General features: G+C 39.3%; 5 protein-coding genes and 1 long non-coding RNA gene across 14 annotated transcripts; 2 read left to right on the top strand and 4 right to left on the bottom strand.

The window, feature by feature from the left end:
- Positions 1–15105: 15105 nt before the first annotated feature.
- On the bottom strand, positions 15106–22783 carry CLDND1 (claudin domain containing 1). Of its 4 annotated transcripts, none has more exons than XM_087861706.1 (5): positions 22677–22783; positions 20966–21270; positions 18761–18871; positions 16689–16826; positions 15106–16541 (listed from the first exon to the last, which is right to left on the bottom strand). In XM_087861706.1, the coding sequence occupies exons 1-5, from the start codon at positions 22781–22783 to the stop codon at positions 16321–16323; spliced, it is 882 nt and encodes a 293-aa protein (XP_087717832.1). In that variant the 3' UTR covers positions 15106–16320. The 4 variants fall into 4 exon arrangements, with proteins under 4 accessions (XP_087717832.1, XP_045641341.2, XP_045641342.2 ...); XM_045785385.2 differs by having other exon boundaries at positions 18761–18892; positions 20966–21275; positions 22677–22766; XM_045785386.2 differs by having other exon boundaries at positions 20966–21275; positions 22677–22766.
- A 7594-nt stretch (positions 22784–30377) lies between these two features.
- Positions 30378–32268, top strand: GPR15 (G protein-coupled receptor 15). The gene has a single exon (XM_045785640.2). It carries the CDS (start codon positions 30405–30407, stop codon positions 31485–31487), a length of 1083 nt encoding a protein of 360 aa, XP_045641596.1. The 5' UTR covers positions 30378–30404; the 3' UTR covers positions 31488–32268.
- Positions 32269–62821: 30553 nt separating this feature from the next.
- On the bottom strand, positions 62822–71741 carry LOC148110254 (uncharacterized). Of its 3 annotated transcripts, none has more exons than XR_015724223.1 (4): positions 71554–71741; positions 71257–71380; positions 70963–71059; positions 62822–64870 (listed from the first exon to the last, which is right to left on the bottom strand). XR_015724223.1 is itself a non-coding variant. In XM_087861704.1 (4 exons), exons 1-4 carry the CDS (start codon positions 71684–71686, stop codon positions 64697–64699), a joined length of 498 nt encoding a protein of 165 aa, XP_087717830.1. In that variant the 5' UTR covers positions 71687–71741; the 3' UTR covers positions 62822–64696. The 3 variants fall into 3 exon arrangements, 1 of the variants encoding a protein (XP_087717830.1); XM_087861704.1 differs by having other exon boundaries at positions 71257–71350; XR_015724224.1 differs by lacking the exon at positions 70963–71059 and having other exon boundaries at positions 71257–71741.
- Positions 71742–75790: 4049 nt separating this feature from the next.
- Positions 75791–90668, bottom strand: CPOX (coproporphyrinogen oxidase). The gene is made up of 7 exons (XM_045785382.2): positions 89978–90668; positions 87766–87909; positions 87405–87515; positions 85605–85746; positions 83409–83627; positions 79720–79824; positions 75791–77809 (listed from the first exon to the last, which is right to left on the bottom strand). The coding sequence occupies exons 1-7, from the start codon at positions 90504–90506 to the stop codon at positions 77722–77724; spliced, it is 1338 nt and encodes a 445-aa protein (XP_045641338.2). The 5' UTR covers positions 90507–90668; the 3' UTR covers positions 75791–77721.
- Positions 90669–90684: 16 nt separating this feature from the next.
- Positions 90685–126831, top strand: LOC123784124 (ferritin, heavy subunit-like). Of its 3 annotated transcripts, none has more exons than XR_015724221.1 (6): positions 90685–90874; positions 94423–94501; positions 119801–119921; positions 123964–124107; positions 125076–125201; positions 126321–126829. XR_015724221.1 is itself a non-coding variant. In XM_045785383.2 (6 exons), exons 3-6 carry the CDS (start codon positions 96510–96512, stop codon positions 126471–126473), a joined length of 468 nt encoding a protein of 155 aa, XP_045641339.1. In that variant the 5' UTR covers positions 90686–90874; positions 94423–94501; positions 96483–96509; the 3' UTR covers positions 126474–126826. The 3 variants fall into 3 exon arrangements, 2 of the variants coding, with proteins under 2 accessions (XP_045641339.1, XP_087717829.1); XM_045785383.2 differs by lacking the exon at positions 119801–119921 and adding an exon at positions 96483–96554 and having other exon boundaries at positions 90686–90874; positions 126321–126826; XM_087861703.1 differs by lacking the exons at positions 90685–90874; positions 94423–94501; positions 119801–119921 and adding an exon at positions 123034–123304 and having other exon boundaries at positions 126321–126831.
- A 3989-nt stretch (positions 126832–130820) lies between these two features.
- On the bottom strand, positions 130821–143048 carry LOC123784125 (uncharacterized). Of its 2 annotated transcripts, none has more exons than XR_015724222.1 (4): positions 142919–143048; positions 142738–142807; positions 136281–139048; positions 130821–133661 (listed from the first exon to the last, which is right to left on the bottom strand). It is a non-coding gene; the product is annotated as an uncharacterized LOC123784125 (long non-coding RNA). The 2 variants fall into 2 exon arrangements; XR_006777395.2 differs by having other exon boundaries at positions 142738–142840; positions 142919–143034.
- Between the last annotated feature and the right edge of the window lie 1131 nt (positions 143049–144179).

Below are 144179 nucleotides of genomic sequence, written 5' to 3'. Positions count from 1 at the left end.
AACAGTAAATAAATAAGCTAAATAAGTCTATTTTTCAAAAGGAAAATCTCATATAGTAGACAGTTGACTGTCTTATTTTTTTTAAATTGTTTTAGTTTTATTGGGCAGGAGGTACACGTACGAACTCGATAGAAATATGGTAGAACAAAGTCAGTATAATTCCTTGTAAGCAAACATGCTCTCCTTTTATTAACTAGAACTTATTATCTTACTTAGTTTAAATTATCTTCAACTCTTTGCATTATACTTTTACATTTGTTTTTGCTGGTGAGTCAGTCAATACCAATCCCAGGAGACAGACACAAGACTAGTTAGTCTCCTTTAACTTGTTTACAAGGCAATTCTCTTTCGTGAACGAAAGCCAAATGCTAATGTGGGAAAGAGTGCATTATCAAGTTAGTATGCTAATTTTGGAGAAATGAATCATTATATGCTGATATTACTTACAGACACATTTTCTTTAATCCTTTGAAGGTGAGGATAAAAGAGCACATGTGAAATAAAGGAAAACTGGCTGAGATAAAAGTCCAAATCTTTCTGTGAAAAGAAAAAAAAACCACGGGGAATTTTTTTAATGCAGAAATATGCATCTGTGTGGAACTAATTCTTCATAAAAGCAAAGGGGGAGCATGAGAAAAGAACAGCCTCAGGGCTGTGACACTGACGGGCAAGCTATGCAGGCACCTAGGCTTACAGGTATGTCCTCTCAGAGGAGGCTGTGGGACTATGTTTAGCATATTTGCCATAAATCTGAACATATGCTAAAAGACTTACTTGAGCTGACCACAACCGAGGCAGGGACAATAGGGCAGGGAAAATTGATTTATTCACCTCTGGAAGACAATTTATGGACTAGCTCTATGAGTGTCACAGTAATGTAATTTGAGGGGCTCTAAGCTATTCTCCTAGTCGAAATATCTCTCCATCTTGATAGCAATGACATATTCCACTATTAGAACATTGAGACAAATATGGTGAGTAGATTTTATATTTCCTGCCAAATGAGCAAGCAATAACATGATTAATTAATGAAGGGTATTGTTCATGGACTCAAAAATGAAATATGTTATGCTTCCCCATTAGAGAAAACGATTTGTGTTGTGTTTTTAGTGGCTGCCCGTGTTCCACATGACTTCCAAGAGGGCAGGGGTGCGGTGTGCATTCTCGGGGCCTGTTACAATGCCGGGCATCAGCTGAGGTATTCGAAGAGTATAAGAAAGAAACAAAGACAAGCAAGAAGGGAGAAAGATAATAAATGAAAAATTAAGAATAATGTCTTCAAAGTCCAGGTGTTAAAATGGAAATAACTTACCTGGAAGGTATGACTCATTATCCCAACAGCACAAATCAATTCAATCGGTATTTTCTTACAATGATTCAGAAGGAAACAGCCTAGAGGAATGAGGCACAAACCTGGGAAGCCATTATTCTCACACACCAAAAGACAGATAATGCCCCAAACATGTGGTTCCCGGAAGGTGGGGCAGCCTGGGAACACCAGGATGGACAGGAAGAAGCAGAACTAAAAGTCTCCTTCTTCCTGAGGCCCCTGAAACAAATTATCTTCTTAGTTTTATGTTGGCTACACTGGAGGTGTGACTCTCAAAGGGACACATCGCCTGAGCACTCTCTTCATCTTATCACAAGAAACAAACGTAATACTGAAATTTATTATGACAAGAATTCTTACAGAAGCAAGCTATGACCACCAAAGAGATGAAGTCTTTGACATAAATTTCCCAGTAACCTGAGGGTTGGCCTCCTTTTTACTGCTCTCCAGTGTCCTCAACCCCTCCTGTACAGTATGTCATCTATCTCCCTGCCATCCCCAGGAAAGCATGTACTGAGCTCCTGTTAGTGCAGGAAATGATACAGGACTACACACAGTAAAAAGAATTACATAGGCATAATTCCTGCTCCTCAGAATGTATCTCATGCAGGCTATTTAAAGGAAAGAAAATGGTACAGGATATTTATAGTATATTCAATATAATTGACCAAAAGTAGACTAATAGAACTTCATTCTCCACAATGCTTCCCCTCTCTCATTTGTTTCTTCTATTTAACTAACTTCATAATTAAGTATGTAGCCCCTACTTAGAGGGGGTACTAATTTTCAGAATAGAAGATTTATTACTCTCCTCCTGAGGCAATGTGCTCCAAGAAAATAACTTTTATTCATTTGAGGACTGATGAGAGGAAACAGTGAAGCACAAAACTTAATAATTATGTGTATATCTTCATGGTTACATCTGAAAAATGAGGACTGTGGATAACAAGATTTAAAAGATTAGTTCATACGGGGCGAGAAGTCAGCTGCATAACTTGTTTATTTATTCAATAAGTACTCATTGAGCATTTCACCTTATGTCATACACTGTGCTAAGCAGTGCTGTAGTATGAAGGAAGTCAGACAAGATTCTGCTCTTGTGGTTTTAGTAACCCAGGGGAGGAAGAAGATGATAAACAAGAATTATTGCAATTCAGTGTGTAACAGGATTTAAATGTAACTTACCCTGTCATCTCAGTTTAGTTTTATCAGAAGCTCCACATTCCAAATTGAGATGTTAGAACCCTGTACAGGATTTGCAGAAAGTGGGTCTAAAACCTATCTTGGGACTTCCAGGATCTCACCTCCACAAAGATACATAAATGATTTGGGGTGATCAGAATTTGGAAACTAGGAGAGAGACATCTCTTGGGAGAGATGCTGCAGGCTTACAGGCTTTCCCCAAGTCCCACCCACTGTGTGAGGAGGGAGCTTGCCAGTGAAGAAGGTTTTTACTAAGGGAACTTGCCATGTGCCCCCTGGCGTTTGAGAAATCTGTGGAAGAATATTTAACTTACACTTGAAAAGTCTGACAATAAAAGGGATTGGCCAGATGTGTCTGAAACATGAAGCAGTGAGACCCAAGTTGAATTGAGAGAGACTTAACTGTTCTTGTTACCTGGGAGCTAAAGGTCTCCCTCACAACAGGAGCTGACTTGGAATCCTGGTAAAAGAGAAAAAAGAGAGAGAGAACTCCTGAACAACCTGAGAGCAATATGACCCCAACAGAGAGAAATCTTCCCACCAGGAACCAGGGACGGAGAGGGGGGTGGTAAGCACACAGCTAAAGGAGAGACATTGATTTCACTTGTTAAAAGAAATACAGTCTGAAGGTCTGCAGAGGGGGTCTCTGAGAAACTCCCCAAAGTGGATTTTAAAAGAAAAAGAACTAGCAATTGCGCATGGGCTACATGCCCCAATGTCAAATGACAACTGTACCAGCCATATTAAACTGTCTTTCTCCTTAACCTACTCTTCCCATGGTTTGACCATGGAGGGCCAGAAAGTCTCTGTCCATGTAGGAGAAAGTGACTGAGGGCAGAGAGAAGCCAACTAAGTCCCCTCCCTTATTGTAGGCCTCCCAGCCAGAGACAAGCCTAAGCTAAGAGAAGAGACAGTTTCAACTTTGAATGGCATTTTAGTTTTAATATTTCACTGACTTACCTGGATTATCAGACTGGACTGAACTTTTTTCATGTCCTTCTCAAAAAAGACTTCATAATTATTTAGTAACCCCAGACTTCCCTGATACTATATTAAGGTATGGGATGATTGGATCCATGGAGTTTAAAAGGAGTGATGACACGTAGAATCACTCCCCAACTTGGACTTTACTACCACAGTCAAGAACTTCACAGTTTCTGAAATAATAAGAGGGAGAATGAGCCCAAGGTAGATGGTCAGGAAAAATTTGCTGAATAAGTAAATATTAAGCTTGATTAGAAAAATCAATAGGAGTTAGCCACGCAAAAAAGTGGAGAGCATGGGGTGGGCGGTCAGAGAAAGCCATTCAGAAAGAGAAAAAAGACCTTTTGAAACCCTGTGGTGGGAAAGGAGATTATTCTAGATACTGTGACTGCATAATTAACAACCCCAAAATGTAGCAGCAAAAAACAACAAATTACTATTATCTCTTACAGTTTTATAGATTGGGCTTAGCTGAGTTGTTCTTGATTGGAGGCTTGTAGGGGTACAGTAAGATAGTGGTGGGGCCAGAGTCGTCTGAAGACTTAGCAGAACTAGACATCCAAGTTGGCTGAACACATGGTTGGAAGATGATCTTGGCTGTCAGCTGGGAGCTTAGCGTGGGAATTTGACTGGATCACCTACACAAAGTGTCTTCGTGTGGCCTGGGCTTCACAGCATGGCAAGTGGGTTTGGAGAGGGAATGTTCCACAAGTGAGTATTCTAAAAACCAAGTGTTTCAAGAGAGCCAGTCTAAAGCCACATAACCTTTTATGACCTCACTGTATTATTTAAATCAAACTCTATTGGTCAAAGTGATACAAGTCAGCCCAGATTCATGGGACGGGGACAGAAAACACACCTCTCAATGGGAGGGTGATCAAAGAATTAATGGGTCATGCCTACTATAGGCATGACCCATTGAAAAAATTCAGAAGTCAGTTTGTTTGAAGAATGAAAATTGCTGGCAAGAGTATAAGGCCGTTTTAGGAGCTTGGAAGGTATCCTAAGAATAATGGAACAAAATGAAAGATTGTTGATAAATAATTACCAAGCACAATTTAGGAAATCATAAATTTTTATTGAACCAAAATATCTGACTAATTTCCTTTGAAGGAAATAAAATGTTGTTTATTAAATATCTATTAATCAAGGTGAGTATTATTTTAATAATAAGAGAGAATGGCATAATATTGTACAGAGTTCTTTGAGAACAAACCCTGATTGGAAATATATGATAAAATTTCCTCTTGATGAAAAGTTACCTCTTGATGAATATGCCTTTGAAATAAGACATCTTCATTTTCATATCCATTAAAGTACTCGTACTCCCCTTGATTTACCTATTAAACTTGTAACTTTATTAACAATGCCCCGATTTCATTGTAGAACTCTACTTCATAGTTTAAATATAGATAAGGATAGATAAGGATTTACTCCATCAAACTTTTCCAACAGTGTTGAGTTCTGAATTTTTTTGTTTTTATTCATATGTTGTTATTGAATATGTGTTTTGATAGTATCTCACAAAAGGAAAATATTATAGTAACATACAGTAAACATTACAATATAAATGACAATTTGTTCATGAAAACTGGTAGTGGAATTGAAAAGAGCTTTTGAGGCAATTGAATTTCTCCCGAAATTTGTTGACTGAATAATAGTCATTATTCATCAGCTTTTTCAACAGGTGGCTCTCAGAGCCAGTCTGTAAATTACTGGTGATGGCATTTCTTTAAACATTAGGTGGCATCAGGCTCCATTACTTTTTAAAAATTGTAATTCCAGTATAATTAACAGTGTTGTATTAGTTTCAGGTGTACAATATAATGATTCAACAATTCTGTACATTATTCAGTGCTCATTACAACAAGTAAATTCTTAATCCCCTTCCCCTATTTCACCCACCCCTCTACCCACCTCCCATCTGGTAACCACCAGTTTGTTCTCTATGTTTAAGTCTGTTCTTTTGTTTGTCTCTTTTTTCTTTGTTCATTTGTTTTGTTTCTTAAATTCCACATATAAGTGAAATCATATGGCATTTGTTTTTCTCTGACTTATTTTACTTAGCATTTACCCTCTACATCCATCCATGTTGTTGTAAATGGCAAGATTTTATTCTTTTTTATGGCTGAATAATATTCCATTGTGTATATATATACTACATCTTCTTTATCCATTCATTTATGGATGGGCACTGGGTTGATTCCATTATCTGGCTATTGTAAATAATGCTGCAAGAACCATAAGGGTGCATATTTCTTTTTGAATTAGTGTTTTCATATTCTTTGGGTAAATACCCAGTAGTCGAATTACTGGATCATACGGTAATTTTATTTTTAATTTATTGAGAAACCTCCATACTGTTTTCCACAGTGGCTGCACCAGTTTGCATTTCTACCAACAGTGCACGAGGCTTCCTTTTTCTCTACATCCTTGCCAATTCTTGTTTTCTCTTGTGGTTTTAATTTTAGCCATTCTGACAGGTGTGGGGCGATATCTCATTGCAGTTTTCATTGCATCTTTGGAGAAATGTCTGTTCATGTCTTCTGTCCATTTTTAATCAGATTACTTGTTTTTTGGGTGTTCAGCTATATAAGTTCTTTATATATTTTAGATACTAATCTCATCAGATACGTCATTTCCAAATATCTTCTTCCATTCAATAGGTTTTTTGTTTTGTTAACTGTTTCTTTTGCTGTGCAGAAGCTTTTTATTTTGATGAGGTCCCAATAGTTTAATTCGATTTTGTTTCCCTTGACTTAAGAAATATTTCTAGAAAAATATTGCTATGGCCAATGTCAGAGAAATTACTGCCTATGCTCTCTTCTAGGTTTTTTATTGTTTCAGGTCTCACATTTAGGTCTTTAATCCATTTTGAATTTATTTTTGTATATGATGTAAGAAAGTGTCTCAGTTGTCTTCTTTTGCATGCAACTGTCCAGTTTTTCCAGCACCATTTATTGAAGAGACTTTTTTCTATTGCATATTCTTGCTTCCTTTGTCAAAGATTAATAGACCATATAAGTACGGGTTTATTTCTGGGCCCTCTATTCCCTTCCATAGATCTATGTGTCTATTTTTGTGCCAGTACCATACTGTCTTTTATTACTATAGCTATGCAATATATCTTGAAATCTGGGATTGTGATACCCCCAGTCTTGTTCTTTTTCAAGATGGTTTTGGTTATTGGGGTCTTTTGTGGACCCATAGACATTTTAGGATTATTTGTTCTAGTTCTGTGAAAAAATGCTGTTGGTATTTTGATAGGAATTGCATTAATTCTATAGATTGGTAGCATGGACATTTTAACAATATTTGTTCTTCCAATCCATAAGCATGGAATATCTTTCCTTTTTGTTTGTGTCATCTTCAATTTCTTTCATCAATGTTTTATATAGTTCTGAATTTTTATCTTCTGATCAAGTTGATAAAAAACTCTAAACATTTTATAGGATAAGCTTTTCATATGAAATGTGCAAAAAAATCACAAAAGCCTAAGTGATTAACTTAAATTGCTCAGTTGCCATCCCAACTGGCAAAGAAATGTACCTACATCCTCTTCTAGGAAAGGGAGGGAAGGCTAAATCTATAAATCTCAAAGTTACTTGCAGGATCTGTTACAGAGCTTTCCCACCTAAGTGTTAAACTTGAGCTCTTGTATATCAATTCTTATTCTTTTCTAGATAATTTAATTTCAAGCATATATTTTACAATGGGGCTTTCCAATAATTTCAAGGATTATAACTCAGAAACCTCTTATTTCTTGAGCGACTACTCTTTGCAAGGCAATGTGGAAGATGTTGGGAGATACAAAGATTAAAGAAGCAATGAGTTCTAGTACAGAAGATGAATGCATATTAATCAGTGTTATGTAAAGTAGAAAGTGACCAAAGCCACCAGAAAGAGGTTACTGCGTGTGCTATAAGGAATTCAAAAGAATAAGACATTTTAGGTAAGCTTTAAATTATTCTACTTGGTAAAGGAAAATGTTATGATTTTGAAACTGTAATTTCAATAAAGTGATATGGACAAAATTTGAATATATGGAGAACAGTATCCCAGAAATAAAGGCGGTATAATAAGAAGCATGGACCTAAGAAAGCACTAACTGGGAACAAGCAATAGTGAGTTTGACCGAAGTTAAAGGAGGGGAACAGAAAATACTGCAAAGATAGAAGTAGCTAGTGCTAGAACTTTGATGGAAGACTAAATCTAGATTCTTCTAGATTGTTTCTATAAGCAATGGGAAATCATTGAAAGTTTTCTTTTAAAGATTTTACTTATTCATTTGAGAGAGAGAGAGTGAGAGAGAGAATGAGCAGGGGAAGGGGCAGAGAGAGAGGGAGAAGCAGACTTCCCACTGAGGAGGGAGCCTGACAAGGGCTGGATCCCAGGATCCCGAGACCATGACCTGAGCCCAACACAGGCACTTAACTGACTGAACCACCCAGGCTCCCCTCATTGAAAGTTTTTAAATAAAAGGTTGATGTGATCAAATCAATGCTTTTGCAAATTGGACGGCAGCGTGTGTAAAATGGATTACAGGAGAGAGCCTGCAGTGAGGAGACCAGCAGAAAGGCTACTCATCCAGTGGCCTGAAGCAGGGTAGGACAGAAGGGTTTTAGTGAGATGGACATTATGGGAGTAGAATCATAAAGCCTTGATAACCGACTGGATATTAAGGCACAGAAACAAGAGGAGTTGAAGGCATTGTCAGCATTGAAAATCTAGGTGATGGACCACATCTTATTAATCCAGTCATCTGTTGAAGGGCATCTCGGCTCCTTCCACAATTTAGCTATTGTGGACAATGCTGCTATGAACATTGAGGTGCATATGGCCCTTCTCTTCATTACGTCTGTATCTTTGGGGTAAATACCCAGTAGGGCAATTGGTGGGTCATAGGGTAGCTCAATTTTTAACTTTTTAAGGGACCTCCACACTGTTTTCCGAAGTGGCTGTACCAACTTGCATTCCCACCAACAGTGTAAGAGGAATCACCTTTCTCCACATCCTCTCCAACATTTGTTGTTTCTTGCCTTGTCAATTTTTGCCATTCTAACTGGTATAAGGTCGTATCTCAACGTGGTTTTGATTTGAATTTCCCTGATGGCTAATAATGTTGAACATTTTTTCATGTGTCTGTTAGCCATTTGTATATCTTCCTTGGAAAAGTGTCTGTTCATATCTTCTGCCCATTTTTTGATTTGCTTGTTTCTCGTGTATTGAGTTTGAGAAGTTCTTTGTAGATCTTGGATACTAGTCTTTTATCTGTAGTGTCATTTGCAAATATCTTCTCTCTAAGGCTGCCTCTTAGTTTGTTTGAGTGTTTCCTTGGCTGTGCAGAAGCTTTTTATCTTGATGAAGTCCCACAAGTTCATTACTCAGCCATCAGAAAGCACAATTACCCAACATTTGCAGCAACATGGATGGGACTGGAGGAGATTATGCTAAGTGAAATAAGTCAAGCAGAGAAAGACAATTATCATATGGTTTCACTCATTTATGGAACATAAGAAATAGCAGGAAGATCGGTAGGAGAAAGAAGGGAAGAATGAAGGGGGGTAAACAGAAGGGGGAATGAACCATGAGAGACTGTGGACTCTGGGAAACAAACTGAGGGCTTCAGAGGGAAGGGGAGTGGGGGATCGGGATAGGCCGGTGATGAGTATTAAGGAGGGCACGTATTCATGGAGCACTGGGTGTTATACGCAAACAATGAATCATGGAACACTACATCAAAAACTAAGGATATATGTATGGTGACTAACATAACATAATAAAAAATTATTATAAAAAAAAGAAATGTAAAATACGGAACAACCACTTCAGAAAAGTCTGACATTACATATACTACTCCCACAAACTGAGAAACTTTGCTCCTAAGTATATATGCAAGAGAAATAAAAACACGCCTACATTAAAATGCATATGAAGTTCACTGCAGCTATGTTCATAACAATCAAAAACTGGAAAGAGAATGGATAAACAAACTGTAGTATATGCATACCATAAAATATGACTTAATAAAAAAGAGAAAGAAAATCTAGGTGATGGAAGAAACATAAAATGAGAACTGGAAAAATTATGAGAAGAAAGATGAGTTTAAATCTGGACATGTTAAGTTTTAGGTATCATGAAAATATTCAAATGGAACTGTCTTGAAGGCAATTAGAAAGCTTAGAGCTAGAGCCTGGGACAGAAGGGAAGGCTGGGGATCTGAAATCATCTGCAGATTAATTATGGTTAACATTTCTTGAAATCCTAAAATGTGTTGGTGTTTTGCATGTATGATTTAAGCCTCACAACAAACATGAAGACGGACATTTTTATCCCACTGAGACGTAAAAAATGTATTTAAATTGGCAAAGTTTCTCAAGCAGTAAAAGGAAGAGTTGGGATTTTCAGTAGATCTGTCTAAATCCAAAGCAGTTCTGTGAATGTGAAAGTCTTGAATGAACCAGAGGGTCACACTGCTTGTTTGCCTAGAATGGTGTCTAGCATGTGGAGGAAGTCCATACCTGCCTGCTGTGGAGGAGGAGAGGAGAAGGCCACAATATTCTGAGACTCAGGCCTCTTCTTCCCTTTTCTCCCTGCCGTCACTTTCTTAAGTGTGGAGGGAGGGGGAGCACTGCCTGGGGTGATGGTTGCAAAGTTAGGATAATAAAATCGGTTCTGCTACCACTAAGTAAGGCCTAGAAGGGGTTTAAGTGTTTGAAGTCTTTCTAGAATTTTTTTAATTTTTAAATTTCTTGTCTTACATGCCCTTACATGCTCCTTTAAGTCCAGGGCAACAAGAAAAGTGCCACTCTGTAACTTATTATAAGTGCTCACGAATAATACCCAGACCTTGGACCTATCGTGTGTGTTCCTGAAATCTGTTGCCATGCTTAGCTCTTCAAATGAACCATCCAAATCAAATTGCATTGCAGGTGGCTAGCAGTTGATTTTAGGAGCCTGAGAATAAGCCACAGAAATCCGAGTTCTTCCTGTTCCCTCAATGGATATGGATTTAAACAAGATAAAGACAGGTTTTTCAGGCAGCTAATCTTAAATCACCAACTGATGCTTAGCAGAACCATTGAAAAACCAAAGATCCCACATGAGTGCAGTCTTGTCTGAGACAAAAGATAAAAACAGAAGCTTTAAAAATTCTTCCACTTTGAGATGCAAGGATGGCTAAAAAGCCCATGTAACGAATGAAGCACTGTCTGTTTTGAAACGAAACTTCAACTGGAAACTAGACTCTCCCGCTAACTTAGCCCCAGCCCCAGCCCTAATCCCTGCTGGACGGCAGTCACAGGACAAGCCAGAGCAGCTCCAGCCCCTGCACACACTAGAGCCCGACCACACAGGCCGGGCAAAGGCTGCCTCCTTCCCGTGTGCTGTGTTGGCCTCCAGAAACGAACACCTACCGTTTATTAAGCTCTTACATTTCAGGATCTGTTTAACTGTCATGGTAACCTGTCAAGACAGATACTATTTTTTTTTAAAGATTTTATTTATTTATTTGACAGAGAGAGACAGCCAGTGAGAGAGGGAACATAGCAGGGGGAGTGGGAGAGGAAGAAGCGGGCTCCCAGTGGAGAAGCCTGATGTGGGGCTCGATCCCAGAGCACCTGGATCACGCCCTGAGCCGAAGGCAGACGCTTAACCAGTGCGCCACCCAGGCGCCCCAAGACAGATACTATCTTATCCTCATTTTCTATGTCCATTCTCAAGCACTTCCGGCTTGTGCAGAGATTAATGTCAATCACTCATGCCCCTGTCCTGTGTGATTCTAACTGAAAGAGCAGGAATGCAATGAATTGATAAGCAGACAGGGGTCAAAGTACTCACTTTATTTATCCAGGCCTAACCACTCCAAAGTACAGGGTCCCTGAAAGTACCAGATTAAAGAAAGTAATTTGGAACTGAAGCCAAAACAAATGAGGTTTCCTATACCTCTTGCCAAATCTGAATCTTAGGACGAGCCACAGGAGTGTATCGGGTCTGCAGGCACATGCTTCATACACATCTCCACTCAGCAGTGGTGTGATGGATTGGGGCCTGTCTCAGAGAGCCAGTTATCAACAGAAGAGAGTGCTGGAAAGGACAGGAAAGAAATGGCTTCTAGAAAGTAGGCACTGTACCAGGTCTACTTACTTGACAGAGCACACAGTCACATTCCAACAATCTGCCTAGGAGAGAGGGAATCCTATTTCTTGCTTTTAAATGTAGTTTCAAATATAGTTTCCAAATATAGTTACCCACTGGAATCACTTTGAAAGGTTTAAAAAAATCTTAGTGACCTGGCCACACCCTACACTGAATAAATCAGAAAATCTCTAGGGTACAAATATTTTTTAAAGTTCTCCAGGCAATTCCAATGTGCAGCCTAGGCGGAGAAGCACTGCTCTATAGGCTTGGTAACCTCATCCCCTCTTCATGCAGCCAGTCATAACTAGCATTTTTTGACTGACTACTCTATGTTCAGCAATTTACATAATTGCAACTGTATGAGGCAGGTATGATAATCATAGCATTTCACAGATGGGGAAAGTGGGTCTTGGAAAGGCTAAGTGACAGACCTGGGATTATAAATTTAGTATTCCAGAATGTCTCCTGAGCTAGATACTTAACCATCACACACTGTGCTGTTTTTTGTGGATGCCGTGATCCTAGCAGTACCTCTAATCATAGTATATTCCTTCTTTTTTAGGGAGGAGCAAAAATGACTGGAGAAACTGAAAGAGTTCATTCCAATATTTCCTCATCAAAAAGAACTCAAAACTCCCTCTGTGTAAGTTGAGGAAGAAGAGAAAGGTTTTCCAACAACTAACTGTTGTAGAGATTTGGAGAACGTGTGGTAGAGAGTAATGATACATCAACAGTTGGAGATGGTTTAAATTGTCGAGCAGCTAAAGTCGAAGAGCGTAACTTTTTAAACAGAATCAGCTGAACAGTTTTCAACAGCCATCCTTGGTATCTTGAGACTGAGAATAAGAAAACTGGATAGCACCTTCTATGAAGATAAGCCTTAAGCCTAAGGATTGTGAAGGGAGGGGCCGTGGAAGGTTTTAGGAACGTGGGAGTCCACGCTGCTCCTGGACATACTGAATACAGCACAAGCCGCATAGAGAGCAACGAGAACAGAAGTCTAGAAGACTGAGAAGGGCGGAAAGGCTGAAGGAGAGCTGAGGTCAAGTTCACACCCCGAGACACTGAGTCAGATGAAAGGTGATGCATTACCCAACAAATCAAGTATTTTAAAAGGTGAAGACAAAACAGAAAGAATTATCTTTTTCTCATTTCATATTTTAAAAACACTGCAAAGGTAGAAAGTAATATAAATTGGATCTCACTTTATGTTAAGTTTGCAAAAAGTGTGTAAATGTTAATATGTCAAATAAGATATTAACTTTGCTAATAGATTTTTTAGCACTGAAGAGGAATTAAAGGACTCTAACGGCAATTTCTTCCATAGAGCAAATAGCCTAATTTATTCTTTTTGCAACTTAAAAGTCTCATATAATGAATTCGCAAGGTGCTGGCATGCATCATAATTTGATCCAAGGGAAAATAGTATGTTGGAACACCTGATGAGTAATAGAAAAAATTCCTATACACAGATGTGTTTCTTTGTCTTATTCCTCTTTTCGAAGTATGAATCATTATTCCCTTAGGAGCAGAGGGCTGAAAGGAGGACGAGACTACACACATCTTGGCCAGCACAGAGTTCCATCGAGCTTGTGAAATTACAATTTGCATCTTGGAAGCTGAGCCCATTTATTCGCTAGGAAATCTCGGAGAGTGTTGTAATAGGCAAAATCAGGTTAATTCAATAGGTTGTTTTCATTTCTGGTGAAAGTTCATGAGGGTTACTTTTTAAAATGCCCTTGCACTGGGGCGCCTGAGTGGCGCAGTCGTCAAGCATCTGCCTTCGGCTCAGGGCGTGATCCCGGCGTTCTGGGATCGAGCCCCACATCAGGCTCCTCCACTGGGACCCTGCTTCTTTCTCTCCCACTCCCCCTACTTGTGTTCCCTCTCTCACTGGCTGTCTCTGTCAAATGAATAAATAAAATCTTTAAAAAATAAAATAAAATGCCCTCACACTATCTTCTTATAGTCAGTTGAACATGAATGGATCTATAAGTTTTAATAGTGCTTGTCTACAGTTTGGTGGTCTCTAGAATGGATAAACAAACTAAATTGATCTGTTCTATGGTCGTCTCATTTTTCTCACTGGTGTTACTAAATCAGTCCATCTTTAAGTGACTTATCAACTCTGTAACCTCCCCAACACACAGACACAGAAATACTTTTAAGCAGGCAAATGTTAACACATTGCTATTACTACATTATTAAGTTATTGAGACCCTAGATATCATGACACAGATAGTGGGTGCAGTGTTACCTGAATAAATTTTTCTGGATTATTCTGCCCTTTTTATTGTGTCAACTTTTACTGTTTTTATGGCTATCTCTAAAAATTTTTGAATCTTTTGCCAAAAAGGATATAAAAGATACTTATTCATATCACTTAATAAGGTTAGGAACCATAAAATTATGATTTTAAAACGTGTCTTAAAAAATTGCCATAAAACTCATGTTCTGAAAAATCTGAATATTAAGTTTTAACTCTGGGGGCTGCTTTCAAAGATTAGGTGAAAAGAGATTAACGAAACTTTACTTGCCACTGATTTTTGATTATCAGTTTTAAACAAAAATGGTCAAATATCAGCAATTTCACACGGTTCTACCTAATTAGAAACAAGAGAGAGCGGAAAAACTAATTTTCACATCAAATGAAACACAGTCCTATGCATTCCAAAGAAAAAAGTCTTCGCAAGACAGGATGACCTCAGCTATTTTGAAATGTGCTTGAAATATCAACTACAACACATATGCAACAGCAGGGCTTATGGTGCTGGCTTTCCATGTTTCAGGATGCTACCAGTGAGGCTGTAACTCCCAGCCCAATAGTGACTGTGTTTCCACAGTGCGTATTAAAGGCTGGTGTTGGACTGACAGTCACAGACAACTTTGGGGTGACGAGAGGCAGGGACGTTGTCCAAAATAAGTATCTTCCCAATACAAAAATGTCATGTTGGTCAATAATTTTAAAACCCCGTGCTTTGTATGTTTTGTATGTTTACTTAGCTTTTCTACCTTCCACAGAAGGTGCTGAGGCAACGAAACTTCAAGAGCGAGGAAGAGGTAGAAAAGTGAGTAAGCAGCAACCGCACGGGCAACAGTCATCTGCAGAGTAGCATTGGCTTTAAGTCAGAAGCAGGCTTGATGATTTCTGTACAGACACAAACATCCACAGCCATTATGTGACTTTTTAAAAATCTAGCCACATTAAATGAGACACATAGAGATCACAGAACTACTTTGAAAATATGTTTCTAAAATTCTGAAACACAATGGATAAAGAGGCTCTTGTTTGCTAATGGGGGCAAGGGGTTACCATATTATTTGGAAGATAAAACAGAGACCCCAGAAACAAGGCATTTTCCAAAGAACCACAGAGATATTCATTCAGAATACTGTACTCCTTTATCCTAAAATACTGAGATTTAAATCAACTCAGACACTATACACAATTGAGTTTCTTCTCATTTTTTATTTTTTAAAAAAGACAGATTTAGGATATTGTAAGAAATTACTAAGTTACATTTTTTAAAATCTGTCAAGTGCTACAGTAATGGAATAAATAAATAAGATTTTTTAAAGTTCAATGTTTATAGACATATTTATAAAAAAATGACTGAATTAGAAGATGTTAAATAATGTTGATACACACCAGGAAGGGATTTAGGCAAGGAAAGGCACATCATTTCACCACAAGAAATAAAGACCATAGTTGGAAGTTAATGACCAGCCAAAGCTTTAGGTCTTGTGGTAGTTTTCCTAGCTCCGGAGGGTCATTATGGTGGAAACTTCTTCATGGTACTGAGCTGGAATAAATAGATAGCAGTTGGAAAATTTTAATCTGTGACCCCAAAGTAGTGTTAGAAAGAAAGCACTCTTAATAAGTCTGATGTGTGAAGAGGCAAGGAGCAAAAATCCAAAATGGTTTGGTTGTACTGAAAATCCTATTGACATATTAAGGAGAGTTTAAAAAAAATACAAAAAAAGATAAAGTAAAATAAGGTTAATCCTTGTCTGGCTGAATTGGAATTCTTGCAGTTACAAAGTTAAAGTTTCAAGTAAACACTGTATTTTTCACTTCCTTTCTTGTAGACAGACACAGTATGGATAAACAGCTGCCATACTTCACCTTGAATAAAGCTATATGCCAATATTTGGGGGAAAGGATCTTAGATAATCTCCTTATTTTATATAGCTTAAGTCTTTGAAAATAGCACTAATGCTCTGGCTGACTGGCTAGCTACAATTGCAAAGTGACTGTAAGTTCTGACCACGATGAGATGTTTCTCAGAGACACTAAAAGGTTTCTAGTTCAATTGACAGTTATTTACTGAAAAGTCTAACAGACATCAGTGGATGTGTTTGGGTCAATTTCCCACTATCAGTTTTCTTTCACAAATTTGTGCCAAGTGTCTACCCATTTCTTGCTGTCTGGACTCTGAACCTAGATTAGTTTTTAAAAGATGGAATCATTCAGAATAATCCATATAAATTTTAGTGGTATTAAGAAACAACTGTCTGTATGAATAAATAGAATGGATTTTCAGGATAAAAGTTATATCCACAAAAAAAAAAGAACTAAATCAAAAACAATGGGGGGGGGAGACAAGGGGAAATAGTAATATTGAAAAATAAAAATGGCAATTGCAAAGCAGGCAGCTTCCCACTCATGCCACACGATACGCCTTCATTAAGGTGTACTCTTTCCGGTTGGTATGAGCAGCCCAGATGAAGAGAGCAGAAGCCATGAACTGTAAGGGAGCTGAGACGCAAGCCAGGCAGAAGGACCATCCAAATTCACCAGACACGTTCTCAGGCAGCTCTAGCTTCTGGTGCAGTAGCTCAATTCCAGCAACGTAACAACTCACTGAGCCCAGCGTACACAGACCTTGGAGGAAAACAAAACATAACTAGATAAGAGCACAGTAAGAGCTTTTGAGGCAACAGACAGGGCAACAATGTGTGAATGTTTAAGAATTATGCCTCTGTGGAAACCAGGAAGAAAACAAAAGGTAAGTGTGATGACAAGACTCACCTGCAAGGAGATGGAGAATGCCTGTGGCAATGGTGGGATACAGACTCCGGCAAATGCAAGCACAAAGTCCAATCACAGCCCCAAAGCACATCAAACCTAGACTAACAAAAGGTAAAAGGAACTGGCAACGCCAAAGATCTGATTTTGAAAAAGAGAAAAAAAGATATGTTACCATGATTTCAGACAGTTTTCTCACAATGGCAACTTCTTTCATGTACTAATTAGATCTTTTCTCAAAAAGTGAGAAAGGAGGGGCCCCTGGATGGCGCAGTCGGCTGAGCATCCCACTCGTGGTTTCTGCTCAGGTGGTGATCTCAAGGTCCTGAGACCAAGCCTGGTAACGGGCTCCACGCTCCGTGGGAGTCTGCTTAACATTCTCTCTCTTTCCCCCTCTACCCCTCCCCTGCTCATGCTCACTCTCTCCCTTTCTCTAATATACACTTTTAAATCTTTTTTTAAAAAGTGAGAAAGGAATACTTCAATATTGGAGTTCCTTTTCTAAAGCACTTTGTTCAAAAGGAGGCCACCTGATAAAAGTAAAAGGACACTAACAGTTAACAATTACTGAGGGCTCACTGTGTGTCAGGCGCTGTTCTACACATCTTTTGTGTATTAATCCTCCCAAAATCCCTATGAAGGATGTACTATTATCTCCATTTTATAAATGAGGGAACTGAGGCAAGAGGTATAAATAACTTGTACAAGGTAACACAGTAAGTGGCAGAGCCAGCATTTGAAGCAAAACCTTCTAGCTCCACATACAAATGAATCTACATCCTTATAGGATCGCAAGGCAGGCCTAAGAAGGAGATGAATGGTGATTGTAAAAGACCTGTTGAAAGAATATACATAAAGCACAAAGCAGAGGATCTCTGCACTCAATAAATAGCAGTTGTAATTATCATAAATTCCCTCAACAACATAGGAAGAAAGCTGATGACTTTACAAAGCATCCCCTTCCATTTTTACATTATTTTAATTATTAGTAATGTATTAATATCAACTCTAAACCAAATTCTACCCTCTAGTTCTAGTTTTACTTTTTGGAACTAGATAAAAGTCTTTTCTTCAACTTCCCTTCAAACTCTGTTAGTAATAAACTTCCTCCTATATATTTGCAATACAAAACTGAATACCTTGAATAACACGGGTTTAACTGGCAGGCTGACTTACATGCAGATTTTTAATAGAACAGTACTGTAAATGTATTTTCTCTTCCTTATGATTTTCTTAGTAAGCTTCTCTTTTACTTTATGTAAGAATACAGCATATAATACATATAACATACAAAATATGTCTCAATTGACTGTTTTATGTTACTGGTAAGGCTTCTGATCAACTGTAGGCTGTTAGTAGTTATGCTCTGGGGGAGTCAAAAGTTACACATGGATTTTCGACTGCATGAACGGGCCAGTGCTCCTAACCCCTACATTATTCAAGGGTCAACTCTACTTGCCATTTATTCAATGCTTCCTCTCATGACATGGTCATTCTTATGGGCCAGCTCCAGTAAGTCTCTATGGCCTGAACATTAGGTCCAAATCTGAAGACAGTATTTCCTAGGTAGTCTGACCATCAAAGAACAGAATGCTCCTAATAAATACTTTCATTTGTTTTTGGTATCTATACTTTTGTTACTACCTCCTAAGACGGGATTAACATTTTTGGTAGCCCTGACCCTTGACTCACATAGAGCTTATAGTCAACTTTTTTCACATATCCCTATCTGAACTCAGGTAACTGAAATGCTTATCTCAAATATAGGAATTTATTATTTATTCTATTAAATTTACTCTTTAAAAGGGCCCACTAATAACATCTTTTGGGGAGGTCTGGATTCTGTCATCCAATGTATTCACTGCTTCTCTCAACTTCATATTTGCCATTTGGTAAGTACATATCTAACTTTAAAATATGTTATCAACAGAACAGAGTTCACTGAGATACCATTAGAGATCTTATTTCAAGTTGATGTATTGTACTGACTCATCTTGTTCTAACAACAGAGATCAATGAATGGCAAATTTATTTCCTTTCTCCCCCAACTGTACTGCTGAGATCAATGTACTCACAGGTCCGAAGTAGATCAATCCCACTATTGTGGTTTCCGGGATCAACAAATTTCTCCATGAACTGATCATTTAGCGTGAAACTCATGCATTTTGTGACCACATCAAACGACTCTGGAACATGAATAACAATGACTGCTTGCTGTTTTAATCATAAACATTTAACAAAAATCTCTTTCAGTAATTATTCTCTGAAATAAAAAGTGATATAGAAAGATGTCTCCAGAGAACAGCAACCTCTTTAGCCTTGAATGACACACAGGATTCACTGATGCCCAATGGATGCCAGTGGTTCTAAGCAGTAGGCTTATGACATGGGCACAAGGAAGGAAAAAAAAAGTAGGAGCAATAAAAATGAATGAGAATAGATAGGCAAGAAGACTAGGAAGGAGGAGAAGACAAAGACTTAAATAAATAGGAACTATGATTTTCTCTTTCCAACCTACTCCCCCAGCCATGTTCCCATCTCAGGTAATGACAATTCCATCCTTCTAGTTCCTCAGACCAGAAACTTTAGTCATTGTTGCCCCACATGCATCCCACCAGGAAATCCTAGTGAGTCTACCTTCAACACCTATCTAGACTCCAACCACTCACTGCTCAGTACTACCACCATGGTCTCAGTCACAATCCTCTCACAAGAATTAGTGCAACAGCCTCTTGGCCTCCACCTTTGTCTACTGCCTATTTTCAACACATCTGTCTAGGTGACCAGATCATTTCTCCTCTGTTCAAAGCTCCACAATGCTCCATCACATTCAGAGTAAAAACCCAAAGCCCCTATCATGCCTACAGAATCCTGCAAAGTTTGCCCTATTCCCAGAGTGATTTCTGACAGCATTCTCAACTCTCCCTCCCCCTCCATTCCAGCCCAGTGGCTTCCTTGCTGGTCCTTGAATATTTCAGGCATGCTCCCACCATAAGGCCTTGCAGTTGTGGTTCTTTCCAACTTGAAAGATTCCCCCTGCAGCTTTCCATATAGCCAACTCCTAATCAAGTCTTTACTCAAGTGACATCTTGTTGAAGCCTATCCTGCCTATACTATTGAACATCATTAACTATGCCCATCAATATCCCTTTCCCTACATATTCCAAATCCCTTTATTTCGCTGCATTTTCTCATAGCATGCGTCATCTTCTAACATACTATATAATTAACTATTGTTTATGCCATTATACTTTTTTATTCAGTTTACTGCCGCACCCCTTATTAGAACATTAGCTCCCCAGGACTAAAGATATTTGTATTTTTCCCTGATGTGCTACATGGAATATGGAGGCATGTAATAAGTATTTGTTGAATGAATGATAAATGATTGGTAAGATTCAAACATCAAGTGTTCCTATGCTTTCATAAGTAGAACTGAATACTTTACAATTAATTTCAATCAATTCCCCAGACCCCACCTACTTTCTACAAGCCCCCCCACCTACTTTCTTTTTCCCATTATATAATCACGATTGTCCTTTTGATGTATGGTAATTGTTATGCTGTGATCTGAATACAGTGTTTCCCACTAAGTGATCAATAGAAGTAGTCATAAATAGAAACAAATTGTAAAGTTTTTCCTTAGAGCTCTAAAGTTTCCTTTTAATAACTGGAAATTAAAATTTTTTAATGTTAATGCTTGCAAAATAAATCAGACAATTTCTTATATTTTTTTTTATTTCTGTTATGCATATTTTTAACCTACAAACTCTAGATAAAGATTGTTTTAAAACAGCCTAAAACATGCACAATTTGAATGCAGAGTTGGTCAAATTATATCCTCTAAGATTTACAGGGCAAATGATAATAACTACCAAAACACAGCTAACACAGAAAAAGACTATCAATTCATATTTGTTGATTTGATTTGGATACTAACTCTTTTACCAGTTACCAAATATTTAAAGTCTTCCTATGTACCTTTCCAATTATTTCCTCCTGACATATGTGAGATTAAAAAAAAGAATTTTACTAAGTACAAAGATTTAAAATGGCTTTCCCATGATGAGGACAGTTACTTATCCAACCAATATTAATGAGTATCATGGTAATTCATAGAAGTTGGGCAGAGAAGGTGGTTGGGCAGAGAGAGAAGAGATATGGAGATTTATTTCTTTGGAGAGAAAAAAACCCACAAACCTGCTTATACATAATTGGGTCATCATCACATCACTTTGTTTATTATTGAGTAAATAGACAGAATAAAATAAGAGAAATACCTGTCCTTTCTGGTGGGCTATACCAGTATGTATTTTGAGGTATAGTGATACACCGTCTCCACAATCCCATTGTGCCATTAAATCGGAAAAGTGCATCATTATAAGTCTTTTCATCTGCCTCATCACTAACGAAGTCGGTCCAGATGCTTTTGTTCAAATCACTGGAATTTTCTTGAACTGGACTTCGATATTCATACCAGAAGTCTGTGCCAATTGAGGCTGCCATGTAGATGGTGGAAATGAGGCTAAGCACACAAGCAATTACAAATGCTGTAGCAAAACGGTTATCCATTCTGGCATTCAGACTGCTCTGTTTAAAAGTTGGAGAAAGAAGAAAGTTAGACTTCAAGGACATACAGAGATTATTTTGAAAGGAATTATCTCAAAATCACCCTTTATCCTGTTCCCCACCCCTTGACCCTTAAAGTAATGTATAATCATTAAAGAATAAAAATAAATAAAGGCAAACATGTTCTTAATTAAGTTCAAAATAAAACTCATTATCATGAAAGTACTTATTGAATGCTCACATACCCAGGATGCTACGGAGACAGAGGTCTTGTTCTCTAGTCTATCACCTGCACACTAAAACAGACAACACTGAAATGGACATACACATTACAGATACAAACAATAGACATGCTCAGAGTCAGCAGTGTACCATACATAAATTTTTAATTACAGACTGAATTTTTATTCAAGCTGCAGAGCATTAAGGGTTCTGGGTTTGAGAGTGAAACGGGCGTAGGAAAAGCAAGCTGAGAAAATTGGCTCCTCCCAGATTCCTGAGGAGGAAAATCTTCTAAAAACAAGGTTAAGAGTCAGGAGCTACTTGGAAGGCATAGTTGAGATGTTTGTTAACCCACACAGAAAGGTTGTTCAGGTGCGCAGAAGAGCAATGAGAACAGTAACATATAATAATGCTAGATAGCAATCGGCTCCTAATCTATGGAGCTAAGGAAAACTCCCCTACGCTGCCAAATTCTCCACTCCTATCTACTCTCCCCATTCTTTACACTTTTGAATCTTCTCATCTGCAAACTAAATGATTCCTCCTCAGCCAGAAAGAAAACTGAATTAGGCAAAATATGAACACTCCCAAGGCGTGGACAGGGCTCTACGGCAGTAGTAAATGGCCGCAGTAAAATGACTCAAGGCGGATCAAGCTGAGTCAAATACTGCAAGTATACACCGTGACCGCACCAAACACCTTACAAAGGCGCACGAAAACAGGCTCTCGCAAACTGGGGTTGCTGAGTTTGGAAGACAGGAAGTGTGACACAGAAGAGATCAGGGCTATTACAGTGATTAACAATAACTCCAGAAGTTGGTATTGTATTCTTATTCTTTCTAATCCTCTTTCAACCTGGTGCTCTCAAATGACCTTAAAAGGTCCCAGCACCGTCAGTGGCGGTTGCCAGGCCGGACAACTGGCTCTGTCACCTCGCAGGGCGCACTACCGAGCCGGGGGAGGTCGAGGCAAGCTGGGGCCAGGGCCCGGCAGTCCTGCGCCACCCCAGGCCAGGGGCCCCAGGTACTCGACCAGGCCCCTCCCCAGACCATTCGGCCGAAGGAAAAACCCCACCGCAGCGCTGCGGCTCGGAACCCGCCCGGCTCCGGCCCCTCCCGGGGAGCGACCCCTCTTCAAACTGCTGGAAACGTCCAACGGCTACGCGACCCCCACCCAGCGACGCCGACCCCGCTCACTCACCGCCCATCCTCCTGCTCCGCCAGCTTCACCCTCAAGCTCGGACCACAGCACCCTACTCTCCCCGCGCCTTCTCTGACGCACTTCCCTGCAGATCCCGCCCCCTCCATAACTCCCGCGCCTCCGCCTCCGCCTCCACCCGAGGCCCGGCCTAGGCCCGGGGCCGAGGGGGCTTGTGGGAGTTGTAGGAGGGACAGAGGGAAAGCTGAGGGAGGCGGCGGATCGCATTTCTGGCGCCGCGCGCGGTGCATTGTGGGGGATGTAGTTCGACTCTGGAGGGAAAGGAGGTGCTGCGCCAAAGGGCGGTCTGGGCTGATGGAATTCTATATTTTATGAAGGAAGGAACAAAGGTCCGCAAAGTAAGAGGACTTCTCTCTGGTCGCGGCTAGTCACTGATTGTGACTTATATAACAGGCTTTCCAGGCCTGTGCTTTCCCTGTCACACACCCTACCTCTAAACATAAACATGTCAACAGCAATGAGATTATACTTTTGAAGTACTAACCTATTTAATTTCCTTTCTTACAACCTCACACAAATTGAAGCATAGTCTTTCTGGTTTTATTGCTTAAGTTTAGACTAAGAAGGCTGTGACTTGATGTTATGCACGTAGAATGTAATGACATTGTTTGGGTTTCATATAATTTATGTTAGTGGCTGCTTTTCTTTATGACAAGTGATACTAATTTTCTATTTATTGTAGTAAAGTTTCATTTTAAAATCAATTCCAGTTAATTAAATTAAAGTACTAAGTTATAATAATACTGAGGGTACCAGATATGTCAGAAACCATGAATTTAAAAAATTGTTTATGTAGTGTGAAAAAGACTGAATTTGGGGGAACATAGCTTTGAGCAAATAAGGTCACGGACAGCCTCAGAATTCACAGATGGCCATGTGTTCACAGCAGTAACAGAATGACTCTAAGCCTTCAAGTATTGTGCAGAAATTCACTGACAGAAAGCAGAGACATCTTTGCACTAATGCATGTGGACCCGTGAACATGGCCTAGGACCAGTAAGAGATGGATTTCTCAACAGATACCTACAGAGACAGCTAACTCAAGGACCAGAAAACCTCTCAAACCCCATGCCATTCACAAATGGCCTTGGAATTTAGCTCAAAGTTGATATTAAATTTCTAGCAGCCTGACAGATTGAAGGCATCGTATCTGTTTCTATGTAGTTATATTTCTTTCACCTGAGTTGGCAAACTGATATTCATATCCAGTACATAAATAAAATAAGGTAATAGTCAAATATAATATTAAAATATGACTGGATTTTCATGTAGGAGAACTTTTGTCAGGCACCAACTAGAGAAAGTGGTGGAAGTACACAGGCAGATTGTTAATGTGCAGTTTGACTCCTAAATTCATTTATGCACCAGGAAATATCTTCATCCATTGGCCTTCTTAGAAATCCCCTACCTTCAGAATACCTCTGTGATGAAATCACATGGTAAATAAACCCAGGTAAAAGGGAAGTCTGAAAGAGGAAGAGGAAGACAACACCTCAATTCATAGTCAAGAAAGCTGAGCCCAGGGTGAATAACTGACTTATCAAGCTTGAAAAATGGGGTGCACTGACTAGTTTTGTGACATTAGACAGCTTAGTTAACCTCTTAAATCTCAGTTTTCTTTTCTCCAAAATATGAATGTTGTTAGTACTCCCTATCCCAAGTGACCATTATGAGGATTGAATGAAAAAAATGCATATAAAATGCCCAGCCCAGGGCCTGGGGCATAGTAAACAATCATTAAATTATTAGTATTTGCAAATATTTGTTGAATATCTATAATGTTTGGTTAGGGTCAGTATAAACAGCATCTAAAAGCTTCTGATTCTCCTAGAACCTGGAAATAGGCCATTTATAGAGGTAGGTGTCCTACTCAGTCCAGGAGGTTTTCGAACCTCTGGACTAACTGCAGTTGACTAGGAAAGACTTGCCACAACCAGATTCCCAGGCTGGGCTCAGAGCATACATAAATCTTCATAATTCAGGAGATAGATGTTCCTGGGCAAACCAGTAAAGATGTCGCTTGCATCCGTCCGGTCTGCAGAATGAGTAGAAAACACACAACACACATTCCGCTCACAATTTAGTATGGACCTGGAAGCGTCTGTGTGTTTGAGGTTGTGACAATCCTGCTCACTCAGCACAGAGGACTTGAACTGCCTCATGACACCAGCGCCACTTCTCTTTTATCTCTGCATTTTGGGTGTTTTCTGTTTTCTGTTTTGGGTGCTTGCTTGTTGTGCATGCAAAATAAATCCTTAAAAATTAATAGAGTTAAATTTCTGCTTCCATTCCTTACTCTGCTCTTTGGGAAAGAGTAGCTGGCCTGACATGTTTTCACAAGTGTTAAGGATGATTTAGTACAACCAAGTACAGATTAATGAAATTTAGATTAAAAAATAAACTTGAACTAGACTCTGGCTTAATTTGTTAATGATGGTTCTAGTCTCACCAGGAAGGTGTTGTGGTTACAGTACATTTTAAATAAACCCAATAACTGAAAATCTAGATATGCAGATATTATAACTTGTTTATATTATGTGTTTATGTAATGACTACTTGTGTGAGAATTCCCTTCAATACCAAATTCCCTAATATACTTAAATATTACTTTTAACCACACATTTTTAGAAACTAAAAATTATCTTAAGAAAGATAAATCTACATTATGTTTTTCTCATATAATTTTGTCCTGGTTGTTTTCCTTATAAACTCTGGAATGCAAAATGGAGAAAAATAGAAATATATGCGAGCTGTGGGTTCCAATCAACAGCCTTCCTCAGAAAAATGTATCAATCTTTGAATTTCCTTGTACCAATTCACTACAGGACAATGGTGAAATTAATCAAGGACAAGGCAGATAGAAAAGTGCATGTAAAATGGTTTTCCTTTTAGCAATTCCTGTCAAATGCTACACAGAGTAGCAAACTATAGTTGTTTAGATGTCCATGCTTCTGAAGGACAGTGCATGGACCAAATGTAGGTGAGAAGTTTAAATTTAAATTGTCCTCTATTTCAATATCATCAGTGTGAGTCTTTAGTAAGTGATCCTTTCTCAGTCCCAGCGTCCTCATTCATAAAATGGATATACTAGATGATCAGAATAACGTAACTCTAAAATATGGTTATCATAGAGCCACATGTTTTTAAGTTTCATTAGGAGATTCTTGTATTCTACACCCCCAGCCTAGGCAATGTACAAGAAGACAGAGATAGTGGGAAATGCAGACGGATAAAGGAAAAGAGGAAGGCTCTGTATTTCTGATTAGAAAAGACAGAGTAACACAGGCCTTTGCTGTTTCAACGATAAACAGTAATCATGGAAAACAGAAGCTGTCTAAGAAGTTTGTGAAAAGTCCCTATTCATTGGAAATAAACTCAAAATTCAAGCATAGTTCAGGCCAGATCTACAAATACTAATTGGCTATCTGTCATACGCCAGCCATTGTGCTGGGTACAAGGGACACCAATATAAATAAATACGATTTTTGTTATGCACAACCTAAATCCAGATTAAATCAACTGTCATGAAGAAGCCTAAAGTATATGTGCCTAAAATAGGAACGTCGCTTTTGTTTGTGTCAATATGGGGCACCAAAGGAAATAAGCTAATAATTGAAGTGGGGGAGGACCCTGATGACAGCAAATACGTGCCACTTAGTCTGGCATGATACGTTACTTTACATTATACTACACTTGCCAAGGAACTGTCCAAATAAAAAAGTCACTGACTCTTAGAATATAAACAGATCTCTTAAACTGGCCTGTTTCAATGGTTATACCCTTTATGATACTCAAATAAGAAATGGACAAGAGAATCTTTCAAACAAATGAATATATAAGTCACTTTCATTGACCGATAAGATCAATGAAAAACAAATACTTTGCTTCATAATCTTTGTCACTTATTCAGAAACATATCAGTAGAGCATATGCATAGAGATTTCTTTCTACTGTGCTATTTGCTATATAATCTGATTAATCCCTACCTAATATGGGGTCAGAGTGATTGACAGGGAAAAAGCAGAAGTAATATGCAATAATGCCAGTTACGGTTGGCTGTATTCACACAAAACCTTTAGGCAACCTGTGAAGCACAGTCTGCAAGTCACAGCTAAGGCTGTGTGACAGATAATATATTCACTCGAGCAGGAGCAGGTATTTCCGTGAACAACACCTTACTCTTTCCCCGTCTTCAACATTTGACTCACTACTGCACATATCTCAGGAACGGAGATACAAAATAGGGAGGGCCCAGAAGTCTAAATTAATTCTGGAAATTTTGTGAGATCCAGGCTAGAAAATTGCTAAGAAGTTCAAGTGTATTTTTTTATTTAAATTCAATTATCCAAAATATAGTACATCATTAGTTTCAGATGTAGAGTTCAATAATTCATCAATTGCATATAACACCCAGTGGTCATCCCATCACGTGACCTCCGTAATGCCCATCACCCAGTTACCCCATCCCCCAACCAAGTTTAGGGGTGATTTGGAAAAAGAGCCAAAATAGTAATGAAGCATAACATATAAAGTTGGTTGAGATATATAAATTAGAACTGTGATTCTAACCTTTAGTGTGTGTAAGAATCACCTTGGAGGTTTGTTAAATATAATGTCTTGGAGTCCACTCCAAATGATTCTGACTCAGTAGATCTGAGACAGGGCTCAGAAAGCTCTAATTTGGGAGTCACCCCAGGTGATTCTAATGGGGAAATGTGGCCTGGCATCCCCCGGTTCAAAACAATGGCTTTGAGAGTCCAAAAAAGACTTCAGTTGGGTAACTCCTATGCTAGAGACAATGAAGAGATAATGGATGGTCTCTCCCTTCAGGTTGCTCATGATCAGCTCAGGAGGTCACACACCAAAACAACTAACCATGTGAAATGAGGTAATAAGAACTTAATAAGCAGTATTGTAAAAGTTCTTAGAGAACACAAAGGAGGAAGCAATTATCCCTGCCAGGGATGGAAAGCATAACATATAAAGTTGAATATAAAGTGTATCTATGTACTTGTATATAAAACAAAGGAAAGTTGAGCATTTTTTTTTTTGGAAAAACAATTCTTAAAAGTGGACATGTGCACTGTCATTCAGTTGTTAATATTTACATCTTACTCTTTTTTTTTTTTGTCATCATCTTGTTCTTGCTCCCTTTTTATAGGCTTATGATATCCAGTGTTGTTTCTGAGTTTTGGTCTTGTCTACTTGGTAATTTATTGTTAGCATCCTCATGTTTATTACAAAAAACATGCAAAGTTCTAAAAATGACCGTTGCACTAAGCTTATTTGGAACAATGACTTCCCCTACTTTATCTAGTTGGCTTTTATTGTGGGTTCTGTCTTATAATAGCTTTGCACTCTGAGTTATTAAAAGCCCAGTACTATGCTATTTGTTCCCCTTTTGCCTCAAAACACTTAATTTGTTTTCTGACTTGGGTCCCAGGATAGTTTTGATACATGGTAGATATTCTCACATTGCAACATTCTACCACTAACTCTCGTATTCCAAAGTGACTGTATTATGATAAAGCAAAACATTTGGTCTACAGCTGCTTCAAACTTTAGTGAGGAAGTCAGATTTCTTTGAGATAGTTTACACCAAGCCAACAACTTTGGAAGGCTGAAATAAAATTTAAGGCCTGCAGAATAAATATAGGCCAGACGTTTTCCTCTAGAGTGTGGGCATGAACTTTTTTCCATTTTATAGCACTTTTATGTGGAATTCTTGAGACACAAGAAAAATAGATATACAGAGAGACATATATAGATATAGTGTTTCAATATTCTATGTTTACCGCATCAATCCTTGTCCAGTAAATATTGTCCTACCTCAAAACTATTTGACAAAATGAATTATTCTATTAAACATGTAAGGCTTACTTAGTGGGAAAGATTTCTATCCCAGAAATTTCAAAACATTAATTAGTTTCCCTCACCTGCAGCCTATACTTAGGGAAGGATTACCCCCCCCCATGAACAACACCGAGCTGCCAGGGACATAAGAGGGGGCAGAGCCAAGTCATAAACCAAATTTCAAGTGACTTGCTGGGGCTGCCCCCGATCAGGGGAGCCCTCATCCTTCCCTGCTGTACAGACATACACCTGAGACTGAGGCCACGTTAGAACACATCAGGAAAAAGAGCAGGATCACTCTTTTCAATATATTAATTATGGGAGAAATAAAAATTCAGTAGAAGGGACCTTATGTGTTTAACAATGGTGTTTTTATCCACCGCATACATTTTTCTATGCAACAGTAATACCAGCCTGAAACTGGAACTTTGGGGACGAGATGAGGTGGAGGGAAAAAGAGAAGGAAAGAGCCTTGAGCTACATTGGCCAGTAAAAAATGGAAATAAATGGAGTCGGTTTCAGAATTTAGATTTCATTGTAGTTTTCCTAATAGAAAAAGGAATATGTGAGAGAAGACTAGGATAGTATCCTTTCTGATGTTGGCTTGTTTCTCAAGTGTTCTGAAGGAACCCCAAATCTTTCTTTTATCATGCCCGTATCAGCAACTCCATCATAATATCACTGACTAGAGGTCTGCCTCTTGCTAGGTCAATAACCCCCAAAGTGAAGCTCACTGATGTGTGGAGGTACTTAAAAAAAAAGTCACAGTTCAAAAGCTAAAAATCACTGCTACGAGGTGTGAAGACGAGAAGATCAGAGGAGACCTAGAGTCTGCTGAAAGATAGTTATTCGAAGATTAGTAGGAAGCAAATCTCCTAATCAAGGATTTTAACTCTAATAAAAGGGAACTTCTTTGGTTGAACTACAATAGCAGATAAGAGTGTAAAAATGGCAATTTTTAAACCTGTGCCTGTAAGCTACAAAACTAACAAAAATGCCTACAGTTGAACTCCAATGAACACATACTTGCTAGTTATACTGGATCACGAAAGAGTTTTCCTAATTAATTCAAATAAACTAGCATTTCTAAAGCACCTCCCATTTGCAAGGTGCTGCACTAATGACAGCGGAAAATTTTTACAAATGATAATAACAATAGCACAAGATATGTTCCCAGGCTCTGGAGGATTTAAGACTTATTGAATGAAACAGGATTAATTATATGTGAACTGAGAGAGCCTAATAAGTGGAAAGAATCTCATACCCTAATTGGAATCATTATGTTTGCAGCACATGTGGACTGGTATGATTTGGGGAATTATTAATTCACTCTTCCTGCAGTGAAAGACTGTTTTCCTCACTTTGATGTAAATAAAAGGAGCATCTTTGTCATCCTCACCTTAAAAATCTAAAAGAAAGTAGTATCTTGGGTGTGCAACAGAAAGTTAGATCAAAGGGATTGGCAGTGTCAGAAAAGGATACCTTTAAGGTAGGTAAGGGGGAAAAAGTTGATGTGTTTTTTAATTCCTGGATTTAAAGAAACAAACAATATCTTCAAGACAGAAGTCAAAAAACACCCCAGTCTCCAGGCAAATGCAAATAAAGAAAACCACAACCACAACCACCAAACACCAATCAGGGTGTTGTTCCTTGTAGGCCCTTTCTGAGGATTGGTAGAAACTGCATTTTTTTAATCTCTGTTTTTATGCTTGTCCCAAAATCTTTTAAGGGGTGGGGTGGTGCGGGTGGTGGGGAAGAGGCAGCCACAATATAAAAGAAGCCACCTTGTGATTTCAAAAATTTATACAAAAACTTCCTAGAGAAGGAAATACCAGATTTGGCAACTGATCCTTTGCGATGGACCCAGAAGCAACCTCAGTTTATTTGGATTATTTCTATGCTACCAGCAAAAATCCTGATCTTGAGGACACCCACTCCCACGTTCCTTATACGGCGGTCTTCCTTCCAGTCTTTTACACGGCTGTGTTCCTGACTGGAGTGTTGGGGAACCTCGTCCTCATGAGTGCCTTGCACTTCAAACGGGGCAGCCGAAGACTCATTGACATCTTCATCATCAACCTGGCCGTGTCTGACTTCATTTTTCTCATCACGTTGCCTCTCTGGGTGGATAAAGAAGCATCTTTAGGACTGTGGAGGACAGGGGCCTTCCTGTGCAAAGGCAGCTCCTACATGATCTCGGTCAACATGCACTGCAGTGTCTTCTTGCTCACCTGCATGAGTGTGGACCGCTACCTGGCCATCGTGTGTCCAGCCATGTCCAGGAAATTCAGGAGGAGAGACTGTGCATACGGAGTCTGTGCCACTGTCTGGTTTACCTCCTGCCTTTTGGGTTTGCCTACTCTTCTGTCCAGGGAACTCACCCTGATTGATGATAAGCCATACTGTGCAGAGAAGAGGGCTACGTCGATGAAACTGACTTGGGCCCTCGTGGCCTTAATTTTTACTTTCTTTGTCCCTTTGGTGAGCATTGTGACCTGCTACTGTTGCATCACAAGGAGGCTGTGTGCGCATTACCAACACTCGGGAAAACATAACAGAAAGCTGAGGAAATCCATAAAGATCATCTTTATTGTCGTGGCAGCCTTTGTCTTCTCCTGGCTGCCCTTCAATACTTTCAAGCTCCTGTCCATTGTCTCTGGGCTGCAGCAAGAACTCTACTTTTCCTCAGCTTTTCTCCAGCTGGGCATGGAGGTGAGTGGGCCTTTGGCATTTGCCAACAGCTGTGTCAACCCTTTCATTTACTATATCTTTGACAGCTACATCCGCCGGGCCATCGTGCGCTGCCTGTGCCCTTGCGTCAAGAACTATGACTTTGGGAGCAGCACGGAGACATCAGATAGTCACCTCACTAAGGCTCTCTCCAACTTCATTCATGTAGAGGATTTTGCCAGAAGGAGGAAGAGGTCTGTGTCACTCTGAAAGGGACTGACATTTCGAGCTCTTGGTAGACTGGAGAGTTAATTTGTGTCAGCAACAAAGAAAGAGGAAAAATATTGCTGATACCATTCAGAGTGCTTCATAAATACAAGGAAGAGTTCATTTTTAGAGAGATGACTGAAAAGTCCCTGTGTTCATGGGTATGATTGGGTCGTATGCTGGTTTGGGTTTTTTTTTGTTTTGTTTTTTCGGGGTTTTTTTGGGCTGAGTGGCCTTCTTCAACTCCTGTCAATCAAGTTCACCAGGCAAAATAACGACTCTTACGGTCCTTGAACTCTGACGTAAAGGCTCCGCTTGGGCCAGTTCCTTTCGTCATGATTGCTTATGCATATTCAGTCCTTGTCGTCTCTCGAGAACCTTAATCCACACCACCCTTCATATTGGGCTCCGACTGGGCTACATCTAAAAGATTCTGCCCACTTTCATCTGGTGAGAAATGTGGTAACAATGCAGGTAGCAAAAAATATACCTGTGCCCTGTAATTAATTGTTACTAACAAAGTAAGAGCTTGGCCTTAATCTTTAAAAGTTTGTATAGTGATTCTTTACTGTCTTCCAATATTATCTTTCACCCTTTGCCATTCACAATAACTTTGGACTGGCAAAAAACTCATGGGGATAAAATCATTCTGTATTGTGTTTGTGATTCAGGACTTAATTTATCACCTGGTCTTCTAGAGTATTTTAACAAGAAAGCATTGGGCAAAGTTTGACCTTTATTTTCTTTGTAAGATATATTAGTAAAAATATATCTCGTTATAATGTTATAGTAACCATTTTTCCTTAGGGTTTTACTATGCTCTTTTGTTTTCCTTGAGTTCATAAATTAGGGTATGACTTTGCTTTAATTACATGTTTTTAATTACCCAGTTATTCAGTTATCAAATGAGAATTTTACTACTAATATAATTAGAGCTCATCAAATGCTTAGCTACAGCATCCTGTGGATTATCATTTTGCATTTTAATTAAAATGTTAGTGCTACACATTCCCTATGGCATCATCTGCTTGGTGTATATAATTTCAAGACTTGATTCAGTAATATAGGAAGACAGGATGCTCTGTATTCAGCTGAAGTTAAAATTCCATAATGAAGATGTTACTGGCATTTTATATATATATATTTTTCCAAACCCAGAGACTTTCCTGAATTCTTTCACTCAATAAATATTTATTCAGTCTACTTGTACCTATATTCCTTTTAAAGACTTTGAAGTGAAAAACATGTAATTAGCAGCAACCACAAAAGGCTTTGCTGCAGAAAACATACTATTGTAAACATCTTTTGATTCAAGAGAAAGTGGGTTATGTTTTGACCTTCGGTGTTGACTCAAATGAATTACTATTTTACTTCTAAATATTAGGTTTGAACATTAGAGAAACCTTATAATCTTTTCAGAGATCAAATAATTCAAGTTCATCCCATGTATCTTTCACATTAAGAGAAATCTCATATTGGGCAAATTCTAATAATCTATTTGGAAGTTGAAAATACAGTTTTGGTTTTATAAATTGGTTAATTTGTTAATTTCTCTTAAACTTTTATTAAATAAAAATATTTCCTTATTTAAGTATTCTATATTGTATTAATTTCTATCACACATTACTATAATATTGATATTATAACAGCCTTTCAATACTTTGTCATAGATAAAGAAAAAATGACTATAAATCATAAGAAATGTTTTCTTTTCTTTTCTTTTTTCTTTAAAAATTTTATTTATTTATTTGACAGAGAGAGACAGCCAGCGAGAGAGGGAACACAAGCAGGGGGAGTGGGAGAGGAAGAAGCAGACTTCCAGCGGATGAGCCTGATGTGGGGCTCGATCCCAGGACCCTGGGATCACACCCTGAGCCGAAGGCAGACGCTTAACGACTGAGCCACCTAGGCGCCCCAAGAAATAAGTTTTCTTGGAAAACGTCAAAACTGAACTCAGAATAATTAAAATGATCTCCAAATGTTAAACAAAAACAAAATATAGAAGGTAGAAGACATCCGCTTTTTAAAAACAAATCAGCAAAAGCACTATTACTAATCAGGAAAATAAGTGTCCTTGAGAAATGCTACTTTTAAAAAATAGCTCAATCAATCATGTAAAGCATTTGTTAGGAAAAGAAAAAAATTGGGTTATTAGATTCAGTTTCATCCTTAATGTTGGGTCATTGAACAAATCATTTTAATTTTTCATACCTAAGGGTAGTTGCTAATATCTATGTCTATAGAATTCTCAACAATATTATAAGACTCATAAATATAAAGGTATTTTAAAATCTTGAGTTAAAAATTATTATACAAAGATATTGAGTTTCTACTCTCAATTATTGAGATTTGCTTTAAAATTTCCAAACTAGAAGGGTTCCTGGGTGGCTCAGTCAGTTGAGTATCTGCCTTCAGCTCAGGTCATGATCTAGGGGTTCTGGGATCAAGCCCCAGGTTGGGCTCCCTGCTCAGTGGGGAGTCTACTTCTCCCTCTCCCTCTGCCTCCTTCCCCACCCCTCCCCAAGCCCCCTGCTCCTGTGTTCACTCTATCACTCAAATAAATAAGTAAAATCTTAAAAGTAAAATAAAATAAAATTTCCAAACTGGAATATCAAGTGATAATCACTCTCATTTAACAAATATTAAGAATCCATCTTACTTCTGTTTCATCCCTTTAGCTTTTTCCGGGAATATGTAAAATAACATTGAAGAAAAATATATTATTGTACTTTTTAATACCTCAAGTAGATATGCTAATTTTGTACATTAGAAAATCTCAGCGGATTGTACATTCATAATGCCCCAATGATGGAAGGAAAAATAGACATAATTTTACAGATGGAATAACTCTGAGAGTAAAACGTTCGAAATTTGATTAAGTTGGTATGTCATACGGATTCCTCTGGTAGGAAATGTAATTTGCGTTATAATAGCATTAAAAGGTTTATTATAAATTATATGGTTAGGTTCCATTTTACATATTTCTAAACCATAATATTTCCACATTTTCAATACAAATTTGTTTATATACATATATACATACAGACACATGTAGAAACATAGCTTATCAAGATTTTTATTGTCTCAAACTACTCTGAGGGCTACTTGGTTGTAATTTCATGTCATTATTAAAATAAATCAATACATAATGCCATGAATTTTTCTAGAAAATTAATCTGACATCCTAACAATCATGCCTTGCCAGTTATATCTAAAGTTAGAAAAACAAAATAAAACTTGATAAGAGTAAATATATGAGGAAATCACTGCAGAGTAACTTTATTTGTTGTGATTTGTCTAAGCGGTCCAAAGCTACCGCCAGGATTTTCATGACAAATATAAAAGGATAGTCATCTCCCAAGCATTTCTCAAGCGATTTTTCTTGAACTTACCACAGAAAAGCTCTCCAAGAAAGTCTGTACAAGATGTTGTCAAAGACCTTCTAATTAATTTTAAAATCGAGGTACTCAAGGTGCACAGAGTCGCAAGCACTCCATTTGGGCCATACTGAAAGACTAGAACTAACCTGATGTTTCTGGGAGTCCCATAATTTGTCCACTCTAATGAGTCAAAATCACCTCTGAGTGAGACTAACACTAGTAAGAGTAACGGTCTTAAAGGAAATCTATGTGCGTGACTGAAGGTGGAATGTTACTAGGGGTCACAAGTTAGTTTTTTAAATAGATGCAGAAATGCACAGGATGATGGTGAGCTGAGTGAAAGAACTCTTCTCCTATGATTCATCTTGACTCCTTCAATCATTCTCTATACCCCCTGGCAATCTCAAAAGTGAGAAATGACTTGTCAGGTGTACGTGCCACAATGAACAGTAAGCGTCAGTTTTCCTGCAGAGCTCATTCAAAGAAGTTAAGCAATAGTAAAACAATTACAAATTTACCTGTAAAAGAGCCACTGGTGTAGCCAGCTAGCAAGATGATGGTCTCCACACCAGGAGAAAAGGAAGTGCCAGGAGAAAAAGCAGGAGAATAATTCCAACCATCAGAATATTTGTAAACAGTTATTGGACTTTGCCTTCCACAGAGACTGGGATGGATTGGATGGTCCATTGCAAATGGCAATTTTTGTTTTAGATTCTTTTCTTCGAGTCAACATTCTTTGTTTTTATCAAGTATATGAGTAAACAATTATGATTAGACTTTACATACGTGTGCAGGGAGAAACAACAGTACCAGTGCCCTGATTTTATACTGCAGATATAAAAATCCACCTTAGAATGAGTTACTCTTGCCGCTTCTCATTGTCTTTGTCACCTCCTTAGTAGATGTACATTTCTTAATCGTATTTTAAAAATGGGAATTGCATCCTAAGACTGCATCCTGCAACACTGAAAAGAAAACAAACAAACCTACTTAAAATATCCAATGAGTCAAATTGTTAATGAAGTGAAGGCTCTATGGCAAGTTAACTCATAGTAAAATATAAACTCACATGAAATGTCCCTTTACTAATCTCAAAGTAGGGGGAAGTATTCTGTTTGTTGACCAATCTTATTAAACTACAAAGTTCTTGGTTTAAGTATGTGAGTAACAAATTTCTAAGATACAAAGGTACTTTTAAATTATGGTAGAAGTTGTTCGAGTTGACCACATGTGATTAAGTTAAACTGTAGTTAACTTAAGCAAGTCACCCATTTAGAGAATATATGATACAATGTTCATAATATTTTTATAATGCTCTACAGACCTAGTAAAGGATATCATCAATCCAACATCATTCGGTGACTTTCTTATTTGCTACTTAAGAAGATTTAATAATTAGCTACTTTCCTATCACTGCCATATTAACAAGAGTTAGGCTTCATCTACGAGTACTTCATGATGTCAACACTGATGGGACAAGACATTTTTATCTGCTAGCTCCTACCAGTTCTGATTGGAAAGATTTCATTTCCATATTACCGTTAGTTCAAAATGAAATATAAACGGTTCTCCCTGCTAGAAAACTTTATGATCTATACTGCATAAATTCATCCATCCACTTGCTCTTAATTATATACAAGGCAGAAGATATAAATATCCTTGTGATGTTCTTAGATCAAATAAAATGTTATGCATCAAACAATATATGTGACTGAAGACTATTTTTAATTTTTAAAAAATTTTCTGTGGCAGAGTCTTCAACAAGCAACTCTGCTCTTTTTCTTTTTGGAGGACAGCAAGTATTTATGAACTTTGTATTGCAAAACCTTCACAAATTTCTAAATTTGCAAATTCTAGAATCATTTACTATATATGAATTTAATACAGTGTAACCTGTTCAGAGCTACTGTATGACATGTAGATAAAGCAGAATTGAAAGGTCAATTCTGTATGTTTGACCCCACCCAACAGGGCATTTACTGCTCTTTACATCATAGGTCAGTGGTTTAAATCTATGCCTTTTATGCCATAGGCTTGTGGAGTTCCTTGAACACAGTCAATAACTCAAAAAAATCCCAGTGTTCTTGCAAAGTGTCTACTGTACGCAATGCACTGTGGTAACCCAAATTCCTTATTATAATTGACGGATCCCAAAACAGGCATTTAGCAGTCACTTATAAACCTTCTCTTTTTCTCTGTTCATCTCTCATACACACACACACACACACACACACACACACACACACGGTGTACAAATGCAGTTGGTAAGTATCTATTGAATCTTGTTGCTAATATTCAGTCTAAAGTACTTGACGGAGTGCAAGAAAGAAGAAAACAAAGCAAAGGAAACATACAGTAAATGGGAAATATAAAGTAAAATGGCATATGTAAATATATCAGCAATCACAACAAAAATATAAATGGATTATAATTCCCTGTTAAAAGGTGGAATAAATAGCCTGTTCCCACAGTCATCTACTATATATATACAGCACTAATAGACTCCGTGGGATTTACAGAGGTTAAAGTAGAACTTGTTTCTTCACGAAATTTATAATCCCCATAGTTTCTTGTTTTTTTGAACCAAGGAATGAAGTACTAATGCCCAAGAAGAGCTTATTAGACGGGAGGGGAAAAAAAAAAGACAAAGCTTATTAGACGGGGGGGAAAAAAATGCTTTCTTTGATCTTTTCCAATGTTTACGGAAAGGCCCATGAACAGTCCTTATACAAGTCACTTCATGTAACTGCCATTTTGATACGGTGGTTTCCTAAATATTGTCACATTTTTAAAGAAATGTTCATATTGGCATCCCAAATAAAAATACCTTCATTGTTTTTAAAGATTCTCAGAAGTAAATGATTATTTAAACATGAGAATGCATATTGAATAGTATTAGGTTTAAATTTATTTTCAAATGACAAACTAAAATAAGATATGCAAAATAGATAACTCTATACAAATCTTGCCCAAAGACATTGATTTAATGAGATGCCCTCTCACTTACCCTTCCTTTTAGACCAAAAACAAAACTGACAACTCAGGTGGAGATGTGGCAACTGAGAAATGAAACCTGACCTGTGGTTTCATGTTTAAAGCAAAAGGAAAAAAGAAAAAAAACCAAAAAACAAAAAAAAACAGATTCAGACCAACTAAAGGTAGATGGAGAAGGCTACTCAATCTTAATGAAAAAGATGTCATGCAGTGACCTGACTCATGTGCATTAATAAAAAGTTTAAAATTAGAAAATTAGTAAAGAATTGAAAAAAAGGAAATGCAGAACTGCACACTTCTACGGTGCTCAGGATTATAAACAACAATGTCAGTTCTATGATTCAAACATAGACAAAAATACTACCAATAAACTTAGGAGAATATTTAGCATGATAATCAAAGACTGCCAAATTAAAATAACAAAATACAATTTTTACCTATTAAATGGGCAAAGATATAAATGTTAAGTACTGAAGTGGACCAGGATTGGAGGTGTGAGGTGCGGGCAAGACTTCTTGGACTGTCGACGGAGTGTAAGTTGATTAAGCTAGAGAAAATTTAGAAACATGTATAAAAAGCAATTTCGCTTCTAGGATGTTAATGTAATCATGGAATGTAATTGTGTATGAAATTATGGCCCCGTGCAAAAATATACGTGCATGCATTTTTATTTCAGCATTGTTTGCAAAAGTAGAAAAGTGAAAATAACCTAAATGTCCACTGATAATGACTGAATAAATTAAGGTTCCTATACATCCTTAATGGAAAACTACACAGCCTTTAAAAGTACTGTACCATGTACTGACATGAACAAAAAATCTTCATAATAAATTAAATGGAATTAAGTTAAAAAAAGACCAGGCTACAAAAGAGTATCTAAAGAATAATCACATGTTTGTGACTATTTCATTTATATAAGAATACAGGAATTCCAGAACCCTATACAGCAGAATGTTAACTTCGTTCCTCACTACGTAGTGAGGTAACGGGTGATTTTCATTTTTGTTATTCCTTATATTTTCCAAAAACAATATGCATTAATTTTGTGGAAAGAAGAAAAGCTGAATCTAGTTCAAGTTTTTTAAATGAAGTACACAGGTAAAAATAGTAACTCAAAAGTAAATTTGTTGTAAAACATCCATTCCGCATCCTAGGTCCTCCAATTCTTCCTTGTACTGTATTTCTGATTTCTGAGTGAGTATAACTCCTACATTGGCCTTGAAACTTCCCTAATAATCTAATGATTCTTTTCAGGAGGGCCTTTCTGTTACCCGTACAGGAACCTGATTCCTTAAGAGCAACAATTTCAGAGCTGTTACACGTTTAAAACGTTTAAATGGTGATGAGGGGTTGACCATTCCAGCATTCATTCCCCATTTCCCAGTGTCCTCCCGTAGCACAGCGGCACTGCGACCTGCCTATGGAGTCATTGGTGGTCTGTCCCCTGCCTAGAGCGAGGGGGAGAGCCATGCTTTCATTTTTGTATGTTTATATCCTTGCTCCAAATCAGGCCCTCATGGTTATTGAACTAAACTGAACACTCTAGAAACATCACTCCTTTGGCTAACATTTAAATGAAGAATTTTTACAAATGTTAAATACTCTAATTTTTAATTTTTACTTCTTTTGCTTCTAATACGTTGTAACTTTGAGGCCCTGGAAACCTGAACCAGTTACGCTTCATTTGGGGACACGCATCTTGACACTCTCGTTTAACTTTTTAGGTCATTCTGGTTGTATTATGATTAGAGAAGTAATTGGTATAGTAACTCTTACTTAATTTCTCACTGTGACACTGATTTCCTATTTAAACGGAAGGTTTTTCTTCAGTGCAAATCCAATACAATAAAAAAATAGTGATTTGCAGTTATAATCATGTGATAGTCAAGAGTTCCTCCAGCTGTTGCCAGGATACTGTAAGCCTTTTCACAAACTCCAAGCCTATATTCCATATTAGATAGTAAGTAATGTATATGACTCTGCACTTCCGAGAGGAAATGAGAATAGTATTACGGGTCAAGTAATTGCAAGGTAAACTCCATAAACTCCATAAAAACTAAGGAAAACGCCACAGCATTTAATAATCTGTTTCTGGCATGACCTGGGAAGAGCAGAGCTAACTCAAATACCATGATATAAGACATTTAAATCATTAGCTTATAGTATTCATTATGGTACAGCAAGAACCACAGGGAGGGTGATATAGCATTGTGGCCAAAGGACACAGATCCAAACTTGCCATCTATTATCTATGAAAGGTGAGCAAGTTTCTTAACATTCCTGAGTCTGTTTCTCTCCATAGAATGGGGACAGTTATACTCGCCTTAGATCACGTCAGTTCTAATTAATTAAAGTGAGAATATAAGGAGTTTGGCAGAGTATCTGGTACACATTAAGAGCTCAATGAGGGGCGCCTTGGTGGCTCAGTCGGTTAAGTGTCTTCCTTCAGCTCAGGTCATGATCCTGGGATCAAGTCCCACGTCAGACTCCCTGCTCAGTGGGAAGTCTGCTTCTCTCTCTGCCCCTCGCCCCGCTCATGCTCTCTCTCTCTCTCTCTTGCTCTCTCTCAAATAAATAATAAAATCTTTAAAAAAAACAACAAAAAAAGATCTTGACAAGTGACTGTTGAGAAACAGCTCCATTTTACAGGTAAAGGAAATTGGATTCAAAGTAATCAGATTTCACATCATTCTTAACGAACTGGACCAAAAATGAAACTTGGTTTCTGTGAAACCCAGGCCTACCTATGTGATTCCAAAACTCATGCTTTTTCTACTTCATATTTGTTTCCTCTGATTCCCAGATTCTTTAATAGATTCTGTTAACACCACACCCTTCCTCTGTTTTAGTTTATTTTTTCTATCTCTCATTACTTTTCAAATTCAAATTCTATTTCTTATTTTTTCTAATGCAAATATCTCAAATCACCAAACCCTTTGCCCATTTATGGCTAACATAATGAAGATACTCAAGGGAAGAGGAAGTCCACTTAATTGAAAATACAATCTCGAAAGAATAATATTTTCTTGTAACACGTTTCCCTGTAATGTGATCCCTTAATCGTAATTCATTGGAAATGACATCTTCTATACTTTCCAGCGGGTCACTAAAAATCTGATATAGACAATCCAACGTATGCTGCACGTAGGGAAGGGACAGCTGTCTCTTTTCCTCCCTCTCACACCCACCCCCACATTAAAGGACAATAGCATCTAAGACAGTGACCTCACAGGAAAACATTTTTTTTTTTTTTACAGAGCATACACATACTAGGTAAGAATTATAGTCTCGTTTTCTTTCTTTCTCAAATTTTTTCTAGTCGCAGATTTCTTATGATATTTCTAGGCAAGAAGAAAAGATAAATCCATTGCCAAAGTTCCCACTATAGAGTGTGCCTATGGGTTATGTCATCAGAACTGGTATCAGACACGGAAATTTTTACCATCTGTCTTATGAAATGCTGTTTGTTATGACAAAAAGCTGCACTCACTGCTCTACGTGCAGAAGAATTTCAAAAGACATGACTCTTGTCCTCTAGGAGCCTCATTTATACTTTTTAGAGAGCATACGTAAAAATTTGTACCAATGACTCCCTAATATTACTAAGGACTTCCAAATGGAGCTTTAAAAAAACATAGGGGTTTTTCAAATTAGGAACATTTGTACTGCCCCAAACATGTAAAATCTTGATTTAAATTTACTTTAAATAAGAAATAATATTTTCCATACAACATTTTTAGGAGGGGCAGTTGAGTATGTTCTGAAGTAAGATGATAATAAAGTCAATAGCCCAATGACCACAATCAAGGAGAAAAGGAAACATAATTTTTAAGAATAAGAGAGCATAGTATTCGAGTATTAAACCTGCTATTTATTTTATAAATACATATATTTTTGAGAATAATTATCTCAGCTTGCTTTATTTTGGAAGTATATTCAAATGTCAATAATAGTTGTTTTAGGTGGTAGAACCAAAGACAATTTTATTTATTTATTTTTTAAGATTTTATTTATTTATTCGACAGAGATAGAGACAGCCAGTGAGAGAGGGAACACAAGCAGGGGGAGTGGGAGAGGAAGAAGCAGGCTCATAGCGGAGGAGCCTGATGTGGGGCTCGATCCCATAATGCAGGGATCATGCCCTGAGCTGAAGGCAGACGCTTAACCGCTGTGCCACCCAGGCGCCCCAAAGACAATTTTAATTTTAAATATTTTTATGAATGTTTTACATTTTTTCTAATGAATATGTATTTCTTTCTTAAACTTTAAGATAAAGGATGCTAAAATAATGTCGCATGTGGCATAAAGCACACATTAATATTTCAGCACAATTTTGCCTCTTCCTCTCAAGTCAAAATAGGATTTTTTCAAATGTCATGTTCAATTTTAAATTTAATATCTGTAACTTTGGAATTATTTAACTTTGGACAAAGCCTTAATAAAACTCAACCAAATCATATTTGCTCTCATGTCAAGTGCAGCAACTCATTGTTTGGTTCAAGGCTTCCAATTTACTTTTACTAAATTGGTTTGTCCATTAAGTCAAAGGTCAGGCTAGTTTGTGTGCATAGATGCAGTTTTTTAATCTCATTTTAAAATATTTCAACTTTTCAATTAAGCACAAATTAGAATTGGTTAAATAATAGATGACTATGAGTTTTACCATTTAGTCCAAATGCTCTATTTTAAAATATTTTCAAACAACATATTTCTCAAAAAGTGCAAATATTTCCAAGTGAAAGATTACTAAAATAAAAGTAACGATTTTTTTAATTGAGCAATCATATGATGAAGAATGTTGACTTTTAACGTTTTTCTCTGTCACTTGGACTTACCTAGAAACTTTGCCAGCTTTCAGGATGTCTAAACATCGTTTGCTAAGCACTCAAGGAAGGAGAACCCCTGGCCTGACATCAATTTTCCATTGTAACGGTACAGCTCTGTTACCAAGAAAAATGCACGGGGCAGATGACTTGTAACAAATATCTACAGTTCTTGGTGTACCTGGGTGGCTCAGTCAGTTAAGTGTCTGCCCTCAGCTCGGGTCACGATCCTAGGGTCTTGGGATCGAGCCCAGCATCAGGCTCCCTGCTCGTGAGCGCTCTCTCTCTTTCTCTCTCGCTCATTCTCTCTCTCAAATAAATAAAATTAAAAAAAAAAAACCAAGTATCTATAGTTCTATCACAATGATTTTTTAAAATGGAGATTAAGAATGAGATCTATGTTTATGAAGTATTCATTTAGTGCCAAGGAACTGTTAAATGATTCACATATGTTATCACACTTAATCCATAAACCAACCCATGAGAAAACCTATCCAGTCCTCCTTCCTTTTCTCTCTTTTTCCACAGTGGTCAGAGCTCCTTTTCCGTCTGAAGCTTTCTCTCCAGCCTCTCTAGCTTCTTCTCTCAATAAATCACTTTCCTACTCTTGAGGTCTGCTTCTCCGCAAACTTGAACTAACATATAAAGGGGAAAAAATCTAAGAGAATATAAATTTCTAGGGTTAAAGAACCCTTTTGGAAAATACTTTCAGACATGTCAAAGATGGAGCATGTTATACATTAGAATAACAAGCGTTTTGTGCATTTTCAGACTGCTAAAGTCATATGTTAAGCAGGGAATTGTAAAAATGTGCGTTTGAGAAGTATCTTGATTGGCTGTCTTAAGAAAAGTCCTCGATGACGCCTCAGGTAATAGGTAATAATTCTCAGCACTACAGTGATGGCTGCTATTGTAGTCATCATTAGAGTTTATTTGCACCTTTCTACTCTTTTCAACCTTTCACGCACATCCCTAGAAAATTAAAATGAGGAATGCCTTCAAGTAATGGAGTGAAAAAAACATGGTGTGATGTAGTGGAAAACGTAAAGGCTTTAGAATCAGCAAAATATGAGTTGGAAACCACAACAAACGACTACTGAAGTCTGTGTAATCTTGAACAAGTTATTGACATTCTCTGGCTCAGTTTTCTCACCTATGAAATGCGGGTAACACTGTTCCTTGGGGGTTACTGAGGACTAAATAAATGAGCAAACTTCTGTAGGTGATAAGAGTAATGTTTGTTTTGTTCTAAATTCCGTATGAATCTTGTATGCTCACAGTTGTATGTATGTATCTCAAAAACACATTTTAATTTAAAATAATTTAATTGTGGAGACAAGGTTTATCAAGTTGCTATTGGAGTATATGTAAACTATATATAACATTAAATATTAGGCAGACTATATACGTATCCAAATATGCAGACCCAAAAAAACAGGGTCTTTATTCATGGTTAATAAATTTAATGTATCCTCTGGGTGGCAAATTTTATAAATTATATTTGAGAGCTATTTTGTTCAAAACATTATAATACATTTATTATTTAGCTCTAGTTAGCTGTAACAAAAAAACACCTTTAAAGAGATAAGATGATCTTTATCCCTGTGACTCTACGTGTTTTCTTAGAAGTCTCTCTAAGAAGTAGGAAGATCAGTAGGAGAAGAAAGGGAAGAAGAAAGGGGGGATAAACAGAAGGGGGAATGAAGCATGAGACACTATGGACTCTGGGAAACAAACTGAGGGCTTCAGAGGGGAGAGGGGTGGGGGATTGGGATAGGCTGGTGATGGGTATTAAGGAGGGCACGTATTGCATGGTGCACTGGGTGTTATATGCAAATAATGAATCATGGAACTTTACATCAAAAACTAGGAATGTACTGTATGGTGACTAACATAATATAAAAAATTGTTATTAAAAAAAAAAATCTCTGTAAGGGGGGCCTGGGTGGCTCGGTCATTAAGTGTCTGCCTTCGGCTCAGGTCATGATCCCAGGGTGCTGGGATACAGCTCTGCATTGGGCTCCCTGCTCCGCTGGGAGCCTGCTCCTTCCTCTCCCACTCCCCCTGCTTGTGTTCCCTCTCTCGCTGGCTGTCTCTCTCTCTGTCAAATAAATAAATAAAATCTTAAAAAAAAAGAAGTCTCTGTACGATTTTTCAGCTGGATTAATTAATGCAGCTGTGTGTATACCTAAAACTCTATCGGAAATTATGTATAAAGATGGAGAGAGGGACCTACGGATCTACCAAACCAGGATAGCTTTTTGCTCTGAAGATAGGAGAAAATATTGGCTATAGTCAAAAATTTCTCTCTTTGAAAGTCAAAACCTTTCTTGGCTTTGACATTTTGATGACTTAAATACAGAAATCTACAAAAATAGATCTGCAAATATTTTAAATGCTCCCCAGACAGACTAAACATTCAAAATACCACAAACATTTTACACATGTCTCTACGTAGGAAAAAAATAGGAAATAGATATAATATTCTTCCCACCCATAATTCTGGTGTCTACAGACAACACTGCCCTTTGGAATAATTAAGTCTGTTTTGGGGCAAGGGACTGGGTGGGGAGGTACAAGGGACAAGGAGGAGGATGGGAAATGGGAAAAATAATCATCAGTGTTATGGACTTTCCATTTACTTTAGGAAAAAAGATTCCTTCCCTCTGGTTTTTTGTATCTGAAAAGACTGGCGAGTTGAGGACCTACGAGGTTGGGAAGGCTTCTCAGGGAGTGAGAGAGCAGGCAGGCCAAGCCCTGGAAAAAAACTCACATTCTCAAAATTGCACACCAGCTCTGCCCTGAGGGCACTGACCTGGTGGGAGAGGAAATGACCTATGACTGCTACTCCCTCTACCCCTCCACCCTTGGGTAACCCTACCAACAGCGGCCATGAATGAATTACTTCAGCCACTGAACCATATTCACATGAATGGATGGCTTCCATCTTAACTCTTAATTTTTCTTTAGCCACTTCTGTTTTTGTACTTTTCTGCTTTCTGATAAGGTCAAAACAACATTAATCGTTTTTAACGTGTTAAATGGTTGTCCCCCCCCCCCCCGCCTTGTTTTACTGTAAAACACAGAAAATGAGAAACAAGAAACCCTTCATGGTCTTTAGAAATAGTGCATTTGAAAATTTCAACATAAAGATCTAGTTAAATTCAGACTTAATTCAGTTAAATTTAATGTGCCAAGTTTTAAATGAAAATTTGGTTCTCTGCATTTTAAGATGCATAACTGTTTACTATATTCTAGTTAATGCAGACGTATCACAATGTGCATGATAGATAAAATTAAAGGCTTATTTATATAAATTTTATAGAATATAGCACAAACATTGCTGTCAAAGGAGTTGTAAAATCATCTAATTTAATCCACTCACTTTTCAAATAAAGAATTAAGTGAAGAATCTTACTCACAAGCAAAAATTTTTTGCATTTTTAAAAAAGATCACTGAGCTAGGGGCGCCTGGGTGGCTCAATCAGTTAAGCATCTGCCTTTGGCTCAAGTCATGATACCAGGGTCCTGGGATCGAGTCCTGTGTTGGGCTTCCTGCTCAGCGGGGAGCCTGCTTCTCCCTCTCCCTCTGTGGCTCCCCCTGCTTGTTCTCTCTTGCTCTCTATCTAATAAATAAATAAAATTTTTTAAAAAAATCATTGAGCTAGTACACATGGGTACAATTATAAACACTGTTAAATTAAGACAATGTTGTATTTCTGTTTCAGCTGGTAAATAGCTACTAGCCTGAGTCCTCCGGGTGCCCATCTATCATAGCCCTCTGTCACCTTCCTTAGGAGCTCCTGGACCCTGCAACATCAAGCAACTAAAGGGTTAACACTTTGCAAGCAAGAGGCCTTTGGGAGCCAGGCTGGCTGGTGCCCAAGAGGGTGCAGGCTGTTGACAGTTTTGAGTATCACCCCCCCTGCACGCAGTCAATGGCAGCAACATAAATTCCCATCCTTACTGGACATTTGTTCGTTGACCCAGCGTCCATTCTCATGCTCTACCCTTACCCCAGGCAATCATCAATCTGTTCTTTCCCACACAGTTCCTGTGTTTTGGTAAAAGTTGAACCCACTCTCAGCCCCATGGAAAAGCCTGGATAAACTTCAGGTCCTCGGTAACTTCTATCCTCTGGCTACAGGCACCACAGGGCAAGCAGGTGACCAGCCAACCAGGCTATCCAGAATGCCAGGACAACATTGCTCTCTCCTCTCCCAGGCCCTGTTGAAATTTGCAACCACCTTATTAAGAGCAAGAGATCCAGTTCTGGAATAAAACTAACATTGTTGACAGTAAAGAGATAAGACAGAAAAACAAAGCAACACAAAACAAGCCAAAATGAACTGTGTCCTTACTGGCACGGCTGAGGTGCTAGATCAACCAATCCTGAAGTCCTCCCTAATTTGGACTTTCCAGTCACCTGTACCTAAACATTTCTTTTGTTCTTTAAGACCTTCCGAATTGGCTTTTCTTTAACCTGAAAGCTTATGGGACTGCATATGTTAATATAGCGGCCCCCCAGCAAGTTTAGCTAAAATTCTCCAGTACAACCCTTTAGTTAATTATACCACAAAGTTATAAAACAAAGTGGATTTTCTCAAAATGTGTTTTGAAGAATGACTAAAATAAAAAATACAAGAAACAAGTGTTGGCGAGAGTGTGGAGAAAAAAGAATCCTCTTGCACTGTTGGTGGAATGTAAATTGGTGCAGTCACTATGGAAAACTGTATGGAGATTCCTCAAAAAATTAAAAATAGAACTCCATGATTTAGCAATTACACTACTAGGTATTTGCCCCCAAAATACAAAAACGCTAATTCAAAGGGATACATGCACCCCTATGTTTATAGCAACACTATTTGCCATAGCAAACTATGGAAGCAGCCCAAGTGTTCATCAACAGATGAATGGATAAAGAAGATGTGGTATATATATTAAACCATATGTTATATCATATATATATATATAAAATATTATGCAGCCATAATAAGGATGAAATTTCGCCATTTGCAATGACATGGATGGAGTTAGAGAGTATTATACTGAACAAAATAAGTCAGAGAAAGACAAATACCATATGATCTTACTCATATGTGGAATTTAAGAAACAAAACAAATGAGCAAAGAAAAAAAAAAGAGAAAGTGACAAACCAAGAAACAGACTCTTAACTATAGAGAACAAACTGATGGTTACCAGGGGGAGGCAGGTGTGGGGGATGGGAGAAATAGGGAATGGAGATTAAAGAGTACATTTATCATGATGAAATAAACTAAAAATACAATAAAAAAATTATTCTGAAGGGCACAACTTCCAAAAGAAGTTGATATTACGGTCCTGAAGAGGAACAGCTCAATATACAAAGTCAAGTAGATAGACCTGGATCATCTAACAAACAAGATTTGTGGTAATACTCAAAACACAATTTAATTTTTTATTCTCATTCAATTCTTTTCAAATTTATTCAGTAGGGCAATGATTCCCTGCCCATGCCTGAGGACCTTGGCAGGTCTATGACTTTTCTACTTACTCTTTGGGAAGATCTTTAAATCTCTTTAAATAGTATTAATTCAGAAAACAGAACAACTTCTGCTCTTTCCTTCCCCTCACCATTCACCTACTCACCAGCTGCTAGGGGAAAGGTGGGGTGGGGGTAAGTTTGCCAGATTTTGTAGATAAAAATATAGGATGCCTAGTTAATTGGAATTTCAGATGAATAACAAGTAATTTTTAATATAAGTATATCCCAAATATTGCATAGGATATACTTATAATAAAAATTGTTCATCGTTCATCTGAAATTCAAAATTAACTGAGCATCTTGTATTATAGTGCTTACTTTCCTGAGTGACTTCACATTCCTTGGGCATGGCAGATGTTGAAGGTGACTCATATGTGCCAATTTGGAAAGTTCTTTGGACATTCCATCCTAGGAGACCTCTCTAGCATCAACTTGAGAGATACTCCTCATTCCCTCCAGATGTCCACCCCATTTAGTCCCTAGTCACCAGCTGGCGGCCCCACAGTGGTTACGACCCTCTGCATTGTCTTATGGGGAGCAGTGAGGTATCTTTGCCCCCATGCAGCAGTAAGCGCTTAGATTGGCCACCAAAATGCTAATAAGCCAACTTTTGGATCTACATTTCCAAGGAAGGAATCAACCTCAGTCTGCAGTGTCCCTGACATATGGGAACACACATTAATGTCCTTAAGTAGTCCCAATGAAACCATTGGGCTTGGTGTAGGAGGCAGCAACTTTCCCAAGGGTTAAAGGTGGGGACACCGTAGCAAAGTGACCAGTCTCAAGAAAATCTCAGGAAAACCTCTCTATTCTCTGAAAGGATCCAAGAATTGTGGAAAAGTCCCCAGATATTATGTCACATGGCGACTTAGCAACTCACTTGGGAATTTAGCATTTATTTTATCTTGATGCCTAGTTGAAATTTCAATTTTACATTCTGTTATATAGGTTTCTTTTCTGGGAAAATTCTCACAACTTTTAATATAGCATACATTATGAGTCTACACGAAGGGGTGGTAGTTTGCAGTAGTTCCCAAATGTATTTAATTACATAAACTTTTTCCTTTTTCTTTTTCTCAGGAGATTGGAATAAAATTGGTCTTCCATGGCTCAGACGTTGGAATGTATCATCCTAGAATATTTTTTGTTTGGTGATTAAGAGCAAGATTAAGAGGTCTGAGTCCAGATTTGACTTCCGGCTCTGCCATTTACCATGTAACTTTAGGCTCTGTGCCTCAGTTTCTTTATGTAACTATAGAGAATGGTATCTACCTCACTGACTTGTTGTGGAAGTGAAATTAGTCAAAACATGGCAAAGCACTTGGAACGGTGCCTGGCACCGAGCATGTGCTCAAAAACATCAGCTGCCATTAGCAGCAATAGCGTCGGTCACAGTCAAAGTAGTAGTCTTGGGGCTGCTTAGGTGATCATTATGAAATGACAGTCTTAAATGTTTGAGACACCGTGTCGGTTTGCAAATCCACCTGTTTCTACTCTTACAGATCTGAAAAGCAAATGTTCCCATACATTGGAATATGGCTAAGTGAATCAAAATGCTCCAATAGTCCTTTAAATAATACCGTAACTTTTGAATCCTCTCGTGTGTAGAAATACAAAACTTCTTTGTAATGTTGGACCTTGTTTTCACAGAGCTAGAGGATTATATAATTAGGAATTACCCTTCTTGTTATCATTAGGTACTTTTTAGAGAAAGGAGCAAACTTCATCTCAAAGAAAAAGGACATCCTTAGCAACTTTGGGTAAGAATAATAACTGCAAAACACAGAGTAGTCTAGTTCATAACCAAATTTCTAAAGATGTGCAACCATTCCTGCCATGTAATTTTTCATCGCTTGCAGCTCTGCCTGAAGCCCCCGTCCCTTAATGGAGAGAACCTGCCAAAGACACCGCTGTCATTGCTTCTCGGGCAGTGTCTCTCTTGCATGTGAAACTCAGCAGGGGCAGAGGGAACACACCAGGAGCACCAAGCCCAGCCAGGACACGCTCCCAGACCACTCACTGGAGACACAGTGCTGTGTCCTAACTTGTGGCAAGCAGCACACGCCAAGCCAGGGTGGGCGCTGGAGACGCCCGTGAGAAGTGGCCATCAGCCCGTTTGGTTCCGAGTAGCACAGAAAGCTTGAGTAGCTGCGTAGCTATTTCATTCCCAGTTTTGACAGATGGGATTGTTATGGGATGAACTGCGCCCCCTCCCCCAAATAAAAAAAAAGATGTGTTGAAGTCCTAACTGCTGGCCCCTTAGAATGTGACCTTGTTTGAAGACAGGGATTTCCCAGAGGTAATCAAGTTAATCAAGTTAAAATGAGGTATTTAGAGTGGGCTCTAGTCCAGTGGATGTTCTTATTCAAGAGGACATTTGGACACAGACATACACAGAGGGAACACGATGGGAAGAGAGGGAGAAGATGGTGTCTACAAGCCAAGGAATGAGGGAAGCTACCAGAAACTGGGAGGGAGAACAGAGCAGACCCTTCCTTAGAGGATTTAGAGTGAGCATGGCCCTGCTGACACTTCGCTTTCAGACTTCTGTCCCCCAGAACTGAGAGAGGACACATTTGCGTTGTCCTAAGCCACCCAGCCTATAGCACAGTTACAGCATCCCTGGGAAACTCATACATTGTCTGAAAGTAGATCTTGCCAAACATGCCAATTCCTAAAAGCAGCTGTTCTATCCTTTTTCCTGCTCACTTTCAATAGCTCCTCAAAGCTCAGGACCTCCCCGACGACGTTGGTAGAAATTCTGCATAGAAGAAGCCCACATCATGAAGATACAAAGGAGATCAAATTAGACGGACAAGGGGCACCTGGGTGGCTCAGTCATTAAGCGTCTGCCTTTAGCTCAGGGCGTGATCACAGGGTCCTGGGATCAAGCTCCGCATCGGGCCCCCTGCTCTGCTGGTGATCTGCTTCTTCCTCTCCCACTCCCCCTGCTTGTGTTCCCTCTCTCGCTGGCTGTCTCTCTGTCAAATAAATAAAATCTTTAAAAAAAAAATTAAACAGACAAGAATGCCATTTTCGTATTGTCAATTTTTAGGTCAAATAGTTAAGAAAATATCTCTTTTACTGAAGGGGTCACAGGTATATTCTTCTTCTGAGGTCACCACATTTAAAAAGAAAACATTAGTGTTAGAGGCCAGCCCCACTACATCAAGAATACAGGCATGCCTCGGAAATACTGCCGGTTCGGTTCCAAACCACTGACACAGAGCATGGATAGTAATAGAGTCAAATGTATTCTGGTTTCCCAGTGCATATACAAGTTATATTTACACCCTACTGCACTTTATTAAGTGTGCCACAGCATTATGTCTAAAAAAAAATGTACATACTAGAATTAGAACATACTTTATTACTAAAAAATGTGAACCATCATCTAAGCTTTCAGCAAGTCATAACCACCGGTCACAAATCATGATAACCACAATAATAATGAAAAAGTTTGACATGTTGCGAGAATTACCAAGATGTGGCACAGAGACACGAAGTGAACAAATGCTCTTGAAAAAACGGCGCTGATAGACTTGCTCACCACAGAGTTGTCACAAACCTTCAGTCTGCAAAAAGAAAATGCGGTATCTGTGAAGGGCAATGAAGGGGCACACAATGAAATGGAGTGTGCCTGTAAAATGTAAGTGTAATGGATAAACCCTGGGAGCCAGGGGCGCCTGGGTGGCTCAGTCGTTAAGCGTCTGCCTTCGGCTCAGGGTGTGATCCTGGCGTTCTGGGATCGAGCCCCACGTCAGGCTCCTCCACTGGGAGCCTGCTTCTTCCTCTCCCACTCCCCTTGCTTGTGTTCCCTCTCTTGCTGGCTGTCTCTATCTCTGTCAAATAAATAAATAAATCTTTTAAAAAAAAAAACAACAAAAAAAACCCTGGGAGCCAACCGATGATTGACAAGATGCCTCCACTCCCTTCCCCATAACTAGCAGGTGAAAGCTTGAGCCCAGCTCAGCCAGGCTCGGAGCCACCCCGGGCCCTCATGCACAGGGCACGACTAAAACAAAGCAGGGGGAGGAAGTAGACTGCTGTCATGGGCTACCTGTCTCACACATGCCCTGACCCCTGACTATTTGCTGAAAATGTCCTCCGTATAAAAAAAAAAAAAAAAAAAAAAAAGACAGAAGTTTTGGGTGGCTGGATCACTGTAAGATTCCTGGTAAAGCACATTCCTCAAAGCATACCTTGGAAAATTCTCACAGAAGTTAAACACGTTTCCCCTTTTTTCTTTTGTTCTCTTCTCTTCATCCTTCCTGCAAAACACCCTGTGGAGGCCTTTACTCCTCAGGCCTCTAATCTGAGCCGTGGCACATGTCAAATCCAAAGTCTCAGGGCAGAAAGATTAGACCAAAGAAATTAGGGCCATAAATTTCATGGGATCTGAGTAAACACTAACTAGGGGCTTTGCATGAGGGCCTTCACCATCTGGTTACAGAGATCTCAGTTTCCTCTGCATGGAGGGAGGAAATTGTCCTACATGGCTTCAAATGACCCTTGTGACATGAAAATCCTGTGACTTTGATTCTGTAGTCACAAGAGAGGAGGGTATGGGTCCTGTAATGATCTCACATTTTAGGTTCATTTTAGAAAGAACAAAAGGAAGAAGCCTCACTGGGAAGATGGAGACATTACCAAAGGAGAGTAGAGGGTTTTTGTGGTAAACTCCTGTGGCAAGTGTTACACTTAAATGATCCTCTCTGGAAATAGTAAAGCAAGACTTGCAACTGCAAGAGACCAAGCCATTCCCGGGCAGTGGGTCCCACCGGCAAGCAGAGACCTTGGTGTTTCTCCTTCTACCTGGCCCCCCTTCTACACTTCATATTCCACCAGTTCGGAGTCCAAAGCCCTATTACAACTAGTGGAAGAGCTCTGTTTCTCTCTTTGTCTCTCTCTCACTCTCAGATGATACAAACTCATACTTCACATTGAAGATATCTCTTACATTCTCTCATTCTATTGCGTGATGTGTCAGGCTCCCAGGAGGGAAAAGATGGCTTGCCAAAATTACAATAATTCAAGGCGGCTTAATAAAGAGGGTTAATAAAGGATAGTGCAGTAGCCTGAGATTGACAACAACAGAGCTTGAATCGTTCAAAAGGAGCAGACGGAGAGCAAGCCATTGCCACACATGGAAGGAGAGTCGTGCACCCCCCCCAAACATCACTGGAGGGGGCTGCCAGCTTGAAGCAACCCCGCAGACAGGGAGCCAAGGGAATGAATACCCTCGAAGCCAATACAAGGCATTTGGAAAACATTTCAATCCTTGCTAGTTGAAGAAAACTTCCTGAAATAATTCTCACAATGTCCCCAATCTGGTAAAAATGTATGCTTACTGAGGAAAAAGCCAGAGGTAGATAATTTTTGTGCCAATGCACTCTCTAAGCAATGCAGAATTTTTGGTGTTGGATAGATACAAGTGTGCAGATTTAAAAAGATTCCTTAATCCCAGAATAAGCTCCTCTACCTGAGAAGAAAAGGTTGTCAAAATTAAAAAAAAAAAAAGTTCTAAAATTTTGCTACTTATTACTCTTTGTAATTAAATACATGAGAGACTGGGTTTTCTTTGGATACACTCAATGTGAATACAGGGAACCAATGACCACACTCCTAGATTTAACACCGGGGAAGTCACTCTCGAGCCCTCTCTTAAATGCCAGCATTTGTTTCCGAAGGCCATTGGGATCACACTTCTACAGTCTTACCATAGAGCTATTTCAATCTGAGAATCTTATCCTGTGTCCTGCTTTGTCCCGTGTCCCCTCCAAGTTGGATCTATTTTAATTACATTCCAACACCCCAAAGCATAAGCCAAATTCTCTGCAATGTCTTATCTGGGGTAGCCCATAATATTGCAAAGGGTTTCCACTTTTCACTCCCATACTCACAAGAGATGTGACTAATCAACCCGTTTTCAGTTCCTGGAAATTATGAACTATGGTAGTGTCTCTGTCAACCAATTCTCTGTTAAGCAAAGGAATTAGCTTCTGCACCCTTCCTCTTTTAGTCCCTCCAGGCCTTCAAGGTGGTGTTAATATATACTATAGAAGCCTTGTTACAGTCTATTGCAGTAAGTCATTACCACATAATAATCGCTCGCTCCCCTGCAATTAACCTCCCGCTGGCATTGCTTATAAATCATGCTCCTCTTTCATATCTGCTCCAGTTGATCTTGTAACATCCCTGGTGTTAAGGAGTAATCATAACTAATTACATTTACCCTTCACGGAGGCCATGCTCTAAATACTCTGGTCAACAGTTTGTTTTCTTACGGGTTTGCCATTTACAACCTAAACAAGAATTCTTCCACTTCTGAATGAAACTGGAATTTAACTGAGGCAGAGAGAACATCAATTGGGGGATACAGCATTCCCTCTCTGTCTTATGCTTTAAAATAAATCAAATGAAATCCTGGAATACCAAAGTTGGGAGGAAAAAAACCTTTCTTGATGCCGAAGACAGGTAATTTTTAAGATAATGCAAGACACTTAAAGAACTTGTGATATACAATAAGTAATTTAAACTAAGATTAGCTTCAAGGGAATGTAGATAATTATTGGATAGTTTACTTTACGGTCCATTCACTTGATCAACGAATATTAAGCATTACCAAGACGAACAACTGGCATTGTTCACAGGCTCTTCCCAAACTTTAGAAGTTGCCTGGAGGGCATTTACCAGGTCATTCCACATACTACCCTTGGATCTGTCTGAAACAGGTGGGAGTAAGGTAGGTGGATCTAGATCTGATCCAGTTTGGCATTTCCTACAATCTTTCAGCATTTTTTTTGCAGATACTGATTTACTCAAATGCATAAGAATACTACTACTAATCCAAACGCTTTGATCTGAGTGATTATAAAGAACATGTATAAATAGACAAAAATAAACATTCCAATTGAAGTCTTACCTGTTCATCTGATTAAAATTCTAATTTTTTAAAAGATGGATGTTTTGGTCAAATAGTTGACTTTTTCTATCCTGTGTATGGGGCTAAATCCGTTTCTCTAATACCGACTTTCACACCAACTTTATTCACTGCTGCCCAAAGTCCTTGTGTCTAATGATACCAGTCTGATACTACCCAGTCTGATAATATACTGAATTTTTGCCAACAAGAAAGAACGCTCATGGAATGCGATGATTAGCAACTAAACTATTTGAAAATGCTATTGGTTTGCTTTCTTTCTAGAGGATATACACACAGGAACAATAATAAAAGTTCAAAGAAGCCAAAATCTTTCTTCCCCCTTTTACCACATAAATTGCCTCCTCCTTTATAAACAAGTGATTATTTACAAAGCTGGTTAAAAAGTAGTTTAAATTAGGATTCGTTTAGAATTTCTCAGCCACTTATTTTGTTTTTCTCCTATTATTTAAGAATTATTTTATTGCACACATCATTCCAAGTACTTAAACATTGTTGCGATTTTTTAAAATGTAGTTAGAAAAACAACAGAGGGGAAAACATGGCACTGGTTTTGAAAACAGTCATTGAAACCATATTTATCTCAGGAAGAAAAGGAAACCAAGGATGCAACTTAAGCAAAAAAGATTTTTCTAGTATTGTACTTGTTGACTAGGAGGTGACTGATCTTTAGGAGAATAAACACACCCACCCTTTTCTACTATTCAAAATACCTTGTCTTTACACATAAGCATGCAGAATCTTACCTTTAAGGGGACGACCGCAGCCTACTCTATCACTGCTCTTTTAGTCCAACTAAAAATCATACCTTGGTGTTTTTTAAAAGTTAAATGAAATCCAGAAAGCCAAATAAGAGACAGAGAAAAATGAAGGAAACCAGATGTGTGCTGTATTTCAGGAGGAAGGGTTTCTGAAGGCTTTTTTTGAAACCTCTTTGGTCCAGCTAAGGTTGAGGTTACCCCGAGCATCGCGTGCCATTCTTGAAGGGCCCTCGGGCTGACTCATTTGCTTTATCATTTCTTGTGAAAACGAGAGGTGGGAGCCATCACTGGAGAGCAAAGGGTGACTTGGTGACTGATCTCTTTACTAAAATGAGTAAAGCAATCACACGCAATGTTCAGTCTCCCCGCTCCCAGAGACACCCAGCAGCTTTATAGAAAGGAAGTTCTTTCTATCTAAGAAGACAGGTGGCAACTGAAAATACAAATGAAGAAAAGAAGAATAAACATCTTTTTCAGATATGTATCAGCAGTTACAAATAATGAGTGTTATTCCAATTCTCTTAACTGCATTTTGCAAGTTAAAATAGAATTGATCGCTGTGTTTGTAAAGTTCTTTTTAAAGTTCTCTGCCTTTCTAAATGTATCACTTCACTTTTAACTGTCCAAAGAACCCTTTAAAGTTTACTTCCTCTAAAACAGCTGCAATTTTAGTAGAACGGTGGGGGCCAAAGCCACACTACCACCCAAAGAGTTGAGGAAGGAGCATGGGCGCAGTGTGCACAGAGAGGGGTAGGAAGTAATAAAAGCCCTAAGAGAAGTCATGGGAAGGTCAGAGCTCCTGTCTGCTGGGACCGTGGGGCTGGACTTCTGATGGAGCTGAGCTTTGGGGACAGACACTAATGTCTTTCCCTGCGGATCTGGAAAGGAAACAGAAACAACAACAACCCTTGCCGAACACTTAACATGAGTGGGAGGAGGGAGAGACAGATACTTTTCTAAATACTTTGCAAGCATATCTATTTTTAATCCTTAAAACAATCTGGAGAAGTAAATATTGTTATCCCAATTTTAGAGATGAGGAAGTTGAGACACCAAGTTTAAGAAGGAGAGTAAAACTGATGAAATCAAAGCAGACTGATCCGTTTGCCATTTTGGAGTCTAGATGTTTCTAAAGCAGATCTGGTTCCTATGTGACTAAACATTTTTGTATTACTTCAACTAATGAAGCACATTCTCTTACATTGTCTCAATTTATCTTCATTAAAGCACAGATAGGGGTGCATGGTGGCCCAGTCGGCTAAGCGACCGACTCTTGGCTTTAGCCAAGAGGTTTTGATCTCAGGGTTGTGAAATCGAGCCCTGCTTTGGGGCTCCGTGCTCAGCAGGGAGTCTGCTTGAGACTCACTCTCTCCCTCTGCCCCTCCCCCCACCATACTCACTCTCTCTAAAATAAATAAATAAATCTTAAAAAAAAAAAAAAGAAAAAGAAAAAAGCATCGATAGGATGCTCTTGTTGTTAGGCTTGTTACTCAGGTGAGAAAAACGCGTCTTGGGATCACTCATCCAGGAAATGATAAAGCCTCAACCAGAACAGAGATCCTGTGCCTTCAGTTCTTCTGCTCTTTCAGTTTTGTCTCTAGCCTTTCATCTCTGCTCCTGTCCTTGCCTTATGATTCACGGGAAGGCTGTGCAGTCTGTAACTTCTCACCTCCACCTGCAGCCAGAACTGAAGTGTTAGTCCATCAGCTTTATAGCTTTGTTCTGGTTAAAACACAGAAGCCCTTAGGAGAAGGGATGTTTTAATCTTTCATTTGCCCTTCAGTATGACAAAGGGTCTGAGATCAGGTTTTCTTAAATAAACTTTACTTTTTAGAGCAGTGTTGGGTTCATAGGAAAATTGAAGGGAAGGTGCAGAGGTTTCCCACATACCCCATGCGCCCACACATGCACAGCCTCCCCCATCATTAACATCCCCTGCTAGAGCCGGACATTCATTACAACTGATGAATGTAGAGTCATGCATCATTATCGCCCCGAATTCATAGTTTACATTAGGAATCACTCTTGGTGTTGCATATTGTAGAGGCTTGGCTGAGTGCATAATGACATGTGTCCATTATTTCTTTATCATGCAGAGTAGTTTCACTGCCCTAAAAATCTTTTATGTTCTGCCTATTCGCCCCTCCCTCCACCCTAACTCCTGGCAACCACTAATCTTTTTATTTATGTTTCTAAAATCAGCTTTTGATGGTGGTAGATGAACATAAGAACAACAAACAAAAAACACAGAAGATGAGAGCATTTAGTTCATAAGATATACGGGGCGGGAGGGGGAGTATGGGTTGGGGAATTAAATATCTAAAGGTAAACTCTAGCAACTTTACGAGTGAGTTAAGAGATGCACCTCTCTGCCCCCCCCCCATCCCCACATCTTGCTGAAGGCTCAGCTCCTGGATTTCAAGCATTTTTAACAGTGAAACCTATGTTGAAATAAAAGCTTACAGGGATGCCTGGGTGGCTCAGTAGGTTAAGCATCTGCCTTCAGCTCAGGTCATGATCCCAGGGTCCTGGGATCAAGTCCTGCACTGGGCTCCTTGCTCAGTGGGGAGGCTGCTTCTCCCTCTCCCTCTGCCTGCTGCTCCCCCTGCTTGTGCTCTCTCTCTCTCTGACAAATAAATAAACAAAATCTTAAAAAAAAAAAGAAAGAAAAGCTTACATTTATATGCATAATACAATAACTAAAAATGTAATTGTTAAAAATTTATGTTAGAATGAAAGTTTAGGTATTTTAATGACTGTCATAGTCTTACATACACCTCAGCATCTACTTCTGCTGGCAGCCTCCAATCTATTTGTTTAAAATTTTTACTCTGTTGTGTGGCATTGAAAAAAATCTAATTCAAAATAATAAATATCTTCAAACAGTTCTTTAAAAGAACTCACCTGCAGTCTTGGACTATTTCCATTAAACTGAATCAGAACTTATGAAGGGCACTACTTTCTTTCATTCTCTAGTATAAACATAAAAGTTTGACATATATCTAAAACATAAAGTTAGCATTAACACTATGTATATAAAAATATCAAAATATGACCAAGTTATGTGCTCAGTTGCTTTTATCTGAGTGTTGATGCTTGAGGAAAACATTCACTGAAAGGCATCCCCGGGTCTTGCCAGGAATGCGATCACGTAAGCATTATCATGGTATACTTTTAGTGGTGTGCATTTATAGGCTTAAATTTTGCAAGTGTCAAGCTATAAACCTGTCTAAATCAATCACTTGTCTGCAAGAGCAATCTATGAACAGAGCCAGGGTAAACTCCAGAAGAGAAGACTATTGAAGAGGACTAGCCTTGCCAGATATTCTAAGATATTACAAAACTCTAGTAATTAAACTATTTGTGTGTTGGAATAGATGGACAATCAATGAGAGAGAAAAGGGTACAGAAATAGACCCAAATATATATGAGATATAAATATGATATGAATATGATAAAGTTGAGCATTTCAGTATAAAAAAAGTGAATTTACCATTTTGGGGGGGGAAAAAGCCATATGGAAAACAACAAAAAAAGAACCTGGATCTTTCTCATCCCTTATGTCAAAATACATTTCTGGTGCAGTGATGTGCTAGACCCGCCATATACCAGCTGGCAGGAGCCAATTGTGCGCCTCTCTTCCTAGCTAACTCTGTGCTCAGTTCACATTGATAGCTTATAATTGGGCATGGTGGGGGTGTTTATACTTCAGTCATTGGCAAATACTACAAATCAGGGCTCTTGTTGTTGTTTCCGTTTTTTGAGACCCAATTTTCCAGTCACCACTGCTGGTAGAAAAAAACGTACAAGATATGAACCAGAAGATAATATGAAGATTTTTCTTTTAGTAATTTTAGAGGTGGTAGAGAAAATTTTTTATAAAATCCAAAATATTTTTTAAAAGATACCCTACAAAAAATGAAAATATTCTCTGAAAAAAACTCTATAAGTCATGTTAAAATTAAAATGTCAAAATGGGGTGAATATGACACATATAAAAAACAGCTAATTTTCTTATGCAAAAAGCTCTAATGAATTAATGGGAAGAGGCTGAGCAATTTAATATAAAGGTGAGTAAAGACAGCAATTGACAGTTAACAGAAATATTAACTGGTTACTAAATCTATGAAAAACATGCCCAACCTCATGCATAACTAAGAAATCCAAATTGAAAAAAAAAAGATCTTTGTTTTTAAATCTACAAAATGGCAAAAATCTAGTGTAGGCTGTGATGTCGGGGCAGATGTCAGGAAACCCATTTGTTCATTGCCATTGTAGGACAATGTTAAATTGAACGTTATTAAGTGAAATTTACAATTCACATTCTTTCCAACTCAGTAATTTTACATCTAGGAATTTGTTTTATAAGATTTCATAGTGTCGCAAAAATGAGCAGACAAGGATGATTGTTACGGCACTGTTAGTGTTGTAGTTACCCATTACTGCCTAAGAAATTACCCCACGACTTAAAAGTTTTAAATCATAATAAACATTATTATCTTACAGAGTTTGTGTGTCTCAGGAGAGGTGCTTAGACAGGACGGTAGGCAAGGTGTGGGTGGAGGCCTCTGAAGGTCTGACTGGGGCCGGGAGATCAATGTGACTCACTCATACGGCTGAAAGCTGTAGGAGGATTCGGTTCCTCACCCCACAGACTTCTCAGTCAGCAGAAGGCTGGAGTGTCCCCGTGACATGGTAACTGGCTTCCACCAGACTGAGGCACCCGAGGGAGAGCAAGGCAGAAGTCCCAATGCTTTTTAGGACCTAGTCCTGGAAGGTATACATCAGCATATCCATAATACCTTCTTGCTACACAGGTCAGCCCCATTCAGTGAGGGATGGGGATACACAAGGGCTGAAGGCCACAGATGAGACTCCCTGGAGGCCATCTTTTGAGGCTGGTCATCACAGTCTGAGGTAACAACAACAAAAAAGGAATCTCAGTATCCATTAATAAGGTGCTGGTTAAATAAATTTCTTAAAAGAAATGTTGTAGAGCCTTTGAAAAGAAGGAAGCAGGAGCATACTATATGTGCTGCTATAGAAAAAGTGACCCAAATTTGGAACATACAGTTATATGTTTATGGTAAGAATCCCTGAATACTCTCATAAAAATAGGCATATATGCATAATTGCATAATGGTATACATAAGAGTATACAATTTCTGCAACAATTTATAAGGAGTTTTATTAGTGGGTAGAATTGAAGGTGATAGTGGTTAGGGATATATAACTTTTTGCTTTATGCTGTACACTTATACTGGTAATGTTTGGAAAAAATGTTACTATGCACATATATCACATTTATAATTTTTAAAGCTAGTTAAAAAATAGGCTTCACAAAGGACTGGTATCCAAGATCTACAACGAACTTCTCAAACTCAATACACGAGAAACAAATAAACAAATCAAAAAATGGGCAGAAGATATGAACAGACACTTTTCCAATGAAGACATACAAATGGCTAACAGACACATGAAAAAATGTTCAAAATCATTAGCCATCAAGGAAATTCAAATCAAAACCACACTGAGATACCACCTTATGCCAGTTAGAATGGCAAAAATAGACAAGGCAAGAAACAACAATTGTTGGAGAGGATGTGGAGAAAGGGGATCCCTCCTACATTGTTGGTGGGAATGCAAGTTGATACAGCCACTCTAGAAAACAGTGTGGAGGTCCCTCAAAAAGTTAAAAATTGAGCTACCCTATGATCCAGCCATTGCACTACTGGGTGTTTACCCCAAAGATACAGACGTAGTAAAGAGAAGGGCCATATGCACCCCAATGTTCACAGCAGCAATGTCCACAATAGCTAAATCGTGGAAGGAGCCGAGATGCCCTTCAACAGATGATTGGATTAAGAAGTTGTGGTCCATATATACAATGGAATATTACTCAGCTATCAGAAAGAACGATTTCTCAACATTTGCTGCAACATGGACGGCACTGGAGGAGATAATGCTAAGTGAAATAAGTCAAGCAGAGAAAGACAACTATCATATGATTTCTCTCATCTATGGAATATAAGAACTAGGATGATCGGTAGGGGAAGAAAGGGATAAAGAAAGGGGGGGGTAATCAGAAGGGGGAATGAAACATGAGAGACTATGGACTATGAGAAACAAACTGAGGACTTCAGAGGGGAGGGGGGTGGGGGAATGGGACAGACCGGTGATGGGTAGTAAGGAGGGCACGTATTGCATGGTGCACTGGGTGTTATACACAACTAATGAATCATCGAGCCTTACATCGGAAACCGGGGATGTACTGTATGGTGACTAACATAATATAATAAAGAATCATTAAAAAAAAAAATAGGCTTCACAGATATTTACAGGACAGATAAAGAAAGGGGGATATTATTTGAGCCAAGCTCAGACAGACTTCCTCCTCACTCTAGCTCCTGCTCAGAGCTGCTGAGGGGTAAGCAGGAGAAACACAGGAGGATTTTCTGAATCGGAGGATTGAGTGCTATGAAGTCTCCCTAATCTCCAGTTCTCCAGACTCTGCAAAACTGGATTAATATGAGACGGGAATTATCCCAAAGTAAAAAGCCGCTGTGGTGGATTTCTCCCTATTCTGAGGCCACAGAGTCCTATGGACGGTCTGGCAGCTGAGAATGTGCAGGAATGGCAGGATTTACAGTGGGCAGCGGCTACACAGGGTCACTCAACCATGGAAAGCCTCTCAACACCTCAGTGTTGGTGAAACTCAGCGCCCATGGATTTCCAAAGCATCCACTACCAGGAACACAGGGAATGTGGACCTCGGTCCTGGAAGATCCTCAGGGACTGCAACAGTGATCACTTACGATGGATGATCGGGATGGGGATGTGGACCCAGGTCAGCATATTACAAGGTCAAATTTGTATTATAAACTTGCATTACAAGGTCAAGAAGACAGGCACTGGGTTGAGGAAGAGGACGATTGAGGACTGTCTGCACAAGCATGAGCAAGCTAGAGTTATAGATTTTTAAGGAATCCTCCTAATAGTTTGTAACAAAATGCCAAAAATACAATGATAATAATTATAAAGATGCAGCTGACATTTATTGAATGTTTATTATTCATTTACTAATTATGCCCATTTTACAGATTAAAATGCAGAAAATAGGAGAAGCTACACAACCTTCCCAGGGATATTACACAACTTTTTTTGGAATTTCAGTTTTAACACATAATTCAAAAATGTATTTTAAAAAAATAAAATTTGAACCAAACATTCTAAAAACCCCTAAAGCACTTTTGCTCAAGAAATCAGAAAACCACTGCTTTGCTTAGGGGCGCCTGGGTGGCACAGCGGTTAAGCGTCTGCCTTCGGCTCAGGGCGTTATGGGATCGAGCCCCACATCAGGCTCCTCCGCTATGAGCCTGCTTCTTCCTCTCCCACTCCCCCTGCTTGTGTTCCCTCTCTCACTGGCTGTCTCTATCTGTGTTAAATAAATAAATAAAATCTTAAAAAAAAAAAAAAAGAAAACCACTGCTTTGCTGATCCAACATCTGAACCAGTGAGTAGCATTTACAGAAGGATAAATTTCTGTTCAGTATAAAGTATAAACTGATTCATACTTAAACTGTCAATCATGGAAGGACATTGGTTGAGATAGTAAGCGTCCTATCACTGGAAATGTTCAAGCAGAATTACAACTGCCACCTGCCAGGTATATGCTAGAGAACTGTGAGCCGCATACCCTCAGGTTCCTTTCCTATCTGATCTCTGATGTTGCTACGAGAATAGAGGCTTCTCTGTTGTTATCCTTCAGGTTAACTGAGTTGAAGCTGCTGATTGCAGGAGGCGTGATTAAATCTATTTCCTAAGATTGTGGAGTTTTAGTAATAATAGTAAACAGAGATAAAGTACTGAATTCGGTGCCTTGCACTGTTTTAAGTGCGCTCCATAAATTAACACAAGTAATCTTTTCAACCATCCTAATGAGGCCTGTATTATTTATGCAGATTTATCTAAGATCCAAACCTCAATATCTCGCTACCAAATCCACGCTCTTCCACACTGTGATACCGTAGTGAAATAGCTGCAATTATACGACCCTACAAGAAGAGAAGTTTCACTAAAACTCTGCAGATAAATGAATAAACAGACACAGGAAGTGGTTTGTTGCATAATAGGGAGTTTCTGTCCATGTTTCTAGTTTTGTCTCCAAAGCACAGGTTGATACTTTGAAAAAAATCAGTGCCAGAAAAGCCTCCCTATCATTAACATTCCTCCTTTCTGAATTCAGTACAAGTCAGCTTAATCTAAAATTTTTAATTTAATGGAGAAAAAAAAAGATAAGGAGAAAATCATAAAAATAGTATTAGTAGAGTATAAGTTCCCTAGCGTTTTTTTTTCTTTATTTTTTCCGTAACAATAGGATTTGTTTCCACAGAGGAATAACCACACACATTTACAGGTCCCTTATTGAATGCAAATCATGGTGAAGTGCTGAAAAGTACCCAGTTGTGAGGCAAAGTCTTGACTCCAAAGGAGCCTTCCTAACTCAGACTAGTTGGGGCTGGGAATACTTCACCCTCACCCCCACACCTCAGTCTTACTCATACATGCAATGGGGGTAATGGTACCTACCCCCCCATAGGAATATTTCTAATATTGAAAAGTTAACGCATGTAATTCTAGAACAGTGCCCGCCATGTAGTAAATCCCCAGTTAGGGTAGCTATTAATATTAGCTAGTGTGAGGAGAAATAGAGCGTGTAAGTGTAAATCTAAATTTACAAAGAGATAAATGATACTGCTAAGCAGTGTGTGAGAATCAGATGGTAGTTACAGATACCAAATATTCCTGGGTTCAGTGTCGGGTGAGAAGAATATGGTGGGAGGACCAGGGCTGACTGTCAGGGAGGAGGCTTTTGCAGGGCCAGGAAACAAATTCTTTTGGCCACCTTTGATGTGGCGCACTTTCAAATGCTGTCCCCAGTCTGTGATGTACACTTGACCCTAAAGGAAAAAAACAGAAAAACAAAGAAGAGAATGAAAAAGTTAAATAATAGGTGGGAAACAGTGCTAAATAAAAGAATTAAGATACACAGAGGTAACATGTTACTTCCTTTCCCCAATAAATATATATATTAAAATGTGTTTAATATTGTGATGGATGTGTAAATACCTATCACTGAATTGTTTGTCACTTTCCCAGCTAAATTCCTCCGTCAGATGACCCAAGTTTCTTAGCTTTATTTTTAAGATTTTATTTATTTGTTTGTCAGAGAGAGAGAGAGAGTGGCACAAGCAGGGGGAGCAGGAGGCAGAGGGATGAGCAGACTCCCCACTCAGCCAGGAGCCTAATGCGAGACGCAATTCCAGAACCCTGAGATCATGACCTGAGCTGAAGGCAGATGCTTAACCAACTGGGCCACCCGGGTGTCCCTCAAATTTCTTAGCTTTAAAAGTAATGATTAGTTTTTACACTGACCTGAAAAAGTGAAAAGCAGTTTAATTTTAATTTTTTAATTTAATTTTTTTTCACACCAAAGGGTTTTTATTGAAGACCCCATAGCACTGAAGCTCTGGGATTGGTAAGGTCAGTTTTGATGGCTGCTGCCTCCAGGCCAGGCAGGTGGCACAGGTGTTTATGTGTGAGGCAGAAGAATCCAGCTTCCCCCCCCCACCCCCCCCCACCCCTACCCCCCCACCCCCCCCCCCCCACACACACACACAGGAAAACGGACAGGCAGTTTTATAAATCCCACCTGGAGGGGAGCAAGCATAATGCAAATGACTCGACTTTTCTTCCTGACAAGTCTCACCTCCTCCTTACTTTTAAAGTGACCACTACTCATTTGTCTAGTTTTCTGATCGCTTGTTTTCATGTCTTCGAGATGGTTTTAACTGATTTAATAAATACCTAATGTTCAGACAACACTTACCAGGTTACAGCACTCTTTCCCACACATGATCTCACAGTAATTTTGAGAGGTGCACATTACTCATTCTAGTTTTCAGATGAGGTAACTTAAGAGTAGAGTCTGTGTGACTTTCCCTACATCACAAAGGCACGACTGGTCTATCTGTCGGCTGGATAGATTGGGAATATTATAAAGGGTTTCAGAAATGCTCAGTATGCATTTAAGGGTCCCCTGGTGTCTGGTCGAAAAAGGAAAATTTGGGGGAGGAACAGACAGTACAGACTTATATTTGAGTCTCTGCCTGTAACTTTTTTGTGTTGCCATCTATTGGTCTTACTTTCATTTCATTTTTGTTTTTGTTTTCTCTCTGAAAGAAAACTAGAAGGTTATTTTCCCTCGCAAAGTTCAGAACCCTGCTGGGAGAGCAACTTATTCCCACAACCTCCTGACTACGGCCTGGGGTCCCTATTCAGAGAAACAAGAGGTAGAATGATGGAATGAGATGCCCCTCCAGCAGCAGAGACCCATCCGACCAGACTGCTGGGTCCCAGGAAGCTTTTCCCAGAACTGCCCCATTGCCTAGTCCTCATTGGGGATTAAAGTCAACTGTTAAAGCCACAACTGTGTGTACTGGATTCATGAGCACCTAGGCAATGTGGCCTGGGTTAGCAAAGCTGCTTCCTACTGTGAAATGCTTTAACAGAAGTGGTGGTTCAAGACAGGCCTGGAACAACATAAAGAGTTTTTACAAGAGCGAGGGGGGCAGGACCATTGGAGGAGAGGTTAGCAGGAGCCCAAGACACCCCAGGAGCCTATTCATAAGCAGTCCTTGTCCATCAAAAAGGGCGAGGAGCTTCACCCAATCCTGGAAATAGGAACTTGTGGCCTGATGTCTCCTTAGTGTAAGATGTAAGAAAACAAGGATTAAGGCAAGTTTCAAAGACTAGGAAGAATTGAAAGGAGGCACGTACAGAGGCAAAGAAAGGTAAGTGGAGGGTAAAGGCAAAGAGCAGGCTTCAGGGTGTGATGGTTCATTTTATGTGTCAACTTGGCTGTGCTATAGTGCCCAGATAGCAAAATAGTAAGATGGTCAAGAATTATTCCGGATGTTTCTGTGAGGGTGTTTTTCAATAAGATTAACATCAAAATCAGTGCATTTTGAGCAAAGCAGATTGCCTTCCATAATGTGGATGGGCCTCCTCCAATCCCTGAAGGCCTGAAGAGAACAAAAGACCCACCGCCCCTGAGCAAGAGGAAATTCTGCAGTTGTTGGCCTTCACTTGGACTTGAACTGTAGCATCGGCTCTTTCCTGGGTCTCCAGTCTGCGGGATTAAGATTTTGGACTTGCCAACCTCCATAACTGCATGAGGCTATTTCTTAAAATAGATCTCTTTATGTGCATATATACTTTGATGTGTGTGTGTGTGTGTATCTCCATATATACACCCCAAATACATATTTCTCTGGAGAGCGTTGACTAATAGAAATGAGTTGTAATCCTCAGGCTATAAGAAAGAAAATTGACAATTGAGGCTGGTGAACAAAAACCAGGGATACAGCACTAAGAAACCAAACTGTGGCTCTGATTGGCAACATACAGGTACTGACTGCAGTCTTGGCTTCTTCATTTCTCAGCATTAGTTTCTCTTTGCTAACTTTTCTTACTTTCAATTGAATTCATCCCCTCCTATTTTATGTGTGGTTATAAATCACCTTAATTCTTTTTTAGGACAAGTTAGAAGTATACATAAGTAAATAGATTCTCATCATTTCAAGCAATTATGTAAGGCTAGATTGAGATTTCTACGTTTAAGGAAGAGGCATATGAATTATCCAAATTGAAGAAGAAACGATGAGGAGAGATAGATGATAAATGCCCAGAATCTAAAGAGATATTCAATGAAAGTCCAAGTGCATGTCAAGGGAAAATACTGTCGTAACAGAAAAGTGTTGAAATTCATCCAGAGGATAAACACCGAGCCACAGAGATGTGATAAAGAACCAAAAACTCCACATTAAAAAAATAAAAGATGAGTTACAAAAAGAGAAAATGCATTTGTGTTAGCATATCTACCTAAATTTTTATGAGATTTATGTAATTAAAAATATTTTATGATGGGAGAAAATTAAAGGGTTCAAGGAAAAGACATGAGTAGAGAAAACATTGTAAAACAATGAAAACATTTTGCTATGTTGTCTTTGTGTATATGCATTTCAAATGTGTACACTCTAACATATTTTTCTGAATTAATAATAACTTAGGTACAATTTCATGCTATGCTAGTAAGAGGAGTCTGTGGCATTTACGACTTTATGCAAGATGACAGCAGGGACTGAAAAATTACGAGGAGCAAACATCAGTGGAAGAATGTCCCACCGCAGAAGTATAATAAGACTGAGACGACTCCACCCCGCCTGCCCACATAAGAACCTGGCCAGGGTGCAAACCCAACCATCTAACAACACTGAAAGAAAGCCCAAGATTTCAGGAAGAAGGATTCTTCAGCTTGTAACTCATTTTTCCTCAACGGAAAGTACCCTTCAGTCTCATCTCTTTGCTCACCTGTGTTGTATCTCAGACCAGTCTGACCATGAAGTCACCATGCTGTGGTGGCTTGCCCATAGATTGTGACAGTCCAGGGAGGAGGCCAGGTGTTGTCTCTAAGACCTGGCTTGCCTTATTCCCTCCATACAGCTTCCTCTAATTTGGTGGGAATCAAAGGGGAGCGTGAGGGGTTGTGGGTTTTTGTTCTTTAATTGGGTAACTTTCCTTTCATTTCCCCATTCTAGGGATTGCCAAGGAAACCATGCTGAGGTTTTTCAGCCATTGGTAGCAGGCCCTTCAAATGTCACTAAAATATACTTTGAAGAAAACAAAAAGTAAAGCTATAAAAACTGGAACATGTTTTGTTTTGTTTTGTTTTGTTTTTAGGTTTCTTTCTTTACAAACACAAATATGCTCAAGTTCCTCTACGACTCATGAGATGCCTTTGTGGTTGAGCCAGAAGGCTACTGCCTTTAGAAAACATAACCCAGAAACTGTGGTCAAGCTGTTAGATGGTCATTCACTTCAATATAACTTCTAAACTCCCAAGCTAAAACTTTAAGTAGGTCACATATCTGGGTCATTGTCCAGCACCCGCCCTCTGAAATACCTTCCCCATATACCTGGATGTGTATGAAATACACAGTTTGAATTGTATGAACACTAATTTTACTTATTAGCATATATAGAAAAGATACTTGAGTGCCGCACAGTAAGTTCTATGAATCCTGAAGAATTATTATAACCTATTAAATAATTCTTTTTTCTAACGTATCTAGTCTCTTAAAGTAGAACTATTTAGAACATAACATGCATTTAATTAATCTTAACAGTGAGGTTAAAAACAGGAAGAGCTCTTTAAAAACACTGATAAAGTAATGACAACTCATGATAAAAAATTAATGTAACAGAATGGAAAGTTCTTTCTGATAAGAAACACCTACATGATGGAAAAATATGCATAAAGAAAATGATATTTTGAGACCTTAAAAAAATAGATGGCTTTTACTTTTTAATATTCATATTAATCTAATAAATCAATGCCTGCAGTTTAAAAAAATCAAATATAAATAAAGGCTTATAATGAAAAACAGCCATCTTCTATCCCATTTCTATCCACCCCAGCCCTGCTCTCCAAAAGCACTGACTTTTAAATCTTTTAGGTCTATCTTCTGTTTACCTCCATATTTCTAAATAAGAAATTTAATCTCTTATCTGTCTGAGGATATTAATACTACAGGTCTGTTTGTCTCTTGTCTCTGCTTATTTCTCTCTCTTTCTCATATTTGGAGATTTTCCCCAAAACTCTGATGATCCATTCCTCAGAAGAGACACTAAAGACTGGATTAGGTGCTCTGGAGGTAGAGAGATGGGGGTGCAGGGATGGGGGTGTACAAAGGAAAGAGCTAATCGTTTTGTGGTGAAAACACCAAAGCTCTCAGTGGTAACGTGTTATTTTTTTTTCCCCTTTAGAACTGTTCTAGAAAATAGTTTTCTAGAAAACAGCCCTTGGATCTCCTGCCCAGCTGGAAGCCAAACTCCCTTGGACAAAGAGGGTAAGCAATGGTTTGAGCCCCCAGTCAGTAGCACACTTCCAACAAACCTGTTTTCAGTCCCAGCCTGTCCTTTGCTTTTGAAAGTCTTAAAAGGGAGAAATGCTTAAGATATAAAGTTAAATGGGAACTATCAGGATACAAAATTATATACATAGTATGATTTACCTGTATTCGAACATGCATGAAATAGCTAGAAAGAAATACACCAAAATACTGAGTAGTTTTGATTATTTCTGAGTATTGTATAAAGTGTGATGGTTATTTGCTTCTTGATACTTTTGTTTATTTTCCAAAATTTCCACAGAGTATAGGCATAAATTTAAATATTAGGGAAAAAATACTTGGTTTAAAAAAAAAAACACACATCAAGATGCCAACAAGAAAACCCACAGAGGTTTATGTTGATATCAGAGTAAAAAGTTTTTTAGCTCCTAGCTTGGAAAATTGACAAGTAAATGTTTGACATTTATTTACATTTAGAAAATATGAGTAGTATGCTAAGAAATTTCCTATTGATGTGTTGAAATACCAAAATGGCCACTTGAGAACTTGGAAGCGCTCTGTAAGTCCTGACCCAATCCTTCTCCCCACTCACCTGAATTTGTGTTGTCGTTGGTTTTTCATTAGTTTTATCACCTAAAAACAGCCTGTATGAAAATTACAGCCTAGGGAGTATCCTCAATAGTATCATAATAATGTTATATGGTGACAGATGGTGACTACACTTTGTGGTGAGCAGTGAATAATGCATAGAACTGTTGAATCACTATGTTGTACGCTTGAAACTAATAAACATTGTATGTCAACTACACTTAAATAAGAAAAGAAGTCTATGGTCTAGCTTTGAATCCTCTGAATTTTATACAAATGAAATCATACTGTATGTCTTATTCTACAGGGTTTTTTTCACTCCATATTATATTTGTGAGTTTTGTGGATAATTCTGGTATTTGTATTTCTATTCTAGTGAATACTTTTATTATTATATCTTCATTTAACATCTCAGTTCTTCATTTCTTTAGACATTATCCATTAGTTCCCTCTAAAATCAATGAGAAATTAGCATATTTACATTTCCCCACCTGTAACTCCAGCCAGAAGTCAAGTTGTATTGTTTGTATGTTTTCTTTCTTTGTCAATATATTCTGCTTTCTGATTTCTCCACTTTCATTTTTAGTCCTTAAAAGTAAAAATGTACACCATTTATATGGACAAGCAAATTTTGAAATTTTTTGATCATGTGCTACTAATTTTATACCCGTAAAATATCCTTATTTGTAAATTAAGTATATGCATTAATGTGCTAATTTATTATGGACAAATAATTAATTACACACAAAAGTAGAACTCTTGAAAGGATAAAAATGTTTTCTTACCTTTCTTTCACTGAATTGCCAGGCACATCCTCTGGAGTAGAGACGCTCTCCTGATTTAGATGAACAGTGCCCAGTCCTTTCAGGATCCTGTATCCTTTTGAGAGTCAAGTCAGCATTACAAACTCTAAGAAAAATGCACACATTTCACATGATTTCAGGCAAAAACTCAGGAATTCCCTAGGAATTCAACAGTATTGGGATTAGAGACATTGCCAACTCCAGAATCTCTGTAATGAAGAGAAAAATAAAACATAATGGAGCCGTTTGCCAAGATATAAACATGATAGTCAAACTAACCCTGCTTGATGAAGTATGTAATAACGTGTTTAGATAACCTCGCCAACAGTAGCATAGTTGAATGAGTGATCCCAAACAGTTCTATCTTCTCTCCTGCCTCCCTCTTCTTTCTGTCATCTTCTCCCTCTCTCATGTCCCTCTTCTCTCTCTCCCTTTCTCTCCCTCCTTGTTTACTTTTCTTCACTTTCTCTTCCCTCTCCTCCTGCCCCCCCCCCAGTAAACCCCCAAAACCCAGGATTAGATTTTCTTCAACAAATGTGCTCCACCTACTGGTACTTTAAAGAATTTCACATTTAAATACAATTTGAGAAACTGGAAACACTATCAGATATTTTAATAGAAATTATTTTATTACCTAAATTTTAGTACCTCAGAAGATCTTGGTAATTTATGGACTAAGATCATTTCTAAGAATCTAAATACATGATTTGTCAAACATTCACATGCACATGGAGCATGTATTATTTTAATATCCTCTCATATGTAGAAACACAGCTTTTGTAATGTTTTAAAACTTATCAAAATCATATCCAACTCGTCCCATTTTTAAAAAAGATTTATTAATTTTAGAGAGAGAGAATGCGAGCGGAGAGAGGGGCAAAAGAAGAGGGAGAGAGAGGAAATCTCAAGCAGCGTCTCCTCTGAGTGTGGAGCCGGATGTGGGGTTCAATCCCAGAACCCTGAGATCTTGACCTGAGATGAAATCAAGAGTCGATTGTTTAAAGGACTAAGGCACCCAGGCACCCCCCCCCCCCAACTTGTCCCTTTTGATTTCCTTCTTCCCTCTTCCATTGGCTCAGGAAGCTACTTCTCATCCTCTTTCTCTCCTCCCGGTTCGGTCTCTGACTTCCCCTTCTTACTACACTACTTGTAGTACCCTACATGTACTTCCTTGGATGACTCACCTTCTTCCACTTTTTCAATTATTGCCTTTACACAAATAATTGGTAAATATTTGTTTCTAGAGTGAACTCTCCTGAGCCTTAGACTCACATCTCTAAATACCAGCTTGCAGGCACGTCAAGCTCATCAAAACTGCTCTCCTCTCTTTTGTTAATAACATCTAACCTTATCCACTTATCCACTGGTCTTGAACAAGCCACCCCAAATTTAATGACATAAAATAGCAACCAGTTTATTATGTTCACAGCTTCTGTGAGTCAAGAGTTATGACACAGCAGGGCTGGCTTGTCTCTGCTCCACATACAAGGGCGTCAGCTGAGAAGACTGTCTTGCTGTTACAAGATATGGTATTTCCCTCACCTTACTAAAACAGTGGAGGAAAGGGAGGTAAAGATGAAAAGTAGGTCCTTGTTCTCTGTTTCCTAGAAACATTCCCATTATTTTAAAGTACCACACTCATGTTAAATAGCATATAAGATCAAGTTCATAATAAAGAATAAAAACTACTTCCAGCAGAAGTTAATTTGTATTGATATAATTTACAATGTTCTTTTGAGAATAAATTTTTTTAAAGATTTTATTTATTTGTCACAGAGAGAGTGCGCGCACAAGCAGGGGGAGGGGCAGGCAGTAGGCGAAGCAGGCTCCCCGCTGAGCAAGTGTGACTCCATCCCAGGACCTTGGGACCCTGACCTGAGCCACCCAGGCGTCCCTCTACTGAAATTTTTAAAGAATCTACAACTGGAGCTACAAAGCAATTGATAAGTTGGGTTGAAATTTTGCATATTAAACTTATTAGAAGGATGTCAAACAGCAGACATGGAACATTCTGAAAGCCTCAGGCTGCCTCACCAAATCAGAAAAGGAAAGTAACTTGACCAACCTACATTTTAAATTTATGGATGCAGTATTCCCTTGTTAAATAAAGGCATCCAACTGGTGCAACTTTATTTATAAACTTGAGTTTGATACTTCCTTAACCATTTCATAAGCAAGCACGTCAGTGACACCGTCCATGTTGCAACTCCAAAGCCAGTCTGGTTTCCTAAATGTATTTGTGTCAACTCCTTGAAACCATGATGGAGTAAACTGTGTCCACTTTTATTTTCAAGCATGTTGTGAAGTATGAATGGAATGAATAGGTGAGGCATTCTTTAAAATGCTGATTACTGATTCATGAGTTTAACTTCTAGAATCAAAACCAAGAACATGGATTGGAAGGTGAAATGCAATTTAATTACCTTGCTCTGCTGGTCTGCTAGTGTGTATCTGGTATTAACCGACCTGTAGAAACAGGTCTGTGAGGTTTTTTATTGTACGGCCTATGACTTGGTTTCAGGCAACACTACTAAATTCAGTCAACTATTTGTAAGTGTCTAAGCTTCACTAACTTAAAGGTGCTAACTTAAATTCGAATTTTACAAGTGTGTTTCTTTAGGAAGAAGGATCAATTTTTTTAAATGTGGGATTTCAAATACACAGTACTCATGTCAGGGATAATACAATACATCCCCGAAAACCATTTCTGAACGGGTTGTTAAGAGATGCATACTTCTCGGGGCGCCTGGGTGGCTCAGTCAGTTAAGCGTCTGCCTTCAGCTCAGGTCGTGATCTCAGGGTCCTGGGATAGGGCTCCGCATTGGGCTCCCTGCTCAGCGGGGAGCCTGTTTCTCCTTTTCCTGCTCCCCCTGCTGGTGTGGTCTCTCTGTCAAATAAGTAAAGAAAATCTTAAAAGAAAAAAGAGAGACACATACTTCTCTTAATGGGAACTTCTGTCTTCACGCACTACGAATAAGACAGTTACATAGAAAGCCAAATAATACTAAGTTTGATTATACAGTATATTGTACAAGTGTTGGAAGACAAGGGTTAACATGTCATGCACAAGGTAGCTGGCATTACATACAAGGAAAGACCCACCTCAGATATTTTGGAGTAAGTATAGTATACATTAAATGACAATGTGCATACAGACTGTGATGAGAGCAATACTAACAATGAAATGTGCAGAGGGGTGGAAGAGATTGACTTCAGGGAAGGTTTCTTGGAAATCTGAACTGGGCATGGAAGGATGGATGGAAGCATAAGAGATTCCAAGCACGGGTGGCAGCAGCCTGACTAAAGGCCAGATAATAGAGGTTTAGGAAATGCTCAACAAAATGATGAGTGGTGGTCATGAGGTCCGAGGCCAAAGTGCAGAGGAGGAATGTAGAAGAAAGAGCAGAAAAGAGAGGTCAGACTCAGATGGTAGATTGCTTTGAATGTCGAGTTGAGTTTAGCAGCATCTTTTCTGTAGAAGGGGGGATGCTTAGAATATTTGAGGAAGGCAGTGATAACGGGATTTGGGGAAGTTATTTTGAAGGGAGAGAATGGAAGTCAGAGTGACCAGAGACCGGTAGGACATTGCAGAAGTAAGAGGGAATGTGGGACCAAGGTAGAGTGGTGGCAGTGGACGGAAGATTGGGAAATCAAGAAACATTTCAAAGCTATACTCAACAGGAATTGACTAGGGCAATGAAAGAGGGAAAGAGTCGGATTTACTTTGTGGTTTTGGGATCTAATTCCCTTCCCCTTGAATCTGGAGCTGGCCTTAAGTGATTCACTGAAAACCAGTGCAGTTTGGAGGAAGTGATACTACACAACCTCTTGGACTAGATCAGAAGGCAACCATGATACCTCTGCCTTGTTTGCTGGAATATGTGTGCTGAGCCACCTGAAGGCACTGTGCTCTACAGTCCCGAGTCCTGAGCTGAACCTAGCCTTCAAGTTGTCCTAGCCTAGGCATAGAGGTGTCAGACGATTCCTGGCCAGATGAACTGTAACAGCAAAAGACACATGGAAGGGTAAGTCATAAAGGAACAGATTATTCGGCATTCTAATATGGTGCTCTTTAGCATGCAAAAGTTTTTGTCTCATTAAACACTCGGTTGCACAGGTGGGTAAGCTGAGTATAGTGATGGATATAAAGTAGTGGTTAGAAGTTTGCTCCAAAGCATTTACATACCATCCCCCAAAGTTCCACCCCTTATGACCACTAAGATGCATGTATAAGACACCAGCAGTTAGGTGTTCAGGGCATTTGGAGGTACACCCTGGGCCTCTAGTAGACTCAGAATAAACATCAATATGAATTTAAAAGAGAAATTCATTTTGAATAAGAGTAGAATGATCTATTTTCCAATAGTTACTCAATTCTTTTCTTTTCCCCCATCTGTAAGAGAAATACATGGTTATTAAGAGAATGAAAAACTGATATTCTGAACTTTCGAAATTTCATCTTAGTCCAATGCCCAGACCTGACAGTCCTAAACACAATTAAATAAACTAGCAGAACTATATGCCAAGATACTTTTTATTATAAAAAGTAAACTGAGGTTTATTTGAACATTTGTTCCTATACACCTATATTTTTTCATTTAATCAGCTTTATTAACGTATAAATCAAATATACAATAAAACTCCATGATTTTAAGTGTCAAGGTCAATGAGTTTTGATACATGTAAACAGTCTGGTAACCACTGCCATAATCAATATATAGAACATTTCCATCCCCTCAAAATATTATTTTGTTGCCTTCCATAATCAATTCCCCAGTCCTAGTCCTAGCAAGCACCGAGGTGCTCTCTCGTTTGAATTTCAGCTTTTCTAGGTTTTCACATAGTGTAGTCATACAGTGAGTCCTCTTTTGTGTCTGACTTCTTTCACTTGGCGTAATGCCATTTTGCCATTCGCCCAAGCAGTTGTTCCTTTTCACTAATTAGTAGTATTTTCACATACTGATATGTCATCATTTGTTTATCCAGTCATCTGTTAATGGACATTTCTCTTGTTTCTAAGTTTTGGCTATCTTGAATGAAGCTGCTATGGAAATCTGAGTGAAAAAAACTTATATTTTTCTTGGGCAAAATACCTAGGAATGAGGAACGATGGTTTTAATACTAAAAAATATTTATCTTCCCTATGTCAATTATTCTTTAAAAACTGAAAAATACAAACAATTCTTAGCCATATATCATAATAAAATTTATCAGCAGATCTGTGGTAAGATAGTTGAAGAATTCACACATTTTCCCAGCCCTAAAGAGTCACACACAATCACACACATTTAACATATTCCAAATAATGCTTAATAATATGTAGGAAGATACTATCCCTTACAAGCTTCAATATATTATGTAAAATAAAATACACTAAAAAAAAAAAAGTAAAAAAAAATACACTCATACTATTATACGAACAAAGAAGCCACATTAAGAATTCTGTTGTGATTTTCTCTTAAGGGCAAAGAGCTGCAGAATCTCTAATTCTAAAAGAGGACAATTTTAATAAAATGCCTACATGCTTCTCACACGAGTTATGTTGACTTTAATTAACGAAGGAAAATATTTCTCATTTGGCAAATGAGAAACATTTCCTAACTCACAACAATCCCAGGATTGTTCTTAAAGCTCCATATAGAAAAGTCTGGAATAGGAAATTTCAAATATCAGACTCCAAGGTTATAAGGTTTCACATTCAAAAGTGCAGAGAATCCAACATGAACAAATTATAGTTCTTCCAAAACCAGAACCACATCTTAGATGTCCCTTATTTAAATAACAGTGATGGAGTTAACCACAGGGAATCGCTGAACTATAAAACATGGAGAGATTAAGAAAACTTCAAGTGTTCCTAAATAGCATTAGAAAAATGAACACTTTACAATATTGATCTCTAGAGAAAGACACGTCAAGATCATGATCAACGAAACTTCAGTCATGACAAAGTAAAAATTTTACCTTCCTTTCAAGCTGCTTTCTAAACATATGAAGTCTCAACCTCACTGAATTAATGAAAATAAAATGTATCCCACAACAGATTTTTGTGGCAGAAAGTAAAACCTGAACAAATACATGAAACGAAAATAGCATGAGAAGTTTCCTGACATAAACTATATTTAGATTCCCTTAGCTCAACACTTGGAAACTCCATTTCATATTTTGTCAACTAATCATATAAAATGATTCTAAAAGTATAAATGAGTTTTATATCAACCAATTGACGCTGACAAGCTGCCATGTCGCCACCTGTCACCGGCAGCTTCCAGTGGAAACTCGCAGCACTTAAAACACAGGTCAGCACCTGCCAAGGAGGCAGACTGCAGAGTGAGGACTGCAGCTCTGAGACACAGCTTATGAACTGCCACACAGTGGCAACGCTGCCAGCCTGGGGACGGGGCACACGCTCTGTGTCCCCCACGCCCCAGGAAGGCCGCTCCGTGTGCATCAATGCACCCAGTCTCTCGGATGGCGCAGAACTTCCAGAATTTCCGCTTCCTTGGAGTTCTCTGGGGGTGAATGCATGTACTCCCATCTATAAAGGTCCAAAACAAAAGCAAAACATGTAATACTAATAAAAATTTTAATGAACAATACACATACCTCTTTACTTAAAATCAAAGAAAAATAAAATTCTAAGTAAAAAATGTCTTATACCTCGTCTCCAACGTACCTAACATACCTTTTACCTACTAGCCATTTTTAAAACAGTTGCTGCTAAAGAAATATTTTAATAATTCCTGAGCATACTTTGACTAATATTAATATCCCACAGCCAAAATACACTTTTACTATAAACCAGGGTTTCATATATTGTAGAACCGCTAATGATCCACGGGCAAATTTTGTTTTTTAGCTTAATACTTACGCATTTATTTTAATGTGTTACTTTCTATTTATAGCAATAATATTGGTTTGCTTTTCTAAATAAATTCTCTCAGAAAAAATAAGAGTAGAAAATTTAAGCAAATAATACCTCAGATAATATACAAATATAGTCAAAACGGTTATAACTGTAGTATGAAGTCTGGCAGACACTGGTTTAGACCAGGAGTCAGCAACCTTTTCCTATAAAGGGTGACAGGTAACTTTAATTTAGGCTTTGTGAGACCACATGTAGTCTTTCGCATATCCTTTTTTGTTTTTAATAATCCTTTAAAAATGTCAAATTCATTCGTAGTTCAAGGACTGCACAAAAACACTTCACAAGTGGACCTGGATTCATCTTACAGCCTGAAGGTTACACACCCATGGTATCGACTATAAGAAGCCAGAAGGGACCGTCATGTTAACTATTCAAATGAGCAAGGGACTGATGTATAATCGACCCATTATCTGCGGCTTGGAATGTACCTTATAATTAGGGGCCAGTAGTAATCAGGAAGACTACTGGAGGCCTTAAAAACTTATCTCTACTTTTTATTCACATCTCGTCTCTAGGGCGGCAGGAACACCTAGCAGGGATGTGCATGAGCTTTCAGGACACGAAATCCCAAGAACAGCAGTTATACAAGGACAGAGCCAATGCCATTCTGAAGGCAGGCACAACCATACGGGGTACTAATCTCACCAGGATAGATCTGGACAGCAGAATGAGACAAGGCATTCTTCCAGTGCCATCCAGCAGTCCATTCTTATTTGGACATTTACACCCACAGAAAAAAAGAAGATTCTAGGTCTTATAAAACAAGCAATGTAATTTTTCTTTTTTTCTGATCTTTTCCATTTCAGTCTGGACACACATCATTCTCACTTTCTTATAGTCAAAAAGTCAACCTAACTGAACCAACATAAATATATCTGTCTTTAAAATTCCCCCCATAGGGTGACTGGGTGGCTCAGTCAGTTAAGGGACTGACTCATGATCTCAGCTCAGGTCTTGATCTCAGGGTTGTGAGTTCGAGCCCTGTGTTGGGCTCCACGCTGGGCATGGAGCCTACTAAAAAAATTGCCCCCACAGATTCAATTAATCTTTATGGAAGCCCACCACAGCAACATATAAGCAAAAAGAGAAGGCCAGGCACCAACAACAATCCCTTATATTTTCAAACAAGCCATACTTCATACTGGAAAGTAAGACTTTTCCTCACAAATGTAACAATTTCTAACAAAATTAAATTGAAAAACCTGATATGCTCAAATATATTTGCTTTGTCCATAACTTTTCCTAGAAAATTACCAAGTAGGCAAGGACACCACCATCCACCCCATCTTCTCACTCCCTCTACCCTTCCCGGCTGTCACCCACAAAGCCATGTCATTCAATCTGCCATTCATTCTTTAAAAAAAAAAATTACTTATTCTTTGACTGTGATTTTATTATAAAATCAGCAAAGTCAAAACCAATGAAGTCTTTAGATAAGACATTTGCAGTGTTAACGTTCATGTTTTGTAGGGGGTTAATAGACAGAGAGTGGAGGGATAACTATGATGACTTATTCTTACCGAGCAGTTAAAGGTAAAGACATCAAGATGCTTTCAATCCTGGATCCCGGAGTGAAGAGGCCAAACTTTGTACCCCGATCATACAGCAGGTTAAATTCTACATACCTGACATAAAGACAACAAATAACATTAAAGACCAGTTGAATAAAATCTTTCTTAAGATTAGTCCATAATGAATACTCTAAGGGGAGTAGGGGATGCTTCGTGCCCACTGACCCTCCTCCTCTCAATCAGCTGGAACAGGCACAGGGAACGCCAGTCTACAGCCAGCTGAGTCTTCTCCATCTGGACAGACATAAATAAAAGGGCATTCTACCCAACAAACAATAGGATATAGATTCAGCCCCAAATTAGAGCAGTTACAAAACAAGAAGGTTATGTTTTCCAATAAATAAACAGAATGAACACAAAGTTGAGAACTTTAAGGCACTAAAACAATTAAAGGGAAAGAAATGGCACCCCTTATCAGTATAGAACATGGCCTTCCACCATGGTCTGAGATGTTTCAGAAGACTTTATTTCACCCCCTATAACTTCCACGTACTAAGATACAAAACTTTCGTTAATTGAAAGGCCAAGTACAGGTAATGGCAATCTACTAATTATTACTAATGTATTCTAGAAATTTCCTTTTCTTAAAGTAGTTAATAGCATTGATAAGCAGTCATATAATTCAGTCTTCCTGCAAATTAGGGGCAATCATAATAATGAGTGGTTGAGTGGCAGTGCTCAATTTTATTTTGCTAAGAAAAATATCCTTAGCATCAACTAAAACTTGGTTCAATAAATTTATGTTTCATTAACTGACACGGCGTCAGATCTAAACTCTGTCTAGCTTAAAAATCTCTGACTGCCTTTAACATCATGGCATCTTTTGTAAAAGGTTATTTAAACTTCAAAGATAATTTTTACTACTCATATGGAATTTAGAATGACCCATAAAGCTGAAAATTCAATGAACAGTCCCCCTTTCAGAGTATTTCTCAACTCATTCGGAAACTATTCTCTTGGTCTAAACTTCCCTCCCACAGTCTTGTTTACCTACTGATCAGTTTTAGTCACACCTGCAGGAAGATATCCTCTAGAATCCCACAGTACTTGAATTCTTAGAAAACACCCGTCTGTGTGCAAACTTGCCAAAAGCCCTGAGAAAGTTTAAATAAATTACATCCATGGATCCCTTTCTAGTCCACAATATTGATTCATCACAGATTGAATTTTGTGCATTAATAACTATTTAACCTCTTCTACCTGTTTCAAAAGATAATAGAAAGCAAAACTTCTTAATTTCTTCCTAAGACCATGGAAAAGAATTTCAGTCTCTCAGCCACCTTTTTCACCCCTGCTGCTGCCGTTCTGAAACAGTATTGAAGGGATGGCTGTGATTCCCCAGTTTGTATAGATGTCTCTTTCAAAGGCCCTTGTATGGAACTCACTAAATGCTTTTCTGTAAGGATCCCTGTACTGCTTTTCTTTTTTGAGTGAAGAATGCCTCTCTGACTCCTACCAGGTTTCACTTAGATCTGATCTTTCTGTGCCTTCTCATACATTTATCCTCTCTGAGATGTCTGCACACCATGAACCTTAGCCATTCCCTTCAACTTAACAGAGGCGTAAATTTTATCCTGTTTCCCTTACCTAAAATACAGCAAAGCGACAATAAGTTCAACATTAGTTTCTGGGGCACCTGGCTGGCTTAGTCGGTGGAACATGCGACTCTCGATCTAGGGGTTGTGAGTTTGAGCCCCACACTGGATGTAGAAAGTACTAGCATACATACACACAATCAATCAATCAATAAGGGCAGCCCTATCTGGGGCTGAGGAAGTGAAGCAGGTGTAACCCGTGAAGGACACAGATAGGGTGACACGTGCCGTGTGCACGGTGAAGACAATGCTGACAACCGCAGTGAAGAGCTGCGGTTATCTGAAGTCCCAGAGTTTACTGCCAGCTTAAGGCCCAGAGATAAGGGTGGTTGAAGGAGGTTCTCTGTGAGAAACAGTCACAAAAACCAAAACCAACACAAAAAACAAACACCAAAAAGAACACAAAACATGATTCCTACATCTAAGAAGTTTTAAGGTTTCACCTAATTAGTATTCACAGAACCGGTCAGCTTTTTTTTTTTTTTTTAAAGATTTTATTTATTTATTCGACAGAGATAGAGACAGCCAGCGAGAGAGGGAACACAGGCAGGGGGAGTGGGAGAGGAAGAAGCAGGCTCATAGCGGAGGAGCCTGATGTGGGGCTTGATCCCTTAACGCCGAGATCACGCCCTGAGCCGAAGGCAGACGCTTAACCGCTGTGCCACCCAGGTGCCCCCGGTCAGCTTTGCACATAAAATCCTATGCAAAACTAGACCACTGCCCTTTCCAGAGGTTTTTTTTTAAATAAATTTTCATTGGATATTTATTTTATAGACATATAATTGTTATTTTAGTTTCAGGTGTACAATATAATGATTCAACAATTCTGTACATTACCCCATGCTCATCACCAAAAGTGAACTCTTAATCCCCTTCACCCTATTTCATCCATCCCCCCCACCACCAACATACCGCTGGTAACCACTAGTTTGTTCTCTGTATTTGGCTCTAGTTTTTTTGTTTCTGGCTTAGTCAGTAGAGCATGTGACCCTTGATCTAGGGGTTGTATGAGCCCCACGGTGGGTGTAGAGATTATTAACATACATACATACATCAAATAAATAAATAAGGGAAGCTCTTATTTGGGGCAGAAGGAAATGTCTCACATATTGGCTGGCACACAATAAGGACTCCATAATTAGTTAATATTATCATTAAGTATAAATAATTTCAGAAATGATTATGTCCATTACAACGACCTCCATGAAATCTTAAAGATGAATGGAAGAGTCTGGGATTCCAAATTTATAAAGCAGCAAAAACATTAAATGATGCCCATATCTTGGCATAAGGCTGGAAGGCATTGCTAGAAGACTAAAAGGAATCAGCTGAATTAAACTCAGCAAGTACCACTACCTGGCTGCTATGCATCTCTAACGTACAGACAAATGAAATAAATAAAAAGCTTTAGGGGCGCCTGGGTGGCACAGCGGTTAAGCGCCTGCCTTCGGCTCAGGGCGTGATCCTGGCGTTATGGGATCAAGCCCCACATCAGGCTCTTCCGCTATGAGCCTGCTTCTTCCTCTCCCACTCCCCCTGCTTGTGTTCCCTCTCTCACTGGCTGTTTCTATCTCTGTCGAATAAATAAATAAAATCTTTAAAAAAAAAAAATAAATAAATAAATAAAAAAATAAAATAAAAAGCTTTAAAAAAACCCACAAAATTTGAGAGAGAGCGAGAGTGTGAGCAAGCACGGAGGGGGATTGTGCAGGGAAGAAGCAGAGGGCGAGGGAGGAGCAGGACCCCCACTGAGCAGGGAGCCTGTGCGGGCTCGATCCCGGGACCCTGAGATCACGACCTGAGCCGAAGGCAGACGCTCACCCACCCAGGTGCCCCAACCTTGCTCTTTTTATAATACTATTTAACACGATTTTTAATATTCACTAAACATTCATCTAGTTATAAACGCAGCTCAGGATAGTATTAATACAACTCTAGCAAAATATCTGCCCAAGACAACACACCACCCACACTTACTCCAACTGCTCCGCTTCCCCCGCCAGTTATGCAATGAGACTATCTATTCTCCTGTTGCTCACTCACCGTCCTCTCCGGAGCTGCTGCCACAGCTTCTCCTGGGGCGTGAATGACTCATCATGGTGCTTCTTCACAAGAGGAATATAAGAAGGAACAACAGCCTGGGCGCAGCTCTGCACAAAGCGAAACACTTCCTCCTTGGAAGGAGAGTCAAGATCATCGAAAAAGATGCCCCCGATGCCCCTCCTTTCCCCACGATGGACTATAAAGAAGTAATCATCACACCTGGAAAACACAGCAAGGCCTTGTCAAGGATCAAAGGGGAAAAAAAGACATGAAAATCAATGTGAGCATTTCAGCTTAGGGCGCGCTATCCTTGACTCACGTCAACACAGGGTCCTTACTTTCTGTCCAACTATGAAAATGAAACTAGGACTTTAGTCAGATTTCCTGTCATTAGCACCCATGTAGAAAATGCTTATGCTTCTATCTGCAAAGCAAGTAAGGAATTTAACACACGTCTATCGAAAGGATATGAAATCTAAAAACTTTAGTGAAAAAGAAACAAAGAGCCCAGTATTAATAGCGTATTTCTCAGAACGAGTGACGTGGCTGCCCTCAGCAGCACTGTTGCTTTTGCAAGAGGAAAGACAGGAATCCTCCACCAACACCACCAACCAGGTCTGTCTGGGCGCCAACCCTTCAGCTCTTGAGTTAGTTCTTTATTCACCAAAGTACAGTAAATAATCTCTAAGGTCTCTTTCAGCAATAAAATGTGAAGGCTCCAGAGCGTGCAGGACCGAGGGAGGGGCTGGTGGAAGGAGACGTTCAGAGAACACCTACAGACATAGGAAAGGTTCCCCTGTGAGCCAGCACATCGAACTAGCCATCTGGTCTTGGTCTGGAGTCTTCCCCCTCTCTGTGCCTACCAGAGCGCGTTTCTTAAATGCTAAATTCGCAGAACAGTTTACATTGTAGAAATAGCTTGTTAGATGATCTCTAGAAGAATAAGGGTAAGTAGAAAAACCTGTACAAACAAAAACTAAAAGCTATTTAAAAGGTTCTATTAAAAATAACCTTAATTTAAAAAAATAGCCTTAATAGCTTAAAAAAAAAGGTAGCAGCTGCAAAAAGGTAGCCTAGAGCTGATGCATCGGTCTAATTAACCTTGACTGTGACTTGTTGGCTTTCCTTCACATGCACATTTTATGAACACAGTTGAAGTACATCCTGAGCAAGGCTGTGGAGTCAGCTTTAATCAAATCACACTATTTCAGAAGCTCCATGAAATTACAAAATTAAAAAATGTGCTAAATACTTATACTGAAAACTTAACTAGCCTGCATCCTAGATATCTTAGTAACTCAAATCACTCAGCTGAAGTCATCTCAAAAATAGCAGTTAAAGAAAACCCAAAAAAAGACAATGTTATCCATACCAGTTCTTTTCCTGGAAGGATGCTGATTTGTGAGAGAAAAAAAATCCCTCACACATCCAAGCTTCCACAGCTGTGCAGTTTCCAGTGGCAGTATCAATCAAAAGGAGAATGTATCTGAGGATTTTAAAGCTGAACTCCAAATCTTACATAAATAATATCAAGATTCCAGTTATTAGTTCAAAAACCAAAGCAAACCCCTCCCCAAATAAAAAATCACCAAAACCTTGCCTGTCCTTCCCTTTTCAAGAATGCCAACTAGCTCTAAGCAAAGTTGGGTACTTTACTCCTATTCCAAACAATTTATCCCCCGACTCCATTTCACATCTACCAAATATCCTGGATCTCCTCACAACTCATTTGTTTCCCTTTCCTTTATCATTAGAGTTTCTTTAACAGAGTTCCAATTCCACTTTTCTCCTTGTCCAAAGCATCTGGTATATTTGCATCTTTTCCTAATAGTTCTCCAACCCTTCCTATGTTCTATTATTTCCACAGCAACAACAGTTCTCATCTGAGAAGTTAATATCCCACAGGAGGATTAAAAAACTTCTAATTCTGAGGTACAGATCACATTCAAATTTATATCCTAAATCATCTGGGATCAAAAAATATGCTGTTACCCAATTTTTATTACAGATATTCAAATATTTCTAAGTAAATAACCTAATAAAACCACTTCGAACTGGTATCCCACTTCTAGTGGGCAAAGAAAACAGATCGACCTTCACTGAAAAAGGTATTTAGTGACATAGTAGTTGCCTTCAGGATCTGCAGAAGGAAGGAATGAAATATATTTTAGGTGTCATGACAATACCTTTACGTACCATTTTTTAAATTTAGGGTAGAGATCGGGACCATGCTGGTCACAAGCCTCCTTCAGAGTTCTGTGAAAATGGACAGCATCCTCTTGGTTCAAGTATGTTGGAGTAAGGTCACATCCACCGCCAAACCACCACTGTTTGTTACCTACGAAATCAAGACATGACATTCTCATGCACGCTTTGGACTCTGAGACGTAGCACACTACTCCCTGTATCTGCAAACCAAATTTATCAGCTTAGTTGACTAAACACAGAATGGGTGACAATCAAAAAATATTTAACTAAATTTAACTCTGAATGACCACTAAAGCCCAGGCAGGAAAGAAAAGGTAAAAGCAGAAAGAAAAAGAAATAGGAGGGGTGCCTGGGTGGCTCAGTCGTTAAGCGTCTGCCTTCCGCTCAGGGCGTGATCCCGGCGTTCTGGAATCGAGCCCCACATCAGGCTCCTCCGCTGGGAGCCTGCCTCTTCCTCTCCCACTCCCCCTGCTTGTGTTCCCTCTCTTGCTGGCTGTCTCTCTCTCTGTCAAACAAATAAATTTTAAAAAGGAGGGAGGGAGGGAGGGAGGGAAGGAAGGAAGGAAGGAAGGAAGGAAGGAAGGAAGGAAGGAAGAAAGAGAAATAGGAAATTAAAAAGCGAGAGTAGAACCAGGAGCAAAAGGACACATACGGCAGTGAATGATGAAACATCACATGGGTGGACTCCAGCTGTGTATCAAATCACGTGAGGAGCATAAAATGCCTCTGCTAGGTCACAACTTAAAGACCAAGCAAACAAAAGACAAGCAGATCTCCGGCCCAAGCATTGGCAGTTTCTAAAAACTGCCCAGGAGATTCTGATGTTCCCTGTATTAAAAACCACTGCCCCCCTCCCCTTACCCCAGAAAGGGTAAAAACGCTTGCAGAGGGACACAACTTACCATTTGAGACTAACTATTTCATGTGCTTAGTTGGGTCTATAAGTTGTCAGTACCAGTTACCAACTTCTAACATTAAAAGGCTGAACCAAACTAATGTCTTCAAAATGCAAGTTAAATACATGGACTTTAAATGCCAATACCTGCAGACACACCCACAGCCCCAGGGAGGCACTGCACAGACCCTCCGCCGGGAGGGAACACCTGGCCCAGCTAACTGCAGACAGGGGCTGGAACCACATGTCCATAATGAGGCACGATCAACTCCACCCCATCTTAAACCCACCGACAATGTGCTGGTGAACAGTGAAACGATGCATGTGAAAGATATTTTCCATAAGCAAGTTCTTCATTTCAACGTAACCTAGTACATAGGTTTTCCTTTGGATTTCCTAAGGATTTTCTTTCCTGTGAAAGAACCCTGCGTGCACCCTGAGTCTGAGATTCAGTAAATCATTCCTTCTGTGTTGGAGGAAATAGGGGGAAGTCAGAGCCCAGCCAACACTATTTTCTCTTTTCACCTCTAGCACATAATCCATTGCACCTGCCAAGGAATCAGGCTTCATCTGCCTTCTGAAAAACCTAGTTAAGATTTATATGTTCCTTCTCACGTTTAGATTATACCCTCTGGCTTTTTTTTTTTTTAAGATTTTATTTATTTATTTGACAGAGGCAGCCAGCAAGAGAGGGAACACAAGCAGGGGGAGTGGGAGAGGAAGAAGCAGGCTCCTAGTGGAGGAGCCTGATGTGGGGCTCCATCCCAGAACACTGGGATCATGCCCTGAGCTGAAGACAGACGCTTAACAACTGCACCACCCAGGCGCCCCGTAGCTTGTTTTAAGATATACATTTTTTGCACAATATTTTGCACAGCTCCAGGGATGCTTACCATCAGCTTCTTCTACTTCAAAGTACCTGTAGTTGAAATGGATAGTAGGAGCATGAGGATTCTTGGGGTGGATAACAGAGCTCACACCCATAGCGGAAAATGGCAATTTACCTGGAAAATAAAACAGAGTGAGCAGCGCTCAATCAGCCAGCTTCATTAACTCCAACACAGTTTCGGAATCAATTGTCAAAAGCTGCTTTTTGTGTCTTAAAAAACAATTTTAAAAAAGGAAATGTGAGCATGCTTCTCTGGCCTATGTACCCAAATGGATTTTTACAGAAGCACTATTTATTTTACAAAGAAAACTTGTGGGGGAGACAAGGTGTGCAGGGGCTGTGACAGGCTGTGGAGACTGATTTACCATCTGCAGTCTTCAGAATTTTTCCTCGGCTTCTCATTTGTTTTGCTGCTTCCTCAGAAAGATTCCCATGGACAACAGAAATGCTCACCCCAGCCTTTTCAAAAACATGCCCGTCTTGAAGCACGCAGCTGATGCCGCCACCTCCTGTTTACAGAAATAGCATGTGAGGAGACAGTAGAAGGGTAGATGCAAATCCGAAACAACCCCTGAGCGACGGTGGTGGGATTAGGAGTTATTTTCCTCCTTTATTTTCCAAATCTTCTATAATGTCAGTTTATTTGTAATTTTTAAGCACCATAAAATTAGATAATCAGCTTAGCTCGAGGACATTGCTACTGATAGTGGGCAAATATCGTATCTCCCCCACATCACTAAACGGAGGATTTCTTCCACATCTAAAATAAATCACAGGAATATTTTCCCTTCAACTACTGTGCAGAATGACATCCACTGGTGATGATATATGAGAGAAGGCTGAGGTTAAAAACAGGTATAGGTATATTTGAGGAATGTTCTGTTATTACCGAGTTTAAGAACTCCATATTATTTCAATTGTTTTTTCTCAGCGTGTTACCATTTAATTTTGTTTACAGGCAATTAAACAGTAGGTAGTTGAACTCTTCAGGGATTTGGGAAGCTTAAACTGAATAAGACACACATTAATATTTAGGTATCTGAGCTTTATTATTAATAGTTTGTTTTTAAGACACTAGAGTTATCACCAAGGGAACAGTTTCACGGAAGTACCTATTTGTCTTGTTTTATTTCTAAGAATTTTTAGAGCTGGATGGGACGTAAGATGATCCAGTGAAACCCCCCCAACCCCCCCCCCCCCCACATTTCAAATGAGAAAACGAGGCCCAGAAAGACAAAACACCTTATCCAAGATCACATAGCTGGCAAATGGACCAAACAATTTGTTTTTCTACACATCAGACAATATTTTAAGCACTTCATTTACATCCATCCTTATAATACCCTCATATATTATTTCTAATCTCATTTCATAGATGAGGAAACAGAGGCACACAAAAAATTCAGTGACTTCTGAAGGCCACACTAGCTATTCTAGTACTTGAGGTTGTGGTCTGGTTCAATGGTCTTCACTTGAAAACATGACAAGATGGAAAACACTTTGAAGACCAGATTTAACTTCATTTAATACAGATGTGGCAGTATACAGCTCAAAATCTGCTAATGAGAAGCTGCTGCAGTATTCCTAGCTAAGAAGTCAGGAATTCTTCCAGTTTATGACCAAGATGTGCAGTTTCACTCCATAGGCAATACCATGGTCATGAATACATGATTCTATAAAAACTGGGTTTTTATTATTGTAGTATTAGCATATAACATTATACTAGTTTCAGGTGTATAGCCATTGATTCAATATTTGTATACATTGCAAAATAAGTCTAGTTACCATCATCACAGTTACAAAATTTTTCTTACAATGAGAATTTTCAAGATCTATTCCCTTAGCAACCTTAAAACATGCAATACAATATTTTTGACTATAGTCCCCATGCCGTACATTACCTCCTCATGACATATTTATTTTATAACCAGGAGTTTGTCCTCTTGATCCCCTTCACTCATTTTGCCCACTCCCCTCAGCCCCTCCTTCTGACAACCACCAATCAGAAGAAATGGGTTTTAACACAGAAGATTTTTGCCACTGGAAAGTAAGATTTTCCTAGCAGGAAATCTGATGTGTGCATTTGGAAGAATTACTGACAAGCCAAATATTTCTTGTGCAACTTGAGAAAAAGACATACTGACACAATTACACCCTCGGCTGGAGGAGTCTGGCCAGATACTTAGCAAATAGAAGGCAAGTTCATCTTTCCATCTCTAAAGGAGGAGAAAGGGTAAATGCACCCAGAGAAACATGAAATGTGGGTAAGATCGATGCTCAGTTACAACTTTGGACATCCAAGCTTGTTGGCTAAAAATAACCGCAGGACTTCCAGAAAAATGCCATTATAAAATCGCATAGATTTTGAAATGTACAGTTTTAGAGTGACCAAAGATCTGCATCCAGATGTCTCATGACCCTTTTAGTATCCCTCTTTTTAAAGGTGTCTCTTCTAACCTAGCAGCTGCTCTTGTAGGTACCTCTCTCCTACTTTCATCCACCATTCTCATTTTCTGCCAGCAACTTAAAGCCCCAACTCTAATTCCCACCTCCACCTCCCTCTACGGTCCTCCTCACCTTCCTTCCTCTCCCACCGGTCCACGGAGAAGCGGGCGCCCCCATCGACCTGTGCCAGCGCCTGGCACACCTGGGCCTGGGTCTCCAGGATCAGCAGCTCCATCTTGGTCTTCATGTCGCTCGGCCTCCCCCGCAGCTCGCGCAGGTCGGTCACAGGAGGGGCCATGAAGCAGCTGCAGCGGCGGGTCAGCTCATCCTCCTCCTCCTCCGGCCTCCCGGACGAAGGTCTCAGCGCCCCCGAGCTCTTGGGCACCATCTCCGCCCGCTCCAGGTGCCCGAAGGCGGCGGCGGCCAGCCCCGCCAGCCCGGCCAGCCCCGCCAGCGCCGTGGTCAGGCCGGTCCCCAGCCGGGGACCTCCTCCCGTCGGGATGTGCCCCAGCCCCCGGCACTGCTCGGTGCCCGCCGCGCCCGGGGCCCGGCAGATTCGTGCGGCCGCGCCGCGCCGGGGCCGAGCGCACAGCCCTCCGCGGCCGCCCTGCGCCGCTCGCCAGCAGGAGCTCGCGCTCAGCCTGCCCAGGTGCAAGGCCATGCTTCCGCGCTGCCACCCCGGCAATGTCCACGTCCCGGAGACCGGCCCCTGAGTTCCCTGGGAGTCCCAAGCTGGCGAGCCGCTCAGGCAGAAGGAACCTTTGGCGGAGAAGAGCTACTACCGGGTCGGCTCCCGGGCGGCCGGCGGGACACGGGGATGCTGGGAGCTGTAGTTCGGCCGCTATCGCCGCCTGCACGGGCGCGCCGCGGAGATAAAGAATCCACCGCCCCAGAAGGGCGGGTCCCAAGACAAGGGATCTGGGTGCGGGGGAAGCGGGAGGGCAGTGGAAGCGAAAGCAGAGATAAGAGGCTTTCTGGTCATGTACAACTTCTGGTCTGCTGGCCAGTCAACCACAAGGAGAAGACAAGGTAGGGCTGGACGCTGAGGACTAATGGGGCAGAAGTATGGCCAGAGACCCCCGCCCCAATTTACATTTTCAAGCAAATTCTGGTTCTGAATCTACAGAAAGCCCGTTCGAGCCTAGTTCCAGTCCGTGAGACCTTCTAGAGCTTGCAGGATTGGCTGGGGGCGGAGCCTGGGAGACTCCTTACTTACCAGCAGTTTATAAGGGGAGTCGGCAAGGGCAAGCTAGAAAAGGGCGCGTAAGAAAATCCTAGTAAAAGAGTTTCTGGGATCAATTCATATCGCAGTTCATCATTAAAATCTTCCCAGGTCTTGCTCCTGCACTTCCCACTTGATTATTTTAGAAATAGGAAAAGCAAAGTGATTGTTCTACTAAACCACCATAAAACTAATGACCTGGTGTGTTTGGGCGACCAAGGAATAAGAGATTTGGAAATACTTAAAATTTGGGATGCCTGGGTGGCTAAATCGGTTAAGCATCTGCCTCCGGTTCAGGTCATGATCCCAGGACCGTGGGATGCAGTCCTGTGGGCTCCTTGCTCAGCAAGGATCCTGCTTCTCCCTCTGCCTGCTGCTCCCCCTGCTTGTGCTTGGTCTCTCTGACAAATAAAATATTTTTTAAAAAATAAAATAAAAAATAAAAATACATAAAGTCCTATAATTGTGGGGTCCTGCCAAGTATTTCTCACCTGTAGTACTTTCAAAAACTCCTGTAAACTAGGCCCCGCAAACATCCACGCTGCTTCCTCCCTGCTACCCCCAACACACACTTTCTCGCACACACACAGTCTTCAAAAAAGAAGAAAGAAGCTAACGTAGATTTGACAGATTTTTTGTTGTTGTTGTTCCTGTAACCCTACCACAGTTCTATGTTGTCTGGACATAAAAGTGTTAGAATGACTGTCATGGAATGGTTTTAATTTCTTTTTTTTTTTTAAAAGATTTTATTTATTTATTTGAGAGAGAGAGAGACAGCCAGCAAGAGAGGGAACACAAGCAGGGGGAGTGGGAGAGAGAGAAGAAGGCTCCCAGCGGAGCAGGGAGCCCAGTGCAGGGCTCGATCCGGGACTCTGGGATCATACCCCGAGCGGAAAGCAGACGCTTAACGACTGAGTCACCCAGGTGCCCCGGAATGATTTTAATTTCTAATGGTAAATAATAATTTAAGCCACTGGTGGTAGTCTCTACAAGTTTTTTCTTAGTGGCTAGATGCAGTGATGGAACTTCCATGGCTATGGGTCAGACCGGCTGTTCAAGCCAGTGTATCTTACCTATCCACAACTGCGCCTGGCAACACTCCCACTGGGACACAGCGTTAGCTGGGTAGGCACACTTGACTTGCTAGCAGATTCAATGAAAGGTAAAGGCTTGGATTGAGAAGTGAATAAACTACTTTGGGAGAAGAAAACCAATGGCTTTTAGCTATAGTGTAACTTGCTGCCAAGCTGAGTTGCAGGAGGAAAGGGAAGGTAAGAACCATCACTTTAGGAAGAGTTGTCTCTCCTAGATGCCTGTGATAGGATTTGGCTGGGCCTGGGGTTAGTAATTGAACCTCATTAATGGAAAGAAACTCTGTAGCCTATCTTTCTAGAAGAACCCCCTTTCATTATTGCTCTGATTCTGAGAATACCCATAAAGGCAAGAAAAGATAAGCAGGCACAGGCCATTTTGAACATATGCCCAGTCAGATAGTCTGGTCTTGAGCCAATTGTGTACTAGTTTGCAGATTTCCATCCCTCCCTGTCCTTAGCCTCTTTATGCAAGGGGCTGCTCTTCTTTCTGCTAAAATCCAGAGCCCTCCCTACCCTTACCTAATTATACTATGCTTAAGAAAGTCTTTTATGACTATCAACCTTAAAAATAAAATAGCCTGTTATTCAATCAACAAAGATGAGTTTATCTGGGAACAGCAAAGGAACTGCGACTCAGGACATGCAGATTACAGCACACAGAGGCAAGAACAATAGAGAGGAATGAAGAACAGAGGAGAGGGACTTGCTTTTATAGAGGAAAGGAGGGTGTTTGGAGGGGTTTCTTTGGAGGAAAGTTCATAGGAGGAGAAGGAGAGTTCTAAGTTGTGGTGGCTGGGTTGTTGCTGGGTGAGGAGAAAATCTTCCTTCTTCCTGCAGGGTTATGTAAAGTAAGCTGGGATGGATGCTGAGGGAGCACCATCCCTTCATTGCTCCTGACCCTACTTTGAATTGGGTTTTCTTTATTCATTTTCACACAGCCTGATTAGTGTGAGTTTAAATCGTCTTCCTATGGGTAGAAATTGTCTCCAAGGGATTTAAGCCCAATTTTTCAACATGGGATTAAAAAAAAAAAATCCCCTGAATTATTCAAGCAATTTCAAACATCAGAATGCTAGTGGGAACAAATAATAGGTTTACAGTAACTTATAAAACGTAAGGGGTAAGGTAAGGGTTCTCATCCTTTTTTGAGTCCAGTTGCCTCTATTGCTTTATGCTCTATATGACCCTACCAAGCAACAAGATTCTGAATAGCCTTACACAAATTCATGAATTTTTGAAACTCTACATGCTTCTCAGAATCCTTATGAATTTTTCCTCTCCTCTATTCCCCAAAGCCTTGAGCATAACTGACTTTAGGCCTGCCCTTTTTTAGCGAGAGTCAGAAGGGACTCTGACTTCATCCCCCTGACAGCTTTACTGCCTTTTAACAACACACACACACACACACACACACACACACACACACACACACACACCAGGCCGGGCTGCAGGGGGGGGGGGGGACACTCATGAGTCCCATTAGCTTTACTAAATTGTACTATTTTCACCAATTCCCCAATTTTGAGATCTGAATTTAAGAAATGCATGATCAAAGTGACTCAGGTCTGCTACTCCCATATAGATAATTAGACTCTGGCTAATTATTAACAAAGTATTGCCAAACAGATGTGTTTACCTTGGTGCACTTCTGCCAATTTATTAAAAATTCTAACGGGGATGTTGGTGGGGTGGTAGTAGTGCAATTAGCAAAGCAATGGACTTTTTGCTGTTTTTACTCTATTTTTTTACAATTTATTTTTTAAGTGTTTAGGTCTTTAGAGGCAAGTATTTACATATTTCATTAAAACAGTTGGTTCTTAAAGTTAAATGTAAGTTGAATATCCAATGCAATTTGGTGTTGTTGCCTTGCTTTTTCTTTAATTTTAAAGTTAGTTTTTCAGAGAGGTATAGATACCACCCAAATATTCCAGAAAAGTTTTATGAAAGGGAGGAGTCATGGTGCCTGCCCCTTAGTCCTTCGCCTTTTGCCTTTAGCCCCTCCATATTTTTCCTCTACAATAATATGCATATATCTGGAGTTGCAGCAACCATTTGTGATGAAGATTTTAAAAGTCACATGAAAAAGTTTGCAGAGCAATAAGATAGAAGGAGCCTGGTTCCTGATACATCCTTGAGCAGATGTTGTAGCCCTGGGCTAAAGTTCTTGTTATATGAGAAAAAAATAAATTAAGGTGCTGTTTGTCAGCTTAAGTCTTTCTAACATCCTAATTATTCCATCTTGATTTGGATGTCTACCCTAGAACCAACCAACAATGGCCAGGAGGAGAGGATGGAATCATATTAGAACATGATGACCTCCCACCATAACTGGGGGGAATGGTAAGTGTGGGGTATCATTTCTAGAAAAAGGAAATATGATAAGCAGACAATACCAATGATACCCACTATAGAGAGAAATTTTTGAAGATAATCCTGGGGTATTGAGTTTGTGAATCTAAGATGAACAAAAGTATTGAATTCAGAAAGAACTAGCAAGTTTAGGTGTATAGGAGGTAATAGGTTTAATCTAGATAATTATTAAAAATTATTTCTATTGAGGTGCCTGGGTGGCTTAGTCAGTTAGGCAGCTGACTTTTTTTTTTCTTTAAGATTTTATTTATTTATTTGACAGAGAGAGACAGCAAGAGAGGGAACACAAGCAGAGGGAGTGGGAGAGGGAGAAGCAGGCTTCCCACCGAGCAGGGAGCCTAATTTGGGGCTTGGTCCCAGGACCCTGGGATCATGACCTGAGCTGAAGGCAGACGCTTAACGACTGAGCCACCCAGGCACCCCAGGCAGCTGACTCTTGATTTTGGCTCAGGTCATGATCTCAGGGTCCTGGGATTCAGCCCCACATCAGGCTCCATGCTCAGCGGGGAGTCTGCTTGGGGAGTCTCTCTCTCTCCCTCTTCCTCTGCCTCTCCATTCTCTCAAATAAATAAATAAATCCTTTAAAAAAAAGTTATTTCTACCAGTTCAGCCCAAGTCTCTAGCTGTTCCATTTGCCTAGGTACAGAAGCTTCCTGATTACCTCACCCCTTCACTATACAGTGCTCTCCACAACCAGTCTCAGAGGCTTAAGCATGCCATGGGCCAACTGAAAGGAAGAGTTGTTTGGGAAGATGTTGGGACAAAGTGTTAGGGTCTATGCAGGTATCCCTTCTGTCTCAGCAATCAAGGAACAACGGGCATGGGGCACGAAGACATCAGACAGCAATAAGAAAGATATTTAACATTGCTCATGTGTATCTGCTTCCATGGTGATTTCATGGCGCTTGCAAATGGTGGTGTTTGCTCAAGAGATGCAAAGCTGCTTTCACTCATGTCATGGCGAGTTCATGGTGAACTAGAACGCTCTCTTGGAAAATACACATCTAAGACTTTTTAGCTTAAACTCATATCAACATCTTTTTAAATTTAGGAGTCAAGAATCAGTTCCCTTAGTTCTCTGCATCTATCTACAGAAATATTTTCTTCTATGTCTAGCTGTTTAACTGGGACCAGGATCTGCTTCTAGAAGTGATGAGGTTGAATGAAAACAGAGGGAGAGGGTTGCCTGGGTGGCTCAGTTAAGCATCTGCCTTCAGCTCTGGTCATGATCCCAGGGTCCTGGGACCAAGCCCCAAATTAGGCTCCCTGCTCGGTGGGCTTCATGCTCAGCGGGGAGCCTGCTTCTCCTTCTGTCTGCCATTCCCCCTGCTTGGCTCTCTCTATCTCTCTGGCAAATAAATAAATAAAATCTTTTAAAGAGAGAGAGAGAAGAAAAAAAGAAAGCATAGGGAGAAAAAGGCACATTTGAAATAGTCTCTTTTACTGCAAGACATGCTGATATGCTGGTGGGTTACAAATGGAAATGTGGGTCCAGAGGTGGGAGGACTGGACGGGTAAAGATTTGTGAGATACCCACAGTTCTGTAATGATGAAAAGGTCATGGGAGAACTTTTAGAACAAAAGGATAAAGTGCTCCAAGTCAGAACTCAGGGAAACAGAACATTTAGGGACGAAGGAAACAAACAGTCATAAGGCCTTTGGTGCCATGTCTCAGAAGCATGGGGCTGGGGGGAAGTCCTCCAGGAGGAGAGTGTGGTCAGTGGGCAGAAAGCTGCCTTCTCTGCTCAGAGAACACAAGTGCTGAGTACCAGATACTGGGAATTACAAAGTCGCTGACTGCCTTTGAGACACAGCTTCAGACCAGTTGAGGGGGCTGCTAAACTGAAAGGGTACATAGAACAATAGTAATGTAGGCTGAGCAGGTACAAGATGCATCTTTTGTTTGAGGTGGAAAATTAGAGCATGTTTTATGTTTGTTTTTTGCTGAAAGGAGTGAGGCAACAGAGAGAAACTAAAAATGCAAGAATATGCACCACTAGGAGACCCCATGGACAGAGCCCAGGTTTGTTTTCTCTGCTCCTTTTCCTAAATTGAACCCGGCCTCCGTTCAGACAGCACAAAGATCACGGGGAATGGGAATGTCGACTGGGCCAAAGGGATGAAACACCCTTGGTCCTAACATATGTACCTTCAAAGGACCTGTCCTTCTTGCTCCTAATACCTCCCCCCCTTTCACCCTAACCAGCACCCAGGCAGCCTTAATGTTCTAGCCTCAACTATGAGAACTTTGTAGGGTTACTACTTTTGGTCAAACTATGTCCTGGATCATTCATTTCTCTGCAGACATTTATCTAGCACTTGCACGTGCTATGTTCCAAAGCACCCCGTAAGGTAGATGGAAACACTGTTACGGCCCTTGTGTGATGGATCAGGAAACTAAAGCTTAGATTTAGGCATAGATCAAGTGTGGATCTTGTTTCTTATGCCCTCTGAACATTACTGCACTGTTCTTCATCTGACCCAGGAGTGTTTTCCAGTAAAACAATGAAACCAGTATTTTCTAAACATCTATACCTTACTAGGAACGTCAGGGTACACAAAGAAGTTACTGCCCTTCTCCTGTCCTTCCAGAAACAGAGATTCCATTTGAGCCACCAGATAAACTCTTCCAATGAAATACTATAGAGGCAGTCGCCACTTTGCATGGTACTTTAGGACCATGAAAATCACAGTGCAAGGGGTGCCCGGGTGGCTCAGTCAGTTTAACGTCCACTCTTGATTTGGGCTCAGGTCCTGATCTCAGGGTTGTGAGTTGGAGCCCCACCTTGGGCTCCACACTGGATGTGGAGCCTGCTTAAGATTCTCTCTCTCTGGGGCGCCTGGGTGGCTCAGTCACTAAGCGTCTGCTTTCGGCTCAGGGCGTGATTCCTGGGATTCTGGGATCGAGCCCCGCATCCTGCTCCTCCGCTGGGAGTCTGCTTCTTCCTCTCCCACTCCCCCTACTTGTGTTCCCTCTCTCGCTGTGTCTCTCTCTTGTCAAATAAATAAATAAAATTAAAGAAAAAAAAAAGATTCTCTCTCTCCCTCTCCTTCTGCCCCTCCTCCCACTTAAAAAAAAAAATCACTGTGCAAGCAGAAGCCAAACAAATCAATCTTAATAATCAATGTGGAAAAAAGATGATTGTTCTGTGATCTTTAAAACCTTTTGTCAAAACATTAAAAACTCAGTTACTGTAGGTTATAAATGAAAAAATATCAAAACTAATATTTAGTGCACTATGATTTTAAGGCTTAGAAACATTCAGAATCAAAGTGTCTTATTTCTCTGTACTTATCAAGAATAGTTTGAAAAGTGCTGGCCTTCTCTTCTTATTCTGTAACTTCTTTTTTTTCTTTTTTTAAGATTTTATTGATTTATTTGACAGAGGGAGACACAGAAAGAGAGCACAAGCAGGGGGAGCTGCAGAGAGAGAGGGAGAAGCAGGCTCCCTGCCAAGTAGGGAGCACAAAGCAGGACTCAATCCCAGGACCCTGGAATCATGACCTGAGCCAAAGGCAGAAGCTTAACTGACTGAGCCACCTGGGCACCCCTCTTCTTATTCTGTAACTTCTGACATGGCATGAGTATCTTTTCTCTACCTGGGTGAACTGTCGTGCTCTTTCTAAGTTTAAATCAGCTTCCAACATTTTATTCTTCGTGCTTTCAATGTTGTGGATTATCCCAAGAGTTGCTTTAAGTTTTTATTTATTTAAGTGATTTCTGCACCCAACATGGGGCTTGAACTTCTGACTTCTAGGTCAAGAGTCACACGCTCCTCTGACTGAGCCAGCCAGGCTCCCAGCCCTGCCAAGAGCTCCTTTCACGTGAAGTTGTTGTTTTATCACCATCACTTCTGGCTTGTCATAACCACTTTATTCATTTATATTAATAAGTTTGCCTTCACCAAGTTCCCGTGATGCTTAGTTTTCTGTCTCAACTTTGTTGGGCCATGGTACCCACATATCTGGTCAAAACCTGAACTACAGCATCAACTTTTCTCTGGGTTTCCAGTCTGTTGGCTCATTCTGCAGATTTTGGACTTGCCAGCCTCCATTATCATGTGAGCCAATTCCTTAAAATAAATCTCTCTTTACACATACACACACACACACACACACACACACACACACACACACACTATTGGCTCTGTTTCTCTGGAGAACCCTGACTTATACAGGTCCTGTGGCTGAATATCTGTTTCAAAATGTGGCAGTAATGAAATTTCCATAGTCAGCTCTTTCCTCTATAATTTCAAGTATATTTAATTAGAATTTCACTTCCAGTGTTACCACGTTTTGTTTCTTCACTACACTTTCATCTTTGTTGGCCCATTACCCTTTTCCTTTATCCACTTTTGTAAACTGTCATGTGGGCTTATTGCTGAGAGACAAGGAAGCAACATAGCTCCACACTTTGACTGAGTAACAGGCATGCAGTGACCAATCATGGACAGACTTAGAGAGAAATAATGTGATTGGTCAGTGAACTTTATGGGCACCTGTTATTTATGTTGTTATTTGTGGACTGAAGGGCTAGCAGAAAGTTTGTACTTTGTGCGATGACCCACAGTTATATAATGTGGTTACTGAAATTTGAACTGTGTTGTTGGGGGAGCTGGTGATATTTTAACTAAGCCATGGTAACTAACTGTAATTTGTGCATACTGAAACCACGCAGCACAAGGACTGCCTGTATTTACTTTGAAACCAGTCGTCTAGATCTATAATTTAGAAATCTCTACGATGAAGGAACCATAAGGCAAAGCAAACAAGGTTCAGCTTGCAGCATCTCTGTAAAAATTCTGTCATTTTATTAACTGGCATTCTTGAAATACTTGAGACTTATTTTCTTGACTATTTTCTGTAAAGAACTGGCTGCTTAGAGAATAACAAAAGAAATATCCAAATAGAGGCAGTGGTTTGTGGTAGAGACAACTGCTAACCATCCATGTTCCCTCTCCTCCTTTAATGATGGTACTCCACGTTTCGCGGGCCAGGTAGCTGCCTCACTAAGGACTATATTCCCATCCTCTCTTAGGGCTTATGACCAAATTCTGGCCAGTGGGTTGTGAGTAAAGCTGTCATCTGCCACTTCTGGGTTTGTCCTTAGAAGGAATGGTTATGCTCTTCCCTGGCCCCTTCTCCACTGCCTGGGATACAGACGCAAGGGCGGGAAGTGGAGCCGACGTTTTGAACCGAGAAATGGAATCTGTGTGTTGAGCGTGGGTGTCAGAGCTTCACTGTATAGACTACTATCTCTGGACAGTTGTCTCAGAGAGGATAAAGTCAATCTTGTTTTAACCATTACATTTTAGGGTCTTTTTGTTACAGACACTTAACTCTAACCTAAAAAATACACGGATGGCTTCCTGTTTGGGAATAAGCAATAGACTAACATAGTAAACAGGGGATTTTTACACATCATACTAAATAGTGAATGGGCTCTCCTCCCTTCCAACTTATTTTTAAAGAGGACAAGAGGAAAGCAGAAGGACCTGAGTCTAATCCTCTTCTGACATAATAAACTGAGTAGGACCTACTGAGGACGATTAATGATGTAATGAAGCCACTGCAAATAGGATGAGTAAAATCTGCCCCTTGCAGAGAGTGGGTGTGGTGTTTCCCAGTTATCACCTACTGTGCGCTAAGGATACGAACCTTCATTCCTAACAAACGGGCTTGTTGGATTGGAGCCTTCCAATATTTAAACTGAATTCCCAGGAGCTGTTGCGGTCTGATGATAGAGACTGTTACTGGCAATATTTATAGAATACTTTTGTGACAAAAATCAATTTAAGGTAGCATTCATAAGTTAAGACATCAACATGGAAATAATTTATCCTAATACAGCCCTTAAAATCTGTACATCATGAAATTCGGCTATTTTGTACAAAATGATAAAAGATCTGATTCAACACCAACAAATGTGTAATGCTCAGGTGTATACACCAGAGGGCACTCATCTACTATTTTCTGTTTGAACAAAATTTACTGTAATGGTTTTCAAACCAGTGCATAGAAGAATCACCTTGGGATCTTGTTTAAAATGTATACCTCTGGGCCATGGAGGGGACCGTGAATCTGCATTTTTAATGAGAGACTGTATGGAAGCATGGTAAAGAGAATGGCTTGTGGAGCCTGACTGCCAGGATTTGAAACCCGCCTTTGCCGGTTGTGAAAGTGAACAATTATTTCACCTCTGTGCTGTTTCTCATCCATCAGATGAAGTTAGAAATAAAAATAAAAAAATAAATTAAAAAAAAAAGGGTAAGAAAGAAAGAAGGAAAGCAAGCAAGCGAGCACTTACCTTTTAGGGTTATTATAATGAATGATTAAATGAGTTAACTTAGAACATACAACCTAGTGCCTGGCAATAAATATTCACTCTATTATTACAAGCATTATTTTCTTCCTTTTTTTTTTTATCATGTTCAGTTAGCCAACATATAGTACATCATTAGTTTTTGATGTAGTGTTCAACGATTCATCAGTTGCGAATAACACCCAGAGCCCATCACAACATGTGCCCTCCTTGATAGCCATCACCCGGTTCCCCATCCCCCCCCACCTCCCTTCTGAAACCCTCAGTTTGTTTCCTGGAGTCTAGAGTCTCTCATGGTTCGTCTCCCCCTCTGTTCTCCCCCCCCCCTTCATTTTTCCCTTCCTTCTCCTAATGATCTCCCTGCTATTCCTTATGTTCAACATATGAGTGAAACCATATGATAATTGTCTTTCTCTACTTGACTTATTTCACTTAGCGTAATCTCCTCCAGTTCCATCCGTGTTGATGCAAATGTTGGGTAACCATCCTTTCTGATGGCTGAGTAATATTCCATTGTACATATATACCATATCTTCTTTATCCATTCATCTGTTGATGGACTTCTGGGCTCTTTCCACAGTTTGGCTATTCTGGACATTGCTGTTATGAACGTTGGGGTGCATGTGCCCCTTCTTTTCACTACATCTGTATCTTTGGGGTAAATACCTAGTATTGCAATTGCTGGGTCATAGGGTAGCTCTATTTTCAACTTTTACGAGTGTAATTTTTAATAAAGACTTTCATTGATTTTGTTGTGGGAAGATTTGAGGAACACATGACTACTCTTAAAAGAAAAATATATGTTCTCCTGATACTCTGCAGCCAGGCTAAGACTTCAGGTCCTGACCCTCAGCTGAGTGGTAATGGAATGGCAAGAACCAAAGGTGCAGGATGAATGGAACAAAACAAGACCGGTCTTTGCATGTTCTGCTAAAGGACTTGTACTTTATTCAGAAGTCAGTGGAAATCCTTTGAAGGCACTGAGACCAAGGGTGGCATGATTAGATTTACGTTTGAGATATATCCGCTCTGCAAGCAGAGTGCGGGATGGAATGTGAGGGGTGAGGCCAGAGGCAGTTGGACAGAGGAGCTCAGGCAGTTGTAACGCTGCTCCTTTTCATTCTAAGGGAGAGTCTCCAGAAAGCATCAGGATTATTCACATCAGTGACTCTAATAATAACAATTTGAACCTTATAAATCCTTTCTTCTCCGGAGCTCAGGATACAGTCAAGTTTGTAATAAAACACTCTGTCTCCACTCCACCCTATGATTTACATACTCTATGCAGTATACACAGTTCCCAGTCGGCACGCTCCCTGGGTTTCGAGGCAGCAGATCCTGCAAGTAGGACTCATGTGAGCTACGCAGGCACCAGGGAAACACTGGACTGCTCTCCACGGCACCAGAAGCTGAGAAGTGAGGTAATTCCGCATCTCACTTGGTGATCCTGTAGACAGTGGGGCAGATTTCCGGGAATCATGGCAACTTTGAAATGACCGACCTAAGAGAAAGAAATTTCTGCTCTGACTCATCCCCAGCCAGAATAGGAGGAGCTGCGGGGGGTGGGGGGTGGGGGGGGGCGCAGGAGTGCAGGAGAGGGGAGGGGAGGATGGGAGAGCTAAGGTCACAGTCTCCCCCTTGACCCTACCTGGAATTCACGGACACTGTTCGCCTACTGTCAAATCAGCAGGGTCAGCAGTGCCAGGGAAAATAGCCACCTGCGTCTTTTAATACCTGAGGAGTGACTGGATGATTTCAGGAGAAAGGAATTTATCCCTGGGGGCTGCTCTGCAAGATCCGTTCCTGCCTGTGCACTCGGCCAAGCTTTGTATCTAGTCTCGAAGTCTCCTGGAAACCTATCTGATTCTAAGTCTCTGAAAACATGTAAAATGTAAATAGATAAAACAGCTCTTCCTCTGTTAGAGTTGTTCAGATGGAAGAATGGTAGGGTATTATCTTAGACTGTTTGAGATGGAACTCAATCTAATGGTTTTCAAATTTGTTTTAGTATCAGATCCCTTGAAATGAAATCCTATGAAAAAGTTCCATTAATATGTGGACAGAAAGCAGAGCTGCTTCTATTGAAGGAGATTTCTGGTTGGCGATGCCTCTCCAGGTTGTCATACTTCCCACATCCTCTCGTGTGACTTAATTCTTTGAACCCCTAGAACCTAGAGAAGCAGAGATAATGATTAAATCAATTCTTCCATTTTATGGAGGACAAAAATGAGCCCCAGAGAGGTACTAATTATTTGAGTGCAAAGGCAGCAGTGCACAGAAAGAAAACTGAAGGTACTAAACAAATTCATGGTAGAGAATGGAGTTTGGTTAATGGTGTCTTCGGAGTTGGATCAGTGAGTCAAGAAGAAAGGCAGATTGGAATGTGTGAGTGGTGAGAAGAAGGTTTACCTTAGATCCGGAGAAGGATTTCCAAGAGGAAGGGATACAAACTTTGGAACTTTGATGTCTCCTGCCTGGAATTTGTATAATGTAGCAAAGCTGATTCTCTGTCTAGAGAGAATCAAAGCAAGCTTTGAATTATAGTCCTGCATTGAGGTGGAGACCTTCAGCCCTCCCAGCCATTAGTCATCATCGTCCCTGGCATTATCAAACATCCATGAAAGGTCATTACCAGTTAAACACAGAGGCGCATTTCCCGCCGGACACCGTGAAGGTCAGTAGTTTAGACAGAAAACAACATGGCAATTTCCTGATAATTCATGGGAGAAACATTACCCAGTTCCAACCTGTAAAGGCTGCTTTTAGGCAACAGGCTTGAGCAATGGAAACGAGAGCAAGGCCAAAGGGCCCACAGTGACCACTGAACAGAATACAAACAGGGCTCATAAAGCAACCCACCTCAAAATAGTCATAGACTCTAACCGACCAGTTACAACCAGGCACAGTTCTTAAGATTACAGAAAAAAAGGGAAAATTCCATACATCCCCATACTCCTTCACTCCGCCCTATAACTGCGACCTCTCCCCCCTGCCTTGTGGCACACAGTCTCTCCTTTGCTGTCCTGCCCGCCACTCCCTTGCAGGGGTGTATTCAATAAACTTCTATCTCTTTTGTTCTGCCTTGGATGAATTCTTTCACCGCCCTGGCCACCCGCCCCCACCAACTGACCCCACATTTGATGGCCCTTACCCAATTGGAACACTCCACACAACCTTTCTTACTTTCTTTTCTATGTTCAAGATCAAACTCAAAATTTACCTGGTCCGGGAAGTGTGTACCCACCTGATTCAGTTCATTATTGGGTTTAGCAACTTCTATTCTTAATTTATCTCACTGAACCTCTGTTCTTCACCTATAAAGTACAGATAATAAGAAAGATTTCTCAGTGTTTTTATATGAATAAAAGGAAATAAGATATGTTAGCTGTTTAGCACAGTTGCCTGATAGCAATTACTTGAAAATGGTTAGTTTCTTCTCTGGCATGGATTTCTAATCAACCAAAAAAAATTTTTTTTTAAGATTTTATTTATTTTTTTGAGAGAGAGAGTGAGAGAGCATGAGCAGGGGGGGAGAGGCAGAGAGAGAGGGAGAAGCAGGCTCCCAGCTGAGCAGTGAGCCCCATGTGGGGCTCAACTCCAGGAGCCTGGGATCATGACCTGAGCTGAAGGCAGATGCTTAACCAACTGAGCCACCCAGGTGCCCCTCTAATAGACCAAAGTAATAAAAATTTGAAAGAGGTTAAATTTTTCTTTAGGTATCTTTCCCTCTTTTCTTTTAGAATCCACTCTAATTCTGGGCTCTCTTATTTTTTATTTCTTCCCATCTCCTCTGCCTTTCTTTTCATTCTGGACTAACTATGATTAGTTTCATAGTTAACATAGATAACTTTCATTAATGTGGAAGTTAACTCATTTGTTAAGAATCAAAGTAGAAAATGAGTCAGACACCAATATCCAGTACTATAGTTTGGCTTTGGTTACAAAATTGTTAGAATTCTTTCCCTTAGACATTCACAGCAGAGGTGTTTGTTTCTCCTGACTGTTTCACCTCTAGATGGTTAAAGAACATCTTGGATCTGTAAATAATAAATTCTATAGCATTGACCAAGGGTAAGTCTCTGTAGATCAGCATTTGGTCAATCCAGACCAGCTGAAATTAACCCATGTTATTCAAGTGGAAATGCTAGAACTGGAAAGTGCAATATCTGAAATGAAAAAATTCAATGGATAGGCTTACCAACTGACTGAAGATTTTAGAAAAAAAGTTATTAACTTGAAGACAAATCAATAGAAATTAGCTATTGATAATTCAAATTCAATAGAAAGTAAACAATGGAGAAAAAAATTACTGAAATAAGGTTGAACAGAGCCCCAGTGAGGCTCAGTTTGTAAGACAATATCAAAAAGTTATATATCTTTGTAGTCAGAGGGAGAGAAGGGGGAGGGAGAAGGGAGGAAATTGGCAGAACAAAAATTTGAGGAAATAATGTCCCAAATTTGGTCAAAAACATCAGTTCACAAATATAAGAAGCTCAGCAAATATTTAGTAGGATAAATACAAAGCAAACCACAACTTGGAATACTGTAGTCAAGCTAATGAGCACCAAATAAAGAGAAAATCTCCAAAGACAAAAGGCATATTTCATACAAAATAAAAATATCTGAAAAATGGCTGACTTCTAATGGAGACCGTAAGACAATGAGATCATATACTAAAGTTCCAAAAGAAAAAAAATCTATCAACCCAGAAGTCTATATCCAATGAAAATCTTCCTCGAAAATGAGGATAAAATAAAAACAATTTCAGATAAGTAAAACCTGCAAGAATTAATCATGATTAGACTATCAAAGACTACTTTTATTTCTTAATTTAAAAAAGAAACTAACCGCTTAAAGCAAAAGTAACATTGAACTATCGGTTTTTAACATATGTGTATATAGAACATATGACAACAATAGCACAAAGGATGAGGGAGGAAGTATACGGGATTCTGCTGTTGTAATGTTCTTAATTTTACATGAAGTATCACTATATTAACTCCAAATAGATTGTGATGATTTAAGGATGAATAATGTAATCACTAGAATACCAGTTAAAAAACCAAAGAGGTACAGCAGCAATAGAGTAGAGAAATTAAGATAGAATACTAAATTTTTTTTATTAATTCAAGGAGGAACAGAGAAACAGAAACAGATGAGAAAAATAGAAAACGAACTGCAAGATGGGTGTATGTATTCATCTTGAAGGGCAATGCTCCTTTCTGTGAACACCTTAGTCTTTCTCACAGAATTTGTTCACATTCCACCGTGCGCCATAGTTAGCTGTTTATAATTTTTTCCCCTCTTACTAGACAACAAGCTCTTTGGGGATGAGAACCCTAGCCAAATGGAAGAAGAGATGAAAACCAATCAGACCTTTAGGTTCACTAAAGATTCAGTTTAAGTGTCTTCCATGTGACTAGCTTGCTTCCACGTGAATAAAAAAAAAAAAAATGAGTAGCAAAGGGTAGGTTTGAGCAATCTGTACACATACTTGTCATATTTCAAATAAACTTTTTGCCCCACTGGCCAACTGGCTTAATCATTTCTATATGGTGCCAACTGATCAAGAGGTCACGAAGACTACCTGTAAACCAGATGATAGAGGTTTCTTGTTGATTAGGGCCAACTCCAGCTAACTGGTCGTGTGGCCATATCACACTCAGCAGTGAAGAATGTCGCAGTTGTCTTAATACCAGCCATGGGTACAGGTGGGAGAAGTACCAGCACACCTGGTGTTTAGCAGGATCCTGATTTAGGGTGTCATAACGCTCATGCTTACTGTGACTACAGTCCCTGGATTTTCCAGAGCAATCTCATAATACACTCTACATTATCAGATAATGTGTTCAAATTTGAGGTTCAGAGTATATGATCATCATATTTATGACAATATTATTCATATGAATCAACATGGAGTTTCCCAAAACACTCTCTACAAGCTCATCAGTTCCTATTCTTCCCATTGTTACTCTGCGAACGATGAGATGAACTTGCTAATTTCGGTCCAAGAGTAAATGAACTCACTTCATTCTTACTATTGTTCTTATGAAGGACACTTTTATTATACATATCCTAACGGGGTGATGTAATACCTCATTGTATTGAACTTTTTTTTGTTTGTTTCCTGTTTCTTACACACCTAATAGCATGAAATTAGTTTTAGATTCTCTTATTTCCAAAAAGACCTCACCTAGATGACACATATTGTAAGTGACCAATGAATTCTTCTTTAAATTAGGTGAACATTGATTAAATGTTCATTAAAACATCTAAGGATCTAACACACTTGCTAGGAACTGATTTAAAAACAGTAGCCTACAATAGGGACCACAGTAAGTTGAAAGACAGCTGCAGTGGTTTATGTTCCTTAAAATCCATAAAGAATTTTCAACTTCTGGTAATTGTAGACAGAATAATTTTGACCAGTTGCCCCAGAAAATTTAGACAAACTTTTTTCAAAAAAATCTACTTGTAGGTATTGGAGAGCTAACAAGGCAGTGAAGCTCATTAGGGCCAAGATTGAGGAAAGGAAGGAAAAGAACAAGTACAGTTGGAACAGTACAGATGAAACTACCAGTTTGGTCACTTTTGTCCTAAGGGTATACACCAACTATGGAAGAGATGAATAAAAAGTTGGGCAGAGATTTTAATACCCTCATCTGGATGGAGGACAAAAAATGGATAATAGGGCTAATCAAGGAAGGGAGGTGGGGAGTGGGGGGGCCATAATAAATACCCCAAAGGCTAAACGGTAAGAGTATAGAGATCAAGATTTAGCCTAGTCGTATGATATCTTACTCCCTGATACTATATCAAAGTGAACTTGCCTTGCTAGTAGTTCTAGACACTCCTCAGATAACTGTAAATCCACTTAAGAAGAATTGAAAACTCCTATGAGTTCTCTGTAGGATTAAAGAAAAAAAAATCTAGGTACATCAAGGTAAATTGATGAAAATGAAAGAGAAAATCTTTAAAAAGAACAAGAATTATTGAGATTATCTTCACAAGAGCAATAATTCAACTGGAGGCTGACTTAGTAATATAAATAATGGCATCCAAGACACACTCGAATGATTTACAGAGTTCTGAAAAATAAATATTGCCAATCTGAAATTCTTCATCCAGCAAAATACCCTTCAGGTATGAAGGAGAATGCATTCGTTTCTACTGCTATATAATAAATTAGCACAAATGTAATGGCTTAAAACAGCACCATTTATTATATCCCACTTTCTACAGGTTAGAAACTTGGGTATACCTTAACTAATAGAACATTAAATGGAGCAGTAATAGTAATGAAATCAATCCAAAAGAAGGCAGAAAAGAGAAAAGAAACAGGCATGACATATAAAAACTGAATATTAATATAGTAGATTTAAACTCAAGTATATTGGTACTCACAGCAAATATAAATGCCCCGAAGAAAAAAATAATTTTCAGACCAGATTTTTTTTTTTTAATTTTAAGTAGGCTTCACACCAAATGTGGAGCCTGAACTCATGACCTCAAGGTCAAGAGTCACATGCTGTACCAACTGAGCCAACCAGCTGCTCCTCAGACTGGATTTTAAAAATAAAACACAACAACTATAGGCTTCCAATAGTAGGTAGATCTTAATTAGAAACATAGAGAAAAGGTAAAAGATGGTGGTGCCTGGGTGGCTCAGTTGGTTAAGCATCTGCCTTCGGCTCAGGTTATGATCTCAGGGTCCTGGGATCAAGCCCCGAGTTGGGCTCTCTGCTCAGCGGGGAGTCTGCTTCTCCCTCTCCCTCTGTGCTATCTCTTTCTCAAATAAATAAATAAAATCTTTTTTAAAAAGTTAAAAGATGGACAAAATCATAACATACAAACACTTATGTAGCTAAATTGATATCAACAAAATGATTTTAAGACAAAAAGTATAACTAGGGTTCAAAAGGGATACTTCATAATGATGACACAGCCAGTTTACCACGAAGATATAGCAGTATGCACTTACAAAGCATCACATTTTATAAAACAGAAATAACAGACCCTCAAGTGAAAATAATGTATTTATAGAGAGAGGGAGCTGTTGATACACTTCTCCTGGTTACGGATAGAACAAGCATAAAACTTAGTAAAGTTAAAAAATATTTAAACGATACAGCTAATAAACATGACTTAACTCACACATACAAAACATGGAATTTAACAACAGAAAAGCAAGTGAACAGTTATTATTTACAGGAGTTGATCTTATCCTGGGTCGTAAAGGCAAGTCTCCACAAGCTTACAAATGATTGGTATCGTACAGAAAATGCAGCCCAAATGCAACTGGGCTGGACATGAATCATAAGCCATGACTAGAAACTCATCACGGATTTGGAAGGCATGTAATTCGTGGTTTAATACTTTTTTAAAGATTTATTTACTTATTTTAGAGAAAGAGAGAGAGCAGGGAGAGGGGCAGAGGGAGAAGAAGAGGGAGAGAATATCCAGCAGATCCCCTGCTGAGCACGGAGCCAGACATGGGCCTCGATCTCACGACCCTAAGATCATGATGTGAGCCGAAACCAAGAGTTGGATGCTCAACCAACTGAGCCACCCAGGCGCCCCATGTAATTCATTTTTAAATAACCCATCGGTCGAGGATTAAATACGATAGCAGTCAGGAATAGTTTGAATTGAAAGAACATGAAAATATGGTATAACCAAATCTGTGGGATGCACTCGAAGGGGTGCTTAGAGTGGACTTTATAGCCTTGGATACAAATATGAGAAAAGAAAACAGGCAGAAAATGAACTAGCTAAGCATTCTTGTCTAAAAGTGAAAAAAAAAAAAGCAAGTTAATCCTAAAGAAAGCAGAAAGAAGGAAATCATAATGATCATGCACAGAATGATGAAACAGAAAAAACAAATTTACAAACCCGAAGTTGTTTCCTTGAAAAAAATGAATCCCTGGTGAGACTGATAAAGAAAAAATAGGAGAGAGTACAGAGATAATAAAGGGAATCAAAAACAGACAAACTAAACAGACAATAAAGATAGGGTTCTAGGGGTGCCTGGGTGGCTCAGTCGTTAAGCGTCTGCCTTCAGCTCAGGGCGTGATCCCAGAGTGCTGGGATCGAGCCCCGGATTGGGCTTGTCCGCTGGGAGCCCGCTTCTTCCTCTCCCACTCCCCCTGCTTGTGTTCCCTCTCTCGCTGGCTGTCTCTCTCTCTGTCAAATAAATAAATAAAATCTTTAAAAAAAATAAAAATAAATAAAAATAAAGATAGAGTTCTATACAATTCTGAACACTTTTATGCCAATGGATTTGAACATTTATATGGAATTGACATCAAAATCAATACAACTTTCCAAATATGACAAAAGAATAAAAAATAAGAATAAATCTCTAATTACTTAATCCAAAATTTAAAACCTTTCCACAAAATATTCCAGGCCCAGTAGACTTCAGCAGTGAATATTACCAAATAGTTAAGAAGAAGTAACACTGATCTCACACAAATTCATTCATATAATATTTCAAAAAGTAGAAATATTTCCTAACTCATTCTGTGAGGCAGCATAACCCTGATACCAAAACCCAGCAAGGATGTCATGAGAAAGGAAAATTTCAAGACAACTACACTAATCAACACAGAGGCAAAAATTCAGAGCAAAACATTAACAAAATCCAAAAATACGTAGTAAGAATAATCCATCCTGGGGTGCCTGGGTGACTCAGTCAGTTACGTGTCTGACTTTGGCTCAGGTCATAATCCCAGGGTCCTGGGATTGAGTCACGCATCAGGCTCCATGCTCAACAGGGAGTCTGCTTCTCTCTCTCCCTCTGCCCCTCCCCCCAACTTGTGCTATTTCTCCCCCCCCAAATAAATAAATAGAATCTTAAAAAAAAAAAGGGGGATAATCCATCCTGAACAAGTTACATTTAGCTGAGAATGTAAGGTTCCTTTAAATTCAAAGATTAAGCAACGTAATTCACCACAGTAACAGAATAAAGGAGAAAAATCATAAAATCATCTAAACAGGTGAAGATAAAGGCATTTGATAAACTTTAACATTTATTTCTGATTTAAAAAAAAAACAACCTCTTTGGTACTGCCACACTGAGAAATAGTTTGGCACTTTCTTATAAAACTAGACACAAAGGCCCCAGATGATCCAGCAATTGTGCTCATGGACATTTATCCCAGAGAAATGAAAACTTACATTCGCACAAAAATCTATACATACATGTTCATAGCAGTTTTATTCATGATGATCAAAAACTGAAACAGTGTGTGAATGTTAAACAAAATGTGACATGTCTATACTATGGAATACTACCCAGCAACCAAAAAGAATGGACTACAGTACTTATATATGAAACAACTTGGATGAATCGCCAAGGAATTATGCCGAGTGAGAAAAGCCAATCCCTGAAGATTCATTACTATATGACTTACTTGATTTATATAAAATTTTTAAAAATAAAAATTTTAGAAATAGGAAATGTTAGGGCTCACTGTAAGTTAGGGGTAGTGACCAGGAAGAGGATAGAAGGGAAAAAGTTTTGCTTATAAAAGGGCAACAGGAGGAATTTTTGTGGTGATGCAACTGTTCTGTATTTTGAGTATGGTGGTAGATACAGGAACTACAGATGAGATAAAATTGTATAAAACTAATACAAAAAAAAGGAACTAATACACATGACACAAGTAAAACTGGGGAATCTGAGTAAGATTGGTGGATTGTAATGTAAAATCCTGATTGTAATATTATACTATTGCTCTGCAAGATGTTACCATTAAAAGGAACTGGGTAAAGAGTACATAGAATCTCTCTGTGTTATTTATTACAACTGCATGTTAATCTACAATTATTTAGAGGAATTATTAAATTATTTTTAAAGTATCAAAAAGCAATATAAGCTAAAGGAGCGTAGTACTTGCACAAAAATGGACAAAAAAACCACTGGCACAAAATAAAAAATGCAGAAACAGATAATGCTTGGATGAACACACAATTATGACAAAAGTAGAGTTGCAGAAAAGTGGGTAAAAGATGGTCTTTTCCATAAATAGTGCTGGGTCCATGCATTAATCTTGTATAGCTGTCATAACAGATAACCATAGACTTATCTTAAAACAACATAACTTTATTATTTTATGGTTCTTTATGTCAGAAATCTAACACGAGTCTCAGTGAGAGAAATCAAAGTATTGGCAGGGCTGTGTTATTCTCTGGAGACTCTAAGAGAAAATCCATTTCCTTGCTGTGCTCAGGTTCTAGAAGCTTCCAGTGTTCCCAACTCATTGTTCCACATTGACTCATGGTCCTTTTCCTCCATTTCCAAAGCCAGCAATGTTGCATTTCTCTGATAATTCGTTCGTAGTCACATCTCTCTCTGACCACAGCCTGGAAAAGTTCTCCTGGTTTAGTGACCCATTTGATTAAATGGGTCCCGATCAGAAAACCCAAGATAGTCTCCCCATCTCAAAGTCACATCTGCAAAGTCCCCTTTGCCATGGAAATCTCCGTGATTAGGACATGGACATCTTTGCAAGGCCATCATTCTGCCTACTACAGTCAACTAGGCATCCCTATGTGAAAAAGAAGGAACTTCCTTTACCTCTTACCATACACAAAATCAATCCCAGGTGGACTGTAACTCCAAAAATAAATGAAATTTTGGAGGAAAATATAGAAGAACATCTTCATGTTTTTAGGGTGGCGAAGAATTTCATAACTAGGACACAAAAAACATTTAGCATAAGATTGAGAAATTGGTGTACATTAAAATTAAGAACTTCTTTTCATTCAAAGATCCTATTTAAAAAGTGAAATGCAAGCCACTGAGCGGGAGAAGACGCATGGAACACACACCACCCAAGAACGGCTATGTCCGTTTGGATTCCCCCAAAAGCAGAGCCTGAGAAGAAGACCCAGGTACACTTTACAACCATACAAGTTAACAACATCGACTCCCACCCCCGGGAAGAAAGGTCTTAAATGTAATAGTTAAAAATTATGAAATGCTTTCTATCTGCTAAACTCTGGAGTAAGCATTTTGTGTATATTAACTCAGTTAAGGCTTAAAATATGCCGAAGAAGTAGGTTCCTTTAGAGTTCCCATTGAGGAGGAAGCTGAGTTACAGAATAATGTCCTAAAGCTACTAAATATTGTTCCTGAAGGCGGAGATTTTGTCTTTTTTGTTTACCGCTACATTCCCAGTGCCTAGAGAAGTGCCTCTTAACTGAGTCAAGTGGCAAAGACGGGGTGCAAACCCATGCGGGCTCTGGCAAAGGCTGCATTCTCCACCGTGGTACAAGACACCTTATACATTTTCTCATCAATTTCAAATTGCCTATTCGGGCCCAGGCTGTGAGAATAAAGATAATAAAAGTACAGGAAAATGAAAATTAACTTATAAATTTCATCCATTAATCTAGATGCCTTAGAGAAAAGGCAGATGGGAGAAACAAAAGCCTGATTATTTCAAAATACTTCTTCCCCACTCGGTTTAGGATTGAATTCCTGTTATTGCCAGTCACCACGTTAGCCCTTACCAATGATCTTCACGGATTATAAATACTAACCTTCCATAACCCTTGTCCCAACATCCCAGCCTAATCCCTCATGACACTCTCTCAGTGGAAAGACCTGTTGGGGCTGGCTGTTGGGTCAGCAGTGGTTACAGCCACTGAGTCATAGGGAGCCGAAATCATGTTCCTAAAGCAAACACATGTTCCTCTAAGTAACAGACAGCCAGGGCTTTCACACTAAATACCGAGCATTTTTCCCCCCAGCAGTCTGGGAGCTCTAGCAGTTCAGGGATGCTGATCAAGAAATGTATTGTCCAAACTACAGATCCCCCTTTAGAAGTTTTTATTGCTGGTGGTGATGGTGGGGTGTTGGTGATGGTGGGGTGTTGGTGGTGTTGATGATAGTGTGTGTGTGTGTGTGTGTGTGTGTGTGTTTAAGTTCATTCAATGGTGCACTCTCCTTTCAAGAAAAGTGATTACAGTATAATTTCATATAATAAGACCCTAAAGTCTCTTCTGAGAGATCACAATTTCCCTTCTGTTGGAAGATGGCCAGGTTGTTTTTTGGTGGGCAAGGGGAATTATTCAAAAGTATTATTCATATTTTTTCACTGAAATGTGCATTTAAGTTAAGGACCACAAATCAACATTTGTCAATCAAAGCTGCAGAAGCGGCTATTACCATGACTGTACATATAAGTTTTTGGCACTTGTGATTATGTCTCCAGGGAAAATAAGCAGTCTAAAATATTAATGGATTTCTATTACCTATGCATTTTATTTTCTATGAAGTATATTTATGTATACCTCCATTATCATATCAAATCACAATGCCTGATTATTGCTATTCCTTGAGCCTGTTGAAAATGGATGATTTATATTTATATTTTCCTTATAATATATTAAGTTTGTGTACAGTTACTTATTCAGTCAAAAAAACTAATTTATTTTGAAAACTATAATTTCACATACTCTTACTAGAATTATATGTAGTAAAGTTGCAGCCTGGAGAGAACAGTTTAAAAAAAAAAAGTATATCTGGAGGACAAAAGAACAAATTTCAAATATATGGTACACAGGATTATTTATTATTTGTCAAATATTATATTTTTTTACTATATTTTCATTTTCTCAATATAAGAGTCCATATGTAAAATTAAACGTGTTTGTTTGTCCTCTTGAAAATTGAGGGTATTTGTGATTTTCCCCTGAAATGAAGAGAGTTTACATAAGGGGTCTCTGGTATGGAAACTAAACCAGGAGAGAGCCAGGATCATTTTTAGGAGATGCAGTTAATAAAAGGTGTCCACATTCCAAACCAAAAACCCTTGATGGTAATATGATAAAAGGGAGTTAAGGAGAGGAGGGACTCAAGGTTAATAATCAGCTAACTTTATGATAGGGAGATTATCTTGCATTAGAGGGATGGGCCCTAAGTAATTACAAGGGTACATAAATGTGGAGGATGGACAAAAAGAAAATGTATCGAAGTAACATGATGTGGGATAGATTCAACAGAACATTACTTTCCCCCCAAAAATGTTGGAGGGAATGTGTTGATTCTTTTCCCATTAATGTAAAATTTATTGAGTTCATTTGCACAAATACCCATGATTTATTTTTATATGTGCAACAATATACTGGGTTATGAATCAATAAAGAATTCAGAAAGTAAAGACACGCTTCCTAAAGCCCCAGGTGCTCTAGGAGCACAGATAATGTGCACCCTATAGAGGCATGATTATGGATGTGTTGGTGTTTGAAATATATGAAATTATATGGTGACTAGACTCATGCCAAGTCTGTAGTAAGAATTATATGAGGTAGCGTTAATTGAGAATAAATAGGTAAAATTAAAATTATAATGGCAGTGTTAATCTTGATTTTTTTCCCCCTGAGATACAGAATGTTTCCTCTTTTCCATTAAGATAGTCACTTTCCACTTATGTTACCATAGACAAAAAAAATGTCTTTTTTTCCAAGCTGGTATTGGACTCAGCCAAAACTTTTCTACTTCTCTTCCACTCCTTCTGGATCTCAGGCCTAAGGCCACCTACCTGATCACCTGCTACGTGGCCCTCATCCACAGAGTGATGCCCTTCACAATACTGTCCTTGGTGTCTTCACCAAGAACTTTTGAGTCACTGAATTGTCGGAATGACTTCAAACGTAAGGTGTTTTTCAACATGAACAACATGTTAAGGGGCCTCTCCATCTGCAGCACCTGCTTTTGGACATACTCCAGGCCATGGTCATTAGCCCCAGCATCTCCTGGCTGGCCAAATTTAAACAGAAATCCACCAGTTATGTCTTCCATTTCTTCTCATGGGTCCCCAGTGTGTCTTTCCTAGTAGCCTCATGCTACTAGTAGCCTCATGCTGTACGCCATGCTTCGAATGTGACCAAGACCAACCTGCTGAATATCAACAAATACTTCTCAGTTCCTCTACAAACTACATCATCTGGAGTCTGTTCTTCATACTGACACACTTTAGACATGCCTTCTCTGCAGGAATCATGCTTCTTGCAAGTGCATACATGGTGGTGATTCTCTTGTCCGGGTATCAGAGGCAGTCCTAGCACCTTCACAATACCAGCCTCTTCCTAAGAACCACCTCAGAGAAAAGGGCCACACAGACCATTCTGCTGTGGTGCGTTTCTTCATGGTCATGTGCTGGGTGGACTTTATCACCGCATTCTCATCAACCCTATTATGGGCATATGACCCAGTCATCCTGGGTGTCCAGAGTTTTGAGGTAAATTTATTTAAAAAAATTTGTTTTAAGATTTTATTTATTTGAGAGAGAGAGAGAGAAAGAGAGAGAGTGCATGAGTGGGGGGAGGAGCAGAAGGAAAGGGAGAGGGAGAAGCAGACTCCCCGTTGAGCAGGGAGCCTGACTCAGGGTTCGATCCCAGGACCCCAGGATCATGACCCGAGCCCAAGGCAGACGCTTAATGGACTGAGCCACCCAGGCTATACCTATTCTCCCGAAGCTGTACCTGCCTGCGGGGGGCAAAGTGAATTGCATTTGTTTTTCTGCCAACCGTGTGGTCATGGTGAGCACTCAACCAATTAAAAATCGAAGGCTTTTTTCACATGAACTGCTGTTCAATAAGCTTTCCCTCTTTCTGTTTAGGGATTATTGGATTACTGAACTGAAATACTGGATTTTTTATTCATCTTAATTACATTTTATCATATTAACTTCAGCCGATTTGATTTTACCTGTTCAGTTCTGTTGGTCATTAATCTGTCATTATGCATGCTAATTATGCCTTCCAGACTTATGTTGTGTAGATCTGATTAAAGTGTAAAACTCTGTTCATTCAATGAAACAGGCCCCTGCCCCAGAAGATCAGCAAGAACATCCAGCTGAGACCAAGTTTACCAATCAGAGAGAACTGTAAAACTGCCCTGCTAGGGGAAAATAGTTCATAGGATTCATGTTTCTTTCCCCCACGATTCTTTAGTCTTTCAATTTTAATGAGTTTTCTCTTTCAATTTTCAACCAATTTCTTATTTATCAACTATTTTTTAAAATCATTTTTAACTTTCATTTTCACAGTTACAGCCTATCTTTTCATTGTATTTAATTTTATTTTTGTATGCATATATATATGCTTTTCTTTCTTTACAATTTTGGGATGCAGTTTCTTCTAACAAACCAACCAAAATACACTCAGGATATAGTGTTTTGTTCTGTTCTGTACACCTGTCTATTTATATTCCTTCTTTTTTTTATTTCTCTTTTTTTGTCTTTTAATTTTCATTTTTACAGTTATAGTCTATCTTTTCATTCTATTTAATTTTATTTTTGTACATATGTAAGTTTTTCTTTCTTTACAGTTTCAGGATCTAGTTTTCTAACAAACAGACCAAAATACACACAGGATCCAGTGTATTGATCTAGTCTGTTGACCTGCCAGATTATATTCTTTTTTCTTTAATTTTATTATTTTTTTTCTTTTGCTTTTGGGTCTCTTCTGATTTGCTTAGTGTATATTTCTCTGGGGTCATTGTTGCCATTTAGTATTTTGTTCTCTTGTCCATCTATTCTCTGGACAGGATGACAAGACAGAAAACTTAACTCAAAAAAGAGAACAAGAGGCAGTACTGATTGCCAGAGACCTAATCGGTATGGATGTAAGTAAGATGTCAGAACTGGAGTTTAGAGTAACAATTATAAAGATACTAGCTGAGTTTGAAAAAAGCATAAAGACACTAGAGAATCTCTTTCTGGACAAAGAAAAGAAATAAAATCTAATCAAGTCAAAATGAAAAAGGCTATTAATGAGATGCAATAAAAAAATGTAGGCTCTAACTCCTGGGATAAATGAGGCAGAAAAGAGAATTAGTGATATGGAAGACAAAATGATGGAGAATAAAGCAGCTGAGAGAAAAAGAGATAAACAACTACTGAATCACGAGGGGAGGATTCAAGAGAGAAGTGATACCATAAAGTGAAACAATATTAGAATAAATGGGATCCCAGAAGAAGAGGAAAGAGAGAGAGACAGAGAGGTATATTGGAGCATATTATCGCAGAGAACTTCCCTAATCTGGGGAAGGAAATGGGCATTCAAGTCCAGTAGGCACAGAGAACCCCCCTCAAAATCAATAAAAATAGGTCAACACCAAGACATATAATAGTGAAACCTGCAAATCTCAGAGAGAAAGACAAAAATCCTGAAACCAGCCGGGGACAGGAGATCCATAACCTACAAGGGTGGAAACATTAGACTGCCAGCTGACCTAACCACAGATACTTGGCAGGCCGGAAAGGACTGGCATGATATATTCAGGGTGCTAAATGAGAAAAATAGGCAGCCTAGAATACTTATCCAGCAAGGCTGTCATTCAAAATAGGAGAGAGAAAATCTTCCAGGACAAACAGAAACTAAAGGAATTTGTGATCACTAAACCCCTAAAAGAAATATTAAAGGGGATCCTTTAAGCAAAGAGAGAGTCCAAAAGTAACTTAAACCAGAAAGGAACAGAGAAAATATACAGAAAGAGAGACTTTACAGGTAATACAATGGCACTAAATGCACAGCTTTCAATAGTCACTCTGAATGTAAATTGGCTAAATGCCCCAATCAAAAAACACAGGGTATCAGTTTGGATAAAAGACCCATCGATATGCTGTCTGCAAGAGACTCATTTTAGACCCAAAGACATCTCCAGATTTAAAGTGAGGGGGTGGAAAATGATTTATCACACTAATGGACATCAAAAGAAAGCTGGGGTGGCAATTCTTATATCAGAAAATTAGATTTTAAACCAAAGACTGTAATAAGAGATGAAGAAGGATGCTCTATCATAATTAAAGGGTCTATCCAACAAGAAGATCTAACAATTGTAAATATTTATGCCCCTAACATGGGAGCAGCCAATTATATAAACCAATTAATAACAAATTTAAAGAAACACATTGATACTAATACAATAATAGTACAGGACTTTAACACCCCCCCCACTGCAATAGACAGCTCATCTAAGCAGAAGATCAACAAGGAAACAAAGGCTTTGCATGGCACACTGGACCAGATGGATTTCACAGATATATTCAGAGCATTCCATCCTAAAACAAAAGAATACATATTCTTCTCGAGTGCACATGGAACATTCTTCAGAATAGATCACATCCTGGGTCACAAATCAGGTCTCAACCAGTACCAAAAGATTGGGATCATTCCCTGCATATTTCTGGACAACAGTGCTTTGAAACTGCAAGTCAATCACAAGAGGAAATTTTGAAAGATCTCAAATACATGGAGGATAAAAAACATCCTACTAAAGAATGAATGGGTCAACCAGGAAATTAAAGAAGAATTTAAAAAATTCAGGGAAACAGATGAAAATGAAAATACAACTGTTCAAAACCTTTGGATTGCAGCAAGGTGGTCCTAAGAGGAAAGTATATAGCAGTACAAGCCTTTCTCAAGAGACCAGACAGGTCTCAAATACACAACCTAATCCTACACCTAAAGGAGCTGGAGAAAAAATAGCAAATAAAGTCTAAACCCACCAGGAGAAGAGAATTAATAAAGATTAGAGCAGAAATCAATGAAATAGAAACCAAAGGAATAGTACAACAGATCAACGAAAACTAGGAGCTGGTTCTTTGAAAGAGGGCAAATGATGTAACGAGTCCCAGGTATTATATAAGGCTGATGAATCACTGACCTCTACCTCTGAAACTAATATACATCATGTTAATTAATTGAATTTAAATTATATATATACACCTATTTTTTATATTATATATACCTAAATTATATGTGTGTGTGTGTATATATATATATATATATATATACAACCTAATGCCCAAGACCCATGAAAGTTTATATTTCTTGTTATTTTTTTACATTTTCATTCCCCTCATGTATTTGTCTTCCATCTTTTCATGTTTGCCCTTCAAACATTTGACCATTTACTTACTCTTTCATAGTAAATGGACATCTTTTGACAAACCTGCTGTACCCTGATCTTTGCTAGATGAGGGCAAAACCTAGTCATGACGCAAGTGTCCGTCTTCAAGGAGCTTATGCACTAGTAGAGAAGACATACAGGTAAGCAAGCAGTTACAAAGGTGTGAAAAGAATTCCTATCACCAAGGTGCACAATGGTGGGGATGCTGAAACCCAAAGTCAGAAAACATGTTTTGGAGGATACGACAGCCACGCTAAGTCTGGTCATAGAGGCTGCAGGCTACATGTGCCATCATGTGGGTTTCTGTAGATGCCATCTCTCTCCTTCTCACCAGACTCATTTGGGAATCTTAGCTTACAAGGCCTACTACTGAGCTTTTTGATATATTACCACATTTGTTTACTCTTTCACCCATAACCATTTTTTAAAGATCCACTCAGTGCCTGGGACTATTAAATATCGTCCTTTCTTTCAAAGACTTATGACATAGAAATCCCTGTTTTCTCCCTCCCACATGATGTTTGGGAACTTTTGAAATCTGTTTTTCCAAAGTGCAAAGTACTCATTTGGCTCTGCCCATTGTTCCTTTCTCCACAGCACCAACTTTAAGCTTTTAGGTTCCTTTTTGCTTTCAAATTGTTCGGTCAATATAATTCACTGAGTGCTTTCTATGGGCAACGCACTGTATTCAGTGCTCTGGGAGACACAAAGGTGACTGAGATGTAGGCTCTGTCCTCATGAGGTTTATAAACTAATAGGAGAAACGTGCACAAAGAACACAATAAAGAGAATAATAAATGCTCCACTAAAGACATTTTATTTTTGATGATAAAAATTTCTTGGTTGGAATTAAGTCTAGAAGAGAGATCCTTGCTTCTTCCCTTAATCATTTGGGGGATGGTAAAATGAAATAACACCGTATGGACAGAAAGTTTGGATCAGGTTAAAAAAAGTTTAAGAGGAGTTGTTTAACTAAAAAAAAAAAAAAGTGTCTTTGTATTTTCAGCACATTCCAGGGGAGAGGGTACATGGACCAGTCTGATCATATTCCATAATTCAAAAGTCAATTCATCAGGTTACCAAAATTTAATAGTAGTGCTATGAATCAAATTAGATTTAAAGGTATATATCAGAACTATGGTGTTATCCATGGACTTTCACTTTCTACACTACATATTGTTGAAATTTTGGAGTACTTTGTAATGATCATACACTACATTTATAATTAGGAAACAAACAATATGTTCACAAATATGTATGTGAAGCTTCCATTAGAGAAAAGCATTGTGTTCATTCTCTAGAAAGGTTTTATTAGGTTCTTTTTCAAAATGAAAAATAGAGAGAGATTATAAAAGTTTCAAAAAATATAAAAAATAGAAAAAAGGGAAAAAATCGCCTATAAAGCTCCCATACTCACACAATTGTTACTAACGGTGATGATGTGTTTCTTTTCTCTCTTTTTTCCTGTATATTGGTGAGGTAGCTTTTAAGTGATCAGATGGTAATGTTTCTTCATTGTATTTAACCCACAAGAACAGGAACGTTTTCTTCTTATGTATACAGTTCCGTGTTCAGGCCTAGATGGAATAGGAGGCCATGGAATGTTTACATGAAAAATCTTGTAGATATCTAGAAATATCCAAACTCTCATCTTATCTCCCAGGAAGTAAAAATCTTTATCTCCCAAATTCACCGTTTTGTAGATGGGGTTATATTAACAGTTATTAATCCAGATACTATGGTCACTTTTCCCCACCTGTTCACACCGGACCCTAATCTCCTGAAAAGTTTCCCCAAATTCTTTTGGGAGTTCAGGTAGTGTTTTACACAGACTGAGCACAAGCAGTTGACCATCCAGTCAACTCTCATTTCTTTCCTCTTCCCCAGCTCGAACCTTGGTAGGCCAGATCTTGCGGCTGCCATGGAGGGTCTGCAAGTGCTGACAAGCCAAAGCAGGGCAGGTGTGTGGAGCAGCAGCTTGGAAGGCCCCCTCTCCTCTCCCAGTAGAGGGCTCCCCAGCTGTGCCATTTGTGTTCCATGTCTTGGCACCCTTGCTCTTCAAAATGTGGTTCATGGACTGGCAGCATTTGGTGGACTTATCTGGACTTATCAGAAATGCAGAATCTCAGGTCCCTAAATCAGAATCCGCATTTTAACAAGAACCCCAGGTGATTTGTATTCAAATAACAGTTTGAGAGGCACCTACTTAAAGCACCTCCCTGGGATTAAAGCATGAATTCAATTAGGGGCAAGGGCAATGTTGGGTCAGGGAACCTAAGTGACAAATAATAGGACTTTTGATAATGATGCCTTCCCTTTGATGACCTCATCTTTGTGACTGGGCCCAACTTGGAATGCTTGGGTACTTCTGTTAGGAAGAGCTCTCCCTTAGGAGACGCCCTCCCTCCTCACCGCCTCAGAGAGATAGACTTTTGATGACCTGTCACTTCTATGTCAGTTCAACTAAACATGGCTGAGGCTCAAACTAAGAATCCACCAGACTATTGGAAATTTTACAGTGCTGCACACGTAAAATATATTTTTATTTAGTCACTGTTGATTTAGTACCTATTATTTACAAAATACTTCATGATGGGCTTTGGGAATACCAAAGTAAGTAAAACAATCTCTGCCCTCAAAGGAGGCAAATAAAACGTATGATGGGACAAGTAGGGACTTTCAGAGACAGTCTGAAGAAAGAGCCCAAAGTTTCCCAAATGAAGCACTCTTACTGCAGTTTGGAGAAGCCACTATTCTATCTTGTCCCTACAAGCCTCTGTGTGCCTGTTCTCCAGGTGGAACGCCCTGCTTCCATTTCCATTTCTCTCCATTCCAGCCTCCAAGGCCAAGTTCAAATGCCAACTTATGAATAAAATCTGCCCCAATCCTCTCAGCTAAATATGATTTTGACACTTTAGAACTCTCATCATAACCTGCCTTGAGACAAATTACGTGTGTTGAGGCCTTATGGGGTGGGGGATGTATCATTTGTAGGCAAAGAATGTATTGTAGTCAGTCTTCTTGGATTCCCCGTAGGACCTAGCATGATGTGCCATAAATAGTTTTTGAAGAAAGAAAAAAATTACATATAATGCATCTACTCTATTAGTGTTTCCCTGTTCAGGAAATGTACCAGCTCTCTCAAATCATTGTCAGAGTGAACACGAGGGAAAATGCTGAGCACTGCTGGGATAGTTAAGAGGATTATGCACCTTCCCCCCCCCCCATTTTCCTTTGGTCAGATTGGTTCTTTCACACAGAAACAACATCCTCATTGGTAGATTAGTTGCTGTGAATCTCAGCTGAATGGAATTTCATCTAGCTGGATAGAAGTGGGCTGGCTGTATTTCCTGTTAGTATTTAAGAAGTCTCCTACTTTAATGGGTAGCGCTTTTTATGCCTGGTTTTCCCTAAAGCTGAGATGGCATCCCAGGCTCAGAAACCTCTTTGTGAGGCGTGTAGGGTTGCTGTTAATTATGCAGCATCTTCTGAGCTGAACGTCAGTGATGCTTATTTTACCATGGTTAGTATGAGTTCTTGAGGCAGCGTGAGGGAGGCTTCAGCTCTGATTTGGGTGATGACATGTCTTCTGTATCCTTAGTAATGGTGGTTATGGCCGTGTTTGTGGTTTGATACTAGATGAGACTTGGTGGCTAGGGTTTTGCTGTGCTGTGATCCCATGATTCAGAGCTGCAATTGCAAACTTTGGGAGATGATAGGGAGAATCACAGTTTTTTCCAGTGGTTTCCCAATGCTATATGGGCATCAACTATGTGGGAAGACTGAATAAATAATTTTTCACCCATATAGTATTTTAGAGTTAATGTAGATGTATTAAGATTGATGAAATAGATTGATATTTAAAATGTCAATTAATACTGGACTTGTGCCAGGAGTCCTCATGATTACTGGAAATAAGTATGAGCATGTCAGGCTCACAAATCTGATCCCTAAAAGGGCCATAATGGCCAGAGATTAAGCACCAGCGTATTAGAATCTGGGTGGCTTCTCTTTGAGACAGCCTGGGCCTTCTGCAAGTCAAAGGACAAATTAAGGAAAGAACAAAGAAGGTCCCTTTTGGACAACCACAGAAATAATGAAATGAGCTCATGTAAAATTTCCAGTCCTGAAATTCAGCTTCTCTCACCTCCGTTCTGTTCCCATTCTCACCCCCTGTTCCAGACCTGTTACTATGATGAAGAGTCTGATGTACCTGTTTACATCCCCTTTTTCCAAGACCAAGCAGAGGTGAAGAGACAACAGGCAAAGCAGTTCATAAAATATCTAAAAGAGCGTCAGAGTAAAGTCTGCCTTCCGGTGACTAAGGTGACTCTACCTTTGTTCTAATGATCTCCATGGGGCCTTTGCTGAGTCTAGGGAACTCCATGGTTAGTTGCTACCAAACTTGTAAGATTACTTGCTTTCTTTTCTTTTCTTTCCTTTTTTTTTTTAATTAAGATTATTTACTTGAGAGAGGGTGAGTGAGCAGGGAAAGCAAGCAGGGAGTGCAAGAGGGGGAGAGAGAGCAGGGAGAGTAGCAGAGAAGAGAGAGAGAATCTGAAGCAGACTCTGCCGAGTGTGGAGCCCGATGTGAGGCTCAATCCCAGGACCCTGAGATCATGACCTGAGCTGAAACCAGGAGTTGGATGCTTAACTGACTGAGCCACCCAGGCGCCCTTGGTTATTTGTTTTCTTACGTGGAATTACAGCCACTGACTTTGAGGGCAAGCATGTACTTCTTTGTAACCTCTTTATATTATTGTGAGTAAATCATAACCACTAAATGCTTGTTTGAATTTTTGCTAGTTTGTTTGGGTTTTCTTTCTTAAGTTTTTATTTACATAATCTCTACACTCCAAAGAAACAGTCTAAACCTTAATTGGGGGTATTGCATGTAGTGACATCTGTAGTTACCCGATGGGTTCTTTTAACTCCAGCTTTATAAAGAGAACTAAATGTGTGCTGGTAACAGAACTGAGCTGCCATCACAGAATTCCAAAGCTAATGTAATAGTGCATGTGACTGTGCTGGTGGTCACCACGCTTTGTAACACATTAAAATTACCTGACGGGCTTTTGAAAATCTTGATATCAAATTTATACTCCATATCAATTAAGCCAGAATTTCTGCAGTTGAAAGCCATACACGAGTATTTAAGATGCCCTGCTGGTTCCAAGGTGCCACAAAGTTTGGAAACTACTAGCCTATGTAAACCTAGTCACAATCCAACCTAGGGTGTAGGGTGTAACAAGACTTCGGGGATAGAAAAGTGACTCCCTTGTTCTCTTCACCAGAGGCCTGACGTAGAGTCCTGGGGAACTGACCTGCAAGCTATAGTGATCGCTCTGGAGTTGGAAAAGGCATTACACAAACACCTGCAAGACCTGAAGAGCTTGGCTTCTAAGAATAGTGAAACCGATGTAAGTAGTTAATTGGTTCTGAGAGCAGGGTTATCTTTCACTTCTAATTATGACCTTCTTCTAAGACATGGGTGCAAAACAGTGGATCACCCAAAATGTGCTTGTTTCTCCCCAAGGCAGTATATGAACTTATTTCTGGGAGTTGGTTGGTGTGGGAAGAGTAGCTGTGCTGGAGGAATGCAACTCAACACAAGATGGAGAAGACTTTCCAGGAATAATGCACTCTGAATAATTAAACAAAATAACTTCTGTTGCTTATAAATCTCCTAGACCAAAAGAGCTTAAATTTTAATGGCTAACAGAATCACCTGGAGGACTTACTGAAACAAACTGCTGGGCCCTATCTCCAGAGTTCCTAATTCAATTGATTTTATGTGGCATCCAAAAATTTGCATTTCTAACAAGTTCCCAGGTGATGATGCTACTGGCCAGGGGCCACGTTTTGAGAACCACTATCCTTGAGTGTCCTTGAAAAAGTGAATATTAATGGTGACTTCTTATCCTATAAGCTTTTCTGAAGTCTTCTTGGTTAAGGATGAACACTCTACTTTGTAGTGGTAACTTTCTTACCAATCCCCTAGCTTCTCTGAGTCAGTGAAAAAAAAAATGTCCTAATACAAAGTTATCAACTCTAGATAATACTGGACTAACTGAGGAGTTCTGAAGAGCTACAAATGACTAAGTCTTATACCAGACCACCTAAATCTAAAACTTTGGTAATGGGGTCTGGGTGCCTACTCAAAACCTCCACGTGATTCAAATAAACAGGGTGAAAAACCATTGCACTAGGAGCTCATTACTTAATCTGTATTTTTGATGAGATGCCTTAACGCTCATATTCATTAAAAGTGGATATTTGTATTCACCTGGAGGTCTTGAATGTCTTAGATCAGGGCTCTTTGAATTTCAATATGCATATGAATAGCCTATTGCTGTCTTAAAATCTGATTTCCTAGGTCTGGGTGAGACTTGAGATTCTGCCTGTCTGACAAACTCCCAGGACTGCTGGTCCATGCAGTCACTATAAGTTGGTAGCAAGATCTTAGGTCGTCTTTCCTTGCAGACAAGGTCTTTAATGAGTCCTTCCCTTGCTTTTTTTTTTTTTTTTTTTAATTGTAGCTCTTAGAATTCCTGAAAAAGTTCTTGGATAAACAAAAAAGGAACATAAAGTATCTGGAATACCAGCATAGCTATCAGAAGGATTTAGAAAGGCTGACTGCGATGGAAGGCTCATCTGAACAGCTTGCCGCAGCGTCAGGCAAAGAGGCTTAACGTCTGAAAGCAGCACAGCAAGTCTTCCATTGTGGTAGTTCCCAAAGGCAACTACTTGAATCTCGATCTCTATTTGACAGAAGATGGCTTTCCTTTTAATCTAGTATCCCCATCTTCATTGTTAATCATGGAAATAAATTGATTTTGCATTACAATTTTGTGTTAAAGAGATTGCTATTGGAGTACAAGAGGGTTATTTCCATCACTGAATTTTGGTGAAAGCTTCTCAGGGAAACCAACAACAACAGAAAACCTTCCCTCATTGTCCCAAGGACACCCAGATGCAGTCAGGATTTGATCAATTCAACCACTCCAAGTGGATATGGTAGAAATTAATTTCCTTAGGTCTTATTAAAGCTCTCCTCCCGCCTAGCTTGTATACATATTTTAAGCTTCAAAATATTAGGGTTTTCTTCTAATTAAATACAAAGCTAAATTTGAAAACAAGAGCTCTTGGTCTAGAAAGGGTGGCTCTTACCTAAAAGTGGACAGTGGACAGGCAGCTACAACCCAGTGTCCTTTCACAGCTGGAGATAGACTTAGGGAATAGGAGGGTACACAGGCAATGAAGACACTGAAGACAAGTATGGGGATGCCCTTGCTCATCCCAGTGTGGGCCAACTAGCACATACTAGGGTAATTGCTTTAGGAGCATATAATGAGCATGCAAGCTTGGGTCACCCCAAGGGCCTCATGTAAATAGTATGAGTTGGGAAGAAAGGTGGCTCTATAGGATTGTGTACTTGCTCTAAAACTTACTATCTTCATGGCCTTGAATAAATTTTTTACCTCATTGACTCAGTTGTCTATGAAGTGGGGTTAATAGTATTTAGTTCATAGTTAACAAGATTAAGTAAATTGTAAAATATCTAGAAAAGTACCTACTCAGATGATATATTCTGTTAAAATAGTTTGTAAAATAGTGCCAGTTCTTAAACTTGAGGAAAGCCAATACATGATAGAAGCAATTACAATGAACAATCAGTGAGATTGAGACAGAATCTTAAAACATTTACTCTTAGACAAAAAGGAATCTCTTTTTTGAAGCAAGAAAAAGTGGTCATAAGAACCAATTAGATACCATGGGGTAAAAAGAAATCAAGTTAAAAAATAGACTGAATATTCTAACATAGGTAATCAAACAAGGGATTTAAAAGTAAGGTAAAAAATTCTCAGCCAAAGGAATAAAGAAATAGTTTTTAAGATGTTAAGACGTGCAGTTCCAACAAAAGATCTAATTAGAGCTCTAGGAGGAAAGAGAAATTGAGGAAAAAATTATCCATGGTAGTGAATTTTTAGAGCATCAAGAATAAAAAAGCTCCCCATAAAGGATATCTCTTACGAAGAATGAAAACTGACATATTAATAACAGCTTTCTCATCAATATTAGAAGAAAACGGAAAACTGAAAAACAGCCTCAAAATGCTGACGAGGAAAATAAAAGTTCAGTCTGAATTAGACCTATTTGGACATAAAAATATTGAGTTCACAGACGCTTCTAACCTAAAGAAGGCCTTCACTGCAAGTGATACTGTTTTAATGGCAAAAAAGAAAGGCATACAGGTCCAGCGTAATCTAGCTGATATTAATTAATCTTGCATAGTAGTACTTGATGCTTTAGTAATTCCAGTGAGGAAGGGCATGTCCCCTGGCAATAATCAACCACATAATAGACTTTGTTACCTACCTTTTCACATCTTTTCTACAACTTTCTCTTTTTGAGAACCACTGCCACGATTAGCTTGTCGCTACTGGAGAATTACTAGTTCACAAAGCGTTCTTGAATAAATTCCTACTTTTATGATTACTAACTTATGTCAAATTTTATACCTGTTAATATTAGATATTCACGTTAAAATCAGAAATAAGAGAAGATTGCTTTAACCTCAGCACTACTTTTTATATTACTGGAAGTTCTCAAGCAGGGTTTCTCAATCTCAGCATTATTGACATTTTGAGCCAAATGACTCTTTGTTGTGGGGAGGTGTCCTACACCTTGTGAGATGTCTTACGGCATCCCTGGCCTTTATTTACCAGATAGTTGTGACAATCAAAACCGTCTCCAGACATGACCAAATGTCTTCTGAGGGGCAAAGCTACTCTGCTTGAGAACCACTATTCCAGACAATGCAATAGAAAAACTAAAGGAAAAGAAGCTATATCTGTTTTAAAAGACTTACTTAATGCAATATGATTATAACTAGAACTGAACAACTATTTTAACTTACAAGAAAGTTTAATAATGTTGCTGGATACAGGATAAATATCTACAAAACAACCTTTCCTATATATAATCAGTAAACAGAGAAAACATTAAAAAACATTTCTTGTTTATAATATCCACAAATATATAAAATATCTAGGAATAATCCTAACAAAAGCAATTTGAAGACTGTATGAAATAAAAATGCTTCCTGAAAGAGATAGAATAATGAATTTGAATAAAGGGCATTTTCTTGTAAAACTAAGCATATATCTACCCCATGAATTTTGGGAGAACACAATTTAGCCCATAGCAAATTATATTGTTGGCTAAATTTGGATGGAGAAAGCCATAGAGAAAAGAGAGTAGGAAGAACTTACGAGCTAACTCACTTGATGCTCATAATAGGAAGCAGTAGATATTGTCTGAATAAAGAAGGTTCTAAGGGTATTATATAAAAGTCTAATTATAAATGGAGCACTGGGTGGCACAACTGGCACCTGACTCTTGATTTCAGCTCAGGTCGTGGTCTCGGGGTCCTGCGGTTGCCCTCTGTCCAGCTCTGTGCTCAGCATAGAGTCTGCTTGGGTCTCTCTCTGTCCCTCCCCCCATGTGTGCTCTCTCTCTCTCTTTCTCAAATAAATAAAAGAAATAAATCTTTTAAGAAAAGTCTAATTACAAAGGCAGGCACTAGAATAAAAATATATTAAGAACTATAATTTTTAAAATAATAGCCTCCTAATTGAAAATGTATATAAATATAATATTCATATGTACATTTTATTTTTACCCCTTAAGTTAGCCCTTGTTTTGGTCCTAGTTCTAATATTCACCTCCAGTCTTTTTGATGAAGTTTTGCCCAATCATCTTTTGGTTGAATGAATTTTGTTCTTTTGGGGATGCTTCAGTAAGACCTAATGTGAACGGTATTCCCTGAGTCCTTGAGTTGCGGCAATTTTTGCCTGTAGCCTTGACACTTGAAAGACAGCTTGAATGGATTTAAAATTGTTGGCTCAAACTTTCTTTCTTTAAGTATCTGACAATTATTGTTCCATTTGTTAGCACTGACTGTAGCTGTACCAACTTGGCTTTCTTTCACTAAGAAATGATACAATGTTTTTGCCCAGATGCCCAAAGTTTGCTACTGATGTTAGTAGGGTAAGTCTAATGTTTGTATGATTGGTGGTAGTAGGAAGTCTTGGTTTTGGTCATTCTGGGACAGTTCTTTCATATCTAGAATGTGCCTTTTAATACACAAATTCAAGTCTCCTCTCAGAACATTTTATAATGTATGTTTTACTCTATTTTTTCCTCCAATGGAAAAACTCAAATTAGTCTTATTTTGAATAGTTTTGCATATCTTTTATAACTCACGCTTTCTCTTCCCTTTCTTTTAAAAAACTTTTAACTTATTTCTCTCTCACTTTCTTCACTTTTCCTGTGTGTGTATATTCTCTATTTTGTGTTACTCTTTCTATAGTGTCTATTTCCTCTTACGCTTCTTGTAATTTCATCTTTATTTACAAAATGATTTTGTCTGTGTCTTATAATCCTTTTTTAAAAAGATTTTATTTATTTATTTATTTTAGAGAAAGAGACAGAGATAGTGAGAGAGAACATGAGCAGGGAGGAAAGGGAGAAACAGGCTCCCCGCTGAGCAGGGAGCCCAATGTGGGGTTCGATCCCAGGACCCCGGGATCATGACTGAGCTGAAGGCAGACGCCCAAAAAAATGAGCCACCCAGGCACCCCTGTGTCTTCTATTTCTTTCCTAAATTTTGCTAGTTAATCATTTCACATACTTCATTGACTGACCATCACCTTCCATTTGTTGGCTCTGTCTTCCCTGAGTTCTTGTATTTTTTTTTATTTTTTTCTTTCCTGGGATTATGATTTTTTATTTATTTTTTATCTATTTTTATTTTTTTATTTTATTTTTTTAAGATTTTATTTATTTGACAGAGACAGCCAGCGAGAGAGGGAACACAAGCAGGGGGAGTGGGAGAGGAAGAAGCAGGCTCCCAGCGGGGGAGCCTGATGTGGGGCTCGATCCCAGAGCACCGGGATCACGCCCTGAGCCGAAGGCAGACGCCTAATGGCTGCGCCACCCAGGCTCCCCTCCTGGGATTATGATTTATCCCCCTTTATTCATGTTGGGATGTTGTGTTGCAATATTCCTCTGCTTTGGAGCAATATTTTTCTAGTAAGTATTTGTAGTCTGCAAGGAAGTTTTGTATCTATTTTCAGGTCCGTTTTGCTCTTTTCTTTTCCTAGAATAGCTTTCTTTGGATCTAGTTCTAGTTGCACAATTACTTTGCTAATCATATTTGAATGAGTTGGATTTTCTCATTAGAAGGAAGATCTTTTGAAGTGAGGCAAGGAGTAGCTTTCCCAGTTTCTCAGTTAAAGAGCTCCCTCCTCTATTACTATGATAAATGCCACTTTAGGGACCAAGCCTCACTTAAATTTCAGATCCTAACTTGATTCAAAAAGGTCCCTACCACAGCTCCAAGCTTCTGTGGTATCTTCACTGCCTCTGGTGAAGAAGCCACCTGCACTGGAGGATCCTGCTTCTGCTTGCCACATTCTAACTCCCCTTTCTTTTAGAAGTGTTATCTTGTAGAACCTGCCCCCTCTGTGTGAGTTCTCACCCAAACACATTCTAAACCTTCTGTCTTCAACTGTCCCATCACACCTGCCCTCTTTGATCACAGCAGTCGTCACTGATGAGGGGCCCCATCCTTTAAGGAGTGAATATTTACTGTTGGTCTTTAACATCTGGCCCTCCCAGAATTCTTCTGCACACTCTGTTCTCAGAAACAATCACAGCACTGTGTGGTTTCCTGAACTAAGCCTGCTGGCTTCAGATAATAAAACCAGTTATTATTCAGGATACATCAAGAGAGACAGTGGAGGACAGAGAATCCAGTACTAATACATACCATAAAGCACACACACATTAAAATGTTTACTTCCCAACTGAGCAATACCTCTTGAGTGCAAAGCCATATCCTTTGCCTCCTAAAGAAGGTTCAGGAATAGGACTGGGCTGGCAGAAAGCCCTTTCAGAACTATAAGGTACGTAAACAGAAAAAGGCAAGGCTCTATAAAGAATCATGAAGACTAACTAGGTTGGAGGAAGGCAGTTGATTTTGTGACTATGGAAAAGAGAGAAACTGCATTAAAAAAAATTAAAGTCACTTAGCCTAGATTGCTATTCTGGCCCCTTTTCATCTACAGGAAACTCTTGAAAATAGATGATCCAGAAATTCCCAACTCAAACAACAATGAGAAATATGACAGAAAGAAGAAGGTGGGGAGAGAGCACTGGCATGGCCTCTATTAGATGCTATTAGAAAAAAAGCAGGGGAAATGAAAGAATGTATTAATATATGAAGAATACTTTGACATGGAACAGCTGAAAATCAATAAAAAACCTTTTAATTTTAGCTACTCTAGTGGGTAAGTGCAGCCATCCTACTGCAGTTTATTATTATTGAAGTATAATTGACATGTGATGTTATATTAGTCTCAGGTATATAACATACTGATTCAACAATTCTATACATTACTCAGTGTTCACCGTGATAACTGTAATTACCATCTGTCACCACAAAACATTATCACAATATTATTGGCTATTTTCCCCATGCTGTACCCCCCATCTCTGTGACTTATTTATCCCACAACTGGAAGTTTATACCTCTCCATCCCCTCCATCCTATTGTAGTTTTAACTTGCATTTCCCTGATGACTCTGAAAAGCAATGCTTAAAACTGTTGGAATAGAATATCAGAGAATGACTTTACTCTCTGCCTTGGTTCTTTAGGGCAGAACTGAGCCTGATTAGGAGAACTATCACAACTGCAATCTATTAGAAATGGAAAACACTGACACTGAAGACCCTCCAGTATCCTGCCTGTTCGCATTGGAGATATGACCACAGGGTCACTGAATGGAGGTTCACGGATGCTCACAGATATTACTGTTACTATTATCATTGTATTTACCTTAAGCCTGAAAGATACAAGAGCAATTATGCCTTTGCAAACAATTTTCCTGTGAATCTTTTTAATTCCTAGCAAGGTGACGTTACTAGCAGAAAATAAATTTCTTAAAAACACTGGATAGTTTCTTAAATATCAGAAAACAAGACTGCTAGATTTTGCCCCTCTTCAGTCATATTAAATCAGATCAATTAAACAAGTATATTTTGAGCATCTTCTATTTATCATGGACTTAACTTAGATCCTGGGAATATAAAATTGAATAGGCCTTGCCATTGAGACACGCACAATCTAGTACAGAACACACATATAATGGAAATAATTAGAATTCAGTTTGGTAAAGGCATGAATAAAAGCCTGTATGAGGCAGAGAAGAACACAGGGAAAGAGCAACCATATGTGCTAGGGAAGAGGGGATATGATACAAAATCTTCTGATCTGGGCTTGGATGGGTAACTCAGAGTTCAATAGAATGGGAAGGAAGAACAGAGCATTTCCAGATAAGCCAATGGCATATGGTCAGATCATGAAGTGCCTCTTATGGCACGTTAACATGCTTGGGTTTTGTGTTTCAGGGGATGGGAAAGCAATGAGGAGTTTAGACAAAGTTGTAATATGATCAGATTTGCAATTTAGAACGATGACCTTGTAGTACAGTCACTGATGGTGTTGCTCTTTTTTTTTTTTAATATTTATTTATTTATTTGAGAAAGAGCAAGAGAGCAGGGCAGGAGGTGAAGAGGTAGAGAGAGAGAGAGAATCTCAAGCAGACTCTGCCCTGAGTGCTAAGCCCAATGTGAGGCTCAATCCCAGGATCCTGGGATTACTATGTGAGCTGAAACCAAGAGTTGGACACTTAACTGACTGAGCCACCCAGGTGACCCCGACGATGTTGCTCTTGACAATGCTCTCTGCTCTCTGCTGTCATATGGTAAAGCAAATAAGTAGTTATGTTGGTGTTTTTGAGAACTGGGATTTCCTGTATGGAATAAAAGAGAAATAAATGTAGGCTAAGTAAAAATCCTATAGATATTAATTATGAATATCAGAATGAGCTCATGATATATATATATATTTTAATGAAAAGACCTGGAAACAAGTAGCAATGATCATCCTTGCACCTTCATTTTGGTCTCTAAATAGCATTTGTCACTAAAAGGAACAAAGGCTCCTTTGAGAAATGGCTTCTTGTAGTTTGAGTCAGGAAATTTATTAAACAATCCAGAAACATTACCATATTAGAAAGCAAGGTTGTCAAAAAGAACTCAGAACCAACTTGAAGAGGCTTCTCTTCAGTAAGGATGACCACTTTCATGAGAAAAAAACCACAATGAGCTGAAACGTATCAAATATGCTTAAATTTATGAGTAAAATATTAAATAATAAGTACTTAATAATAATAAGTGATTATTAAATAATTATAATACATTATAATAAATAATACTAAAAAGAAACCAGTGGTCACCTTTGGAAGGTAGTAGAAAGTTAATTCATACTAAAACTCTGAAAACTGGTAAAGGAAAAAATTGTCTTTCTTATATGAACTACCTAGAGTACCCAAAATAGTTAATAAGGGGAATTACTCTTTCTACAAGATAATACAGTGTGCACAACACATTTTTGCCAAACGTTAAAAATAAGTAGGCAATGATCACCAATGGCTGCTTTTAACAGGAAAAAAAAAATGCAGCCAATCAGGCATTTTGTACCTCCTGATGAAATTACACACTAGTACGCAAGAAGTAATTTTGAAAAGAAAAAAAGGGGGGGGGTAAACTATATCATAACAAGCCTCAAACTTTAACTATCCTCTATAGGAGATACAGAAGAGAAGAGTCTATTGACACAACAGGAATGCACTGAACAAAATCCAGAATGTGGAAAACTACAGGACAAATGTCCCAAGTTCTTCAACAAATAAATAACATTGAAAAAAAAAAAGAAGAAGGAAGGAAGAGAAGTGTGGTCTTTGTTTGATCCTGATTGAAATAGAAATTTTTAAATGTGAAACTTGAACACCAAAAGAATATTTGATGATATTATGAAATTATCAATTATTTTTCAGTATGATCATTATATTATGGTTGTGTATAAAATAAGAATCATTATCTTTTGGAGAAAGAAATATTTATGAATGAAATGATAAGATTATAAAAGGGGGAAGAGAATGGGATTAAGATGAAACTAGCTTGGTTATTACGGAAACGGGGTGATGGGGTCCTTGGGAGTTTATCACACTATTCTGTATGTGTTTCAATAATAACTTTTTAAAAAAATCATTGCTTTTAAAGAGCAATTTTGCTTCCTAACATCTGGACTGGGGGGAGGCCGATTGACTATAACCTCCAAACACTGATGTTGGCACCCTGCATTTTTTGACAAGATCTCCATGTTTTTGTCTCAGAGCCCACTGTAACAGTCATCACCCCAATGTTCACGCCATTGTGCTTACAGAGGTGGTCAGAGTTCCGAGAACTCATTAGCCCTCTTCAAGCTGCTACAGTTAATCACTGGACCCAAAGATGTCTGGTTTCTTATTTCCCTTAAGTAAAGCACAGTCAGATTGTCACCAGCAAATGGGATACGGGAGTATTTAACTACTGGAGTAGTTCTTTTCTGCATAATTTTTCCAAAACATAAACATGTTTCTAAAGAAGGCCTAAAAAGCAGCCCAAACACAGGTGTCCCTGATGTCTCCAGCTTTGTGACATCCGATGGAGGCTCTCACGTACCAGCCGTGTCAGCTGGCTTCCTGTGTCGCTGGGCAGCTGCTTTCCCTGTTTGGCTCTAACCAGCTCCATCTGGAGCCTGAATACTCATGCACAACAGACTTTACTGAAGATTTGGGGATAATGAAATGGAATTGCAGGGAAGCACCAAGAAGTAACCAATTTACAGTAGAATAGCAGCTGTCTCACTGCCCCTGAGCCTCTCAGCCATCCTGCCATCTCTAGCAGTTTCCTTCTGGGCCAGCCAGGCTCAGGTGGGGCCAGGCCTCTTTGTTCCATGATTTCTCCAACACCTGAGTACTTGGATCTCCATCCCTCACTCAGGAAGAAATGAAAAATTGTTGTTTCTTTAATATGCAAAGCACTAAAGTCTTCTTTGTCTGAACCAGACCTAGAGGACCCAAACCTGTTCATCTATTTCCCTAAACAGATGCACAACTATCTTTCTAACAGGAATTCTGTCTCCCTCCTCAGCTAAAAAGCTCAAACTCTGGCTTACCTCCCAGGATCACAAGCATTTAAACTAACATTTTGTTTTCTTTTCCTTACACAATATTTCTGCTTAAACCCGAGCAGGCACTAGGACTTGCTTTACACACCGATGTAATAAAATGAGGTTGTGCCGACTCTGCACAGAGAGCAGGTAGATGGGAGCAAACACACCCACAATAAACACCCCCAGAAACGACGTTGCTTTTTACTATTTGCTTTGTGTTATAGGATGCTCAGTGACCTCAAGTATTGTCAGGAAGGGAAAAAATAAACTTCCTGTGCTGTGACTGACTTTTAGTCTTTGGTATAGTACGTTAATCTACTGTGAAACTAAAAGCATAGACATAGATGGAAAACCACTTAAATGTGCTACTTACCAAGAAGCATAAAATGAAGTAGAAGCGTGACATGGTTTAAAAGCCATTTTGGAGGCGACAGGATAACAATAATAGCAGCCAACATCTCCTGAGAACATATGATGTCCACACCCAAGTGTTTCATATTAATGTGCTTAATGTACCTTCACTCCTCCTCAATGCTTTCTACATTTAATCCAAGGAACAGCTATTTGATGGAGGCTCTGTCATTAGTCCCAACCACAGTGAGGAAACCAAGAAGGGCAAGTAACTCACCCAAAGCCATCTGGCTCCAGAGCCTCCACTCTTAACCACCATCCCAACTGCCTCAGGGGTAATCAGTCAGGTGTGAAGATCCTCAATGATCTGAATTAGAAATAAGAGCAGGTAATCTCTTGGTCCCTGTTCTCTTGGGCTACGTAGTCTTTTAGCCGGCCCTGTATGTCTGCTTCTTTCTTTCTCTCTTCACTGTGTATCCACTTTGTTAATTCATGGTCAACTGAGTCCTCTCAACCTGATGTGTCCTTCATTGAAGAACGAGCAAAGACTGACCAATGGCCTTGAATTCAAAATCCAAAGTTCTAGGAAAAAGACTTCATTTAGGCTGAGATGTCAGGGATCCCTTGCCCCTGGGGTAAATGGCTGCAGCTATGGCGGAAAGGCTAGCTTGCGTGTCATAAAAATGGTTGCCTGGGTTCGCGGAAACTAGTTTCCAGAGAGGTGTATGGGTTGGCAACCCCCCCCATGCTTGTATTATTACACTGGTGTATGTGTTCACTGTATTAACATTCTTTGCATATACAGGTTCATTTGGGTTAAGATCATAAGAATATTTGCAGGTTAAGGTCATATGAATATTTCCAGAACAAAACCTGTTTGTATTCTTCCATTACCTAACAAATAAAGAATTTGGGTAGACTTGAGATAGAAATCAGCGTTCGTTTTCTACATCACCACAACAAACTACCACAAACCGGGTACCTTAAAAGAACAGAAATGTATTTTTTCACAGTTCTGTAGGCCAAATGTCCAAAATCAAGGTCTCGGCAGGGTCAGTTCTCTCTGGAGGCTCTGAGGGAGAAACCATTTTATGCCTCTTTCCAAATCCTGGTAGCTGTTTGCAATTCTTGGCATTCCTGGCTTGTAGATGGCTCACTCCAATCTCTGCCCCCATCTTCACATTCCTTCTTCCCTGTATTTCTGTTCTTCTATCTCTTATAATTTTCACTGGATTTAGAGTCCACCTTAATCCGGTATGATTTCACCTCAATCTTGTACCCTAATTACATCCACAGAGACCCTTATTCCAAATTAGATTCCATTTTGAGGTTCTGGGTGGACGTGAATTTTGGGCGTACACGATCCGACCCACTACCACATCCATAATGCCTCTTTGTGACTAAGACCCTAGGAGCCCCACTTGTCCCCTCCAAATTGATTTGTTTTACTTTTACCAAACACTTAATATATGGCAGGCACCGTTCTAAGTATATCACAAATAATAACTCATTTAATAGTTGTTTAAATTGGTATTGTTTTTCTCCTGGGTGTTCCCTCCCATGAGTGAAAGGCTGACCCCCCTTCCCTTAGCAGCTGGCCCAGGGCTGTGTGCATGGTCACCCTGATAAAGACCAGCATGAGATCTGGCTGCAGCTGCCCCACACTGACAGTCTATGTGGGCTCTCACTTAAAAATAACATATCACCTCCCGGAGTAAGAGATTCAGGAACCCAACAGATGAGATTTAAGATTTCTTATGTAGGGGCGCCTGGGTGGCACAGCGGTTGGGCGTCTGCCTTCGGCTCAGGGCGTGATCCCGGCGTTATGGGATCGAGCCCCACATCGGGCTCCTCCGCTACGAGCCTGCTTCTTCCTCTCCCACTCCCCCTGTTTGTGTTCCCTCTCTTGCTGGCCGTCTCTATCTCTGTCGAATAAATAAATAAAATCTTTAAAAAAAAAAAAGATTTCTTATGTAAATATCTCCCTGGAGAATAAACAGCAGGACCTCTCCTAAGGAAAGAAAGAAAGGGATAATAATGAAGACAGCGGAGCTGCCCTGGCAGGAGGCAAGAGTGGCTGAGCCATGCCATGCAGGTTCATAGTGTTCAGGGATGTTCCCTTCACTGCAGAAACAGGGAACTTTCTGGACCATGTGATCCTCCAGGTTTTTCTACGTTGCCACTTGTTTCTTCTTGCCTTCCTTCAGACCCAGAGAGCCAACTCCTCACTGAGGTGATTAGCTGGATTGAATACGTTTTGATACTTGTCTCTTGTTTTAAAATACCAGGAGGGTCTATAACATAGTAAGCTGGGAGCCAAATAAGAATCCAACAAATGACATTTTATTCCCTTTTAGTAGAATAACCAACCTAAGAGTTGACATGAGATTGGAGCTCCCGATTTACTTAGAACAGATTTTTATCAGCCCTGGGCGTGCAATGCTGTATTTTCGGTGTGTTTCTGTCTTCACGAAGTGTAGCTGAGCTGAAGTCTCCATTCTGGAGCCATTCCATAAAATATAGTGCCTTGTGGTCTGCCAGAAGGATTAACTGCCAACAGGTGACAAAGGTACATTTCACAGAACAATGGATGGATAAAAATGATTCAAGTGATAGAACCAAGTACTTATCCATTGTAAGAGTATCGCCCACAGTGGGGAGAACTGAAAGCCGGCATCAATTATGACGCCCTCTGTTCCAAACACAAAGGAATAGAGAACTGCAACAATCCAAAGCAGGCAGGAGTCCTACTGAGGCCTGCATCTTTCAGGAAGGAAGGTTCGGGTCACCCTACGAGGTAAAAAAATCATAACCAGTTTAGGTGTTCACTGAAGGCAAAGGGAATACAGAATGGGTAGTAGAAGGAGTCATACTAACTAACCAGACATTTACTAATGGGGCATGGTTTTTGTTCCAAGATGTTATTGGTTAGTTGGTGGATAATTTATTTTACCATGTTATTATAAGTAGAGCAATTTAGTTTTGAAAACTATCGGGAGATCTAAGCCTCACGGATTCTTTTCTTTCTTTCTTTTTTTTTGAGAGCGAGAGAGACAGGGAATGTGTGCGTCAGTGCAAGTGGGGGAGTGGGGAAGGAGCAAAGGGAGAAGAAGAGAGAGAATCTTAAGCAGGCTCCACACCTAGCCCACGCAGGTCTCGAAGGCAGGTCTCGATCTTGTACCCTGAGATAATGACCTGAGCCAAAATCAAGAGTCCAATGTTTAACCAACTGAGCCACCCAGGCACCCCTAAGCCTGATAGATTCTTATTACATTTTACTTGTGAACTTTTCAACTTCTAATTCTCTTATTTAAAATGTACAAAATAATTTCAAGAAAAAAGGTCAAATCTTAACCTATCTCTATAGTACTAACTGAATTAGAAAACCAAAAGAAATAAAATATAAGATTTCATGATATTACATAACTGTGGGTTTTTGTTTTTTGGTTTTTTGTTTTCAAATTAGCCATGGTGGAAGAAGAAAGCATTCACTTCCACTTTTTGCCATTAGCTGCCCTGTCTTCCTACCCTTGATTATATTCAGGTCCTTGACAGCAAACGTAAATTCTGGCTGGAAAGGGGAAAGAAGAGAAGTAGAAATTTGTAGTTCAGGGCTGGCCATTCTAAAATTTGTGTGCCTTTGCCTCTTAGCAGGACACTTGCTTAAAAGGTGCTCATATACTTGCTTCCTCCAAGAACTTAAGTTTGTTAATGATGCTGTAGCCTGGGGTGGGTGAAAGCCTCCATAAAAGGACAGAAAAGGACCACAAGGAACACAAGTCCCAGTGAAAAGTCCAGCTCTGTCAATGATTTTAGCAAGTCCTGTTACCTTTCTAGGATCAAGAGATCTCCCCTGTAAAATGAGGAGGGGATCTGGCTCATCTGTTCTGTTCTTACCCCTTTCCTGCTGTGATACACACAGATGACCATCTCATGATCCCATTGAGAAAAAAAAAAAAAAAAAGAGGTGGTTTAGCTCACAGACATACCCACCTGAAAACGGACTCTGTCCACATACGAGAACGGTCTTACTAAGAATGTTTATATGAGTATTACTGTTGTTAAAAAAAATAAAGCTTTTTATATGTTTGAAAAATAACTGAGGAAAATAATCCAAAGCATTTTCAGAGACATACAGCAAAGGGCAAGCAGATTCGTTTATTTATTTTTTATCTGTTTGCTGTTGGTTTTAACACACCATGAGGGGCTATAACAGAGTCCAGCGGCAGTCAGATAAGAAGTCAGCAGAATGAACCTTAGTTCCATCTGGTGGAGTAGCCACAGTTCTGCTTTCCCCAGTTTCAGTTACCCACGGTCAGCCGTGGTTGAGGCAGATGACCCTCCTGAGGAGTGGTCGGTCAGGGCTACCTAAGGCCACGTCACAACGGCCGCCATTGTCATTCTCCTCACTTCGTCTCAACACGTAAGCATTTTATCATCTCACATCATCACAAGAAGAAGAAGGGTGAGTAAATATTTTTAAAATGAGAGACCACATTCACCTAAGTTTTAGTACAGTATATTATTATAATTGTTCAATTTTATTATTGTTGTTAACCTCTTACTGTGTCTAATTCATAAATTAAACTTCATCACAGGTGTGAGGTAAAGGGAAAAACCTAGTATGTATAGGGTTTGGTACTATTCCCAGTTTCACACATCCACCGGGGGTCTTGGAGCATATCTTCCGTGGATAAGGGGGGACTACGGTATAATGGTTAACAGAGGCCTGTTTTTGACATGACATTCCTAAAAGTATTTACAAGCTTATGGGGAAATCACCATTTATCTCATAAGCAAAAATAGAAATAATCCTTAAATTTTTCTTTGAAAAAATAAACGTTGATATTTTTAAGTCTTCTACTCCAAGGTAAACTACACTGAACTGATTTCTTTATGCCTTTGCATATTTAATTTTCCGACATGGCTTTCTAAAAGAGTAATAGTGCAAACAGCACCACTCCCTGAAGCAGTGCTGTCTGGGACAGTGGTTTAAAAAAAGTTTGCGTGATGAGAACCTGAGATGTGGAACTGGAGACGTGGGGCTTGGTCCTAATTCGGCAGCTCACTGCATGCCCTCAGGCAAATCACCTGAACTCTGAAGTTTTGGCTTCATTTTATGATAATCACAGGTAATCAGCTGCACCTCTCAGAAATACAGTGAAAACAAAAAAAAGCTAGTGACTTTTTTAAAAGAAATATCATTTTATTACCTTACAGAAATACAGTAATAGTAATTCTTAATTCTAACAATGCATCCTTGATTTAATGAATAAAGAACGTTCATTTTTAATCAGCATTTATTTTTATGCAAATAGAAGCTATTGTAATACTCGAAAATAGTTCTCTTAAGTTGGGTAAACATTTCCCTCTGAAAATTTGTTTAGATTACTCCTTTGTTTAGCAAACTATAATGCAAATCTAAATGCCTTTTCAGCGTTGTTCAATTCACACAGGTGCTACCAACTTCTTAATGATAAATACATTGTTACTGGATGATAAATGCAATTAAATGTTTTCCTATTTGTTTGCACTTTGACAGAAGATGCTTATTTTTATTATAGATAGACCCAACCTTCAGGCCACACCTGAAATTTCTTCCTACTGACTGGAGTCACGGGAAATGGTTCAGAAGTGAAAATTTCATGTTATTTAATGAGAACCTATTAAGCACTTACTGTGTACTTCGAAAGATTCAAGATAGGAATAAGACATTGTTTTAGCCTTCAAGTTTCTCATAATCTGATTGCCACAGTTTACCCTGGAGTCTTACCCTCTTCAGTGCCTAATGCAAAAGTCACATTAATATTTCCCCCCCATTTTATTAAAGTCAATCCTTTTTTAAATACATAAGATGAAGGTAACAGCTAAATAAAAAACAGAGATGGGCATTTACATTCTATACAGTTTGTAACCTCATTTAGGAAATGGGATGCTCATACTTTTATTTTTTTATTTCTTGGGGAAGGGATGCTTACACTTTTAAAGTCTTCAGTATTGTCTTAATTGTTTGCAGATGCTATCAACATCTTTATAACAAGGAAAGAGTGAACTGTACCACACACAGGGAAAACAAGGAAGAAAAGTAAAAAAAAAAAACTTTACTATTTTTATTCTTTTTTAAATACTAGAAAGGTTATAAAAATGGATTTCATTTTAGTTTAATCCAGAGCTAGCAATATCTCATCCCTAAAACATTTACTTGCAGAAAAATTCTTAGCATACAGAAAATAAGGAACACTAGTTGAGCTTTTCTAATATTATAAAGTACATCTATTAGCCACTCAAATACATCAAATCAAGAAGAGGCTGGAAAGCCCGGCAAGATACGTGTGAACTCCAGGTTGGCAGTGGCATTAAAATTGGTGCACTATTTCTAGCAACACAGAACAAGAACCCTAAAAGAGTCACAGCTTTTGACCTAGCGAATCCACTATTAGAAATTTATCTTAAAAATAATAAAAACTGTTTATACATACCTTTGTAAAACAGTAGCATTTATAACAGCAAAGCCCTGGAAACGTCCGACTGTGCAGCAGCACCCAGTGGCTGATTGTACAATGACAAACGGTAAAGGGGAATCTGTGCAACCATTAACAACAAAAATAACTCTTTAATATGAAATTATACTTTTATTTTGGGGAGATAAAATTTACTTACCATATGACTCATCCGTTTAGGGTTTTCCGCACCTGCCCACAAGGCCCTGGCTCTAGTCCCTCCGCAGTGGCGGAAGGGGAGGCCCCCGCGCCCCCTCCCCGAGCGTCCCCCCACCCCCGCCGGCCTCCGGCTCTGGGCACCGCCCTCCGCCTGCGTCTCCGCCCACAGGACCAGGGGCCGCCCCCTCCCGGGCTTGGCTGCCCCAGCCCGCGGAGTTTGAGCTGCGGGAACTCCACCGCCAGGAGCGCGGGCGCGTTCCAGGCGAGGCAAGAGCCGCAGATGTCCCAGAAGACTCAGTAACGGTAGATGACACGAGCAGAAACTATGGAAAGGGGATAAGCAGGTCTGCCATCTGAAGCTGTCAGTATGGCATCCAATCAAACACTGGACGAAAAAATGTGAAGCAAGTATCATGAATCAATAAGCAAGAGCTTGCTCATTAAGATTTGGAAGGAGTTTCGTTCGAGGGGACATCGTAACGTGCGCCGAATTTTCCGAGGAAACTCTAAACACTTGACTGCGCCGCCTTTCGTCCCGTGGTTGAAACCATATGGGTACAGGTTGCATATTGTGTTACTAGAAAGGAATTGGGTAAGCAGTACACGGGTATATGGAACTTTCTGGGGTCCTCCCGTGAAAGACAGGCTGACACACTGCTCGTGCCTGGAGCTGGCCTGCTGTGTCCCGCAGCATTTTCACCCTGGCTTCAACGCAGCTCATGAAGAGCATGTCTTTTCACTGATACTTTTTTGATAGTTTTTATATATAAAAAAAATCCTTATCCAATTTATAACTGAAGATAATAAGACACTATAAATGAATTACTTAAAGTAACATATTTGTGTTACCTTTCACTATTTCTGTTTCACATTAATTTTTAGTTGTAAAATGTTTAAATTGATTCTTACTGTTAATCTCTACCTTTTTTTAACTGGTTTTCAGCTTTATTTAAGTGTCAGAGGATTTATTGTCTTAGGAATAGTGTATTGCTTTGCAATATTTAAAAAATAAGCCACTGAAATTTGCATGCCCGATGCACACTTTTTAAATTTAAATTCAATTAGCCAACCTATAGTACATCATTAGTTTTTGGTATAATGCACGTTTTGATTAATTTTCTGTATTCTTTAGTCAAAGGCATACATCACCACGAATCCTTCATAGCCATGGACACCTCCATTCTCCTTTGTGTGATGTCAGCTTCTCACCATGTTAATCCTATACTGTTTTCAAGGATTTCTGACTGATGGTTAGTGGGGTA

Source organism: Ursus americanus, chromosome 4 (genome assembly GCF_024610735.1).
Source record: "Ursus americanus isolate L20-20 chromosome 4, mUrsAme1.1.p, whole genome shotgun sequence".
NCBI lineage: Eukaryota > Metazoa > Chordata > Mammalia > Carnivora > Ursidae > Ursus > Ursus americanus.
Note: the sequence above shows the minus strand (reverse complement) of the source record. Positions and strands in the feature narration are given on the sequence as shown.

Coding starts and splice junctions, on each gene's coding strand:
- CPOX (XM_045785382.2), bottom strand. CDS start 90,506: ATGGCCTTGCACCTGGGCAGGCTGAGCGCGAGCTCCTGCTGGCGAGCG. Junction 87,516..87,765: donor AATTCTGAAGACTGCAGATG/GTAAATCAGTCT, acceptor TTTATTTTCCAG/GTAAATTGCCATTTTCCGCT. Junction 77,810..79,719: donor TCTTTACCTTTAACTGCTCG/GTAAGAATAAGT, acceptor GGACCTTTATAG/ATGGGAGTACATGCATTCAC.
- LOC148110254 (XM_087861704.1), bottom strand. CDS start 71,686: ATGAGAGAGGGAGAAGATGACAGAAAGAAGAGGGAGGCAGGAGAGAAG. Junction 71,351..71,553: donor TACATACTTCATCAAGCAGG/GTTAGTTTGACT, acceptor GACTCTCAAAAG/GATACAGGATCCTGAAAGGA. Junction 71,060..71,256: donor GGCAATTCAGTGAAAGAAAG/GTAAGAAAACAT, acceptor TTTACTTTTAAG/GACTAAAAATGAAAGTGGAG.
- LOC123784124 (XM_087861703.1), top strand. CDS start 123,203: ATGGCATCCCAGGCTCAGAAACCTCTTTGTGAGGCGTGTAGGGTTGCT. Junction 123,305..123,963: donor GTGATGCTTATTTTACCATG/GTTAGTATGAGT, acceptor CCCCTGTTCCAG/ACCTGTTACTATGATGAAGA. Junction 124,108..125,075: donor TCTGCCTTCCGGTGACTAAG/GTGACTCTACCT, acceptor TCTCTTCACCAG/AGGCCTGACGTAGAGTCCTG.
- GPR15 (XM_045785640.2), top strand. CDS start 30,405: ATGGACCCAGAAGCAACCTCAGTTTATTTGGATTATTTCTATGCTACC.
- CLDND1 (XM_087861706.1), bottom strand. CDS start 22,783: ATGGAGGGGGCGGGATCTGCAGGGAAGTGCGTCAGAGAAGGCGCGGGG. Junction 21,271..22,676: donor GCGGAGCAGGAGGATGGGCG/GTGAGTGAGCGG, acceptor TAAACAGAGCAG/TCTGAATGCCAGAATGGATA. Junction 16,827..18,760: donor GATTGATCTACTTCGGACCT/GTGAGTACATTG, acceptor TTTCAAAATCAG/ATCTTTGGCGTTGCCAGTTC.